Here is a 144,179-nt window from a genome sequence, read left to right on the forward strand (position 1 = left end):
TTCATTGTTATTTTAACAGCACATTAGTAAAATGTGACTAGGCTAATGCACAGCGTGTGCACACTATGCTTGTTACATACACACAGGGAAGCGCAGCAGCACACAAACATGCAAAAGATTGGTGCAAATCCGCCATCATACTATCAATGTGCCAAGGTACAAACGCCCCTGGCTTTTAAAGGGAATGGGAGATGACATTCTGATTGGTTTATTGCATGTTACACCAACAACACACCTATGAATTAATGAAGACACTAAGTACAACCCTTTTGAACCATTTTTTTCCACCATCAAACTAGCAAAAGTGGATTTGGACACGGCCTAAATGCACCTGCACCATGTGCTTCACACCGTTCGCTTAGATTGTTACAATAGGGCCCTCAGTGTCTGATCAATGGGAGATTACTATTATATGCTGATTGTATGGGAAGCAAGTGTAATTATGTAAACTGTATTTGTGTTCATAGCTGATGTTACACTAATAGCGTCAGTGTAGTATGGTTTGAATATACACATTGCAATACTAACACGTGCTGACAGCTGTTTCAAAATGATACAAGACAACACACATAGGGGAAAGAAATAACATTTATACTGTAATAATATATTTTCTGTGCTTTCAATGCAAAGTTTTAATAACACTAAGTGTATATTTCTATCATATTTCGAAAAACATTTGAACAGAATACATCATTTTAGCAAAGGAGATGTCATACATTGGAGCAGACCAGGTCATTGGACTCATTGACATTTAGATCACAGCTGGTTTTGGACTTCTTATTGGCAAGCTTTCCTTGCCTAGCATCGGACTTGAGATAGTGCTCCTTGTTGTGGATGACCTGAATGTACTGGTCAGTGCTGCTGTTCTGCTGGTCACTGCTGGAGGCCAGGGATGCCGAGTCGGACTCGGTCAGAGGGGTCTCCAGCTTCGGTCTCGTCTTGGGCTTCACATAAGCCTCCATGTGCCTGGTCCGGGCTGGGGACTGACAGTGTCTTCCTGGGGAATGGATGTGACGCCTGCTTCGCACAAGCAGAGAGTCTGCTCCTCTCAAACTGGTCTGGGACTGGGAGTGTGACTCTAAACCGCCCCAGTCCATTTCAACATCCTCCTCCTCTTCATCCCTTTCCTGCGCTCCACATCTTCCTCGAGCAGTGTGGCTGTCTTTAGCCATTGACGCGTGGCTCTCCCCGCGGTCCCCGATGTAGAAGTGCGCTGGCTGGTGGAGGTCAGAGAGGGAACGGGGCCGATGAGTCTTCCCCAGCGACATCCTTCTCCTACCTTTTCCCTTATCCTCCTCCTCTTCCTCTTCGCTCAGATGTGGCTGCGATGGCTGGGGCCGGTGAGGATGTGGTTGGCGGTGAGCAGTGCGCGGCGGGTAGCGCTTGAAGTTGCGTGGGTACAGCTCCAGGATCTCTGCGGGCTCCTCCATGAGGTAATGGCGCGGGACCCGTGTGGCCGAGCGCAGCAGCTTCTTCCGGGAGTCGTGCTCGTTGACGATCACATAGCGGGTGGTGGGGCCGCGCCGTCCTCCATAACTCTGCGCAGTGATGATCCCAGCAGCCTCGACCGGATGTATGGAGCGTATGGTCTTCCTGTACAGGGGGTCAGAGTGGATCTTGTCAGAATAGCGAGCTGGGGGATTGTACACCATGTGGTGGTAGGACATGGACCTGCAGGTCCCACTAGGGCGACCAAAGAAGGGCGGGGGCCTGTTATGAGAAAGACACATCAGAATGAGCTTGTATATGGCATATCATTATGTAATATTATTGGTATGTTATCATGATGTTATTAAAAAGCATGGTCTTATTTGAAATGCTTGCACTGCATTGCAACACATAATTTAGAAAAAAATATAGGAGACATGATGTGCACTGAGATGGGTAAAGACTGTTAAAAGTACTGAAATGAGGAAGCTTGAAAAAACACAAAAATAACAAACTTATGATATGTATATTGGTCAGCACAGCAGTGATGTAATGCATAATAAATGCTATTTGTACAAAATGGTCTTACACATGCAAAATAGTGCTGATATAGTCATTTAGCTCCAGTTTTCATGCCAAAAAACATTACACAACTTACAAGTAGTCAGTGCTTCCCACAGAATATTATTCTTCATAATGGAAAAGAAACTGAGACAGCATTTAGAAAACCGAGGTTAATACGAAAGTAAGTAAGTAATTAGGGCTGAACAATGGATCACTTTTAAATCAAAATGGCTATATTTTTTAAGAGTTTAATTTTTCAGATAACAGGAGTCATAATTTTAATTTAATTAACATTATTAACCATCTGCTGCAAGAAGGAAAGTTTTAGTTTTGGTGGCTACAGTTACAACTGTCACTATCAAATGAAGTCAGCTGAAGCTCATTTACATTAATCAAGTGTGTTAATTCAATTCAGAGTTGGCCCGACTGCAAACTTTGCTGTTGGCATATGTGGCCCACTATTTACACTTGGACAAACATGATTTCCTAAACTAAGAAACACTAGCATTTGTATGTTTGAAAAAATAAATTATGTCTTTAAGCTGTTCAAAAAGACCAACTGTGACATGGGTATTTTACAGACCAATATTGTTGAGTGTTACTGACCAATAGCTGGTGGATATTCAGCTGTTGGGCAGGGCCTTATTTCGACACCATTAACCACTCAATCCTCTTGTCTCGACTGGAAACCTACTGCAACATCAGTGGCACCGCACTCTCCTGGCTCCGTTCCTATCTCACCAACCGACAACAGTTCATACACATCAACAACTGCACCTCCTCCATTGCTCCTCTGTCACAAGGTGTCCCCCAAGGTTCGGTGCTTGGTCCTCTCCTTTTCATCCTTTACATCCTGCCACTTGGAAATATCATACGCAAACATGGTCTTCACTTCCACTGCTATGCCGATGATGTCCAGATCTACAGCTCTACCATATCCATCACCACAGCTAAATCCTCCACCCTGACCAACTGCCTCACCGATATTCAAACCTGGATGCAAACCAACTTCCTTCAACTCAACTACAATAAATCCGACAATTAAGTCGGATTTATTGTAAATTTCGGGCCGATGAGCATCAGCTCATTGGCCCAAAATCCCTCACAAAGAACACCCATAACTTCGGTCTCACTGTCAACAACCCCACACTGTCTCCATCCCCACACATCCGCAACCTGGGAGTCATCTTCGACAGCAACCTCACTTTTGAAAATCACATCAACCAAATACCCAGAAGTGCCTCCTTTCATCTCAAAAATTGCCCGTCTCCGCCCATCACTCACCTTCTCTGCTGCCAAAACTTTGATTCACGCCTTCATCAATTCCAGAATTGACTTCCGCAACAGCATCCTCTATGGGTCACCTGCAAAAGCCTTAAATAAACTCCAATACATCCAAAACTCTGTTGTCCGTCTCCTCACCCACACCCATTCCCGTGATCACATCACTCCTGTCCTTCTGAGCCTCCACTGGCTCCCTGTTTCCCAACGCATCCAGTTTAAGTCCTCCTCACCCACAAAGCCCTCCATAACCAGGCTCCTTCCTACCTCACAGACCTGCTCCACCGCCACGAACCCCCCCCGTAACCTCCGCTCCTCTGACGCAAACCTCCTCTACCCACCACTCAGGACCATGCACCGTACCTGGGGTGACAGAGCTTTCACCATTGCAGCCCCTCCCTCTGGAACTCCCTACCCATACATGCTTGTTTCATGTGTTGGTTTTATTGCTTATCTGTATTTAATGTGATATATGTGCTGGTTTTTACTGTAAAGTGTCTTTGAGTACCATGAAAAGCGCTATATAAATAAAACGTATTATTATTATTATTATTATTATTATTATTATTATTATTTAAAAGGTGTTTCCCAAAGCATTGCAACTGCAGATCTTAAAAATGATTAATGAAAAAGCATCTTAAGAAGCTCTGGAACCTGCAGGAGGAACCAAAGACTTCTGTTTTACTCTTAAATTTTTATTGAAATCGATAGGAACCATTACTGCTTTATTTTAGGTTTAGAATGAGCTTAGTGGTAACATCTGTCTCCAGCAGCAGCGTAATCAATCAAAGTTGCCTTCTTTAACTGACTTTGACCTCGAAACATGAATTATAAAGGCCAGCAAGCTGTAAACTGTTTACTGCACAATAAGTTTTGTTTTCATACCGAACAATTCCAGGTAAAAAACATTTCATTGTATTGTTTTCAACACCATTCCGCATCATCTTCAGCACCATACACAGCCGATATTAAGAAGCTCTTAACGTGACATCCTTTGAGGATGTGGTACAGCAATTTGGAATCCCTAGGTTTCAATATTTTAGATATTTGCAACTTTGCCATCTGTTGGATCGAGTACAGCAGCAGAATCTTTAGATAAGGTGTTCATGAAATATGTAAAAGGTCATGAGGCTTCTGGGTATGATTCTATGCTTATGCAGAACCTGGGGGATGGATCTTGGTCAGCCCTCAAAAAGACATTGAAAAGGGATCTGAGTATTACACTGGATAATGAGGAGTGGGACAGAATACGCAATGAGAGGGTGCGCCTCATTCAGTTCAAGATTATGCATCGCTTCTATTGGACTCCCTCCAGATTGTTCAGACTTGATCTGAAAGACACACCAAATTGTTGGAAATGAAAGACAGAGGATGGCCAATTACTTCATGTCCTATGGTCCTGTGATAAGGTCCAGGAATTTTGGACTGGGATACATGATAACCTATTTTTGGATTGCAGGGACCCAGGTTCCATTCAGCCCGAGATTAATTGTTCTGGGAGATGGGTCAATCCTAAGCGGGATGGATAAGCACATAAGAAGCTGGGTCCAGACTAGTTTAATGATGATTAATTTAAGGGGATGGAGGAATGAAGGGGTGCCGTCAATCCAGGAGTAGGCTTGTGAGTTGGCTAAGGTGGCGGCGGTTGAAAAGATGTCATATAAACTGTTTGCCAGATGTACTGTGGAGACGGGTTTACTATGTGCTTATTTTTTTAATCACATATACATAATATGTTTATTTGGTTTACAGTTGTCTATTTTGTTATTTGCATTGTCTTGAATTTTATAGTTATTTCATCTTGTCTTCATTTTTGTCTAAGGAAGTGGTGATGATGAGTGGGGGGGAGGGGATGTGTTCACGTTGTGAGCTGTATGTTTTGTGTTTTGTTGAAAACAAAATAAAAAGCTGTTAATTTAAAAAAAGAAGCTCTTAACGTAATGCACGTGCACTCGCTCTTAAGTGCTGCTTTAGGAAAGCGTAACTTTTAAGATCAGTCATTATCAGTCCTATCGATTACATCGGCAATATCTTCACTACTGAACAATAAAAAATAAAAAAAATCCTAACCAATAAAGTTGCATCCATCACATAAAGCCCAGTTCAGACCAAAGAGTCGCGACGAGGCCGAAACATGCAAGTACTTGCAACCCGTCGGTCTGCAGCGTTTTAAAACCTGCAGTTCACACCAATGAGACAAGATGACACGGTGTATCATCTCCATAGCAACGACTCGTTGTACTTCTGTCCTAACTTCCGACTTCCAGGCTTTTTGTAGCTAATTATATTGATTGTTGCGTCTAAATATGATTATGGATAACGTTAGTGCTAGTGAGATGCCTGCTACAGTTACATTTCTAGTGATGAATCGACAAACATACGTTTTATTTCTCCTATTCTCTGCTTTGTCCAAGGCGTTTCCTCTCTTCAGTCACTGTCTGGCTACGCTCCACCGTACGTGCTTGCGAGCGCACTTTGACCCTCCGTTAACCGTTTGTAACAGAAATAAAATGGATTATGGATAATTTTATTGTAGCTGACTTTACCAGCTGACTTCTCTATTGGCTGTTGAAACAGGTGACATCTCTTACGTTCTAAAACCAGCCTCTGGAGACTCGACCAGCTGAGTTTGAGTCGAGCTGGGATGGGCCGGTTCAGACCGCTGCAACTTTTCTCTGTGACGTTCTATCGTTCGCGAATCTTTGGTTCTGAATTGGGCTTTAGAGGTCGCCTGTTGTCTTAAGTCAACATGATTGGCTAAATCAATATAAAATGTGTGTCTGACCTGTTAGGAACGTGCTCTGGCTTGTGTTTGGGCAGTATGGTCACTGTTGGACTTCTGACAGATCCAGCCCCCCTTCCTCTGTTCAGGTCCGCCCTGGACGCTGATTGGGTGATGGTGCGGATGCTGTTTCCACGACGAACAGGGGAGTTGAAGTTTGTGACGCTGCCGTTGCGTCGGGGAGATGGAGTGTGAATGGAGGCCTCCTGGCTCGTGATGTCGCTCTCCTGCTTATCCGTCTTTTTGTCCGCCGCAGCCTCTGGAGCCTGCAGCCTCGCTAGGGTTGGAGTAAATGTTACAGGGTGAGGGTCACCACACGACAAGAAATAATAACCCTACACAGAAAAAAACTGAATAAACACCAGAGATACCTGCAGCCATCTGGAAGACTTTCTTCTTGTCCTCGGTCCGCTCCTAGACAGATTCAGTTTTAAACCGTTAATTATTTTCCACATTCTTTGCTTACAACATTACTTAAAATGATTATTCAGTTATCAAAATTGTTGCTGATTAATGTTCTGTCAATCGACTTATCAAATTATTGAGATCAATATTGTGGCCATATAGTGGAATTACAACTTCCTCTGGCCCAATAACACTTTTTTCCCCATAGACTTACATGGTGAAAGAGACGTCTGTAAATCAGTGAATAAATTTTTTCGAGCATCACAACCCCCACGAAATGATTCGTTTCAAAATCGGAATTTGATCTATTCAGTCCGATAACATTCTAAGTCTAGAAGAGCCGCACGTTGAATCATTTAATCGCCATTCAAGTTAGCGGAGCGCTAAACAGGAAGTAGCGGCTTGACTAGCGGAGGTCTCTAGTGCTCCTGCTCTATGGGCTGCACAGTGCGGAAGCATTGCCGATGATCCGAGTCATTTTAGACGCGTTAGTTGAACTTTTTTGGCCTCATGCGCCACTGAGCAACTTTTACAGGACAGACGGGGCTCTGCCTTGAACGCTGTATCCAGGTCTTATTATACATCCATAGCTTCCATACTGTATTCTTCCTGTCATATAAGGCCACCAAAGTGGATTAAAACCAAATGCTATGATTGAGAGCGATGTAGACATATTTTGATTCAGTCCTACAAGGTATATATGAAAGAATGAAACTCAGAAACTCACAGTCTGGAGCTGCATTCTCAGCTGGTTGTTGGTGAATTTGAGGGATCTGGCTATGGCCTGGAGATAGTATATCAGCATGCTGAAACACACAGGGGCAACAGTCAAGATGGCACGTTGGGTGTGGGTGTGTGTGTCTGTCTGTCTGTCTGTCTGTCTGTCTGTCTGTCTGTCTGTCTGTCTGTGTGTGTGTGTGTGTGTGTGTGTGTGTGTGTGTGTGTGTGTGTGTGTGTGTGTGTGTGTGGTGTGTGGTCTTACAACAGCAGCAGCAGTGCCGGCAGCACTACGACAGGGCTAGTGACGTAACTCATCACTTTACTGAACCACAGGGGGAAGTCATTGGCCACTGTTTCAGAGATGATGTCATATATCTTCTCTTGACCACTGAAACACACATTTAAGTACTTTAAGTTAACATTTAGAAACAGGTAACAGCTCCTACTTCAAATGTGCAATTAGGGCAGGATTCGGGACAACTGCTTGGATTTCAGGACTGTCCCGAATTTTTCGGGACGTCTGGTCACCCTACATAATTGTCATCTGCAGCAACCTTAACACCAATGTATGGACATAACCCAGACTGCCAAATGCAAACAGATTTATACACTAGAGGATAATCTGGTAATTTGCTCTTGCCGACAATCGCAGGGGCTTTCCCGATTCGAGACTGGTCCAAACCATAGACTGTAAAAATAATGGATGTACTATCAGTAACGTCACCCATTGGTTGGTTTGTGGACTGCCGTTTTGAAGCCAGTTTGCATTTTGGCCATTTTGGTATTTTGTAGCCAGAAGTGACAATATTTGGACAAAAGGGCAGAGCTGAAGAGGATGACCCGGCTAAGCCAGTGTATCTATGGTTTCAATGGTGCTGCGCTAAGCTAAACACTAAAGAAGTTAAGTTGCTGATTTTCAACCCTTCGGATGCAAGTCATCCAGCGAAGATTTACTGGCAGGTAAACGCAGACCTCTGGGTACCGGCACCATTCATCTGCATGTACAGTACAGAAAATCGACATACCGTACTTTCCCTTAAGTCACAAGCTAACGCTAGCACTAACTAGCCAGCTTTGGTTGACAAGGTGCTACTGAACCGTAAACAAGACATTTTTAGGCAACCAAAATGTCCCAATTAACTTTGAGAAAGTGAAAATTTAAGATGAAAACACGGACAACCGCCAAAAACAAGTTTAGGACTATTTTAATGTCCACAGTGTTTGCATGGTTAGCATTGCTAAGCCTCTGTCCTGATTGACAGGTCCTAAAGCATCCCCTGCTTTTTCGTCTATCTCAAAATGAATTGGACCATAATTTACAAAATGAACATCAGTCTGTATTGAAGAAGACTTGAAACTAGCGATTGAGGCCATAAACTCATTATGAAAAAGTGTTTACTGGGGTAACAAATCAATTGAGAAGTAAGGTTATTTTCAGTGGAGTCAAAATTAGAGAGAATGTAGCTTTAAGGAGCTTCAGCATTGGCTTCACTTTTCAGACCCAAAAGCTTCGTCCATCTTTTTTTTTTTTTTACAGTCTATGAGCCAGACAGCCTTTACAGGTTTTGGGACATCCTTCTATTGATATGGAATATAAGTCACAGCAGTTCCTCTAACAACACACACACATCTTCTAATACTATATAAACTGTGTTTACCTGAATGGTCCACAGTGCTGTGACGGTCTGTATCTCACTATGGCGAAGATGGTGGGCAGCATACACAGAAACAGCATGAAAAGCAGCATAGCCAAGTAGAAATTGTTTGATCTAAAAAAGGCAAGGCAAAAAGAACATGGATATTTCAAAATTAGCAATGTTCACATTACTGCTGTTTTCAGACCTTTGCTCTACTGTTGCTTTTAGAGCAATCTGTTCTTTCTGCAAAATGCAGCAGACATTCTATGTGGGAAAATGAGCCTAGGCTACTGTATTCTGTTCATTGGGTGGAAACCCAATAGGGCCACTACTTTCTTAAAAAGCATCCTGTTGAAAGAAAAAGGTTGTATATGCATGAGCAGAACATAAAGTATTAGCTTGCATTACTAGTGAAATCGAAATGTAGTTTTAAATGAATAGGACGATGTTTGTGATTTGATGTGCTAGTTGTGGGTACCAATAGTTAACCACACCTGTGTAACTGTATTGTTTGAGGTTGCCTGAGAAACACGATGAAGAAGGGCTTCTTGCCTGAAACGTCGTTGTGGCAATAAAATTGCCTCTGGAACAGACGCAAATCAACCATCTTTAAACCCAAAGCAGCTGTGCTCAATAGAACTGTGCAGCTTTCAATTCTGATTCAGAAGCAGTCACAGGAAATACCAGTGTCCAATTTCGGAATTGTTCGGAAAACTTTTTTGTGCACAGATAAACTGCATCAGACTCTCTGCCTTCCACTTCCGGGATTGCTCCCGTGCCGCCGGAAATTCCGCCAGATGTCACTATTTTCGGCTGGATGTCTGTTACCTTCCTCTTTCTTTGTGTTGGTGTTCTAAACTCCGGTTGATTTATGAGGACTATGGTTAACTGCTCCTCAGATCTCTGCAGTGTAAATCCAGACAGCTAGCTAAGACTATCTGTCCAATCTGAGTTTTCTGTTGCACAACTAAAACAACTTTTGAACGTACACATGTTCCACCAAAACAAGTTACTTCCCGAGACTATTTTGCAGAGGCAAATTGGTGCCATCCGGCACCCATGACAATTATGATTGGTTTAAAGAAATGCCAATTAACCAGAGCACGTTTTTCTCCCACATTCGGAATGCTGTCTGGACTAGCCAGACCTTCCTCCACAGCGCTGTGGAGGAAGGTCTGGCAATGCGAGACTAGACTCTACCTGAATCTAGTGGGTTTTTTGGGGGGACTTTGAGACTTCAATAGATACAGCAAAAAGTGTTTGAAAGAGGAAAAGTTGGAGGATCCAAACTAGGGATGGGCAATATATATCGACATCGATATATGAGGCTAGATATCGTCTTAAATTTTGGATATTGTTATATATACTTTTGCCTTTTCCTGGTTTTAAAGGCTGCATTACAGTAAAGTGATGACATTTTCTGAATTTGCCACTCTGTTCTAGCTGTTCTGTTATTTGCTTTTACCCACTTAGTCATTATATCCACATTATTGGTGATTATTTATCAAAAATTCCACTGTGAAACTATTTTGTGAAAGCACCAATAGTCAACCCTACAATATCGCCATGGATGTATCTGGTCAAAACTATCATATTTGATTTTCTCCATATGGCCCAGATCTAATCTGAAACGAAAAAAATGTAATGTCCGCAACACTGCTTTAAACTCCCATATTTAATATAAATGCAACGTTTCGACCCTGCTGGGTCTTCTTCAGGCAAATGGTGAACACATTTGATGAAGGGATATATGTAGGCCTCACATTCAGCTGACACACCATCTGGCTTCAATTTGTCTGATTAGGTCTGAATGGCCCAAAAGCCCCACCCATGACATTTTCATAGAGGGTTTCACCAAACATATACATCTCAAAAGAGGGGGGGCCTTTTAACAATACAATATATCCAAAGAAGTACATGATGTTACTATGCACAAAAATGGAGAAAAATAGGAAAAGAAAACAGGAAAAACATTCAGTAGAGGAAACAATTCCATATATATAAAGCTACCCCAAACAGTTAAAGAATTAATGAACATTACCCCACACATTCATAAAATCTGCTGCATTAGTACTTACAGAAACAAACAATATCTTACAACATTTTTTATAAGAATGGTTTTATATCAAATTCTTCATTAAGACCATGAGGAGACATTGTATTTAAATAATGAATCCAAAAGGTTTCCCATTGGAGGAGCCTTTTATCCTGGTCTCCCCCTCTAGGAAGTTTGTTGACTTGCTCCACCCCTATGTATCTGAGGGCGCTGACATTATGTCCTGCCTGTTTAAAATGAGCCGCTACAGGGCTGCGCTCATCCCCTGTTCTAATGGTGCTTCTGTGTTCACTGATTCTGGTCCGTATTGCTCTCGTTGTTTTACACACATATGCTAAACCACATGGGCAGCGAATTAGATGAATAACATATGTGGTGCTACATGTAATAGCACCGCGAATGGATGTTATTTTACCAGTGTGTGGATGATTAAAGCTTTTGCATTTGTGCATATGCGAACACTGGGCGCAACTACCACATTTATAGTTACCATCAGGCATACTGAGAAGGGAAGTTGTGGGTTGCGAACATATGTCATTTTTAACTAAGCGATCTCTTAAATTAGGAGCACGCTTAAAAATAAGCTTAGGTTTTTCTGGAAAAACTTTCATTAGTCTAGGGTCCGAATCAATAATGTGCCAATATTTATAGATAGATTTTCTAAATTCTGACACCAGTGGGGAATATTTTACGCAGCATAAAGGGGACTTATTTAGATCTTTAGGGCGCTTTTTTGATTGAAGACACTCCTCTTGTGTTGTCTGATCAAATCGTTTTTTGGCCGAATCAACCCAGTCTTGTTTATAGCCTCTATTGAGGAATCTTTTTGTCAAGTCTACAGCCTGTGTTGAATAAGATGTATTGTCGCTGCATATTCTACGCACACGGTGAAACTGACTGATCGGAAGACTTTTGACCAAAGGCCTGGGATGAAAACTATCCCCGTGTAATATAGTGTTGCGATCAGTAGGCTTGCGAAACAAATCAGTTTTTATGGTCGTACCATCTTTGTATACCTGAATATCCGGGAAACTGATGTGTTGTTTATCATATTCCAAAGTAAATTTCAAATGTTTATTACAAGAGTTAAGATACTCATGGAAGCCCATTAATTCATCTACTGTGCAGTCAATAAAAATATCATCAATAAACCGCTTGTAGAATAAGATCTTTGAGTAAAATGTATTACTCTGATGCAACACAAATTGATTTTCAAATAGACCCATATATAAGTAGGCATAATTAGGAGCCATTTTACTTCCCATGGCAGTGCCTTTTTTTTGTATATAGAAGTCATCTTGAAAATGAAAAAAGTTGTTGGTCAGAACTATATTAGCCAAGTCTAATATACAGCTCTAATCTGAACCATCAACCCTGCCCAAGGGGTCGGACCCTTTCACCATCCACACTTTGACCGAGAATAGAAATGGCTCCCCAAGGGCTTCCTTTAACAGCCAGTGAGAGTGATCACAACATCTCCTGACATGAGTACAGCAGCTGAAGCAAGGAAGGGGACTCCACAGTACACTGGCATTGTATCACTGACATAGGATCAGAAAACCTTTTATTTTATTTAGATCATATAAAAATCTGAGATGTTATGTCATGGCATGACATTACATCAATGGTGATAAAACCCATGGTCAAAAGTCTCATGTTATGACCCTGGGGTCATGTTTTGTGATTTGTTTTGCCCTGCTCTATCAGTTGTTCTCCTAGTGTACACAGATAATGAAGAACAGGTGTGAACACCGGATTGGTCCAGCAGAGCTGATTGCTGTCTCCTGATTGGTCGCCTGGAGGACAGCAGCCATTTTAAGCCTCATTGGACAGGAGTTCTGGCTTTCTCTTCACTCTGTCATTCCCAACATGTGCCTGTGTAAACCTGTGTCTTGTGTTTCAAGTTGTTGTGAGTAGTGTTAACAGCCTTCAGTCAAAATGGTTGTTTTGAGTTCTTGGATTTGTTATCCTTCAACCATTTTGTTTTATCTGTGAATATATCTTTCTTTGAACTATTTGCTAGTAGCAGTTTGGTAGGAGTGAGAAGTCCTTTTTTTGTTTGGTTCCCTTTTTCTCCTGTTTTTGTTATTAGAAGATTAGGTTAGAGCCTTGTCTTTTATTTACCTTTTGTTTTGGCTTAGGTAAGTTTAGTTTGCCTTTTAGAATTGTTTTGTTTGTTGTGTTGGCCTCATCTCCAAAATAAATAGACTGTTACTTTGCAATTCTTTGTCCTGGCCATGTTTGGGAGTGGGAAGAGTGGGGGGGGGGCACACATTATGATTGCGTCCGGTTTACCTCTAGACATCAGGTCGTAACATAAATTGGGGGCTCGTCTGTTGTTGTTTTGGCTGAGATTTACTTTTGTTTGTTTCTTGGGGCTCTTTGTCTGGTTGGCAGTTTTCTTTTGTGATAGGCGCAGGTATGGACTTTCAATTGGAGGATTTTGCTACTAGTCCATCAGTTGATAAATTGGATAGGTGTAAGAAGAAGGACCTAATTTTGGTGGGGAACTTTTCTGATGTGCATGTGCCCTCTAGTCTTAAGAAGCAGGAGTTGAAAGAGCTCCTTTGCTCAGAGCTAACTGAAAGGGGTTTCAGTCGGCTCTTTCAGCGGGAGTTCCAGATGAACAGGCTGGTATTGTTGCCCCACTACAAGTAATACCACCTCAAGGCCTTGCAGCTCAGGCAAACTTTCTCATGGAAGAGCTGAGGCTAACGCTGCAGATCAGAGAGACTGAGGTGAAAGATCAAGAGTTGGAGGTGCAAGCCGTGCATTTGAAAATAAGGGCTCTGGACATAGAGCGGGGAGCCGCTATATCTGCCAGTTCTCCTACTCATCACCCGCTCCAAGACCCGAAGACAGCTTTGACGTGAGTAGGCACATTGCACTGGTTCCACCATTCAGAGAAACTGAGGTAGATTCCTATTTCAATGCTTTTGAGCGTATTGCTGCTACACTGAATTGGCCGACGAGTGTGTGGCCTCTTTTGCTCCAATGTAGGGTAGTGGGCAAAGCTCAGGAAGTCTGTACCTCTCTGTCCATAGACAACTTGAATTATGACATTGTTAAAGCCACTGTCCTCTGTGCCTGAGTTAGTGCTAGAGGCATATAGGCAAAACTTCAGAAGTTGTGAAAAAACTGCCACCCAGACGTATGTAGAGTTTGCAAGGGAGAAAGGCGCTCTGTTTGATAAATGGTGTCGGGCCAGTAAGGTGGAAACTTTGGGTGATCTGCGTGAACTTGTGTTGTTGGAGGAATTCAAGAATCGGCTCCCAGATAAGATTATCTACCTAAATGAACAAAAAGTTACATTCCTTGCTGCTGCCGCTGTACTGGTGGATGACTTCACATTAACTCATAAATGTGTTTTTTTTCCCCCCTTTGTTCGTAGGGAGCCAATCTCAGTTGTCCGTGAGGGTAACTCTCCTAAGAGTTATCGTCGCCGCCGCCACCAAAGCCAGGGAGTGTTTTTACTGTCATGAGTAAGGACATCTTATCGCTGCCTGCCATCTTCTTGAAAAGAGCACCGTAAGAATGCCACAACAGCTTCTACAATAGGGCTCATTCATACTACACCCTACAAAAATTTAAATCTTAATGCTCAAAGGGACCAAATCGATGAGGCTTTTAGGCCGTTTATTTCGCATGGTTTTGTTTCTCTAGTGGGTGAGGAAAAGCAAGTCCCTATCACTATCCTGCGGGATACTGGAGCTAAACAAACCGATTCGAGATGGTATTTTGCCCCTCTCAGCTGAGACCTATTGTGGGGCAGATGTGTTGGCATGGGGTGTTAAAATGTGTGCAGTGCGGGCGCCGTTGCACTTCATTCAGTTGTCGTCCAGATTTGTGTCGGGCAAATTTAGTATCACCAAACGTCCTCAGTTATCGATAGCCGGTGTAGACTTAATCCTCGGGAATTTTTGGCTGGTGGTAAAGTTTTTCCATCTCCTGAGGTGATCGAATATCCGATTGTGGACAAATGTGTTCCCGACTCAATGTTCTTAACTTGCCTCAGGTTCCTGTGTGTGCTGTAACCCGTGCTCAAGCACGAAAGCTTGGTGACTTGGTGGATCTTAGCGACTCTTTCATGAGTGGCTCTGATCCGAGTCCATCTCCAGAGTGTAATGAAGAGTAATGATAAGGCACCTATCTGTGAAGAGCTTCAGCCTGACGATAGAACCTTAACTCTTGCTGTAGAGAGAGCAGCTGATCAGAGCACAGGAAGCTGATGCTACTTTACCTTCTTGTTTTTCTCTTGCAGGGGGACCTATCGTGTGAAAAGCCTGTGTTCTACCTTGTTGATGATGGTGTTCTTATGCGGCACTGGTCTCCAAGCTCTGGTATTACACATGAGTTGGTCTCCCAAATTGTAGTGCCACAGCCTTTCTGTTTGCAGGTCTTGAGTTTAGCCCATGATCATAGCATGTCCGGCCACTTGGGAATAAGGAAAACGTACGACCGTGTGCTTCGTTTTCTTTTGGCCTAGACTTAAATCTGATGTTGTGAAATTCTGTCGATCGTGCCACATCTGTCAAGTCTCAGGTAAACCAAATCAGATAATTCCTCCTGCTCCGTTAAGGCCCATTCCAGCTGTCGGTGAGCCATTTGAGCACGTTATTGTTGACTGTGTTGGTCCTTTACCTAAAACAAAGTCCGGTAACCAGTACATCCTCACTATTATGTGTTCTGCTACTCGTTACCCCGAAGCTGTTCCGTTGCGCTCATTAAAAGCCTGTGTGATTTGTGAACGCGCTTGTTAAGTTTTTCTCTACTTTTGGTCTTCCTAAATGCATCCAAAGTGATCAGGGAACAAACTTATGTCCAAAATCTTCGCCCAGGTCATGGCAGAGTTAAATGTGGCACATCATGTCATCCTCCTGCAGGAGGATGAGCGAGGCATTGATCAACCCATTTGTTATTTTTCCAAAAAGTTCAAGAAACACCAACTACATTACAGCACCATTGAGAAGGAGGCCTTAGCATTGCTGTTAGCATTACAACACTTTGAAGTGTACCTCGGGTCTAGTCTTGTGCCAACCCTTTTTTGGCCTGTTTTCTCTGACAATCTCACAATTCGCTTGTGTTCCTGCCTCGGATGCAAAATGGCAACCAGCGTCTAATGCGGTGGTCCTTTTAAGATTTTAATATTGAGATTTGTTACAAAAAGGGTTTGGAAAACGTTATGGGTGATGCTCTATCTAGATCTTGAGTCAAAGTTGACTAACCTAACCACGTCCTTGGACAGAAGTCCACGTTTTTCACTGTGCATGATGAACATTTTCTGAATTACGCTTCCATTTTCTTCAAAGGCAGTTCTCAGTCACTCACAAAACAATCCCCAGGAATAAAGAGCCACTGCTGTGTTTTCACCCAGACAAAATTACACATGTGTGTGTTGAACATTTTAGACAGTATTTAGCTTTGATTATACATTACCACCTGCAAGGGCCAACAACTCTCCTATAGTTGCTGCATTTCTTGGTTGAGGCCAGGAACGCTAGACTACTAAAATTATGCTAAAACAAAATGTATATTATCACCAACAGAAATGTTTAAACGTAGTGTTTTCAGCACAACATAATTATGAGTCACAAAAGCCTTCTTTACTATCAGAAACCTGTCAGTATCAGTCTCTCTCTCCTCCAGCATGACTGCATTAAATGGCTCAGATTTAATCTCAGCTGTGTGCGTGTGTGTTAGTCAGACCTGGAGGCTCGGAACACCTGCTGATGGGGGACATTGCAGGTGAGGACGGCCCAGCTCCTCAGATACATCAGACCAATCAGCTTCAACACGTTGAAGGCAGGGAGACAGGGAGAGAAAAACGCTCCCATCCTGGAGGAAAGAGAGAGAAAAGTCATTCACACACACACACACACACACACACAAGCAGGCATGCAAGCACGCACACACACAGCCACTGGGGTCACGCCCCATTGAAAAGCCATTCCATCCAGTGGCTCGTGGTTTCACTTCATTATGGCGACATTTCTGAAATGACTTGAGGAAATACAGTGGAGCAGCCACAGAGGCGTAATGGAGAGATTACAGAGGGCCACATTCCTTTAAACAGGGTCATGGAGACTGGTCAGCACCGGCCACACTATTAACTCTGAGTTAGATCTTCTATTACACACAGTGGGAAGGCCAAGGTGACACAGAGAAACTAGAAAGATATTCTCCATATTTAATTTTCTGTCAACTATTTTAGACACATTTTTGGACTTACCAGATCATCCCTTGGTTATAAATCAGATGCAAAACATTCTCTGCTATTTTGAATTCTCCATATTCAGGCTGTGAAAAGACAGAAAAAGCATTAATGTGGTGTAGATCTGTTACTAACGATTATTTCCGTTGTCCATTAATCTGTTGATTATTTTCTGGATGAATGGATTAGTTGTTTGGTCTCTAAAATCAGAAAATGGTGAAAAATGTGGATCAGTGTTTCCCAAAACCCAAGATGACGTCCTCAAATGTCTTGTTTTGTCCACAACTCAAATATATTTAGTTTACTGTCACAGAGGAGTGAAGAAACTAGAAAGTATTCATATTTAACAAGCTGACATCAGAAAATTTGACTTTTTCCCCCATAAAAAATGACTCAAACTGATTATTCGATTATCCCAATATTTTTTTTATTTAATAGTTGACAACTAATCAATTAATCTTTGCGGCTCTACTTTAGAGCAATGATTTTATGAGTGGGTCCCAGTTGTTGTACATGATTTAGGCATAAGAAAATGCATTCAGCACATTTGTTGGCTCTCAAGGAGACACACAAAGTGTTTTAGTGAGTAACACTGTAGGTAAACAGAAACTTTGTTTACAAGAAAGGTACACAGGGTACCTTTTAGAGGAATAGTTCGATATTTTGGGGAAAAAAATGCTTATTCACTTTCTGGTGGAGAGGGTGAGAAGATCAATACATCTCTCTTATCTGTCCATTATTAGCTCAGAAACAGCTGGCATGGCAAAGTAGTTTTGGAAAGTCACCTTTTTCCTTTCGAGCAGCCCATACATGGAATATCACACCCACAGAACTAAGGAACATCCTCTATCAAATCCTTTTTCAAATCCATAAAACATTGGTTATTGACTAATCAAATATGCTGCCATAATCCGGAATAATGTTTGTCTTTGTCGCTATAGCAGTGTCTCTGTGTGTGCTTATGTGCTTGGTGCTTCTGTGTTGTTGGTGTCTTAATGTGTGTCTATGCACTTTTACCTGTGTCTACTGTATTTGCTACTATGTTTTTCTCATGCCATCAACCTGACAGCTATCATGATCTGGAATAGTGGTTGTGTCATTTTACTTGCCTATGCTTATGTGTTCTTGTTTTATGCTTATGTGTTGCATTGTTGTGGCTTATCTAATGTTTCAAGCCATCAACCTGCTAGGAACTGCAGATGAAAATTTGCCTGCATGGCTAAATCTGGCACACTTACATGTTGGACTCTGTGCTCATGTTGATTAATGTGCGTTGTCTATTTTAAATAGAGAAATAAAAAAATAAAACCTACCTACCACCACCTTTAAAACTCAGTATTTAACATTTTATATCTTTTTTTGCTTAATCCATACCATTCGCTGTTTTACTGGAGTTATGCGCTAGGCTATTTCTTTGCTGCGAAACAGTAACTTCCACAGTCATTTTACAACACAAAAAAATCTACTTGTGTACAACTTACAAACTTGCTCTCTAAATCCCAGCAGCAGCAGTCACTCAGGTAGCGAACCACCAACCCTCTGATGAAGTCAATGAGCAAGATGCTGGCCACCGTGAAGATCATGTCAATGATGGACAGCTTCAGCATCTCCTGGAGACACACCATACACATACAGCATGTAAATATACAAACATATGCACTTCATTATATGAGTCACCACTCAAACCTGGCCAAAACCGGCTCTGACTGGGTGTTTCAGCACGTACGGGACTTGCAACAGGATGAATTTATTGCATTTTACATTAGAATGACACACAGATTGATAATGCTTAATGGAGTGTACGTCAAAAGAAGGCAGAGACAGCCTTCGATCAATCAATCTATCTTTTACATGAAATCATAAAATACAATTTCAGTGAAATGTAATCCTGTCAGTTGCTTAAATTGTGTATTTTGATTATATATATATATATATAAATGTATGTATAAATGACGGGGGGAGGGGGAGGCAGTCTTTTTTTTTAAAGATAATTTTTTGGGGCAGTTTGGCCTTAAATGGATAGGATGGTTGCAGACAGAAAAGGAGGGAGAGAGTGGGGGAAGACATGCAGCAAAGGGCCACAGGTCAGTGGGGCCAGTTTTAAACGTGTATCATGCTTCTTGCGGTCAGCGCAGTCGGGGAAGTGTGGAAGGCAATATCAAGCAACTGCAGTCTGGTCTTTTTTAACATTAAAACATGTAATCTTGTTCTTGTAGAAACCCAAAATACACACCTGAAATTGAGCATGATATGGGACCTTTAAATTTTTTCACTGGACCTACTTCCTATTTAAGAAAGACAAAGAAACATGCCATGTGAATAAACATAGTGTATAGCAATCAGAAGGGGGAACCTGTCCAACGTAGGTCTCCCAGCAGGGGTCCTGCTGAGAGCGGGTGTTCTTCTCAAACAGAGCTGTCTGGTTGAAGACGCTCCCTGAGCTGCTCATGCTGCTATTCCTAACGTCCAGCACCGTGGCAATGGTCGCTATGGTGCTGTTGTGATGCTCAGAGACAGAGATGTCAGAAACCAGTGTTGAGAGGCTGTCTACCTCTGGCTGAGAGATGGTGGCCAGAAAGGAGCTGGAGTCAGACCAGTTACCTGGACTCACTGGGACCTGGGGGACAGATACAGTAGAATCCATCCCCAGCTACACATTTTTTTTATGGGCAACTTATTTACATTTTATTATGTAATCGCTACTTTGTGGTGTGAAAGGAATAGTTCAACATAATGGGAAATGGCTTCATTTCCAAGAGTGAGATGAGAAGATATACATATCAATCTCATGTCTGTGTTTTAAATGCAGAACTTGAGACAGCTAGCAGGCTGACTCACTCCAATCTCATTTGACCCATACACAAACAGAAAAGTATAAACAACTGTTTGTGGTTTTAGGGGAGTAAAGTGCTGGAATTATTTCATGGTGAGCAGCAGCCGGGCACAGACACTGCACAGAAGTACTGGGCGGAAGGATACTCTGCTACTTGTAAAGAAATAGTTCCAGCATCAAAGTTTACTATGGACTCTGAATAAATCAGATAGAAACCACACCCCCATCTTAAAAAAGAAAATAGCTCCAACATGTAACTTCCCCTAATATCTAAAGATGTCGTTTTTCAAATATGTGTTCATGTTAAACGTAGTCTTGCTTTGCCAGACCTTCCTCCACAGCGCTGCGGAGGAAGGTCTGGCTAGTCCACACAGCATTCTGGGATGGGAGTAAAACGTGCTCTGGTTTAGTGGCATTTCTTTAAACCAATCACAATCATCTTGGGCGTTGATAAGCGCCAGACAGAGCAACGGTGTCTCTGCAAAATAGCCTCAGGAAGGAACTTGTTTTGGTGGAAGGTGTACGTTCAAAAGTTGTTTTAGTCGTGCAACAGAAAACTCAGATTGGACAGATAGTCTAGCTAACTGTCTGGATTTACCCTGCAGAGATCTGAGGAGCAGTTAACCATAGTCCAAATAAATCCACCGGAGTTTAGAACGCCAACACAAAGGAAGAGGAAGGTGACTGACATCCGGCCGAAAAGAGGGACATCTGCTGGAATTTCCGGCGGCACTGGAGCAATCCCAGAAGTGGAACGTTGTGTATATAACATAACATTGTGTAAACAAGACAAGTTTTGCTAAGCTCTGTACTAAACACACATACATGAGATTGATTGCAATGTTCTTCTCATTTAACTCTCAGTAAAAAAGGTAAATGGGCATATTTCTCTTAATAATGAATAATAAAATGTAATAAAATATAATTTTTATATATATATATATATATATATATATATACATACATAAAACCAGACAGTGTAACATGGTTTTCCTGCTAATAAAGATTGTTATAACTATCAGTGATGACGTAGTAGCTGGGGTTTGGGTGAAACATCTTTAGATTATTACACGGCCTTGTTGAATACTCCATTCTTTTGTGTCGGGGTCCTATATTACCCTGTTTAATGTGTAATTTGCAATAATGACAGGCTAACTCTACATTATCCCTTTTTCTATTTGAAAAGACATTTTGTCATGGGATGTTTTTAAGATGTACTTTTTTGAGAGCAAAAATTTTTCTGGCACTGACACAAAATCCAAAGGTGGAAATCTCAAAACCTTGGTATATGAAACTAAAACGCTCACTCCAGGTAAGTAAGAAAATGTTTTTTTGGTTTTTATCTAGGTGAACTAACTCTTAAGACTGGGATTGTTACAACTTGTGATCACTCATGTTGCTGCTCTGCTGTACCTGACTTGGTTTTTATGAGGCAGCCTCATCTCCAGATCTCAGGAATGAAGCTGATGTTATCACAACTTAAAGGAAAGATGGCCACAACTATGAAAAAACTAAGATCCAGGCTGTAAACAAAAAACAGATGCATTTCTTTAGTAGTTTTATACTCACAGCAGAGCTCATACTGTTGACCTTATCGAGGAGGGCAATAATGAGGCTGTAGAGATTCCCCAGGTATAAAACAAGCACTCTGTAGACACATAAACACAGCCCAATGTCAGTGTGCAGTAAGAGCTGGGATACATTACATACTATAGTGTGTACTTTAAATAGTAGGGCTGATTCTTTAATTCTTTCACGATACATGGGTGCTGATTGGATTTGCATTGCAATTTTCATTTATTGCTATTCTAGTGTTGTGATTTTTTTCCCCTTCTTTACCAAAAACAAAAGTTGAATAATACACTTCTAGAGACAATATTGACAAGTGTAATTCCCCCACTGGGGATCAATAAAAAGTATTAAATTAAAAAAAAAAAAAAAACAGTATATGTACAGTATATTCCATGAGACATTTCTAAAAACTAATTGTTTTCTAAGAAGAATACACATTCAGTCAGTCTGACATTTATTTCATTTCTTAAAGAAGAACATAACATGGATCTTCTGCATTTTCTGCTTTCGCTCTGTTTTGCTGGAAATGGATATGATGTAGTCGCGGTCGGTGGTACCGTAGAAACAGAACATATTTAGGTGACTCTTCAGTAAAAAAAAAATTGATTCTGGGGAAAATAATCGATTTTTAATATTGCCGCCAAAAGAAATCCTGATACATATGTGACATTTTTTTTCCCACCCCTGGTAGTTAGTGCTGCACACTTCACACTCCACAGCACTGTGGAGGAGGGTCTGGCTAGACAGCACAGCATTCTGGGATGGGAGAAAAACGTGCTCTGTCTAGATTGACCCTGCAGAGATCTGAGGAGCAGTTAACCATAATCCTCATAAATCCACCGGAGTTTAGAATGCCGACACAAAGGAAGCGGAAGGTGACGGACATCCGGCTGAAAAGAAGGACATCCGGCGGAAGTGGTTCCGGAAGTGGAATGTTGCGGATAAAGACTAGTGCTGCATTAGGCAGAAGTTGTTTAGTGATGGAGTACCTGGCCAGCTGGAAGCGCAACGAGGTCCGTGGGTGGTACATCTCCAGCTGAGCCACCAGCTCAAAGGCAGACGGAGCGATCATGGTGATGAGAGAAACCACCACACTCACCTGCACAGAGGGAGGACATTAAAAGCCACTGACACAGAGCTTGGGATCTCTTTTTTCCGAAAAACTAATTTGAACTAAAAAATTGATTATACAGTATGCAGATAGACACTGTCCTCTGCCTCTCCACTTTCATTGATTCCCTGGAACTGTATCGTATGTTGAATAATCTAATCAAACTAATGATGATGACGATGACGATGATGAGGATGAGGATGTCTGCTCTGCTACCTCGTTCTTCTCCCACAGCGTCAGCTCGGGCTTCTCCTGCTCCAGTTTCTGAGAGCGGTCCACCACAAAGTAGATGATGTAGATGCTGCCGGCCAGGGACAGCAGTACCAGGATGTTGGCTAAGATACGCAGACTGATCAAAACCGCCCTAAACAAACACAAAGACACATAAATACATTGATCAGTGAAAGAGCACACACTTTATCTTCAAAAATCTGGAATTTCACAGTAATTGCTCAACATCTTTACGTACATTACATGCAGGGCTTTAAAGAGACACCCGCCAAATGCGGGTAAAAATTAGTAGTAACTAGTAACTTTTAAAAGTTACTAGCCAATGAATGATGGTGATGAATGAAGCAAAGTGTCTTTGCCTTGGAAACGTAATCTTTATCTGACAACACTGCTTGTGGTACTAATCCTACATTTCCCATGAACACTAAGTCGTGACGTGTCAAACAACCGTTAGCTACGTGCCTAGCGATTGCAAGCTAAGCTGAAACGGAGAAGACGAACAGAACCACACAAACCAGCTGGCTTTGAACACGATTAAAAGTGGGAAAAGCTCAGAGGAAGAAGAAGAAGAACATGCAGAGAAAACAAGAAACAAATAACTGACACCTACAGACTGGTATCCTTCTTCTTTTCCTGCTCCTCAACAATGGCTTCCTGTGCAGAAATACATTTGGTATTATGTTGCGACGACCAATGCTGTTATTAGCATTCATTAGCACTGCTGTTATTAGCATTCATTAGCACTTCTGTTATTAGTTTCATAGTAAAACACAGTCAGTGATAATGTTTAGTTTATAGAGTTCTGTGCATGAAAAGTGTTAGCGATACATAAATACAAGAGGGGAAAAGGGATGCCCTTGCTTGGACGGTGAATAAAGCTATATGGTAATGTAACTGGATATGGACAGTACAGTGAATGTGCAGTGTGTGTGTCTCTGACCCTGATGTTGTTGACAATGGCGGCTCCTTTGCTCTCTGCAGCCTCCGGGTTTCCTATCAGGTAATCCCAGGCACAGAAAACTCTCCAGCAGAACGTGAAGTTCTCATCCGAGGCACTAGCCAGGCTCAGACGAGAGTTCTTTGCCATTCTGCAGGAGCATTAACATTCAGAGCATATTATAAAACCATACAATATATTATCAAAGCAATATTTTTAAGGGAGTGATGCTAGTCAGCTGGTCAGTCCAACACTTTGGTTCAGAGTGAGATTCTCGACAAACTCTGGCCAGATTTCCATGGAATCTGTGGATATTTCTGTTCAGTAGAGTATGAATGATTTTGTCACATCTTAACCTGCCCTCTGGCAGACACAAACGTGATCATACCTCAGTGACTTTAGAAAATGAAGAATGTATCATTCCTAGATATGTTGTGCAGTCCTGTTCACTGCATTTGCATTGTGTGGTGCAATGAACATTGCTGCCTCTAGAAGACACTAGAATGGCTTTAAACTGCTGAGTCAGGTCACACCAGCAGAGAAGCATGTCACAAGCCGGGGGCGGTATCTACATACATATATATATATATATATATGGTATATATATATATATATATATATATAGTATATATATATATATATATATATATATATAGTAGCTGGCATGCTAACCACTACCACACCTGCTAGTTAGGAACATGCTAGCGCTAGACAGTCACAATAGCTCTACAAGCAGCTCGATCTCCCTAAACAATAACTAGTTTGTTTAAGACACATATTTGTACCATTAACTCCTGCCTCTTTCATGGACCAGTTTATACACTGGCAGAGCAGATTTATATAAAAGTGCACGGTGCAACACAACTGATAAGCCAAAACAGCCTCCTCTGTTTCTGACCCTCCAACTCTCCGTCACCTCAAAAGTCAGCACTGTCAAAATGGCTTGCTGTTGGTCAACAACACTAATTTTCCAAAGTCAATGTCAATGCCAATGTCAAAGTTCCCAAAATGTGAACTCTGAGCAAAAGATTTGTGTTGATTTACTTCACCTCTGGGAGCAGATCTGCTGATTGCAGCAACCTAGGGCTGGGCGATATGGAGAAACTCAAATATCAGGATACAGTTGACGAAATACCTCAATGTCGATGTTGCAATGATATTGTAGGGTTGACATTTGGTGCTTTCGCAAAATATTAACATAATTTGATTTGTGAGAATAATCATCAATAATGTGGATATGAGTGTGTAAAGGCAAATGAGTGTGTGAGTGTGTAAAGGCAAATAATAGAACAGCTAGAACAGTCTGGTAAATTCAGAAAATTACATCACTTTATAGTAATACAACACTTATGCCATATTACAATATCTAGCCTCATATCACGATGTCGATATCATATTGATATATTGCCCAGCCCTACGGCCATCCTTTGAAATTAATTGATTTCACTCTTTAAGTTTGCGGTTTTAAATGCTGTGAGCAGGTCATTTTAATGAGCAACACATTTTCTGTGACTTGACACACTACAGGATCAAATCGCTATCTATAACAGTCATTATAAAGTCATCCTCAGGCATTACATCACATTATTACATCATCAAATCATCATCACGTCAGTATGAGTTGTAAAGAGTGAAATTATTACTTTCTTAACAGAATGATGAAACTGTAGGCAAACACAGCCATCCCAACCAGGAAGTAGGCGAGGGGCAACCGGTACCCTGCGCTGCCAATCTTCCTCAGCCTGCCATAGTAGCCATAGAATAAGACAGAGTACTGCAGGTAGCCCTGTGGAGATCAAACACACACACATTTACAACACACACACATACACACACACACACACACGTCCAAAACACACACAAGGAGGTCCAACACATGACAACGAAATCAACTACATCTAGAGTAACACATCTAACAGCACTTTTAAGTAACAAGGTGCATGTCTGATAGGGGCTTTTGATTAGATCATGTAATAATATGTACGGTATCTAAAAATGAATTACAACCAAATATATAGTATATCTATTAGGGCTGTTAAAATGAATGCCACAATTCTTTTTTACATGGTATTAACACGTGCGTTCTGTGATTTGAGCCTCGGGCCGCTCCGTAGTTTGGGAAATCAGGAAGCGATGCAGCAGTAACGTTGTGGACAGCTAGCAGAAACAAAGCTCCATGCAGTAGTTGCCTTTACTACCCTTCTTGCACGCCGCCTGATACTTCTGAAGTGGAAGGATGCTGCCCCGCCCTCAGTCTCCCACTGGATAAGGGATGTGTTGTCTAATCTGAAGCTTGAAAAAAATCAGATGTACGCTAGGGGGCTCTGAAAAGAAATGTATTAAAGTGTGGAGATCTTTTTTGACTTTCTTTGATAAACCCTCCACACTAGTACAGGAATAAATGTTCAAATTATCATGTCTGACCCTTAATACACACCTGGGTGTGACCCTTGACATTCGGGGACCAGACGTGCTGCCTCTGTTTCACCGCTTATTGTGCCTTAATGACTTTCCATATCTCAACTTCACTGTGCAATACTAAGTGCCTTACGTTCTGTCTTTGCATTGTGTACACTGTGATATTTTTGCATACTACGTTGCACATTCCTCTATTAACCAGACGTCTCAATTCATCGAGTGACAGAGTGACAGAGAAAGAACTATGAAGAGGAGAGAAAAAAAGCTCCTTGAGCAGAAATGGATAAAGAAAAGGGTCTTTTGAATGGCAGGCTCATTTTCAAAGCCCTTCCAGATGGTTCTCTCCACAAGACTAAAGTTATCTGCATGTACTGTCGATATGAACTGAGTTACCACCATACTGAGTATGTCCAGTTTCAAATACCAATTTCTTGGTCAAGCATATGGCTGATGCAGAGAACCCTGCTTGCAAAAAAGGCCGGTCAATCTGGATAATATATCATGGGCGCATACGTGTCCATTTGTTGTTGCTTGATGGGCTTGACTTGACCAAATTGAGCATACAGTACCTTTAAGGTTATTCTGGAGAAAATTCTAGACAGCATTTGTCATTGATTTGGATCATTGCAATAATAACAAACATAGCATATTTGTCCGCTCCCACATTGATAAGAGCATTACAAACTTGAAAAATATCCCTTTTAAAGTACATTTAGAACAGATGAAAAAATATGCGAATAATTTGCGATTAATCATGAGTTAACCATGGACAATCATCAAATAATCACGATTAAATATTTTAATCGATTGACAGTCCTTAACAGCCTCTCGACAAAAGCATTACAGGACAAAAATCCACTGGAATCCAGAGTAAGATTTTTTGAGGTTGGTAGTAGAGGACTGCATTGTGCTCCGCCCCTTTCTCATATGGCAACCTGAGGGATCCAATCACAGGGACTTTAACGTGAAATCAGTTAGAGAGTGCATTAAATGACAGGGAAACGAAAGGAAATGAAACAACCTGGGCAAAACAACAGCCAACAATATGTTCTAAAATAAGAAAAATAAATAAATACAATGTCACGTTACCCTTATATTGCACTAGAATAACTAATTATTGCACTTGAATGTAATTATGCACTAGAACGTAATTTTGCTACTTATTACCGACAGATATGCATATTTATTAATACTACACAGGAAAATAACTAGTTTCCCTGTGGGAGAGGAGAAGACACAAAATCAATGGTCAATCTATTGACAATCAATCTAATGTTTGCCGTGTGGGCGGGACCCAACATACAAGCTGCGGGAACGGGCGGGAGCAGAACACACACACACACTGCGGGAGCGGGCGGTAATGGTCAGAAATCCACCAGGAGCGGGGTGCCCGGATAGCTCATTTGGTAGAGCGAGTGCCCATATATAGAGGTTTACTCCTCGACGCAGCGGGCCAAAGTTAGACTCTGACTTGTGGCCCTTTGCTGCATGTCATTCCCCCTCTCTCTCCCCTTTCATTTATTCAGCTGTCCTGTAGAAGGCCTAAAAATGCCCAAAAAATAATAATAATAAAAAAAAAAAAAAAAAGAATCCACTGGGAGCGGGATTAAAAACACAGGGCTCTAGTTGGTAGCTCTTTCAAAAAAGGTGACCTATTGTAGTATCTGAAGAGCCTATAAGGTTAAAGTTTGTATAAAGCTCAAATGTGCTGAGACATAATGGGCACTGTGTTAGTGAAGTAAGTTTAATGATTTTCCTCACAGTGGAGTGATGTGTTGAAGAGGATTTATGTGATTCTGTGATTGGGGGCTGAGTGGGATCAATGATTTTATGTGTAGTGTTGGAGCCCCCCAAAGAGGCTCTGACCTCAAAGGGACTCAGACCTTTACTTGCCAACTCACATCTATTTACTTTATCTAACATGTTATCTAAACGTACCCCTTATAAGCCATGTTCTTGCTGCAGCAAGACAGAGTACATATTGGCTTTGTACTCTCCGGGTTCTGCAGGATCCGTCATGATGCTGAAATCCTTGATGTAATAAACCTTTTTATAATCAAGAACAGTGTCAACGAAGTTCCTTTTCCACACATCGGCAACGCAGTGCTGCAACTAAATATACAACACTATCACAGCTGCTCAATACACAGGGAAACCTTGATTCATTATTGCCCTTTAAAGGAACACGCCACCGTTTTTTGAAATAGGGTTATTTACTGTCTCCCCTAGATGGAGATAGGTAGGCAAACACATTTTTGTCTCAGTGCACGCATTGTCTTAGTGCCGCCGCTAGTTTAGCTTAGCGTAGTGAATGGAATCCTTTGTTGCCAGTTAGCATGTCGTGAGTAAAAGTGAGCCAACAAAAAACATAAACAAAAACGAATTACTTCTTGTGGCCTGTGTATTCACGAGTACAAATAGCAATGCAGATTAACACTAGAAGATTTCCTAGGCAGATATAGACTTGGGACTATATGGGGGCGAAGCACAGCTGAAGCACTGCTGGGTGCAGAGATATCACGCAGCACCTGAAACCCCCCAACTTCTGTCAACATACCGGAGTGAATATTAGCTGGCTATTTTTCCTACAGTAGACAGTGAATGGCGATGAACATGGCCGATTTTATGAGAGACGAAGAGGATGACTTCTCAGACAGTCAAGGTCCAGAACCATACCTCTACAAACCAGAGTTTTCAGAAGAGGAGCTGCCTGCTTTGGAAATAGAACGACAGGAGGAGGAGGTTGCGATCGCTCAACAGCCTGAGGACGTGAGGACGAGAGCAGACATAAACTGGTGGTGCGAGTGTGGGGGAATATACCAAGCTATTTGTACTCGTTGAATACGCAGGCCACAAGAAGTAATTAGGTTTTTTTTGGGGGGTTTTTTGGCTCACTTTTACTCACGACATGCTAACTGGCAACAAAGGATTCCATTTACTACGCTAAGCTAAACTAGCGGTGACGCAGCCAGACTAAGACAATGCATGCACTGAGACAAAAATGTGTTTTCCCACCTATCTACATCTAGGGGAGACGGTGAATAACCCTATTTCAAAAAACGGTGGCGTGTTCCTTTAATGAAATGTATATGTAAATATTTAATAATGATAATAGGCCTTTACAAGCCCAGTATACTTAGTGGAAGGTGGGGCTGGCCTTGGAGTCGAGACAGCAGAGGTCGGCGAGGCAGTAAAGTAATGTTTGAATAATGATCCATTGTATCTGTTAGTAATGTGTTATTGACAGAACAGTAAAAGGAAAGAGAGGCTCACCCCAAGAGACCAGATAGTGTCCAGGTCCTGGGCTGAAGCCAGATGCTCCTTGGGGATAGTTTTACTCCTCGTCGTTCCAAACGGAGCTCCAGCCAGCAGCTATAGCACAAACAAACCCAGACCAGGTCAATGCATTATAATAATATTACATCAAAGACCTTTTATATACTGTATATACAAGTAAGAAACACAGAGAGAGTACACACAGTCTTGTACCTTTGTCTTTTGTTGCCGTTTTTAAAATGTTTTTTTTGCGCCAAATCAAATGTTTTATGGTGACTATATCCACGACGTTCCACTTCCGGGATTGTTCAGGTGCCACCAGAAATTCCGCTGGATGTCCCTCATTTTTGTCTGGATGTCCGTCACCTTCTGCTTTCTTTGTGTTGGCATTCTGGATTCATGAGGACTATGGTTAACTGCTCCTCAGATCTCTGCAGGGTAAATCCAGACAGCTAGCTAGACTATCTGTCCAATCTGAGTTTTCTGTTGCACGACTAAAACAACTTTTCAACATACACATGTTCAACCAAAACAAGTTCCTTCCTGAGGCTATTTTGTAGCGGCACCGTCATTGTGCCTGGCGCTTAGCACCACCCATGACGATTGTGATTGGTTTAAAGAAATAACAATGGAACACAAAGAAAGAGGAAGGTGACGGACATCCGGCCGAAAAGAAAGACATCCGGCGGAATTTCCTGCGGCACCTCAACAATCCCGGAAGTGGAACGTCGTGGATATAGACTAACTTTTTCCCCATCCGCAATCCGCGAAGACCCGCCCTACTCTGCCTCTGATTGGCTAGTACTCTTGTCTTCTTCACAGATTGTGGCACTTGGAAAATAACACTGCCTGAGCGGGCTGGGTAGATGATGTCAGGCGTAACGCTAATATGGCACACTGATTAAACAGAACATTTTAAAATGGCACTTCATGTTAGAAAAAGTTGCTGACCCCTATTGTAACACTAAAAATTAGGCAAACTTAGAATATAAAAAGTGAGTAATAACTGAGGCGACCCTCCATCCCATCCTTGGTCACATAATTTACAGCACAAAACAAGCACAGACATCGAATCTGACAGAACATCTAGGTTTGCTGTTGAATGATATTACTCACTAAGCAGAGGTTAGATAAAGGAGGGACGTGTGAGAGGAGACAGTGGTAGGTAAATCCCAACAAGGAGAAATAAACCGGGGAATAAGCTCAGGCATTGGGAATGTTAGGATGAGTAATGTCTGGGGAAATTGCTCGTGTCTGCATGTCAGTGATAAACATAAATCCAGCAGCATTTTGTTTCCCTCTGTCTTTTGTTCGTGTCTACAGTTTGTACTTTAACTGGTTGAGCTGAAACTGCTGCAGAATCATAGTCTACCAACTCTACCATTAAGGATTCTCTGATCTGTACTGAACAAAACATTTACAGAGATGGAGAAGTCAACAAAGAATCAATACAACATTAATAATAGTGCAAGACATAGGCCATAAAACTCTACATTTAAGATAAATCTGTTGTGATCGAACTGGAGTGTTTGTTTTTTAAGTTAGCATTTGAGTAGTCTCGCATTGCCAGACCTCTCTCCACAGCGCTGTGGAATAAGGTCTGGTTAGTCCACAGATACATTCTGGGATAGGAGAGAAAAAAACGCTCTGGGTTGTTTGCATTTCTTTAAACCAATCACAATCATGGCAATTCTGATTGTTTTAAAGAAATGCCAATAAATCAGAGCATGTTTTCCTCCCATCCCCGAATGCTGTGTGGACTAGCCAGACCCTCCTTCAGCGCGCTTTGGAGGAGGGTCTGGCAAAGTGAGACTACTGTTGGTGAGACCTTTTGTTTTTGGGCCAGAACCAAACTCCAGCAGAGATCACACTTTATTCAAATTAAGGACCGTCCAAACCGGCTCCAGTGTCTTCACACACAAGGACCGCTTTTCAATAGTTTGAGCAGACAGTATCGGGTCTATGTAAATCTACTCTGATAGTTTTGTGAGTGAATGCCTTCTCAGTTTTTATATTCTGTTGCTTTCTGTAACTTTGTATAAAAGAGAATCCTACAGCTGCTTGTGAATTTCTTTCTCCACTTTGCAGTGAATAAAACTCATCTGAACCAGCCACTGAATTGGACCTGAGAGAACCTTTTCTTCCACAGTATCTATTAGCAGAGCTGTTGCCTTAGCCCGGTTCAATTTCCAGATGTTTCCATATTAAAGTTTAAATGAGGATAACCCATTTTAAATTACTTGTGCTTTGCGTCTTATTCTGATTTGCGTTATTAATTGTGAATAGAGTTGTACCAACTCAACAATGTCAAATGATTGTTGGGTGGAGGGTGTTCAAGTCAAGGAGAGGATCCAAAGAAAAGCTAACAATTCTTGGGAGGGCCTGACTTTTTTAAAAGGGAAATGTTCGCACCAAATCATAAATCACTGTTAAGCCTACAGTATGACTCACATATGATATGCAGTATTATGATTACTTGTATAGTATCATAGACGTTTATAAAGATGGATGACACGTCTCCACCTCCTCCCACTGTACAAAAGTGAAGCCAAAATCTCCCAGATACAGGGCGCCGCCATCTTGTAATTTTGGAGCCAGAGTCTGTTGAGTAGTGATCAGGCAGTGGAGCCGTGATATCAAAGTCCCGCCCATAAACCCATCAAACCAATTGTGAGTCACTCACAGCTGTCAATCATGATGTGTCACCCTGTTTTTATAGTATCAAATAACTAATAAAAACCAAACTTTAAAAGAAAAAATTAACACTTGAACAAATCATGCAAAGCATGATCAGAACTACCTAAAATGACAGAAACCATCTTTGGGAGAAATGTACCTATACTGCAGCCAGCCACTAGGGGCGATCCAGATGTTTTGGCTTCACTTATACAGTCTGTGCATCAACCCCGGTAGTATACAGTGCCAGAGACTTACTGACCTCTGGTAGGACGATGAAGGCTCCAGTCATGATGGTGAGGACGATGTTGATCCCGAACAACCAGCGCAGGAAGATAAAGTAGGAGGCCACGCCTGACCCAAAGTGACCTCGACAAGAAAGAGGAAACATCTGGCTGAGACTGACTCACATGTTGCATAGACTATACACACAAGAAGTGATGTAGTGGTACACAACCAATAATACCAAATATCAATTATATTTTCAAAAAAGCCCTGAAAAAGTCGGTCGTCATATGACTTAGACCATATAGGATGACATTACTGATGGATAACTCTCTGACTGGGTCAAGGTAAATCAAGTTAAATTTGGTCAACTGCCACTACATCCCTGGATATGACAGTACTTTACAGATATTAAATAGGAGTGTGATGAGACACTCAGCTCAAGAGACAAGACGAGACACAAGATTGGGTTCACGAGAACGGGACGAGACAAGATTTTAACACTATTTGAAAGAAAACTGACTTTTATTTTTTTACAGTCACATTTTGAAAGAAATATGACTGGAAAAATAGTCTTTTATTCAACCAAAAGTCACAAAATGAAAAATGAGCACTGTGAAAGGTTTTGCCACAAACTCAAATGGGTTCTCTCCTGTATAACTAACCTCTTCAGACCCAATAACTGCGGCGTCCCTCTCTCCTCCCAAACCCATCCCTACAACCTATTAATACAAAAATTATTCATTTCTTACACTGCACTGTAACTTTTATTGTTTTATTTTCTGGACCGTTTTTAACCGCTCTTTAATGTTTTATGTAAAGCACTTGAAATTCCCTTGTTGCTAAAAGGTACTATAAAAATAAAGTTCCCTTGGCTTGCCTGTACAACCTCAACCTGTCAGTCAGTCACCAGGGCAATAGAGAACACCTGTCTGCCTCGGAAGTAAACATTATCTGCACCGCCATCTTGCTATTATATTTTATTGCAGCAAACCGTGTCTGCGTGAAGTGATTCACTGTGACTTTAAGAAACTGCAGAGGCAAAGTAACTTTTGCTCCGTCTGTGTGTGTGTGTGTGTGTGTGTGTGTGTGTGTGTGTGTGTGTGTGTGTGTGTGTGTGTGTGTGTGTGTGTGTGTGTGTGTGTCGGAGCTGAGCCCTGCTCTCTGTGAAAGATGCAGAGAGGACAGAGAAGCTTGCGCTTTGTCCTCGGTAGTACCAACGTAATTCAGCACTTTTGTATAATGTAAAAGTTCGGTTACAATTTTTTAGCTGATACATTTTCAACATTTAGCTCACTTTCCTCACATTTAGCACATTTTCCTCACATTTGAGACAGAAATTATATATATATATATATATATATATATATATATCTAAATGTTAAATGTTAAATCTAAATGTTATATCTAAATCTAAATGTTGAATCTAAATCTAAATGTTAAATATATATCTAAATGTTAAATCTAAATGTTATATCTAAATCTAAATCTAAATGTTAAATCTATATCTAAATGTTATATCTAAATCTAAATGTTAAATCTAAATCTAAATGTTAAAACTAAATCTAAATGTTATATCTAAATCTAAATGTTAAATCTAAATCTAAATGTTAAATATATATCTAAATGTTGTATCTAAATCTAAATGTTATATCTAAATCTAAATGTTATATCTAAATCTAAATGTTATATCTAAATCTAAATGTTAAATTTATATCTAAATGTTAAATGTAAATATTATATCTAAATCTAAATCTTAAATATATATCTAAATACTATATCTAAATCAAAATCTTAAATATATATCTAAATGTTAAATGTAAAGGTTATATCTAAATGTGTCGCCAAGTGTAAAGCTAAATATTTAGAAAATATTCAAATCCCCAAGGAAACCACGCCCACTGCAGTGGCTTCAAATCGCGCTGCACCCAGTGATGCCCCAGCAAGGGGTATCTCTGCTGTAGCCAGTGGGTACTTGGAAAGATTGTGGAGCAGCTTAACTAATCAAAATAATAATTGAATTATGATTGATTTAAAACAATATATCAGCTAAAACAGCTCAACACATATGTTAAAACATATAGCGAAGTAATCAATGGTAGAAAAAAATAGCTAAAAGTGGCCTACTGACTTAGCTAACAGTTGAAATGATTAGCTAAAAGTAATGGATGACTTTTGAAACATTAACCACACTTCAAGTAAAAGGTCTAGTTAGTAGAATTTCGGACCAAACCAACCTAAATGTTTACAGTTCAGTTGCATGAAAATGTAAGAATATTTACTTCAATATGATAAATAGTGTGAACACATTGGGAATTGATAGGGCCGGGTATGTGAGTTTATATGACAGGGCTGTGGGGGAACCTCAGACCAGAAAAGCACTGATCTACAGTATTTTTATATTATTGACCGACCAGTATATTACAGACATGCCTTAATAGTTGTGTTAATCACAATACCGTTGTTTGAATTACATATCTCCGTGTGTGACTAACGTCATCCTTCCAAAGCAATCTAACATTAGCCCAGCATGGATAAAGTCCAGCTATGCATCCAACATATTCATCCAAACACAAGTAAAATGTTACAATCCAGCCACTTGTAAGAAGTGTGTAATACTGGTTACATAGCTAGCTATCGTGTTTTATTAACCTTAATTCTGTTTGCCAAGGCTATATTTTATTGGCTTGCAAAATAGCGATCCGTTGCTAACGCTAACGTTAGCTAGCTAATTTATGTCAAAAAGCAGTAGCTAACTAATGTTACTGCCAAGATATGGTTTCATTGTAAGACAGTGTAAACACATGACAACACTTGACGAGTCTTACAACACCTCTCTGGTCTCTAGTGAAATCATATCTTGGCAGTAGTTAGCTAACGTTTCTGTTTTTTGAGATAAATTAGCGTTAGCAACGGATAGCTCCTTCGCAAGCTAATATAGCAACATAGTTCAGGTTAATAAAATACGGTAATGTAACCAAAGTATTGAAAACTACTTACATGTGGCTATAGTGTGACAGGCCTACTGCTGTTCAGTCTCGCATTGCGAGACCTAGCTAACTTAGCTAGTTACAGTGCTGCGAGGCCTGTTCAGATGACATGTCGGCTGCAGTGTGTGAGATAGATTGCTTGTGAAGGATGAGTCAAACTAACGTTAAACACACAAGGAGATATGAGTCAAACAAAACAACGGCATTATAGTACACACAAATATTAAGACATTTCTGTGATATAAGTCAATAATACAAAATACTGACCGAAATGTGTTTTAATCCAGTAACATTAGTCGAACAGCTCCACTGTAGTCAGTATTTAGATATAACATTTAGATTTAACATTTAACATTTAGATATAAATTTAACATTTAGATTTAGATATAACATTTAGATATAAATTTAATATTTAGATTTAGATATAACATTTAGATTTAACATTTAGATATATATTTAACATTTAGATTTAGATATAAAATTTATATATATATATATATATATATATAATTTCTGTCTCAAATGTGAGGAAAATGCGCTAAATGTTGAAAACTTATCAGCTAAAAAATTGTAACCGAACTTTTACATTCGGCACCCCATATTTGTAGGCCTACTGATATCGCAAGACAACTTTTAACCTCAAGGACAAATATCGTAACGTTGTAATCTTACGAACTCTTGTGGGATGAGATCTCGTCACACCTCTAATATTAAACAAAAGAAATGATAGCATTTTGGACATTATCCTGTGATAGAATTACTTGAAGCAGACAACTCACTTTCAATTTTCTTGATCCTCACTTCCCAGGGAATGAACAGAACCACAATGTTGTAAAGCACGCGTGAAAGTTTCTTCAGCAGCTGCAGGAGGAGAAAGTGGACTGAGAAACTTCTGTAACCTCTCACTGACACACAGCTCACACAATGGGAGTGTTGACACGGAATATATTTGACCATCAAGCAATGCTTCCAGATAAACGTCACCTCTTTTTTATAACAATAGAAATCTGTAATGTCATATCCCTCCAGTGTTGCTGGAATCATTGTCATTACAGTGTATGGTTCCATTCATACTGCAAGGTGCACAAATGAAAAGCAGACTGCTGTTTATATCTGATTAGTTTGGATGGCAGAAAACTGTTTATAATAAGAATTATTTTAGATTTAATTTACAGAGTGCTTTTCATTAAATGCAGTTTCCACTTTATGGACAAACTAGATGATTAAAAACCTAGACAGAATTAAAACAGAATACAAAGTTTATCTTTATGTTATATTACATTGCTGAAAATGTGCCCCATGTAGTTTGCATTACGCAGAATGTCATGTTGTAGCACATGTCCATGTAGACCACATAAGAACTGAAAGAATGTGACTCTGTGAAGCTCTATACGTCTTATGATGCAATCAAAAATAAAATCAGAACTGAGAAGATGATGATTATTAATCAAGATCATGTCAGCTGCACCAATAATTCTGATTTTCAATTAACTGGGAGTCAAAATGCAGAATTAATAACTCGTCATCAGACTGCCCACTAAAAGTCAATTTATTCTAATGGGGCCTGAGCAGCCCGAACATTTTAATTAAACTCAGCTATAACAACAGGCCATAAATTCACTCATGCTGCTGTGCTACAGCTCTTTCTCTCTGCCTGTCGGTCTACCTCTCTGTATACGAGTGTGTGATGATGATAGATGGAGTACATATAGGTATATACAGCATGTTCTGCTCACAGGAGAACAGCTTTTTTTTAAATCAGAACTCAGCAGCCTGCACAAAAGAAATCCAACATGTTTTATCATTCTGGCTCTGATGGTCAAGTTACTGCAGTGCAGTGAAATAACACAAAGAAGCTCCTCTCAGCATTCAGTCAGACAGAATAAGTGGAGTTGTGGCTGTAAAGTGTCCAGCACATATTTCACTGAAGCTGCAGAGACAAACTGGAGGAAAGAGGATGTCGAGTCAGCCACAGCACAGCCATCTTTGTTGTTAATATGACATATTTGCAGCACCATAGTTACGACCATTTGTATTTTGTGCGTGTTGTGGACCAAAATCGGTTCTCTTCTGATCCACCTTTGCAACGTTGCAAATAAATTCATTTGTCCTTGTATTGCATGCAACCAGTCCTCCAAACTGTACGAGGATATTGTTGTTTGTTCCTACAAACTTAAGGCCCGCGGGCCAAATCTGGCCCCTCGCAGACTTTGATCAGACCCGCATATCAATTTAGGTTCCCAATAAATTTTGGCCCACCTAGTTTTTGTTGCTTTTTCTGAAGTTTTTGTCACCTTTGTCGGTGCTTTTTTCAACGTTTGTGTAAAAAAAAAAATTTGCCGCATTTTTTGGGGACTTTTTGCCACTTTTTCCGCTTGGTTACATTTAGGCACCAAAACTACTACGTACTACATGATATTCTATAAAGTAAAAAAAATCGGAGGTTACTTCACTTCCTGTGTAAAAGTTAGGTGTTAGTTTAAACCTTCCAAAATCCCAACTGCCCTCCTTATGAGGAACTTGTCGCTCTTATACTTTGTCACATTACTTTCTGCGTTGCTCCTGTCAAAATTACTAGAGGGCACTGCCACTATAAACAAACATTTGTCGGAATTGCTGCTTGAACACCTTATGAGACCCATGGGAGCGTTTTTCGGGGGAGACTGTCTCATTTCATGATCTGTCTCTGTGGCTGCTTGACACAAAGATCGGTTCATATTATGTTATGTCTTGCCCTTGATGGGTCACATCTACCTTGCTCAATGGATCTACAAAAATAAACCTGAGAGTACAAGAAATGTTCTAAACCAGAAGGAAAGAACTATTTTGAAGACATCCTCTGATTTGCTAGTATTCTTAATTTAACATTAATGGTTAAAATCACTTTGGTTCTTTAGTTTCTACATACATGAAGCACCTTTAAAGGTTAACATGGGCAACATTTTACATAAGTAAAAATTCTAATAGATAACTACAAACTGTTTTTCAGTGTTACTACATGTTGAAGTGTAAATGACAGTGAATGGTTGGTGTGTACCTACATCAGCTCCTGCGGTCTGGTAACCTCTGGTTCTGGTGAGTCGGCCCTCATACCTCAGAACAATCTCTCTGGCCTGCCTGCGACACAAAGACACATAGATGGAGGCTCACTCAGTACACTTAGGCTACATCCACACTACTACGTTTTTATTTGTAAGCGGATTTTTGGGACAAAAATGATCTCCGTTCACACAGTGGACACAGAGTTTTATCTTCAGTAGCAGAACTAATCTCGATTAGACGGTTCATTTACGGGATAGTTCCGGTGCCACAAGTTCCGCTGGATGTCCCTCCCTTTCCGCCATCTTTGAGTTGTCTTTAAACTCCGGTCCCATTGAGCAAAATTAATTGGAACCTCTGAGCAACGTTACAGGCTAAAAATTACAAGTTTTAAGGAAAATGTTAATGTAGGCCTGCTTGGTTCTTTCAGGGAATTATTGTAAAGATTTTAGTGCTGTCAAACGATTAAAATATTTAATCACGATTAATCGCATTAATGTCATAGTTAACTCGCAATTAATGGCACATTTTTCTCTATTCTAAATGTCCCTTGATTTCTTTTTGTCCCATTATTTTTACTCATTTTAATGCTCTTATCAACATGATACAACAATACTTTACAACGGTGCCTGAACCTGAACCTGAAGCCTGAAAGATTTATTTATATATATATATATATATATATATATATATATATATATATATATATATATATATATATATATATATATAAATCTTTTAGGCTTTTAGGGCTGTCAATCGATAAAAAAATGTAATCTAATTAATTACATACTCTGTGATTAATTAATTGAAATTAATCGCATACATAATTAACGGTGCCTGAACTGATACTTTTTAAGAAAGTAAAAAAAGAAGAAAAAAAAAGAAGGGTACTAAACAACAGTCGGTGACATTAAAGAACAGCTTGTTTATTGCTAAGGCCATATGGTTTAATAATAATGTATAACAATAACAATAACTTATTTCACTAGTAAATCGCTATTGAACGACAAAAACAATCACCAGATGGGAAAACATTTACAATAACTTCAAATGCACCACGACGCTGTAGTTTACCAGTTTCATTGAACGCACCATCTGTGTTGTTTCTCTGAGGGCAGCTGCAGATTGTTACATCCCGGTGTTGAATCCTCTAGTAAAACACAGTCAAACTTTACACCGTTTAGCGTTAGCTGTCAGCATTTTAACGGTGTTTAATCCAGCTACTAGCTAGCGGTAGGCTAACGTTAGCTGCTGTCGAGTATAGTGTTAACTAGCATCACGTGCAGCGGTGTTGCTGCATGTGTTGCCTGTCGTCTGTTTCAGAGCATCAGAGAGAAGCGCAGACATATCAGTGGCACCAGATTTCGGTAGCCAGGGTTGGCAGGAAGAAGATTTTTACAAGTAAATGTTCCAATAATGATCCAGGCAGCACATTCTCGTCTCCCTCCTTCATTTTACAGTCGAATGGTGGCTAGAACGGCTCCGGGTCAAATGTAAATATGGAATGGATTAATCCGCGTTATTTTTTCTCAGATTAATTAATCGAAATGAACGCGTTATTTTGACAGCCCTAATATATATATATATATATATATATATATATATATATATATTTAAAAAAACGAGCACCTTGTTCAATTGCATTTGTCTGTTCAAAAATATAAAACAATAAAAAGTTGATCTAAAAACAAAAAGGAGCACAAAACGGTGAAAACAACCACTGGATGGGAAAAGGTTATTTTACAATAACTTTGAATGCACCATGAGGCTGGCGAGGTGAGGCTGAGTCTGTGTTTTTCAGACAACGGCAGTGAAATACAGTCACACTTTACACCGTTTAGCTGTCAGCATTTTAACCGTGTTTACTCCAGCTGCTAGCTAACAGTAGGTTAACGTTAGCTGCTGCTAAGTGTAGTGTTGACTAGCGTCCCGTGAGGCGATGTTTCAGTTCCCTCTAACGTCCGTTTTCGGAGCATCAGAGAGAAGCGCAGGCATTTAAGTGGCACCTAAATAAGGCAACGAAATCCGCGTTGCTATTCGGTCCGGGAGATAACGGTCGTTAAGGCACAGGGGCCGTATTAGCAAAAAGAATGTTAATCTTGCGATAAAAAAATTGACAGCATTAAAATGGGTTTGTGTTAACGCCGTTAATAACGCGTTTAACTGACAGCACTAAAAGATTTACAAAGAATATGTTTACAGCATTTACTCTCCAACTGGGGCGTTTTGGGACCGATTGGTGGGATTGCTGTAGACGAAGTACACACGGCGATACACTGGTAAGAGCTAATGAGGTTTAACTATGTATCTAGCTAATCTAAATAGCTCATGTTACTGTCTTGTGGGAACAGTTAACTTCATTTTATATTGTATGTGGCGTTTTCTTTTGCGGGGTGCAAATATTCCACCAAAACAAGTTCCTTCCTGAGACTATTTTGAAGAGCAACACTTTCCTTTCCTTCCTCCACAGTGCTGTGGAGACTGAGACTAGCCTAAAACTGACATTTGGATATTTAACTTGGTAACAAAATGCTTGCTGCAAACATAACGTTGATCAAAACGTTAGCTTAGTGTCAGGATCCCATTGTCTTACCAAATCCCTTTTGCTGATTCCTAACATCTGTATCTGTGTCACTTTTGTCTTCATAAAAGCTCAGTTTTTTGGTTTGTCATCTTATAAAAAATGTTGTTAGTGCATCCCACCACACAGCAACTTTTAGGCATTTTCTCGTTTGCTAGCAGACGGAATTGACGTGAGTAAGGAACTTGACGCAATAAAAGTCAATGGAGAGCAGAAAGTTGTTTTCCCATCCGGTGGGGGCGGAAGTTAAATGCACTCTGTTTATGTATGGTACAGGTGTAACTGATGTAAATGTTACATTGTCCCCCTCTTGTAGATAGACGGTAGCTGTTGTAGTTGAGGATGTAGAGGACTGGATACATTTACTCCAGTAGTAATATTCCCTATGAGGCTATTTTCTAATATTTGTTCTGTGGTTTAAAGCAAATTGGTTACTGATTTGTGTTTTATAAAGTGAGTACTTAATACCTTACGCTGAATATATGGCTTTAACATTTTTTAATCACAGTGCAAACCGTACTAAAACCCAGGTCATTCTTAAACCATTCACAACAGACTGGTGCCATTAAAATAAACTGTCTAAAGTGATTCTGTAGCTTTACAGTCCATAAGATCGTGAAACCTGCTCATCCTGTCACAGCCCTGCATGGGGACAATTCATCAGAGGGCTATGAGCCATGTCTTAATCAATGAGGAAACTCAACATGCACTTTACACACTCTCCAATGGAAAGCAACTGTAGTTTCACAATTGTGGAATACATATGGTTTCATTTTGTGATTTCATATTTTTATTATATTCTATTTTGTTAGGGTGAGGGATGATGGTAGAGTCAAAATTCAGAGTAACTCAAAGTAAAATTAGTCAGAAAATCTAGGTTAAAAAAAATAATTCTAATTTTATGATGTGAAAAAAGAGTGTTATTGCAGCGGGAGTAATCGCAGACATTCAGCCTGAGATTAAAGAGGGTGTAAAAACGCAGACTTGCATCCCATCCCTGATGATGGTAATAAAACCTCTGCAGTAATAACAAACTGCCCATATAAAACCTGTTATCCATGGCACATACTCAGCACATCTTAGAAGCTCTCTATCTACTCTAGTTTTCACTGGCTCAGCCTGTTCTCCATCTACAGCTCTAATGACAATGTCAAATGTTAGAACACAGCCTTCACAGTTTTGGTCTGAACACAACAAGGATCAGCTTCTTTAGAAAGGTGGACATTCACAAGGTTCATGTAGCATTTGGACACTAATTCCACTTATATTGAACAGTAGCAAATGGCCATGTACTGCAAAGTATATTTTAAAAAAACTATAAAAATTCAGTTCACTTCAAATCCTGCTGTACATTTACAAAACCCATCTCATACAAATGTCTCATAATAATTACCATGTATGTATGTTTTTACGTCTTCTGCCTCTGCTCTGTGACTGTAAGTAGGAGTAAGCAGCTAAATAGAAAGAACAATTGAATATGTACACAACCAATTCTCCAATGGGCCTCCGAGTTGTAAACAGAGTTTGTATGCAGCTGCAGAACTCTATAACCAACCCTGTCTCCTCAAAATGGCATTCCTGTACTATTAATCTGCAACATTTTACATGTTTTTAGATAAAAAATATTTAATGAATGTATCTGCAAAACATTAACTGACAGCATGTTGAATTTGCTTTCCTACAAGGTAATGCTTCATATTAAGGTCCTTGCAATAAGTTTTACTTGAGAGGTAATAAGGGCCCTTATAAGAAGGTTATTAACATTATGTGGTAATATAAAAACACAGTGCATTCAAGTCTGGGAGCAGAGTTCGTGTCCAGGCAAAAACAAGACTTTTACCCAGGAAACGGGTGTTCGTGTCCTGGGAGTACTACTTAAGGGGACCTATGTTTTCATCCAAACCAAAATCTTTTTTCTAATCTTAACTAGTCGTTTTGGTGTAATGTCACTGTTGTCTTCACAGGACAGTCACCTTTTGTTGTCTAAACTCAACTGCAACGGACGCTGAAACGACTGTAACCTAACGGTGACCGGTACACAGCTCACAGTCACCTTTTCTTGGCTAAATGTAACCGTAAAGGCTGCTAAACTTACTGGTCGCCACGTGCCTAGCCGGCAGTCGCCATAAGTTCATACGATATCATACGAACCCGTTCATTAGAATGCTTTGCTTATTTACAGTTAATTATGTTTCTTGAAGCAACCTAATCGAACAATGCCTTGTTATGGTTAATAAGTCCTTTATTATGCACTTTTTAACAGTAAACTGTGCTTTTTGCAGCCAGCACAGATTTTAAGTTACAGTTAAGTTTAGCTCTATTTGTGTTGATGTGACGTTTTACTGTATATAACAGTTTCAGAATATCTTTTACAATATATATTTTACCTAATTATTTAAAGATACCGTAATTGTACTCATAATTTTACAATTAGTTGGAAGGCCTGTTCAAAGCTATGTTTTATAGATCATTCTCTTTGTGGCCACACATGTAGTGCTCAATCCAGAAGAGGGAGCTGCAAAAAGCATAGTAATAAATGCATACTAATGTGTTTCTTATAAGTGCTTATAATTGTCTTATAAGCTAACAATAAACATGTTTATGATGGTATTATTAACACTTAGGCTAGATAGACATATGATCATATCATTTTCTTAATACACATCTTACAAGGCCTTATAAGGCCCTTATTAAAGGTGCAATATGTAATACTGACAGCTAGTGTTTAAAATAGTTACTGCAGTACAAATTCAAAATACTGGAGAGAGTCATCTCCCCCGCCCCCTCCTCCACAGACTCGAAGTTCACAGAGGTTGTCAGGCTGAGACCGCAGCATCCATAGTCTCACTTTTACAGACCCTCCTCAAAAGCGCGCTGAAGGAGCATCCACAACAATGATGCTAGACACTTGCCTCACATAGCCAGACATTACTTCACAGCATAGGGGAGTAGCTAACATTAGATGCTGGCTATATTGACATTCATAGAAGCCTGTGCTCACGCGGAGCTCTGTACCCAACTGACAGACACACTTTTTCGGCTTAGAATTACGGTAGGAACCGCTAAAAATAACACTACCTTGCTGTCCTCTCCACCCGACTGAACACACGTTATTGGCATAGAATTACGGCAACAGTCGCTAAACACACTGCAAACTCACGGTCCTCTCTTCCCAATTTACAGCCCCCCTCTCTTGGCTTAAAATAACTCACGCTGACGGCTCCGGCCGCTGAACAGGCTACACGTTGGCCGTGGCTCGCTTGTATGATCCTCCGGTAATGTTAGCAGGGTTAGCATGGCGGCGTTAGCCAGTACCAGTTGGGATCACTTTACTGGCTTTGTCTGTGTTTTTGCGAGTAACCAACACGGGTACTCTAGCTATATAATTCAATGTGAGTACACAAATGTTGAAATGACATAAAATGCCCGTCCCTTGTAGCCGAGATTAATTAGCCTGAAGCTAATACTTAGCTACCTGTTCAGGAGGAAATTAGCCAACTCAGCGTCCTTTTGGGCTCTAAGCTGTCTCCATCTTATCTATATCTCCAATATTTACCCGGGGTTTGTTGCGTCTCTGGTCACACAACGTTAGAAACATGCCTTTTTTTTTTAGGTTGGGTAGAATCTATCTCCATTGATCCTGTTCGTTTGTTTGCTGCTTTCTTGACTGTACTAACGTTACAGCTGTAGCGCGCTGGGTTTACGTTTTTGCAGGTATATCTGGCAACCCGGCCTGGCTGTAAAACTGGGCAGTTGATAACAGCACACAAGCCAAAACACAAACAGAAATTCCGACACGAAACGGAAATTTCAAAAGGAGAAAATACTGGTTGTCAGAAAAGATAGTATTTCAACTTAGTATGTTTCCTCAATATCTGATGACGCATTGGGGTCATTTTTGGATTTATTACAGTAAATATATTACATATTGGACCTTTTACTATTAACTAACCCTTATCACAAGGACGTTATTATAAAGAGTTAGGCAACTCAAAGCACTTATTTCAGGGTTTCTGACCAGTTTAAATTTATTTAAGACATAGAGCACAATACTTTTTGGAAATCTAGACTTTTCTAGACTTTTTAAGACCCCGTGGAAACCCTGTATTAAATGTTGGGCAAATATATTTATTTAAAAAGTCAAAGGTGACGTTAAGTGACAATACTTTTTTTTTTTTCTTTTTTAGGAGTAAAGCACAGATTTCAGGAGACAGGGTTGCTGTAAGAGTAAGTGATGTTCATCCAGCACTAGAGGTAAAATAATAAGAAAGAGATTAGGTAGATAAGTAGCAGTTAGTTTCAATGACTCAAATACATGTGTTCAAAGAGCTTAGTCTTTGTTGATCTACAGGTGTATTTCAGTTACACAGCAGGATACAGTCATCATGTATACCTCTTGCAGTTTTGGTGGCTAAGCTGCAGAGGCACACTTGCGTTAAATTCAGTGACATTTATTTCCAGAGCCCTTTCATTAGGAAAAGTAGACTTTTAGATACAAAGAGAGAGCGAGAGAGAGTGTGTGTGTGTGTGTGTGTGTGTGTGTGTGTGTGTGTGTGTGTGTGTGTGTGTGTGTGTTTAAGAGCAGAAGAGAAGGGAAAGAGTAAACTATCACTCCTCAGATACAGGGGGAACAATCACACTTTGGGGTACTTTAGGACTTTGAGCTTGCGTCTCATTGGCCAGGGTCTGGTCCGAATGTTGGCGATGATCTCCTTCTGGTACTGAATGTTCTGGAACATCTCTTCTGGGTCGTTGCTGTCCACCCGCTCATCCTGTTTATCTTCATCATCTGAGGAGCTGCAGGAGGAGACACAGCGGCACAGTAAAAAAAGAGCTTGGTCTGTCCACATCGTAAAGAAGAGGAAAAACAATTAAGTACGTCATCTTAGGGTCTGTATGAAAATGTTTTGGCCGTGGATGGCTGACCCTTATGTTTCAATTTCATTTCACCAAAATGAAACAAAATAAAACCCGATCAAGCTACCATTATTACTTAGTTTTGTCCAAGGCTTTTTATTTTTATTTCGTTTTGACATTTTGTTTTCAAATTTAGTTTAGTTTTAATTAGTTTTAAAAGCGGGTTTGCTAGTTTAGTTTAGTTTTCATCTTTTGAAAATGCTTAGTTTTAGTTTAGTTTTTATTAGTTTTAGTCTTGGTTTGTAATATGGGTTATTTGTCAGGGGCAAGATTTAAAAAGGTCAGAAAAAGTATTGCGTAATAATAACTCAACAAAAACATCATACAATTTTATAAATACGTATTCACAATGTATTCAGCAATAACATCAGTACATATGATGAGCACAAATATGTAAACAGTCTACACAAGATGCCGCAGTAAGTGCAAAATGTGTAAGTGACGTGTGCCAGGAAAAAACCTAAATAGCCAATAGACTTAAGAAGACATACGTACATGAACAGGTATTTTGAACTTTGGTTTGAGTAAAGTGGCGAACTTTTTGAAGCCAATCGACTCACACAGTTGTGTAGACATCCCAGTATCAATACACATATTAACCCACGCTTCCTCCCGCTTTTGGTGTTCCTGCGTATTTACTAACCAGCAGCTATCGGGTCCCCGGTGAAAGCACGCCTGTAGCGTTCTCTGTCCTAAGGTAGTCAGCGTCATGCTGCCTGGCCCTGTACCCATACATCCATGCCCTGTACCGGTGTTAGCTTTTGTTTCAGGGAAAGGGGGCTTTGCATTCTCCTCTACCTTGTTAAGGTAAGCTAGGTTATCCCTTCTTGTGCGTGCTTCTCAAATGTACTTTCAAATTTGTGAGTTTTCCCTTTAATAAATTGTCCACATAGTTTTCCACCTTCCACTGCAAGGCAGTTGCATTTATCTGACAGTCATAATCAAATATAACTCTGCCGCTTTCTCCCGACTTTCGGTACCGCCATGATGCCAGGCGAAGGCCATGGACTATATATTTTACATGACAGTTTTAGTAAGTTATCGTTTTTTTGTAATGCCTCGTTTTTATTTTTATTTCAGTTAACGACAATGTTTTTTACCACCTAGTTTTTGTTATTTCATTCGTTTTCATTAACAATTATAACCTTGGTTGTGTCCTACTGAGATGATGTTAAAGCCTGTGATGTTTGAGGTCAGATGTCTGCCTGTCAGAGCTGAACAGCTCTTGTAGTCAGGTGTGCTTTGCAATCTGTGATGCGGCAGGGCAGCAAACTGTAGCAGCTTGCAATCTTTCTCTCACAGAAATAGACTGCGGTCCAGCTCACCGCCACTCGCATCTCCGTGGTCAAACCAGCCGGCGCTAAAGTTGGAGACAGACACCGGCACAGCAGAGCGAAGTCTCGGTGAGCAGAGCAGATGTACTGTAGAAACAATGTCTGAAATGAATTACTGATTTGACCATGGAGATGCAAGAAATATGCACTAATCCAGAATACAGGACCTTCTTCCTCTATTTACTTTCTTGCTCCCGCCCCAGACGAAACTGAACCAAGGAGAAAACGCTCCCAGTTTACAAACTCATCAACAGCAAACAAACTATAGGTGTGATAGCTGCCCCAAGCAGTGCAATACTAAACAGTAAACCAGTATACCTCTGTCTGTAAATGGTTCAAATCCAGTGTGCACTGACTGTGAGCTATGGTCAGCTACCAGTAAACTTGTTTTAATGCACGGCTGCTTTGGTTTGTAATGAAGTTGTAACGGGCCGGCTACATTGCGCACATAACGTATGCGGAGTGGATGTTCCAAAAATACGCTTCCACTATAATCAATGAAACTGGCTACACCAGGCATAGAGCAGCGCGTGGTGGTGCGTATGCGCTGTGGTGTTCCGCTCTACAAGCGTAAAAATAGGACAGTCTTCCATTTATATATTTTACGCGAGGTATGTGCAGCCTTTTTACACAGAAATGGATCATAAAGTGTCTTTATTTCTTTTAAATTAAAACTACCAATATACAGGAAACGACTTAAAGAGTTTGGTTTTATGAGTTTATGTTTTTATTTATTGTTTCCTGTCATCTGCATCATTTTATAACGGTGACAGTAGATTGAAGTTTCACAGCGCTGTGCCAGCTACAAAAACTAAAGAAACAACAATCCCAAAGCAAAAGCCTGTCGTCTCGCCTGTGACTCACACAATCCTACGCCGTGTGTGCGCTGCAGGTGTAGCCAGTTAAAAGATACAATCTCTGGAAAGCCAAACAGTTCAAATACACGTGATTTCTCAGTAAATAACACGTTAACAACACGTTAACAACACGTAAACAACACGTAAACATGTTGATTTTTCACACATAGACAACACGTAGACAACATCACGTGAAATTAACGCGTAAACTACATGTTGTTTACGCGTTAATTTCACGTGCTTTTGAGCCATTTGGCTACTTCTCAAGTTTGAATGGGTGAGTGTCCTAAGTTCCCATTGGCTGCTGAGCAGTAGGGTTAAACCATTTCTGTAAGCCTGGGGGGGGGGTCGCCTACCACTATTTAACATGTAAAGGATCCTCTCATTTCTTCCATTTTCTTTTCTTTGTCATTTCTTCTTTTTTGTGTAGCTTAAAAAGAATTGTTATTCATTTAAATTCAATAAATTTACTAGTCAATTATAAACTATTTTCATCAAGATAACATTACCAGCTTTTGCTCCACTGCTGCTTTTTTGGGGACATTCTAGCTTTAACACCATCCATCAAACTTTACAAACCAACAATAACAATAACCTGTCACACATATATTATACATAATAGTTATATGTTATTGTTGTAAAAGTTAATTACCGTCTACGATCATTCCGACGGATTTTTCTGTTGCATTGCAAGGGAGGCACAATTGAGTGTAGCATTTTTTCTTCTTTCTTGCACATATTGTACAATGGTTCCTGGTTATTTAGCTGTTGTGTCTTTTTTTCTGTACAAGCTTTCTTTATATATTTGCAATTGGCTATTGTGTACATACTATGAGAAATAAATATTTTGTCGAAAGTATAGTGTAGATAGAGAGTTAGATAGACTTTATTAAAGGGTAACTACTGTTTTTTTTACCTGGACCCTATTTTCCTATGTTTTTGTGTGTAAGTGGCTGATGGAAACAACAATCTTTGAAATTGGTCCAGTATCAAGTGTGAATGCTGTAACCGGCAGCCACAGCTATGTAACCCTATGGGGCAAATGTTCATTGTCCGTTGTCAGACACTTAAAAAACTAATCTGAGCCTGTCAATGTCAAAACAAGCACTTTTGTGAACGTTAATAAAAGCTGCACAAATGCCCCTATTAACTTACATTGTAGCTTAATACAAAATAAAAGTTTAATTTGAAGCAACATTTGAAGCTGTGGTGGAGAGGAAAACTGAACAAACTGTTATCTATCATGGATAATCCTTACCACCCTGCACCTGGTCTAACAGCAGAGCACCTTCTCTAAGAGGCTCCAACAGACAAAAGAGATATTCTCACACTTCCAATTCTCAACATTGGATAGGCAGACAGAAATAACCAATCAATCACATTCCAATAGAAGCCGTACTTGCCCCTTATATGATTGCTAGTCACTTGGAAAATGCAAAATATATTATATGTAAGTGTTTGAGGAATTTAAGAAGGAACGTGTTTCTATTAGTGTTAAAAACATAACTGTAAAAACAAAAACATATAAATTACTATATTCCAGCTCAAAAGCACAACCCATCAATGTTCCTTTACATTGTAGGAAAAAATCTCCAATTAAGAAGTAGTTCAGTTTAAATACCAACGCAGCAAAAATAAATGTACTGGGTAGGAGTGCTTCCTTAGTGCGGCCTTTTAGATAATACTCTAGAGCCTCAAGATACCTACATTATACTTCATCACATTAAGCCACACACAATTAAAAAAAACAGCTTGACTGAAGTGCAACAGGTGCAAGTCTGTTGCAGGCAGCTTAATTGCTTGTTATCCCTGGTGTTCCTTTTTGTGTATACAACCCTTGTCCTCTGGGTCGAAAATTCCCTGCCTTCACTAAACCCCTAAAATAAAGCAGCTTACTGTAATTGAGTTGTGAATGCCAAATCTATTTAGGATGAAGAAACAACCTGGCATTGATCACAAAGTGTGTGGATATCTGAATTTTCCCTCTTCACAGTGCAAAAAGACAAAATTTATTCAGTGAAGACGCCAGTTGTTTTTATACAAGCTCTGTCATAATGCTTTTCTTTACTAAAGTGGAGATTTATTATAAATATTATTTTTTAAGGTGCTGCATATGTGGTTAAGAATATTTTTGTATCAAGAGATAGTACTTGTGGAACTCTGCATCCTAAAGACTAGATTCAGCCTTGCATCAGGACCTGTGTGTGTGTGCTAAGATTAGCAGTCCTATGTAGACACGCAGGTCAATCTCATCCATCTTTTTGCAGCCGTCAGGTAGAAAGTTGATGCAATGTCCTGGGCATGGAAAACATATCATCAAGCATATCATCCTAAATCCAAAAGAAAAGAAAAAACAATGTATGCTACGTAATATTTTTGCTTTGGTCACACATTGGGTCTGAGGGTTTATACAATAAAGATAATCATAAAAATACTGTTTCATGTATTTGTATTATGTAGGCTAATGTAGGCCTATATGATTCAGATTGCTCGTATGACGAAATGGAATGACGCTTATCCATGACAGATCAGGAAAACCAAAAAAACAAGTCCACTCACCCACCCTGAAAGAGTTCTTATAAAGTATACTAGCATTGTAACATGTTCTGTCGCGGGTCTCTAATGGGAGTTGTAGTTTGAAAAATACCATGGTATACTTTTTCGTAAGTAAAGGTTGGCAGTGTAGAATGCTGGATACACACTGGGGTTTTTCAGGATGGCAAACTGGTGTCATCAGATTTTGAAAATCTAATCGTTAAATAGGTGAAAATAGCTTATAAGGTACTGTCACATATGTGCAATATATGGTTAATATTCATTTTCACCCATTTAACAATTAGGTATTTAAAATCTAATTACACAAATGTATTTACCATTATATTAAACTCCATAAATTACTATTAATTCAGTATTTACAACTTCCCATTCTATGAAAAACACTATTATATTTTTTAAACTACAGTTCCCTACATCCACGCCATGGGCCTTGATACAAATCATCACCACAGTTTTTCCGGTTTGCAAATACCTAGGGTTATAAAAATATATATCTACTGACTATACACAATATCTAGTACAGCCAAAATATAAATTATACTGTATCTAAATGATCTACATTAACAAAAAGTAAAGATGTTGGTTTATTTCTGTTAAATTATCAAGTATTGTAGAAATGGGGTCTTGGGTTGGTAGTTCTTCCAGTTTGCAAAGTAGGGTTATCTAAGGATTTTGATTATCAGCCATAATGTCTGGCTGAGGCAGGCTGACCACAAGCTTGTATTAAGAAAAACATGTTTTATTTGGGCTCTTATGGAGAAAAACTACACCACCCACAATCCTAAGTGTATGGAAACGTTTACCGTACCCGCAAAAATGCGAACGCTAGATCGAGTTTGGTTTCTACCATTCAAGTCTATGATAGTTTCTCTACACACAGTCTTATACCTTTTGCCTTTTTTGCCATTTTCAAAATGTTTTTTTGCGCCGAATCAAATGTTTTATTTTCACGAATCATCTCATAGCTGGTTGGCTTGGTTCCAGGCTTAAAACTCTTTATATAAGCAATTTTTGAAACGTCAATGAAACAATTAAATGTGGAAAAATACTTCCGGAACCAGAGCCGTTAAAAAAGTGGGCGGTCACTGTTGAGCTCTATAAAGGCAATATTTAACTTTTTCTAATGTCGGGATCATTCAAGGTAAAGTCATCAAAGTTCAAGTTAAAAGACGAATACAACACAGCAGCCAATCATAACACTGTTTCCCCTCCCCCATGCATTTGCAGCCCCCTTGAGAGCTGCCCGTGGCTGCGTGCTTCAGCCCGATCTGGTGGTGGCGAACCGTGCAGTACTGCAGCTATGTCAAGTCGCTCAAATCGACAATACATTGGTGTATTGAGTAGTGATTGACCGATATATCGGGCTGATATTTGCGTTTTTACGTGTATCGACATCCACAGGCAGCTCTGTGTTGCTGGAGATGCTGCAGTTCACGTGCAGACCATGCACTGCCCCTCCCCCACTAGCAGAGTGCTGGAAGCCTGCTCTTCAAGAAAATGGTAAGTTTTAAACTTTCAAAGCATCTTTTAACTGTTTGACTTAGCTGAAATATTGCCATACACTTTAAAAGTGGAAACACATTGCTCTATATGTGCTTGCAACTATAGCTAAGCAAGTTTGTGGGTCCAAATGGTAAATGCGAATGCCGAATGCCTCGTCTATCAAACTGCTTGCCATTGTATTTAGGGAGCTGCAAATAGTTGCAAATAGCTAAGTTGTAGGCTATCCGTAGCTGTTACAAACACTGGTCATAGGATTAAGTAATGCTGACGTTGTTCCGTGGTTCCATGGTATTTGTGGGAGTTTTATTCAGCGACCACCTGGCTGAGGTTTGGACGTGTGTGGTGTGTGTGTCTCTCAGTCTCTCCCTACTTGGAGCTGGGCGGAGTTGTCATCGCAGTGATATCAGAGCGCAGCCCCCCCCCTTTTAGCCTTGCACAGTTAACCATATGCAGTGCACCCATCCATATGATGCACACATAATATGGGTGATATGAATGTAAGATGATTGCAGAAGTGACCCTGATCACTGTTTTTGTTTATTCTTTTTAAAGAAGGAGCAGAGCAGATTCAGAAAAGTACAAATGCAGTGTGGCAGCATTTTACGCAGCCTACTCCAGGTAAGGCTCGCTGCAACATCTGCAATATATTGGTGAGCATGGGGACTGAAAAGGCAAGGCAGACTTCAAATATGTAGAGCCACTTGAAACATCACCACCTAGAGGCCTATAATGAAGCACAAAAAGAAAAGGATGATCGAGCAGCAGCTTCTACTTCTGCAGCAAGTTCAACACAGCCTAATCTTGTGCAGATGTTCGATGCCCAAAGGAAATGGGGTAATTCTGACAACAGGTCCAAAAAAGTTGATCTTGCCATAGTTGAGATGATTGCCACAGACAATGATCCATTTACAGTTGTCTCTGGTGTTGGTTTTAAAAGGTTGGTGGCTTTGCTGGAGCCCAGATACTCCCTCAAAACAGAAAAGTACTATCGCACTGACCTCTTTGAAGATGTTCACACAAAAGTAGAAAACAAAATCAAGGAGCTGGTCACGTTAGAAAATGCAGTCCCCTATTTGGCGTTTACAACGGATTGTTGGTCTGGTGACACAGAATCCCTAATGAGCCTGACATGTCATTTAATTGACAGTGACTGGGAAAGGAAACAAATTATCCTCAATGGCAAAGCCATGCATGGCTCTCACACAGGCGAATATATCAGCGAGGTGTTCCTCAGTCTGCTGAGGCATTGGGACATCGACACAGAGAGAGTCATGCTTGTGCTTTGCAATAGCGGCGCCAATATGATTAAAGGGATGAGGCTCATCGAAGTACCCGATCTCAGCTGCAGTGCTCACACACTTCAGCTGGTGGTAAATGACGGGATCAACAGCCAGCGAGCAGTGATGGACATTGTTGCAAAATTAAAGTCTTCTGCTACCCATTTTAACCATTCAATACTGGCCAAACAGCGTTTGAAGGACATTCAAAAAGAACTTGACCTCCCCCAGCACAGAATAATCCAGTTGGTGCCAATACACTGGAACTCCACTCTTCACATGGAGAGCATCCTGGAGCAAAAACGGGCACTTACTATATATGCAGGGGAACATGGAAAGATATCAATCTTAACAGTAGATCAGTGGACTCTGGTGGGCAATTTGATTGACACACTGAGCCCGCTTGAACAGGTAACACTGGAAATAGGCAGATCAGACTCATCAATATCGTGCATAATTCCCAGCATCACCGTCCTAAAAATGCTACTTGAAGTTAAGGGTGCAAAAGCAAGGGGCATCAAAACACTCCGTGACACTATGCTGGACAGTTTAAAGGCAAGGTTTGAAAAAGCAGACAAGACCAAATGCTTGGTCCTCGCAACACTGCTAGATCCTCGTTACAGGGGTCATGCCTTGGCACCAGGCACACTGAGCAATGCAAAATACTGGATAAAGGATGACCATGCCACTCTGTCTGAGGCTAAGAAACGGAAAAGGGCTTCCTCAGACGATCAAGGCCCGGATCCAAAACGGATAAGGGTGGAGGAAGAAAAAGAGGAAGACGCTTGTCTGTCTGACATGCTTGAACAGATGTATGCCAACCTTCTGGAGCAAACGGATCACCCTCTGAGGAGACTGATGATGAGGAGGAGCAGCTTTTCACTCAGCAGCTGGATCAATACCTACGGGAGCCGTTGATCGACAGACAGAAGGGCAAACCACTTGCATGGTGGAAACAAAATGCATCCCGCTTGCACCTTTTGGCACCACTCGCTAGAAAATGTCTCAGTCCACCCCCCTCCTTCCCAGTGAGAGGGTATTCAGCGAGGTTAGCCAGATATATGAGAAAAAGAGAAATGGGCTGACAAATGCAGAGCGTCTCTGTTTCCTCCATTATAACCTGGAGCTCCTAAACTGGGAGTATTAAGAACTTTCAGTGAGAAGTGGGGCAATGCGCATATTATGCACAATTATTTTTAAGTTGTTTTTTGTTCAGTATTGCTGATTACATTTTCCTTATCTTAGGAAAGCCATTTGCTCTACAAGAGATTAAGTTAAGTAAGTGCACTAAACTTAGGCCTAAGCACTAAATACTAGGTTGTAAATAGTTGGTTACGTTTAAAATTAAGTATAGTACAGTGTGCACTTTATTATGCTGCTTGCTTGTTGCTACTGTGTGCAATAGTGTAATTATTTTATTTATGCTTAAATATTTATTTTCAGAATTTGAATTATGCTTAAATATTTATTTTCAGTATTTTCAGCACTGAACTCTTTTTTCACTTGTTCTACCTCACGTTTTTAATATTTGTTAAATATTGTTTATCCACTTGTTCTTACTTATTCTACCTCACCTGTTTTTACTATTTGTTAAATATTGTTTATCTACTTGTTCTTACTTGTTCTACCTCACCTGTTTTTACTATTTGTTAAATATTGTTTTTTTAAGTTTTTATTATGTAAATTGAGGGAGCAAAAGCAGTATCGACTCCAAATATTGGCTCAAGAAAATCGGCAGCCTTATCGGTCATCGGCTAAGGCTGATGAAAAGAAATCGGTATCAGTATCGGCACTAAAAAATCCATATCAGTCGATCCCTAGTATTGAGCAACAGATTTAACAGCATAATTAATCGTATTCAAGAGAGACAGGGGCAGCCGAGTTCCTCTTCCGAGAGTCTTGTAGAAAGGTTAAGTAATGTTAATTCTAATTAACGTTAGCTGGAAAATATATGTAACATTAAGGACCCCACTGCACAGTGTGGTTTACAACAAGGTTAAAGTTTGTGTTATGTTAATTGAGTCTCCTAAAACCAACCATAATAAACCACTGACAGAGTAACTTAAGTCATGTTATAGATTTAATAAAATATTCCGCGGCGTCTTAGTTAATTTGTATTACATTGCCGAGACAGGTTGAGGTCTTATAACATTAATATTACTGAAACTGCTATTATTATTGCTCTGATCTGTATCAGTGTGAAGTTTTGTTTTTGTAAAATCACATTCAGTGAATGCAAAAGACACAAACTGACCTAGGCGGTTCAACTTGTCCTATTTAATGAGGTATGAACGTCTTTCTGATGCAGAACTTGATGAAGTGGTTCGGCAGATGGTTTGAGAAAATGAAGAGATGGGAGCTAATTCTGTTTGGGCCAGATTAGCTGCTATGGGTGTTCGTGTGCAGAGAAGGCGTGTAAGAGAGAGTTTGATTCGAGTGAATCCAGCTGGAGCTGCATACAGAGCATTGTCTCACCGATTGCACAGGAGAACCTACAGTGTTGCAGGTCCCAACTCTCTGTGGCACATAGACGTAAATCACAAGCTCATCAGGTATATGCGGGTGATGAATGAATTCTAGTGAGAATAAAAAAACTCAACTAACTGAATAATTTACAGTGCTCTACAGTGCAAGCTTTTCACTCACTTATGCGTGTCAATATTATGCATGCATATGTAAAAAAAGAAGTGGCCATACTGGTGTGAGGTACTTGTGGATCTGATTAACTTTGAGATCAGAATAAACAAGCACATATCCTGCACAGATGTATATTGTTAGGATAAGTTAATACTATTTTTTTTGTATAGTGTTTTCCCAGTCTATTGAACTGTAAACAGGTGTTATAAATTCAGGTGACTAATTTCCTCTGTTATGTAACTTGCAATTATGAGAAGATGATTGCTGTGTGTCTGTTTTGTATTATATTACTGATTCATCGACATTACAGTAAATAGCAAATCATACTTTAAATGCACCCCTACATTTTTGGCAGGTGCAAGCATAGAACCCTGAATGTATTATGTAATCCTAACGCAGAATACAAATAACCTCTTTTTGTTTCATTTTTAGGTGGAGAATAGTGATCCATGGTGGAATATGTTGCTTCAGCAGACTGGTTGTGTTTTTGCAAGCTTCAGACAATAACAGAAGTAGCACAGTGTTTGATCAGTTTGTTCAAGCCACTGCTAGTTATGGGATTCCAACTGTCTTGTCTAGTAGCGCTAAATGGACAAAGTTGAGGATTCAGAGATACAAAATGACGCATGCACTAAGGTAAAATATTAAAAATAGAATTCCAAAACGAGGTTGGAAGAACAAAAAAACCTACCTTTTGACTTCTCCAACAGAAATAACATGTCACCACCTTTCATCTTCTCTGGGCTATAATGTATCCTATGCAGCATCTTAAGTGACTTAAATCATAGATTAATTTGTGCTTATGACCTTTAGGAAAGAAAAACTGTATGTCCACTGCACTTCTTTGATTGCATTGTCTGTATTTTGTGATGTATTTGTAATACATACAGTACATGGGTAGATTTTAATTTGTAGAAGAGGACAGCTGTTTTAGTGACTTGAGTAGAGTTAATCTGATGTCATATTTAAAAGTATAAATAAAAGGGAGGAGGCAAGGACAATTATATTTCTAAAGCGTAAATGATAAGAGTGTTCCATCCATCCTTCAAATAAATGAGATACTCTGGGCCAGATGTACGTACATTTGCGAATGTAGCATTATCAGCACCATGGCCAACCCGCAGAAAGCGCACGCTGTGATACTTCAGCTTACATCGTATTTACCAAACCTGCAGTTCATCAGGTAATCAGCGCCTTTTTACACTATACCGTAAATTGCGCTGTAGCAAAGCGTTAAGTACTTGTGCTATGATATGGCTGAGTGCAGACTGCGACATTCCCACTGCTGATGCTATGACTGTTTGAAATGATCCTGATGCCAATATTTGTAATATAGCAATTACATACAATAACAACTGCTGGAATGGAATGTGTACGCTGAGTCGGAGATTCAATGTCATCTTTGATTTCTTCCAGTAACTGTAATATCGCATGGCTGCTTAATCTGCAACGCTTAATGATTTTGTGTTCACTCAACTGAAAAAGTGTGATCCTTGTGGCAAAAACCTTTCCAGTTTGTCTCCTTGGCCTATGTCTTCGTCTTGCTCGGATTACTGCTGCCGTTTCACCAGGAGGCATATGCGAGGAAACCCGCTTCCAGGTTTACACCTGCTTTTAAGAGGCGGAGAATTTTCACCGCAAAATAGAGGCACGCTTTCACAGGCAGTTTTTGTACATACCGCGGAATACATAATTAGGTGCATTTTACCCTTCCCCTCCCATCTCTTTTTGGGAAACTCCCACTTTCCCCTTGAACCTCCCGTGAATGCATATGCATGACACGGAAAAGCGCAATTTGCCATTTTCAGTTCCTGCGACAGGCAGTCTGCGCTTTTACCTCAGTGCAGCCTGTTTGTACATATCTCGCCATGCTTTTACGCGCACGTTGCGAAACAAATACGCCTGCAGTGGGCGCAAAAGTGTTAGTACATCTGGCCCTCATTCATTCCATTAGGGTAAAGCAAAATTCACAGCTGGTTGTGAGCATTTCCAAACAATGTTCAATGATCACTCGATTAACATTGATAACATATGAGCTTAATATGAGTTATTAAGGCTGGGTTTAAAAAAAAAAAAAAAAACGATTTTCCGATTTAAATTGATCTACATTTGAATAATCCAATACTGATTAATTAAATCCCAAAATCGATCTTTCAAGAGGCTTCGTTTTAAAGCCAGAGTAAAGAAATTGGTATCATATGAAGCTAGATGACCTAAAGAATCCATGTCATGCTAAATAATGCTCCAAAGTTAGGTGAAATATTGGCTAGGGAAAAACTGCCATGTTGACAGATGTGTAGCTTTAGGTATACCGTCTCTGTATCACACAACCTCTGTACTGAAGAAAGCACTTTTTCCTGTATCTATGTAACTGATTTGAGGTAATTCCGTAACGAAAACTTTAATATTTTTAATAATGCAGCAGGTTAGAGGGTTCCTTGTACAATTTACAGCATTAGTTATCTTAGAATCTCTGAAATAGCCCTCATAAAATCAATATTGAATCAAATTAAATCAGAATCGAATCAGTGGCAATACCCAGCCGTACAAGTAATTGTCGGAATTAAAAAATGATTGATTGGCATTACAGTGAAAAGGTGGAGTGATAAACGGATTACGCTCCGTTTTAAACTGTATTCAGGCAGATACAGTGAATTTCTTTATATGTACATCTTTGTAGCAAAATTCAAAACTGAATTTTTTCACTGTTTATTCGCAGAGTCAAACTCTTTGATAACCACTTCGGATTAATGAGCTGAGACTAAATTCACAAAGATGACCAACAGGTCAGAATGTACCTGGATAGCAGTCAATGTATGCACACAGGAAACTCTGTGTAGTCTTGGCTGATGATTAGACTGCAGGATGTCATTTAAAACTCAGCCATGACATCCATAAATAATGAGGCAGACAGAGACAGAGAGAAAGAAAAAAGCAGAAAGGCTTCCAAAAAACTCCTGATAAAAGGAAGCTAGATCAAATGGAAAAAAAGAGTGAGCAGACTCACCCCTGCTCCTGGTAGGCTGAATAAATCCTTCTGGAGTTCTTCCTGATACTTTTGTGTCTCTTGGCTGCAGACAGAGACCTGCTGCTGCCAACCAAAGACTCAGACACTGTACTCATGCCGTCTCTCTCTGCTCAGTGTGTGCAGTTCAATGTGTGAGCCCACACTGCATGCTTCTCAGTCTGGGAGCTACTGTACCTGCTGCTCTGGAGCCCCACTGGAGCATCACACTCAACCACACTCACTCATCAGTCCAATCACAGCCATACTGACTGCTTAAAGGGACAGCACCAAACAGGACAGACAACTTGTAGGTTATTTCTTTTATGCATAAAGTATATTCAGGGTGTGATTTGCCGGGGGGGGGATTTCCCCCTTTCTGGTCTACATATCCCAGCCTCTGCTGAATTATTTTTATCCCCAGTGGGGACAAAATGTATCTCCCCCCTCCAAGTGATCATACTTCACCAATAACCTAGACCATATATTAATTATATACCTAAAATAGAAGTATTTTAAACTAAGAAGCACTGCATTGTGAACAGTCTATAGTATTTAGCTGCTACAGCGCTCCAGGACGCCGGCTACCAGCGGCAGTTGTATAGTTGCCAATAGGTGACTGTGAGCCGTCTACAGGCACCGCCAGATGACGGTGCTTTCAGGAGCCATGGTAGAGGAGTTAAGCCAGAAAAAGTGAGTGTCATGCGGTGCTGACAGTTAAGTTTAGGCACATAACAACTATTTACTGTACGTTTAGGAAAAAGATCGTGGTTTGGATAAAACACTCCCGAGGAACAAACAAGTGTTTCCTGGGTGAAAGTATTTTGTTTTGAATGCGCTGTGTTTTATGTTGACACCACGTTGTGCCATATCATTTTGACATTATTTTCTATTGGCTATTGAAGTGCATAAGAGTTTTGGCATGGCTGGCCGAGTGGCACTATATCCATGGTATTGGATGGGATTTAGTTCTTGCAGGTTTTGTTGTACATGATCAAACCCCCCCCCCTCCACCTCTGCTTTCTTCACAAATCGCACCCTGCATATATTTACCTACAACATTTGTTCAACTGACAGTGTATAATTGTTTTTTATGATAGACAATTTAGACTTTTTTAGCTTTTTTAGCTTTTTTTAACAGCATACAAAACACACAATTTACAACATGAACACATCCCCTCCTCCCGAACACCCCCATTCAATATCACCACTTACTCAAAGAAAAATTAAGACAACCTAACAAAACAACCATAATTATTCAATACAATACAATAAAATAATAACAAAATGTAACAGCTGTGAACCAAATAAACATATGTATATATAATTTAAAAAAAAACAAGCACTTAGGAGCCCTTCAAAAAGTACAGCTACTTTAAGGTGACCAGATTTCTGAGACAAAATCCGGGTACATTTTCAGCTCAGAAGCGTCAATACCTGCAATACAGGTAATGTTTTTATCTTTGTAAACTTAAAATGGGGACACTGCCCCAGGGGTGTCACTAGACTGCACTGGGGGCACAAGCCCCCATAGGGGGGTCCATGGGCATGCTCCCCTGTAATATTTTTTTGTCTATTTTAATGAATGAATTATAATAATGAATCTAAAAATATTCCCCAAATTATGCATATGCCTATTTATGAAAAGTAAGTGATATAGTACAACCAGCAGAACGCTAATTATGTGTGAGGTAAGTTTAGAGACACAACTCTATTTAATTATTAAAATATTAAATGTTTTTGGCAGGAAATATTCCCCAAAAATATGATTATTTTTTAAAGTAAGGTAAGTGCTGTAGTACAACCAGCAGGGGGGGCTTCTATGTGTGGAGTAATTTTAGAGACATGACTCTCTTTTTTTGGCAAAAATGATTCCCCAAAATAAGGCATATGCCTATTTTTGAAAAGTAAGTGATGTAATATAACCAGCAGGAGACAAGTTATAATTGAGGTAAGTTATTTAATCATTAAATTAATAAATATTGTTGTTGTATCTCTTTTAGGTGCTGTAGTTTGTAGATGGTCCCTAAGCTCTCGTCTCACTGCTATCTCACCGCCGGCTGCTTGTAGAGACAAATGTTATTTCTCCAGGTTGGAGGATGGCTCGTTTTGATGAAAATGAGTTTGTAGCATGTTGTTAAACTTACAACGATAGGAAAGATGCGTCGTTTGTGATTTAATAAAATTTCGCTGTAGAGTAATTGATCGCGGAAGTTCAAATCTGTGAATATCTTTCTAACTTTACTAAAGTTGAGCTCTGAGCAGAGCTTGCTCTGGCTGTCTTGAGCCTGCGTGTGTAGGGTGCATGACTATACGTTTGGTCAATGTTTTCTTTCATTCCAATTTCGGGTCTGTCAGTCACAGTGAAAACCGCGGACATTTCCGGGGACAGCTCCAGCCGAAGACAGGTCACTGAAACTGGGGACGTCTTGTCACCCTAAGCTACTTTCCCTATTTTCTAGTATATACATCTAATCTGGCAAACTGTTTATATGGCTTTTTTTCAAACTCTGCCACCCTAGCCATCTCACATGCCCACTCCTGGATTGAAGGCACCCCTTCATTCTTCCATCTCCTTAAAAGAATCTGTCTGGCTATCATTAAACTAGTCTGGACCCAGCTTCTTGTGTGCTTATCCATCATTTAGGATTGACCCATCTCCCAGAACAAATCATCTCGGGCTGAATGGAACCTGGGTCCCTGCAATCTGACATAAGTTATCATGTATCCCAGTACAAAATTCCTGGACCTTATCACAGGACCATAGGACATGAAGTAATTGGCCGTCCTCTGTCTTACATTACATATATACATACAACAATTTGATGTGTCTTTAGGACCAATTCTAAACAACCTGGAGGGAGTCCAATAGAAGTGATGCATAATCTTGAACTGATGAAGCGTATATTGTTGTGTATGAATGAATGAATGAATGAATGGCTTTATTCACATAAAAAAAACAGTTTTCTTTTACACTCCTGCAGGCTCTGCTGTGGCAGCAAGACCTGTAGATGTCTTCCAGAGGGGAGAGCCACAGGGAGATAAACTGTTACGATATGATAACACAAAAAACAAGATTTGGTATAAGCAGTGTAAAAAAATAATAATACACTTGTTGTGAATAATGATACATTCCACATTCCATTCTTTGAGAAGTCTGAAGAAAGTCGTTCTCATCCGTTTTATTTGTATCCGAAATTGCAACACTGTTTTCCTATCTGTGTGAACAAACCTTGGGACAATCCTTCCGCCCATTCTGACTCTCTGATCTTACCACACGTAATCTAAATAAATGTAGCGATTGTTAGAGAATATGCATATCCTTGTGTGTCTCATTAAACCTTTAGACCCATTAGTAGCACTGAGAGGTACCAATATTTCTTACCCCACAATGCAAAAGTGTTCCAGAATCATCCAGAATGATTTTCATCAGGGTCATCAATGTGCTATTGGTGATGCTAGAGGAAGCATTTAATATAAAAATGGTTCATCCTCTGGACATTATGAACATGCTTATAAATTGAATTCCAATCAGCATGTTGCAGTGTCAGACATGTGGTGCTTGAGTACCACTCAAGTGTCCAAAATCAATACGATTAATCCTCTGGCAAACAGGATATGCATTGTTTTTGTTTTTTTTACTCAATATTTGTTGAGACATATTTCTATGTAGCGAAGTGTATAGACCTTTAGGAAGAGCAACTTTAACATTTGTTCTCCTACATACTATTACTACTACTACTACTACTATTTTCCTTCTACATTTTGTACTTTTCTTAATATAGGTATGGGTTCATTTATATGTTTTTATTCAATCATTATGGGTCTTTTTTGCTACAGTAATAGTGTGATGTGCCTTATGTCCACTTGGCTCCTGACTCTATTCAGCTCTCATTGAAACTGAGGGGCAGAGGTATCATAGAGCCGAATGAAGGCCTGACAGATGTCTCTGGTTTTATTGGTGGCTGTTTGACTTTACTCAGAGGACTACTTCTGACCAATGTGTCCTCGTCTTTTGGGACCAGTCACAACATAACTTCAGATGGAAAACCTGGATGTTCAACACAGTCAGGAATGATCCCGCTAAAGATGTATGCAGAAAGCTTGTTGGAGCTCAAAGCCTGTAGAATTGAAAGCAAGAAATTATGTGGGGCCCTGCCTTTTATTGCCAGTGTTGTCTCTATATCACTGAGGATATACAATGCCCTTATCCTTTGCAGGGTTGCAGTTCGAGCCAAACAGAACACACTGGGTGAGAGGTGGTTACACTCAGGTCATCACACGACTAAAGGCCAATCCCGATGCAGCGCTTTCTGAAGTGTTTTTAATGCCTATCACTTATCCATCTCTCTCTTCTCTTTTTAAATGGGGTGTTAAACGGAGGATGAAGAAAAAGAGATTTATTGGTGAACACAAGGTAGTGCAACCCTGGTCATATTACTGTAAAAGAGCGTTAATGCGGCTGGAACATAGAGCATATTGCCATCGGGCTTCGCCCATACTATCTGCCAAGGGAATTTACAAATGTTATAGCCATAAATGTTTACAATCCGCACGTCACCCACTCTGTAATGGCACGTCTACAAACAAAACACCCTGGTGCCTTCATCATTATCACAGGTGACTTCAACCATGTCTCTCTCTCCACCACACTTCCCACTTTTTATCAGTTTGTTAAATGCACTACAAGGTACCATAAGACTTTAGATCTTCTGTACGCAAATGTTAAAGATGCCTACAGTTCTACTGCCCTGCCCCTGCTAGGCAGGTCAGACCACAACTTCGTCATGCTCACACCATCATACAAGCCTGTACAACAGAAACCAGCTACAGTAAGGACTGTGAGGCAATGGTCTCATGAGGCTATTGTAACCAAGGTTAAAAATCTATATTAAAAGAGCTAAGTTTATATTAAAAAGTAAATTCATGAAGTACGTTATTAATGTTAAAGATTAAAAACTGATATTTGTCTAAAAAGCCATTCAACTGCGATAAAGAGAAAATAAATAGGAAGTTTATTTTGAAGGAGATGGGTTGGAGACGTGCTGTCAGCCAATCAGGAAGAAGCTCGGACTGTTGACCTGCACGGAGCAGAGTTCACTTCCCCTTGAGCTGCTGGATGAACAGAGAGCAAACCCCGCGTCAAGAACGATACCTACCTCATGAAGATATTGCAATAAAAGTTGTTAAAACTGATGAAAAACTCTTTGAAATAATCCAGTGTGGAGCCCTGGACCTATGAGAGTGCACATGGAGCGCTAGCTGAGATGCTAACTAGCACAATGGCAGACACCATTCACTAATGCTAAAACCATTAGCTTGATATTTTAAAGCTGCAAACTTAATCCAGTGCTGTGTAATATGTTTGTTTGCATAATTGTTACACACTTTGGAATGTGTTGATTTAGCACTTTTATCTGTGCATTTTGAGCACATTAAGCCATATTTGAATTATCTTTGAGTGTTACATTTTATTTGAGATGTCTAAACATGCCTAGTAGATGCTTACTAGTATCTACGTTATTTTGATATTATTATATTGAAGAGGTTTTTCAATAATTATCTCTAAGAATATTTTGAGAGTGTTTGTTACCGATATTGTGATGTCATATTACAATGATTGTTCAGTTTAATGATATGATGATTTTACATGAATTATATTCTATAGTTCATGATTGAAAGCTAAAAAAAAAGCTAAATGAATGTTCTGACCTTACTCACTGTAGGTCAGGTTTTTTTTGTTGGACCCTTTGAACCTTTGATCTACCTGGATGTTGGAGCCTGAATCGAGACATTGATGGCGAGCCACAGCCCAGAAGAGAACTAGCGATACGGTGCCTGCAGAATTCGACATTACATACACACACCCACCACCAACTGCGCGGTAGGACAAACTCTCTCCACTTCCACAGTGGACCGAACTGAACTGAAACTGAATTTAAGTGACTGAAAACTGGTCGGAAATTCTGAACTTTAAATCACAGCTGTGAGTTTTGTTTATATTTTTTATTTTTCTACTTACCCGGGTAAGATTTGTGTCATTTGAAGAGTGTGTAATTTTTATGTTTTTTGGCTTATCCTTCCCATCCATGCATTAAAAAGGGAAGCGTTTTTGTTTCTCAAAGAAAGTACAACTGTGTTTGAGTCATTCCTGGAGTATTGTTTGGTTAATCCTGGGCTCTATAGTAGAACATAGAACTTCTGATCCCACTGGCCATAAATAATTATGATAGAGTAATCCATTTCTGTCATCCATTCCATCTGTTACACTATGGAATCACTACGTGATGCTCTAGAAACCACGGACTGGCATGCCCTGTATGAGCCACATTCGGATATTGACGGATTAGTAGACTGTGTCTCTGAGTACATTGGGTTCTGTGTGGAAAACTCCATACCCACTAAAGAGGTCTGCTGTTACCCTAATAACAAACCATGGCTCACCAGTGACCTGAAGGCTCTACTCAAGGAAAAGAAGAGGGCCCTTAGGTCAGGGGACCAAGTAGAACTCATGGATGTATTAAGAGTTAACTCCATTACAAAGATTGGCAGAGCACACTGCTACGGGGAGGGTGAACAACTCAGTCTTAAGGATAGTAAGGACGTATTCAGGAGGAAACTGGAGGAGAGACTGGAAATGAACAAGGCCAAGGACATATGAAATGAGATGAGAGAGATTACCGGCTTCCAGAGGAAAGGTGGCGGCGTAGTTGAGGGAACAGTACAACTAGCAAATGAGCTTAACCAGTTTTTCAACAGGTTTGACGCAAGCTCCCTCACTCCCAGTAGCCCCCCTATTCAGTGATCCAGCAGCAGAGCACTCGGCGGCAGCAGAGCACAGCGGTAGCAGAGCACAACAGGCCAAGAAGCAGCCTGCTGCCACCGGGCCCAGCTGCAGCCAGCTGCCACAAGGCCCGGGATCCAGCATCAGCCTGCTACAATGGCTACTGCTACCACTACCACTCTATCCACCCTGGCCTGTGAGAGCTGCGTCGGTTTTACCGACGACAGTATACTGCAAATTAAGGCAAATAAACAAATAACCAACCTTAAAGAAGACATCCAACGGCTGTCCGAGGAACTTCAGAAGAAGGACTCTTCACTGTCCAGTTACGTTGATCTGGCATGTGGACAGTCTCAGAAGCTGGCTTCGCTCGACTCAGTCCTGCAGGACACTGTGGCGTGGGACCCTGTCGCTTGTCAGCGGCCCTCCTCCTGCTCTACTCCACACCATGGGTCAACTTGGGTGGACTTGGTGGTCCACAGTCACAAGAGGGGCTCTGACGGGACCGTCTCTCCACCTCTCCTGACACTCTCCAATTGCTATGCTGCTTTAGCTTTAGCTGGTGAAAATCCGGTCCACCTGGTTGGTGTCTCTGCGCCTCCTTTACGACCGGATCCACAACACCTGTGAAACCCGTAGGCCACCCTCCGCTGGTAGCAGTGGAAAGTCAGCTCGGCGGCCTTCCTCTGTGACCTCGACCTCCTCCACTCGGCGCAGGATTGTTAAAGAGGCCGTGCTTCGTCACTCTGGGGGGCTTCCTCGACCGGACCTTGCAGGTAATCCTCCACCTGGTACCGATGTAGCTGGCTCACAAAACTCTCCTGTCCTGTTCCTGCCAAGAGCCGTCCGGCTCTCACTTTCCTCGCCCCCTTTTCGCCCCCACAATTCTGATAGTGGGCGATAGCATTACCAGGAACCTACGCTTTTTCAATGCCATAACACGTTGTTTTCTGGGAGCAACAGTCCCAGTCCTCCTGGACAAACTGCCCGGTCTACTGCAGTCTCTCTCCTCCTCCATAACTCGGGTGATAATCCATGTGGGCAACAACGACATGGCACGTCGGGAATCTGACCTGACAAAGAAGGACTTTAACGACCTTTTTAGCCTTTTAGAGCGCTGCGGGAAATCTGTGTTTATCAGTGGTCCCCTGCCAACGGTCTCCCGCGGTGCAGAGCCCTTCAGCCGACTACTCAGCCTAAACACCTGGCTCCAGTCCACCTGCTGTGCCCATAACTTCAGATTAATTGACAATTTTAACCTGTTTTGGAACCACTCCTCCTTTAACAGGAACGATGGTGTCCACCCAAACAAGCTGGGTAGTTCAATGCTAGCGGCTAACATACAGCACGCAGTACAGTCCGCCCCATGTGATTGACTGTTTACACCACACACCCCCTCCACAGAGTCTTCTTCTTTCACTACCACCCCTTATTCACCTCTCACGGTGGTGTATAAAAATTGCTTTCAAAGTCGGACAGTACCCACTGGGGTTTTTTCTTCATTTGAACTGCAGGTGACCAACGTTGGTAGTTCTAATCCGTTTATTGTATTTTAATCTACCGACCTCCTGGTTCAAACAGTTATTCTTTGTCTGAATTCAGTGATATTTTTATCATCTATTATTAGGTTGGATAAGGTGGTTATGGTCGGAGATTTTAATATTCACGTCGATGACATGTCTTGCAATGTCTTGTTGCTGCTGATTTTCTTAATGTCAATTTGTCAATGTCAATGTCAATTTCTTAAGGGCGGAACGACAGTGGAAATCCTCCAAGCTTAGGGTGACCAGATTTCCCGGAACTAAAACCGGGACACTGTGCGCGTGACCGTAGTGCTCGTGCACGCACACAATTTTTAACGTGAACACGTGCCAGCGCAGGTCAGACATAGACACAGACAGTAACTTCATTATTTTGATTGTAGGCTCCTCATCTAATAATAACAGTGCTTTTTCCTGTAAAATTAACAAAATTGCAGCAACAGCCTTTTTCAGTTTAGTGTGAGATTTATGCTGAGATTTTTTCTAAAAACGATTTTTTGAAGTGTTATTTATTCCAATAACACCAAAAGAATTAAAATGATTGTGATGGTGAATTTTTATGCACCTATTTCTACTTTTTTTCTGAATCAATGTATGCTGCAAATATCTTTATGTAAAGAGAAACATAGATTACAATCCAAATATAAAAAACATAATTGAATATATTGCAGTAAGGCTCTCAGGCATTCTGTATTGCTTTCAACTATTTATTCTCCTGTAGATCGACTTTACTAATTATATCTGAGTCAGCACACATGTAGACTAGGCATCATTTACTCTTCCCTGCTGTTTTACATCTTTTGTTGGGGAATTAACGTCCTTTAATGTGCATATGACAATTATTCACCTCAATGATACATTAATTCATTTTAATTTATTTATAAAGACCCTGGACTGTAATATTTCAGATGATTGAGCAAGATTTCTGCTCATGTTCAAAACTTTGTACACATTCAAAATACAGTATCTGTGTTCTCTGTGATTTGGAGGAGTCGTGATATTTTGAGAAAAATAAAGTTATAATAGGGTATTACAAGAATAAAGTCACTGTATTTCAGAAAATAATCTACCTGCACCATAGCCTGCTGTGCTTTACGTGATTGCTCTGCTGATACGGTAGATCTCAGACCGTCTGACAGACACAGAACACTGAATGAGACACATAGTTTAGCCATGGAAGTGGAAAACTGAAACTACTGCAGAAATACACAGAGCACAAAAGTAACACTTCTGCCGCAGCATGTCGACAGCAGAGTGCGTCCATAAACCTGAAGCTGTCCTGCATTTTACAGCGAGAGTGGACACTAAGTGACGCACAGGTCGGCTTCAGAGCTCCGTGTGTCAAACTAAATCATTAGTATTGCCCTCCTAAACTTGGTGTTGATGGCATCAATGTATTAGACTGATTTGGCTATGATTCCTCCGAAAACTTCACCTTTCACAGCTTTCCTCACTTAGAGACGGTTGCTAGGTGATAACAACAAATACAGCATGGTCGGACCCCGCACGTAGCTGCCCGTTCTATTCGCCTCGGAAAATAAACTGGACAAAGTTACATTCGGGGCTACACTCAAAACATTTGGGGCTGAAGCCCCAGCAAAATCGGTTCACACCGCTCCTGGTGTAAACCAGGACATTTTAGTGTCCCGACAGGCTTTTGTCGGGACTCGGGACACACAATTCAAAATCGGGACCGTCCCGGTCAAACCTCTGGTCACCCTATCCAAGCTTCATGTTCACCAGCTGTATTACAAAGACATTTTGACTGAATACAACAACATGGTTAAGGAGGCGAGGACATCATATGCCGCCCAATGATTGGAAGTGAAACTCCGGTTCCCTTTACAGATGTTTATTAACACCGTAGAACTAAAAGTTCAAGTAGACAAAATAAAAGACATCATATATTGCAATCATTACATAAATAGCATGACTTAGCACTGTAGCTAATGCTGATAAAGAATACAGTGTAATACTGACCACTTTAGCCTGCTTCTCAACCAACGGCAGAGTCATTCCCCAGAGGCAATCTTCACAATCAAAAGTATGATTCGTCAACTCACACACAGTTGTAGCAAACACCACGAAGCATAATAAAAAAATAAAAATAAAGAAACAAACCAGCAGGTAACATCACCGCTACAGGTGCCTTGGTCTCTGGTGTAGCTTACGGAGCTAACAGGCGCTACTTCCGGTTTTTACTCATATCAAAATAAAGGTACGTATTTCAAAATAAATTCAAAAAACGGCTGCATTTACACTCCCACCATCACACAATGTGTGATTCACAATAAAAATTAACATTGTTAACAGAACCCTGTAAAACATTGATGTAAATACTCAAATATGATCAAAACAATGTCATTGAAGAGCTAACCTACTTATTCAGCCTCAAGCAATAGTACTGTTTTGTGTATGGACCTTTCTAAGTAAACTGGCTTATTTGAGCGTGTGCCTTTACTGTTCAGTGTTGTGTCACTAAGTAACAGTTTGAGTTTCCTAACTCTTCCGTCAGCTCCTTGGAAGACTTCAACTACCTTCGCCAGCTTCCACTGATTTCTTGGTGTGCCATCATCTTGCAACAGGACAATGTCATTCACTTTAGCATTTCTCCTGTCCTTGTTCCATTTGCTCCTCTGCTGCAGATTCAGCAAATACTCTTTTCTCCACCTGGTCCAAAATTCATTGGACAAGAACTGTACTCTCTTCCATCTTTTCTGAAGATAGAGATCTTCCCTTACAAACTCTCCAGGTGGTGGTGCGATTATTGACGATTTCATTGTCAATATGTGATTTGGAGTTAGGGGTTCAGGTCCTAATTGATCATTGAGATGTTCTGTGGTCAATGGTCGACTATTCACTATAGCCATCACTTCGTACAGGAATGTTCTTAATGAAGAGCTGTCTAATCTTCCAGCAGACTGGTCTAGGATGGATGTGAGGACACTTCTCACGGTCCAAATCTGCCTCTCCCAGACACCGCCCATGTGACTGGATGCAGATGGGTTCATGACAAAGTTGCATCCTAGCTCTTTCACACGTTCTTGCTCTATTCCTTTCATTAATTCTTGGAATTCATTGCGTGCCCCCACGAAGTTTGTGCCTTGATCACTTTGTAGTTGACTTACATTGCCCCTTATGGCAATAAAACAGCGCAACACATTTAGGAAGGCATCAGTGGAAAGGTCATCCAATACCTCAATGTGGATGGCACATGAACACATGCAGGTGAATAGAAGCCCATATCTCTTCAGTTCTTTCCTTCCATCTTTAACATAAAATGGTCCGAAGCAGTCCATACCACTATAAGTAAATGGGGGGGTAGCTTCCATCCTCTCTGGTGGAAGGTCGGCCATTTTTTGTTCTTGATTACACTTTCTGAGCTTTCTGTATTTAATGCACTTGAAGATGAGTGATGACACTTCATTACTACACCCCAGGATCCAAATCCCACTGGAGCGTAGTTCACTGATGGTCATTCCACGACCCTGATGCTTCACCTTCTCATGGTAGTGCTTTATCAACAATCGAGATGCATGATGTCCTTTGGGGAGGATAGCTGGGTGTTTGACATGGGGGTGGAGTGTTGCTTGTGTCAATCTACCTCCCACCCTCAGGATATCTTGGCTATCCATGAAAGGGTTCAACTTGTGCAGTTCAGTTGACTTGCTCTTTATAAGAGCCTTGATTTCATCACTGAACGCTTCTTCTTGAACTGCATGGATTATGAATTGTTCAGCATCCATTCTTTCTTCAAGTGTCGTAGCTTCATTAGATCTTGTTTTAAGACCTTTCACCTCCTTTGCAAGACGCTTAAGTCTTGCTATGGCCCTTACGGCTCTCTTCCAATCTGAAAACTTCTGAAGTCGGTCTGATAGGGATCTTTCCTCCTTTGCTTTCGTTGTGTAAACTTGTGCTCTTTTGATTTCTGGGTCGTCCTCATTGAGTTCTCCCACCTTAATCTCTTCTTCCTTAGGGAGGTCCCTTTGCCACAAGAAACTAGGTCCTGCGAACCAGTTAGACTCTACAAGCTCCTTTGCGATGAGTCCGCGAGAGGCATGGTCAGCCGGGTTATTTTCTGAGGCAACATATTGCCACTGACTTGGTTCTGTGTTTGATTTGATCTGCTAGATCCGGTTGGCTATGAATACATGAAATCGCCTTTCATCATTATTAATGTAACCAAGGACGACCTTGGAATCGGTCCAAAAGTATTCCTGTAGATCTTCGATCTCCATCTCTCTCTTTAGCAGATCACTTGTCCTTGTGGCCACGACCGCAGCTGAGAGTTCCAGCCTTGGGATTGTTGTTACCTTCGTCGGTGCAACCCTTGCCTTCCCCATAACAAGAGTGCAGTGGACTTCTCCAGACTTTGAAATAACCCTAAAGTAAGGACACATTCCATAGCCAGCAACACTAGCATCGGAAAAATGGTAAAGTTCACACTGCTGAACTTCTTTGGCCGTCAATGGTATGTAGTGCCGTGGTATCTCTACCGAAGACAGATTATGGAGGTCTTGGAGCCATGCTTCCCAACGCGGCTTGAGGTCGTCAGGAAGTGGCTCATCCCATCCTACCTTGTCTTGGCACATCTTTGTAGAATTTGTTTACCTTTCAAAATGACAGGTGCCACAAATCCAAGAGGATCAAAAATTGAGGCCACTGTTGACAGTACTCCTCTTCTGGTAAAGGGATGCTCTTTTACCCTCACTCTGAACTGGAACTTATCTGAGCTAATGCACCATTGGACCCCGAGAGCCTGTTCCATCTTGTGTTCACCCAAGGCCATGTCCAAGTTCTTGCTTTGGGATTGTGGCAAGAACCTTCTTGTTGCTGGTAATGAATTTGTGTAAGCGGAGCTTACCGGTGTTGCAGAGGTCTCTTGCCTCTCTAACAAGCTCAATAGCTTCTTCTTCACTGTCCAAACTTGTTAATCCATCGTCAACATAAAAGTTGCGCTGTATAAACCTCACTGTAGCTTCACTAAACTTGCCTTCTCCTTCTGCAGCCAGGTGTTTGAGCCCAAAGTTCGCGCATCCAGGTGACGATGCAGCACCGAACAAGTGAACCTTCATGCGGAACACTGACGGTGGAGCTTCCATATTGCCTCTTTCCCACCACAGAAAAATCGGAGGTCGTCTTGGTCCCTTGGTGCAACATGAAATTGATGGAACATCCGTTCCACATCACACATGATGGCTACTTGTCCTTTGCGGAAACGACACAAGACCCCTACAAGGGTATTTGTAAGGTCTGGCCCGGTGAGTAGATGCTCATTCAGTGATGTATTCTGAAACTTAGCTGAGCAATCAAATACCACGCAAATCTTTCCTGGTTTTTGGGGGTGGTAAACCCCATGGTGAGGGATATACCACATGGTCTGGTTGGTTACCTCTGGCTGTGGAACCTTTTCAGCGTCACCTCTTGCTATTATGTCCTCCATAAAAGCCACATAATCCTTGTGATATTGATTGTCTTTCTTAAGGCGTTTTTCCAAACATCTGAGTCTATGTTCTGCACACACTTTGTTGTTTGGCAGACTTGGCCTGTCTTCCTTGAAAGGCAATGGCATTTCGTAATGCCCATTTGGCTTTCGCTTGATGCCTTCTTTCAGCTTCGCCAAGAACTTAATATCTTCTTGTGATATTAGAACTTCTTCACTGAACTTCTCAGTAAAATCTGACTCAAAGACCTTGAGTATATCTACTGGAGTGATCATTTCCTTGACTTGAGTTCTATAACCAAAATGGATCTCAGACTTGAGCTTAGTAGAGGGCTTGGTAGCTGACTGAACTTTCTTTATGATGATATGGTGGCTCACACCGATTTCATCCTCATGATCATAATCTACTTCAGTGCTGCTGCAGCCGATAATGCTCCAACCCAACACAGACCTTTGTGCATATGGCTGGTTTTCATTGCCCGTGATGACATCTCTGGGAAGTAAGGCTTGTGGACAGTTATAGCCGATTAACAATCCTACTTCACAGTCAAGCTCAGGAGACATTTCATCTGCCAAATGTTCTAAGTGAGCACAGGACTTTGCGGTTGTGCTTGTGGGTATATGGGATCTGTTTGCTGGTATGTAATCTCTGGTATAGGTTGTTGGGAGTTTGATTTTAGTGTCAGAGCTGATGCCTCTTACCTGTAGTCCTTGCACCCTTTGGCTATTCACCACTTTTGTTTTTGATGTTATCGTGGACACTTAAAGTTTTACTGGTTCTTTCTTGGCACCCAATGTTACAGCTGCATCCTTCAAGATGAAGGTTGTGTCGCTCTGACTATCAAGTAAAGCATACACTAAAACTTCCTTGTTTGGTTCCATTGTCGTGGATACATAGACTGGAACAATTAATGAAGTATGAGTGCTGCTCTTCTCTTGAACAACTCGGTTAGAGGTAGCTTGCTGTATTTCAATTGATTCCGACTGTTGGTTCTTGTCTCCTTTGTTTTCATTTGACCTTTCTTGTTTTATTCTTACTCCTTGTTCTTGGTCTTTCTTCCCACGATCTTGATGTAGGCAAGTGGGGTGGCGTTTTACACATAAGTCACACACACTCCTGGATGTACAAGCTCTGGAGTTATGGCCGATCCTAAGGCAGCCAAAATATAATTTCTCCAGTTGTACAAACTTAACTCTTTCTTCAACTGATTTTTCCATAATCTTGTGACACCTATGGAGAGTATGGCCTTTCTTCTTACAAAACATGCATGTGATGCTTGCTCACTTGTATTAGTGGTGAAAGTCTTAGTACTAATGTTTTGATTTCATTGATACTTAGACTGTTCTCGTTCTGTTGGTTTTTATCTTTCTTGGTCAGTTGGCTTCACTGCATATAATGATGTGATGGGGTTGCATGCAATTCGAGCTTCCATGTTGAGAAATCTCACGAAGTATCTGAAGTCAGGGAACATTTTGTGTCCATCTTGATAAATCGTGGCTTCTCTATTCCAGTGTGAGCTCAACCAATCCGGGAGCTTGACAGTAATCTTTTGGTTTTCCACACAGTCGTTGAGAGTTTGTAGACCTTGAACATATGGCATAGCTGATTCTACACTGCTCAGGAAATCAACAAACTCACGAAGATTTTCGCTATCCTTGGGGCCAATTTTATGCCATGTATGTATCTTGTCACGGTATGACTTGAATGTCAACTATGAATGGATTACCAAATCTGTCTTCAAGTATGTCCCAGGCAGCACGGTAAGCTGTTTCTGTTCCTACAAGGAAATGGCCTTCAATAGCTTTCTTGGCTGAGCCACCAACATACTTGCGTAGAAAGAAGAGCTTTTCTTGAGTTAGCAGGTTCTTGCGATCAATCAGAGTAAAGAAGGAAAGCTTCCAATCATTGTACTTGAGAGGATCTCCTTTGAAAACTTCAGGTTCTGGGATTGGAACTCGATTAGCTGTGATTGCTTCAGCAAGAGTTCTCACAAGGTCATTGGAAGCTCCATGAGAGGTTAAAAAGGCTTGAGTGGCCGAAGCTTGAGTGGTTGGGGCTTGTTGCATGAGTGGAAGTGCAGTTGGGGTGATGACTTGACTTACAGGGACTTGAGAAAATGTGGCTGGCTGTGGAACAGAACATGAGGTGTACATGGAGGGATGTGGGAGAGGGTTTTTAGTGGCTGTGACCTCATTTGGGTGATGGACTTGACTAGGCTTGGCTTGTTGCACAGGAAGAGCTTGGGAGACTGGTGCTTGATAGGAGGGAAACAATGGATCCATTAAAGGGTTAAGTGCAAGTGGTGGATCAACAGATTCTGAATAAACCTGCAGTCTTGCTTGAGCCGCAACATGCCCTTTAAGTTCTTCTAGCCGTTCTACTTCTCTTCTTTTCCCTTCCAGCTTCATTTTTCTATCACCACTTTCTGCTATGAACTGAGCTCTTTTTTAGCACTCTCTGCTTCAATTTCCCTTTCTTTAGCTTCTCTTTCAGCTTTCAAGATTTGATCTTCCACCTCAAGTCTTTGAATTTCTTTCTTCTGCTGATGTTGTGCATTTGTTATCTTTATCACCTCTTGTATAGCCACAACTTCAGCTGCCACTTGTTTTGCATTCAGGGACAGGATGGAAGAATGTCTGCATACTTTGGAAGAAGCCTTTGACTTAGCAGTTTGAGCTGAGGAAACACTAGACACTGTGCTGTCAAACACTGATTTAGCGTCAGGCCAAGATATATTTTCTGAATCATCACCACTGCGGAAATGTTGAACATTTGTATTTGCAATCCTAGTGAATGCCTGGCATGTGTCATTCATTCTCCGAATGTCAGGTTCAGGACTTGAAATGGCTCTTATTTTGAGGTAAGTATTGTCATTGTCAACTTGGATGGTATTGATTGCATTTACAATCTCATCAATCAGATCATCAGCATCATTATTCTTAATGGACCGTTTTAAGCCATTGATACTTCATCTTCTGTACATCCTTACAAAACTCACATTTAGATCCTTCAATTTGTCATCTAACAGAGCTTTTCCTTTTTCAGTGAGCTTTTGTGTACGTCCAGTTCTCCTAATTCCAAGAGGCAGTTGTGTGTCATCCGCACCAACCTGAGATTGTGTGTCCTGCACTGTGTCTTCAACTTGCTCATCAGCGTCAGCTTGCTGTGATAGGGTAGTCTGCTAGTCTGCTCACTATCTTCTTGAAGGACTCCAAGAGTGACCTCTTCAGTTGGAAGAAAAGTGTTTTCTTTTGTGTGTGACATATTAAATGTACAAAGTTTTAAATGTGTTGAAATTTGAATAAAATGTATTCTGTTCTCTACTGTGTGCAAATATGAAATAACATGAAATGTTGAAAATGAAATGAAATATAAATATAAATCTCTTTGATTACCTTAGCTTAACCTTTGCATAATGCACATCAAACACTACAGTATCATAATAACACACTTCAATAAATGAGTAATAAAAAGGCAATTAAAGTGTAAAAAACTCTTGGTACAGTCTAAATATGAAAACTCACTTGTATGAACAATGATTCAACTGAGAGAATGGTTAATTTACTTATCTACTTAGTTTCTTTGATTCTTACTAGATAATCAATTGCAGAAAAAATGTCCACTGCTACTTTAAGGAAAAAAACCCAAATGAAATGTCTGTGTGCTATAATGGCAGCTAACAAGTACTTGCGCTAGTACTCAACGTGCTTGCTTGTGTAGCCTTGTCCGCTTGCAACCCACGGCAGAGTCATTCCCCAGAGGCAATCTTCACAATCAAAAGTATGATTCTTCAACTCACACACAGTTGTAGCAAACACCACGAAGCATGGAGTAATAAAAAAATAAAAATAAAGAAACAAACTAGCAGGCAACATCACCGCTACAGGTGCCTTACTCTCTGGTGTAGCTTACGGAGCTAACAGGCGCTACTTCCGGTTTTTACTCATGTCAAAATAAAGGTACGTATTTCAAAATAAATTCAAAAAACGGCTGCATTTACACGCCCACCATCACGCAATGTGTGATTCACAATAAAAATTAACATTGTTAACAGAACCCTGTAAAACATTGATGTAAATACTCAAATATGATCAAAACAATGTCATTGAAGAGCTAACCTACTTATTCAGCCTCAAGCAATAGTACTGTTTTGTGTATGGACCTTTCTAAGTAAACTGGCTTATTTGAGCGTGTGCCTTTACTGTTTAGTGTTGTGTCACTAAGTAACAGTTTGAGTTTCCTAACTCTTCCGTCAGCTCCTTGGAAGACTTCAACTACCTTAGCCAGCTTCCACTGATTTCTTGGTGTGCCATCATCTTGCAACAGGACAATGTCATCATACTTTGCTAACCTCATTTCTTTTTGAAACCATCAACAATATTGTCAATCCTGCTCCTCCTGAAGTGCCGGTGTTTTCAAATAAGGACTGCAATGACTTTCTCTATTTCTTTGTAAATAAAATTGTGATGTCAGAAATGGCATTATCCCCTCTTCTACTCCATATTCAGTTCACTCGATCCGGCCTCCAATCTTGAACTGTTTTGCTCCGATTTCGCTACGAGAATCTTCCTCGAGCCCAGTAGATATTATACCAACTTCCTTTTTTTAAAATTGTCTTGGGTCTGTGAGTACTTGGGTTCTCTCTATACTCAACAGCTCTCTGCAATCTGGTTGTGTCCTATCATATTTTAAACATGCAGTTGTTCAGCCACTACTAAAGAAAACCAACCTGGATACATCAATTCCCGCAAATTATAGGCCCATTTCCAAGATGCCTTTTATTTCAAAAATTGTACAAAAAGTTGTTGCTAAACAGCTCACTGCTGTCTTGAATACACACAACATTTTAGACAAATTTCCAAAAATCCGTCAGAAACACTCAACCGAAACCGCTCTTCTTAGAGTGTCCAATGATTTATTAATGTCCTCTGACATGGGTGAATGCTCGGTTTTGGTGCTGCTAAGTGCAGTTTTTGATACAGTGGATCATAACATCTTGCTTGATAGACTTAAGCACTGGGTTGGTATCTCAGGGAGCACCCTGGATTGGTTCACCTCTTATCGTTTAGATAGAAGTTTTTCTGTGTCACTTGGTCCCTATTGTTCAGAAACTGTTGCCCTTTCCAGTGGGGTGCCTCAGGGTTCTGTGTTAGGTCTGATTGGCATTGTATATGCTTTCCCTAGGACATATAATTAGCCAATTTGGAGATATCTGCTATCACTTCTATGCAGATGACATCCAGCTATATGTCTCTTTTAACCAGGAAGAGACTGACAAAGTGTTGGAACTGCTCAAATGTTTGATTTCCATCAAGGATTGGCTGGCAAACAACTTCCTACAGCTCAATGAAGATAAGACCGAAGTCCTTATTGTTGCTCCGGACACTACAGCTTCCAAGGTTACTCAGCTCTTGGGGTCCCTTTCTTCAGCGGTACAGTCCAAACTGAGAAATCTTGGTGTTATATTTGATAATAACATGTATTTTGATCAACATATCAAATCACTGACCCGCACATGTTTCTTTCAATTAAGAAACATTGCCAAACAGAGCTGTTGTTTCGCATTCTGAGCTTGATGATCATTCATGGATTCATATCATCCCGGTCTCTGTTGAAGCTTTTAAAAAGCAGCTGAAGACACATTTGTTTAAATTTGCTTTTGACTCTTGTTTGTAAACTTTGGGTTTTAGGTTTTAATCATTGAAATGATTTGCATTGGTCATTCAATAATTATTTTCTTTTTTTCCCTTGTTTATTTTCTGTTGGGTTGTACTGTATTTTTACAAATGTTTATCATGTGAAGCACTTTGTGACTTTGTCTGTAAAAAGGTGCTATATCAAATAAACTTATTATTATATATTATATTCCTCATATGAACTATGACCTCAGGACACTATCACACCCCACACAAACCCCCACAATCTTGAACAGTAGACACCATCATGCTTTGCCTCTGCCAGCCCCAGCCGCTACCCCCCTGCCAACACCCACCATAGACCCAACCCAAGGCCGCTTTAATGCACGGGCTTACCTGGGCTGAAGCCCAGGGGCCTCCCAAGTTCAGGGGCCTCACATGGTTCATGATGAGCTGAAGAGGTCATATTGTTTTGTAACTTGTCAGGTTTTCTGTCAATCACTCTAATTGCATGTTACATGGCTGCTGATTGATCCAAATTAGGAGTGACTCACGTGGCCCTATAGCCTATTGACCGTGGGCTTACCTATCACAATGTCTATAGTTAGATTTGGGGTGTGTCCCTCTATGACTGAGTGACATTAAGTGGAAAATGTCGGGGAGGACGTTTGAGAGTGGTGTCCAGAAAAAAAAAAAAACGTATTAAGAAGGAGTTGCGCGAAAAAGATCTACTAAAGAGCATCCCAAAGCTCACCGGATTTTTTAAACCAGCTGCTACTGAAGATGGACCTAGCACCGGAGGAAGATCGCTATCCCACACACCGGAGGGAGCGGAGGAGGCGCAGGCCGCGCAGGTGGATGTAGCTGGAGAGGAGCAGGGGACCGCCTGCAGCAATGGAGGGGAGGAGGAGGGGGGAGCAAACGAGCCCCAGAGAGAGGACCAGGCCACAAACCAGTTAGGGGGAGACGAGTAAGATGACCCATATAACAGTGACCCGGGCCGCTGGGGAAACAGTATTGACACAAAAGTGCGGGCTTATTGGGCGGAAATGGGACCGGAGTCCTGTCAAAATAAAGATGCTGACGAGTCGGCATCGGAACGCCAATATAAACAGCAGAGAAGATGTAAATGCAGCCGTTTTTTAAATTTATTTTGAAATACGTACTTTTATTTTGACATGAGTAAAAACCGGAAGTAGCGCCTGTTAGCTCCGTAAGCTACACACAGAGACCAAGACGCACCTGTAGCGGTGATGTTACCTGCTGGTTTGTTTCTTTATTTTTATTTTTTATTATTACTCCATGCTGGTGTTTGCTACAACTGTGTGTAAGTTGAAGAATCATATTTTTTGACTGTGAAGATTGCCTGTGGGGAATGACTCTGCCGTTGGTTGAGAAGCAGGCTAAAGTGGTCAGTATTACTCTGTATTCTTTATCAGCATTAGCTACAGTGCTAAGCCATGCTATTTATGTAATGATTGCAATATTTGATGTTGTCTTTTATTTTGTCTACCTGAACTTTTAGTTCTACGGTGTTAATAAACATCTGTAAAGGGAACCAGAGTCTCGCATCCAATCAATGGGCGGCATAGAAGATTTTTCTCAAAAATGCATTTCAAACGCAAACTCAGTAACGGAGAGTGTGTGCCCAGAGAATGGCTCTGTTATTCACCATCAGCAGGTAGTGTGTTTTGTTTTGCATGCAAAATATTTGGCGAGAACAAGGAAAAGTAAGCATTTGTAAGTGGGGGTTATTTTGACTGGAAACATGCTAATGATCGTATAGCAGAACATGAAAGCTGTGACATTCACAGAAAAGCCATGATCGCTTACATCAATCAAGCAGCTGACAGTGGGACAGTGGACTCCCACTGTCAGCTGAATAGTTCAATGAGGAGTGTGAATACTGGACACAAGTTCTACAGAGAGTTGTTACTGTTGTGAAGTTTTTGGCTGAACGGGGACTTGCTTTCAGGGGTGACAGCCACAGGTTTGGAGACACCGACAACAGCAATTATTTGGGGTGCATGGAGCTGATCGGCCAGTTTGATCCTTTTTTAAAGGCTCATATTGAAAAATGTGGAAACGCTGGCAGAGGAACCCCATCCTACCTCTCCCTGAAGTGTTTGAGGAATTCATACAGCTGATGGGACAGAAAGTGCTCGAGGAAGTAATCAGCAGAGTGAAACTTGCAAAGTATTTCGCTATCAGTGTGGACTTCATGCCAGATATCACACATGTGGACCAGCTGACTTTCATCCTGCGGTACGTATCACCAGAGGGCTGTATAGAGGGGTTAGAATGCCATCCTTCAACGTTTCCAGGGTGTGAGTACTGCACTACAAGCGGTGGAATTGGATCTGTGCAATGCTGTGGATCTGGTTCGGTCATTGCGTGAATATGTAGCAGGCCTCCGGGATCAGTTTGATAGCGTTGAGACAGCTGCAAGGAACATGTCCCCCATTGTGTCTCATGAGTACAAAGCAGACACCCAGCAAAAGAAAAAAAGAAAGAGACAGGCTGATGAGTCATCTGAGCCTGAGTGCGAGCTATCAGGCCGCAACCGCTTCTGTACATCTGTGTATATCTATATCATTGACTGTTTAGTGTCAGAACTGGACAGAAGGTACCAGTCATACAAAGATGTGTGTGAAAACTTCGGGTTTTTAAATGGGTTGCACTTGATTTCCCCCCAAGACCTCCGGTCAGCAGCGTTGAGCCTGCAGAGGAAATACAACAGTTACTTGGAAGAGGACTTTGTGGAGGAGGTGGTACAGTTCAGAGAATTTGTACAGGATGAAAATGTGAGCAGCACGTCTGCAGTGGAGTTACTGAAATTTTTAAGAAGAAGAAAACTCCATACAGTATTTCCAAACACAGACATAGCTCTACGGCTATTCCTGACTATGCCAGTGACCAACGCGAGCGGAGAACCGTCCATCTCCAAACTGGGCTTGGTGAAAAACAGACTGCGATCAAGCATGCATCAAGACCGAGTCAGTCATCTCACACTGATGTCTACTGAGCATGACATCCTTCGTGATTTGGATTTTAAGGACATAATTAGGGCCTTTTCTTCAAAGAAGACCAGATGAAAACACTTCTAAAAAGGTAAGAAAGTGCTGTATTTATAGCTTGTGCAGGTTTTAAATTGTTGTGGTTGTGCATTGTTTTAAGAGAAATTCACATTTATACGGCAAACCTTCTATAAATGTTGCTCAGTTTCATCTTTTGGTACCTGGCATTAGGCCATGTTGCTATCCATGGTGCTGAATGGAGTGTGTTTGTGTGTCTGTGTCTGTGCAGGTGCATGTGATTGGTTCACAGGGCCCGCTGAGGCAAGAGAAGAGGCTCCTACTTTGATCTGTTGCTGTTCTTTGCTTATGCTGTTATCAGTTATTATCAATGTTTGTGCAGACAGGTGATGGTTGGTGATGTTTTTCATAATATCGTTTGAAATCATACTTTCACACATTTTTGGTTTTATTATCACCATAAGTTGCTGTGTGTGGTTGTTAAAGTGTCTTGTGTTTATGCTCAAGTGGGCTCAGTGATATGTTAATAACAATATTATGGTGTTTTCTGGCTCAAAGAGGGAAAACTCACTGTTGTATGTCTCGAAAGAAACTAATGCATTTTGTGATGTAGATTACCTAGATATTACACTTTTTTAAAATGAGACTCTAAATCGAGGGGATGGGGGGCCTACAAAACCTCTCAGCCCCGGGTCCTAACATTAGGTTAAGGCGGCCCTGACCCTACCACATCCCCCACCTGCCAGGCTGGAATACATATCACAGCTATGTGGAGTATTCCAGCACCTTTTCACCTGGAGCCTGCACCTTCAAAGAGTCCTAGTGCTATGGAAAACATCCTGCCTGGTGCCATTGCCTAAGAAAAGATCCCACGACACCAAACGACTACAGGCCCATAGCACTGACCTCCCACACAATGAAGTAATGGAGAGACTAGTTCTGGCACACCTCAGACCACTAGTGTCCTCATCACAAGACCCCCTACAGTTTGCATACCAGCCTCATCTGGTTGTGGAGGACGCAATAATATACCTGCTGCAGAAGGCATACTCCTCCCTTGACAGACCCAACACCACAGTTTGCATCATGTTCTTTGACTTCTCCAGCACCTTCAATACGATCCAGCCGAGACTGCTGAGGGAAAAACTGGAGAAAATGCAGGTGGATGCTCCACTGGTCTCATGGATAAACAACTATCTGACGGGCAGACCACAGTTTGTGAGACTGCAGTGCAGTGCGTCTGAGCATCTAATAAGTAACATTCCCCCCAGGTAACTGTGCTTTCCCTCTTCCTTTTCACCACCTGTACTGCAGACTTCAAGCACTACACTGAAACATGCCAGTCTGCAGAAATTCTCGGATGACACAGTCATCAATCATTCATCAATCAATCAATGTGGAGAGTGGACAGGAGGAGGAGTATAGGGATGTGATCGACTGCTTTGTGAGGTGGAGTGGGGAGAATCACCTACAGATAAATGTGGCAAAGACAAAAGAGATAGTGGTGGATATTAGCAGGAAAAAGTCCCCACCCTCTCCAGTTCACATTGGGGGGTCAGATGTGGAAATTGTCACAACATACAAGTACCTAGGTGTACAACTGGACAATAAACTGGAGTGGTCAACGAACACTGAGGCTGTATGCAAGAAGGGCATGAGCTGACTTTACTTCTTGAAGAGGCTCAGGTCCTTCAATGTATGTAACAGGATGCTCCAGATGTTTTATCAGTCTGTTGTTCAAAGCACCATCTTCTAAGGGATGCAAACAGACTGCACAAACTCATTAAAAAGGCTGAGTCTGTGGTTGGCGCTAAGCTTGCTTCTGTGGAGGAGGTGGTCAGAGACAGAATGCAGGTAAAACTGCGGGCAATTATGGACCATGACCCTCACCCCCTCCACAAAACACTAGACAAACTCAAGAGCACTTTCAGCAACAGACTAATTCAACCCCGCTGCTCAAAGGAACGCTACAGGAAATCATTCCTGCCTGTTGCCATTAAAATCTATAACTCATCTGCCCCTATTAGATGACTACTATTAGTCTCCATTACCTCAACAGTACAGATTAATTACCAAAGCCCGTCTACGGAAAGCCTTTTCACTATTCAGCCCCATTGTACAGAATTTGATTGCAGTTCCACCAGAGTCCCACTGGGGGTGATCGCAGGCGAGTGCAAAATGAATGGGACTCTATGGAGCTAGACGGCTAAATTTGTCTCTTTCGCCTGATTGTCATTGAGAAATCTCAGATTTGATTGTAGTTTTTGCAAGTTCAACATGGATTATAGGTTGAAAATTGAATGAACGAGTACTTATGTCCTTTTGATTTCTTACAGGTTGAGTCGTTGCCCATAACACGCTAGCATTCTGCTAATGAATGCTGATTGGTCAGTGAAGGACTGATTACGATCAGAGATCCCGCTTGATGGCATCCGAAGCAGAACCAGAATGTCAGAGTGAATATTTCGGCGTGGTCTTTAAAACATTAGAAAACCTCTTTTTAGCATGTGTATTGACAGGGAGAGCCTAACCTGTCAGCTGTGTTGTCGATGCCTCGAGAGAAAAAAGGAAGTGACTCAGAGCTTGCCGTAAAGCAGTATCTCTGGCCATATATGTGTATGACGTCATTGACATTTTAAAAGGCTTTTCAGAATAAAAAAGCACCTTTAAAAAAATCTAACACCCGCAGTGTGTATTTCCTTAGCCTCCCCTTTCGAATGCAACATTATAATTACTAGACAAAAAATGATATCCTGAGAAAAGGGGATTTTGAGGGGTATAGCTCCATAGAGTCCCATTCATTCTGCACTCGCCGATGAGCGCCCCAAGTGGAACTCTGGTGGAACTGCAACCAGTTCAGAAGCCGGAAGTATCGAGAGAGTGAAATTTCTTCCTTTATTAGAAATTCTTTGTTAATTACTTGTATTTGTATCCCGCCTTTTTAGGTTTGATTCCATCTCCTCTCACTAGTGATTGGCTCGCCTGATGCAAAAATTGCATGCTGGTGGTTGCCATGACAACGTGCTGGCTGTAGAGCTGTGTTGGAATAGATGTGTATATTGTGTACAAACACATTAATATATTTGCCTTATGTCCTCTCTGCACCTATTTATTATACAGTCACACTGTAGTTGTATTTGTATCCCTCATTTTTAAGTGCATTTGTATTTTATTGTGACTGTACTGTATTGTATTTTATTATATGTCATTTTTTAATGTATTGTAGCCTACTGTATTAATGGTAATGTACCTGTCTTCGAAGACACCTTAATTTCCCCATGGGGATAAATAAAGTTATCTATCTATCTATCTATCTATCTAACTGAAAAATAACTTGCTGCTAGTTCTTTTACAATACAATGTATCTCTACAGAGACTGATTTGTCTGTGTTCTCTCTAGCCAAACATTAAGTTCAGGCTCAGTTAAGGCTAACCCCTATTTTCCACCGGGCGCATCTGCGCTGCATTCCGGAAGTGCCGTGGCCCCCGCGAGAAATCGCAGCCATTCAACTCAATGCTTGATATTCCACTAGCCACGCTACGCCAAGTCCCAGAAGCGTGTGTGAAGCAGCTCTCCGCTCCGCTAAAGATACGCGCCACGTCTTTTTTCATGCCAGGAAGTGAAACAGTGAGAGCATCCAGTCAATTTTACCAAGACACACCCCAATATCATATATGTTTCCTGTTACAACACCACAAACAACAAAAGATTTATCTTGGAGGTGGAAAAACATAATAGACATCACAGATCCTTTCTTTAAAGACGCCAGAAAAGAGAAGGCATGGAATTTAACTGTAGGAGTGCCTGGAGTGGAAGGTAGATACTAGCTTAAAGTAGGGTGAGCAAATTTCCCGGAACTAAAACACTAAGACACTGCGCGTTACCGTAGTGCTCGTGCCAGCCCAGGTCAGACATAGACATAGACATAGACACAGACAGATTAGACACAATTTTGCCAACAGCACACATAGGCCTACTGCTCACAACATAATGGGGTATCTCAGTTAATATTCATGAATTTTCTTGGTATGTAGCCTACAGATCTAAGAAATAATATTAAAAGACATTGAGTGAGTTTCGTGTGGGACCAACTTTATTTTTCAGAATTAAAGCATTCTTTTGGAAAATGCACCCACTGAACTTGTGAAAAACTTTGTGAAAAGGTATTTTTCATTGCACGGCACTAAACAAATTATTTGGAACGGCTGCCACAGGCTTAACCTAAAGTTATGGTAACACTTTATGGTAAGGGTACATGAATTATGAATTCATACATGAATTAATTCATGATTTGTCCATTACTTCATTCCTTTATATCTTATGAATCATCAGGAATTGACATAAGTTCATAGCCTCTCATTCATGACCTCATGCATGAACAACACATCAACTAAAGCATTAGGTAAGGTGGGTACATCATTATGCACAAGTTTTGCTCAAATCAGAATTTGCGCAGTGATAACCAAATTTTTTTGCAGAAAAATAAATAATCATGATCATGTTTAACACATCAATTCCTGATTCATTGGATATTAAGGAATGCAGTAACACATAAATCATTAATTACATAATGCATAATAATAGATAGGCCTACATCAATTAATTCATGCATGAATTCATGATAATTCATGTACCCTTACTGTAAAGTGTTACCAGTGTTATTCTAACCAACAATACACACACACACAAATGTAATCTCATTTGATAGAGCAGATAGCTTCCCTATTGGAAACATTCATTCCGTATACATTATTTGTTAGAGGAGGGAATTTGCACAAGAATGAATTTGTTGGCTGAAAGCCTTCTGTGAAATTGCGCACAGGTGTAAGCAAAATTGGCCCGTGTAATGAGTAGCATTTTTAATTTTGGGAATGGTCATACGGTTCCTCTCGTCAGTCCATGTGTTGTTCATGAGCATTTCGCTCAACGGGAGCATTTGTGCCCGGTAGACACATGGCGAACTGACAAAGGAGACCTACATTTTTGAACGGAATCTCCCTGCTTTTGAAATGCGCGAACATTTCCACCCAGCGCTCGTCCACTGACTTTCCAGTGGACCTGGAGGCACTGGTTAATACGAGACAGATAAGAAGAGGCATTGCGACAATGTTTACAAATATACATTGTAACACTGGCTGCACAGATTATGCAGACGCAGACCGCTATGATTGACTGACACACACACACATTGTTAAAATCATACGCTGGACGCTTTATGGGTTTAGTTAATGATCGGGCTATAATAAGACCACGTCGGCTATGTAATCGCTGACAACCGGGACAATTTCATAGTGGTTGGTGTAAACCGGGACATTTTAGCGTCCTGACAGGCTTTTGTTGGGATTCAGGACACGCAACTCAGAATCGGGACTGTCCCGGTCAAATTGGGACTGTCTGGTCACCCTAGCTTAAACTGCTCATATTATGCTAATTTTCAGGTTCATAATTGTATTTAGAGGTTGTACCATAGGGTGACCAGACGTCCCCAGTTTCCGGGGACAGTCCCCGGTTTCGGTGACCTGTCCCCAGCTGGAGCTGTCCCCGGAAATGTCCACGTTTTTCACTGTGACTGACAGACCCGAGAAATTAAATAGTCGTGCACCCTACATGCACAGGCTCAAGACACCCAGTACAAGTGCTGCTCAGAGCTCAGAGATGTTCTAGAATGCCCATTTTACAATGCTAAAATTACTGTTTATTTACATGAAGTCTGGTGGGTTTAGCGAACGCAATTTCACGGACTTTTTTATGTCTTAAAAAAGGATCTTACTCTTTAACAGAAAGGTCGACCTCTTTAGAAATCCTTTCCATAATGTTTTCAGACACTTAGAATATTAATCTGAGCCTGTCAGTGGCAAAACGATCACTTTTATGAACGTAAATACAAGCTGGACAATTTACGTCCTATTAACTTACATTGTAGCTTGTAGCTTGTTTCGCCGTTGCTGACTGCAGCGATCTCGTTTAATACTGGACCCAATGTCAAAGGAAAATATTTCCTCAATAGTTTTAATTTTATCCGATACTCAATGAGCTGTTGCAGAAACAAGCCCAGCGTGAAGCAATAAAGCAAAAGCTGTCAGATAAATGTAGTGCAGTAAACATTACAACATTTCCCTCTGAGGTGTAGTGGAGTACAAGTATGAAGTAGCAGCAGGGGCGATTCTAGGATCAGACCTTTAGGGGGGCTCAGCCCCTAATGAGAATGTGACACGGATATAGTGCATGCAAAAGTGTTAATTTGCGCCATGAAATTATCCATTTCTTCACAACCGCACTCCTGCTCTCCCTCTGACAGATAGAGACTCAGCCAAAGGGCTAAAATTATAATGTATTCTCATGTAAACTATTTCTGTCAGCACAGACTTTTTTGTAAATTGCTTAGCCAATGTATCCCACCATAATGGTTATTATCTTGCCAGATTCCAGACAATCCCACTTACTTATATATATATCCCACTTACAAATATGAAGATATATTTCTACTGGTATGCTTCCTAGTGACATTAATGCAAAAATATGAAGAAAAAACTATTCCACCTGTGTGTGCATGGTTATAATTCTGAAGTGCAAAATAGTTACAGGCTACAGCACAAATATTTCCATCCATAGATAAGAATAATCAAGTCTAACCTCTGAATTTCTTTTCAAAGTGCACCAGATTGATGCATTTAAACGACATCTCTGCTGATTGAGTATCATCTCTGACCTGAGCCGAGACACACCCACCAAACGAGAGAAAACATATCTCAAACATATACTTAATATTTACAGTCTATGATCTCAAAGCAGTTGCACACTGTTTCACAACGGTGCACACCGTTCTGAGATTGAACGTGCCCCGCCGGCTCTCTCTCTCTCTCTCTCTCTCTCTCTCTCTCTTTCTCTCTCTCTCTCTCTCCCCGTGGGGTCAAAAATTAAGCTGTTCCACTTAGCTGCTCCGTCTAGAAGCCTGGAGAACTTCCGTTGTGTAATCTGGATGCAGCGTTTTTTTGTTGCATTTGTTTTCGGGGAATGTGTTTTCAAATTAATTAAGTTGTTTTTCTTTTTTTGGGGTTTGTGTACTTTTCTTTTTGCATCGTTTTTTATTTGCAGCGCGTGTATGTATTTGGTTGTGTTGTGTGCATTTGCAGAGCGTTTTCTTACAGCCCAGTCTCATGGCAGTTCGTGAAATGGTCACGTTATTTAATCTATTGATACGTGTTCACGGGGGACGTTTTTCTCGTTTTTTTCATGGTGGCCAGCACAAAATGTGAAGTCATGTCTTTCAATGGGAAGCATATTTCGTGGTCACAGCAGGAAAATGGTAGGGAGTAGTATAAAAAGCTGAAAATCCGCGTAGGGAGGTTGGTCGGGGTGGTGGATGGGTCAAACAACACAGGACTTTGTTTGACGTTTTGTTTCCCGTAGTCTTCCTAATCACAACCGTCCCGTTATTGTTGCGCGTCCCCAGCGACCGTCTCCTGGCTGCCGTCTCCCGGCGTGTGAGGCGTCCTTTCCCTGTAGTGTTTTTCCTAAACCCAACCTCCGCCATCCCGTTATTGTGGCGCGTCCCCAGCGGCCGATCCCCGCGGCCGTCTCCCGCCGTGTGAGGCGTCCTTTTCAGCCGTCTCCCGGCGTGTGAGGCGTCCTTTCCCTGTAGTCGCGGCCGCCTCCCAGCATATGAGGCATCCTTTTCGGCTGTCTCCCGGCGTGTGAGGCTTCCTTTCCCCGTAGGGTATTTCGTGCTGGCCACCACGGAAAAAACAAGAACAAACGTCCCCGTGAACACGTCTCAATAGATTAAAAATAATGTGACATTAACACAAACTGCCGTGAGACCAGGTTGTTTCTTAAGTTGCAGGGCATTTGCCCCTGCCCCTGTCGGCCACCGTAGTTTAATATGCATAAATACAAAAGTGCAGTATAAAAAGTGAATTTGTAATCACGGCCAACTAATAGTAATTTTAGTAATAGCATTTTGGGCATGCAGTGCTTTCTGCCCAAACGTTGTTAGGTAACTGGCACTTCAAAAGAGTATGAATCTCTCCCAACTATCAACAGAAATGTGTTCTTTGATGAAATGTCAAAGGTACATGCAGTGGTGGAATGTAACGAAGTACAAATACTTCGTTACTGTACTTACGTAAATTTTTCACGTATCTGTACTTTATTTAAGTACAATCAATAGTGCATACTTTTGACTTCGTTACATTTTGCAGCAATTATCTATACTTTCTACTTTTCTACTCCACTGCATTTCTACAACGTTCCGTTACATTTTCGTTACATTTCAGATCAGTTTTTCCCCCTGACAAAATGTCTTCCTGACCGTCACACGTTTTCAGTCCGCAGGGAAACCTTCAGCAGCGGCTGTCCAGCTCCTGGTGCTGCTCGTGATATTACGAATCCCACTATGGCCATGCCAAGAATAGAATAGCATTTATTGGCCAGGCGCGTACCGTTCCCAGTACTACCGCTGCTCCTGTTACTGCTGCTACTCCTGATACTCTGCTTGGTCATATGCGAAGCATCCGTTCACATAAGGGTAATATACAACCCGTATATTTATCTTAAAAACACTCCCGGTCCTCCTCAGCTGTGAATGCAAAGTCGAGCTTCATGCGGATCACCCTGATAGATAACCAGAATTGTAAGTCAGAATGTAAACTGGGCCACAGATGGTAAGCACAATTACATTAACCTAAAACTAACTTAATTAAAATGCCACAGCCCATACCGTTTTTTTTTATTTTTAGAATACAGACATTAAGAGAATAAATCGTTATGCAAGTACTTTTACAATCAGGTACCTTTTACTTTTACTTAAGTAGGATTTTCATTGTTGTACTTTTACTTTTACTAAAGTAAATATATCTCTGGTTATTTGTACTTTTACTTAAGTACTGAGATTGAGTAGTTCCTCCACCACTGGGTACATGCAGTGTGACTCCTTGCTTGCAGTCAGCCGTGGTGGAACTGTTGCTTGCATCCCCCCTCAGCGCATCACAACCCTTTGACCAAATTTGGATTTTTCCAAGATTACATAAAATGGAAATCTCAAATTCAGGCTCCAAAATGTCTGTTTATTATCTGTGATGTGATTTTTGTACTTGTACAGTTGTCTTCCAACAGACACTAAACATGTGTCAGTGACTCAGAGGTGAAAAGAGTACAAAAATATTCTACTTAAGTAAAAGTACTGTTACTTTGTTGTACTTTTACTTAAGTACAAGTAAAATTACTTGTATAAAAATCTACTCAAATAAAAGTAAAAAGCTCATTTAAAATGTAGTCTGAGTAAAAGTTACTTAGTTACTTTTTTAACCTCCAAAAACAACATTTATATTGATTTAATATCTTATTTATACTTATTATAGGCCTGTTTGTTTGACAGATACTTGTTATATTAAATCGCAGTCTTTTGCGATTTGATAAGGGAACAAAGCCATATCGTGCTTTCGATTTTAGTTTGTTTGACAGATACTTTGCCAAAGCAATAGCGCAAAACAACATTAGAGACCTTTTATGTTAAAATTAGAAGTTTTGAGAATGTTTATTTTCGCTTCATTATTATTATTAGACTATGTTGTATGGTGGTATGTCTGCTCTAATGTTTTATGTAAGGAGTTTTAATTGTTGCTGAAATGTACTATAGAAATAAAGTTGACTTGCCCTACAACTTCAGCCTCAGTCAGCCATCAGTCAGTCACTAGGGCATAGAGAACACTGCTGTGCCTGTCTGTCTCAGAGAAAGTGTAACTGCACCGCAACTGCTTTCGCCGCGCCATTAATATTATACTGCAGCGAACGCTGTCTGCGTGGAGTTTCGAAAAGTGTACACTTGCAACCACTTTACCATCATTGCCGTCATCATGAGTGACCTAAACAAACTGCCAAGGCAATGTAGTTTCGCTCCATCTGCACCTCTGTGTGTGTGTGTGTGTGTGTGTGTGTGTGTGTGTGTGTGTGTGTGTGCGTGTGTGTTAATAGATTCGGTTGAAATTCGGTGTAGCCTATGAATTTCCATGAACACAATTTTAAGATGCATGAGACATAAAAGCTTCTGGGATTGGTTGATAACTCAAACTTGCCGAGAACCTAGACACCAGTTTGATTACATAGACTCATGCATTAGGCATGGTTACGTGCTTGTTCAGTAGCCTGGTGTGCGGTCTCCAATCTACAACTCTTCAACAACTCTTTCGGTCCAATCGTGCTGCTCGAGGTAGCCCATTTCCTGATTGATTCTACCACCACTCCAGTGGAGGCGCTAATGACGTATGGCACTTGATTCTCCTGGTTCAGTGACACGACTCTGGTTAATTAACCGGCTCTTCGGTCAGTTCGTCAACACTAAAATTTGGCACCGTTTGATTTAACGTGAATAGGTCCTCAGTAGTACCGACGTTATTCGGTCAGTATCCAGAAAAGTACAGAGTTCAGTACCCAACCCTAATGTTTACTCTGTCCTCTAGCTGTAACTGCAGCCTTTTTAGTCACTTTTTCAACTTCAGTCTTTCTTTTCTTTGCCCTTTTAGCAGGGTGGGCGGTTGCAAGTAACCGTGGCAGTGGCAACTTTTTACTTTTTCCAGCAGACTTGCAGTAACTCTGGTGGCGACAATGCACATTGAGCTCAGGCTCGTACACGGGAGGGGTAAAGTACGCGCAGCGGCGTGTGATGGTTGGGACATTTCTGTTACCTGTTTGTTCATTTCTGTTGCCTGTATTATTTCTGTATGTTTCTTGGTGTTGTATATTTTATTCTGTATATTTCTGCCCTTGTTTTATAGGTTTCCTGCTTTGTATATGTTTTGTATATTCCTGTTATTTCTGTTCCTTATTCCCCTGTTCATTGTGTTTCTGTTTATTCTGTTTTAGCTGTGTTCTTGTTTGTATTGTGCATTCCTGTTCTGTTTCCTGTTTTATTTTGATAGTCTGTTTTCTGTGTTGTCATGTCTAGTTTTCCTTTCTGTGTTTTCCCGCCTTGGTTGATTGTCCTGCCCCGCCCTGATGTGTTTCACCTGCTGTATCACCTGTCCCTCATTTGTTCATTACCTCATGTGTTTAACCTCTGTGTTCCCTTTGTCTCTTGTTGGATCGTTTTGTGTCTGTTTGTGTCCGTTGCCCTCTCTGCATGAGTTTGTGTTCCTTGTTCTTCTAGTTTGTATTTTATCAGTTAGTTTCAGCCTTGTTTGTTTTTGCATTTTACTCTGGGTTTTTTCCAGTCGCTGTACTGCCACTTTTTGTTAAATTAAACTTCAAGCTCAAACCTTCTCTTTCCTGCCTGTCTCTCCCTGCATTTGGGTCCACTATCCCCGCTCATCATAACATGGAGCAAGGAGGCATTTTATTGGTTCTGAGACAAATATTTGTTGCTCTTATTTTCAGAGCCCATAAGTTATGTTTCGCTGTCTGGGTGAAAAGACCATTTCAAACAAATAAAACACGTCTGGCTATTTTACTTGAATGGAAGGAGTCAGCCCACACACTCCAAATAGCCTAATGACTTGATGTCATGCCTCAGTCTTAGAGATTCAGTACTTCTGTTGTTCCTGAGTAGTGGACCTCTGACATTTCACCTTCTGCTGGAGGACTAGATGTGTTTCCACCTCTGTTGCTCATTTGACTTCCTATAAACTCACTCAATTAGGGTTATTTTGTATGTAGCTCATATTATGGGAACTGTTAGGGTGCAGAACTAGCTTTTTGTAACATTGTTTTATTTTTTTGGTCAGTGGGATAATGATGGGGGGTTGGGTGAGAGGATATTACATTTGGACTGCACTGCATAAATCCCACAACTGTAAGATTACTTGTTAAAAAGTCAATACTTTTTTTTTTGACGGATGTTACCTAACGGATTCCATTACAGAATTAAAAGTGCAACTGAAGGATAAACTGTCACTGCATTATGACTTTAACCTGCAGTATAAAGATCAAGTCTTCAATAAACGGATTAGCTTAAAAGCTCGTGACCCTCCGTTTAGCATCTTTGTTTAAATTTTTCAGTGGATATTCAGTACAGATTTAGACAGGGAGATCTTGCCTTTTGGAAAGATCACCTATTACTTTATCACAAGATATTAAGCATGACATATTTAGCTGAGGCAATGTACAGTTCAAGGCCTATTCTGATGATGATGATGATGACATCAGCGATGGTGCAAAAGCACTGACTAGCATGCAACCCTGCCTTTCTGAGCCTGGTTCTCAGCTGGGATGGTAGAGCAAGAAGAACAGCCTTAAATTTAAGATGGCCAACCATCGCACAAAGACTTGAAATGCTGGATGTGAAGCTGTAGCAATCAATTGGGGTAATCGAAGTAAAGCCGATCCTGAGGCAGACTTATCAAGCAAGCTTTATGATTCAGTTTTGCTTTGCTTGATTGCATGCATGTTATAGTCCTGGACTACACGTGTAAGATGATCCTGTCAGCACAGACGACTACATCTGTCTTTGTAGAATTTTGAGGACCAACCAGAAGAGACTAACATATTTGACCTTGCTGAGAATAGAGGTTGTCCAGCCAATCACACTCATGAGTCCTGTCAGCTGTAAATTATATTACCTTTGGTTATTATTGTACAAGCGCCACACTCTGCACTCTTTTATTTATGACACAGAGACATTATGTGTTCCTATTGTTGGATCTTTGCTTTCTGTAGATATTTGTGTATCCATCTGTGTAGAGATCAGCCATTATAGTTCAAATGGATTATTAAGCACCTTTACTGTAAATCATACAGTTGTATGTCAGCACAGCCTGTCCTCAATCCCCCTGAGAGGAGGACAATCATTTCAAAGTGCATTTTCCTTGTGAAAAGTGATATGAGAGCTTTGCTCCTAGTGCTGTTTGGCTGTTAGTCCACTCTGATTTTCTGAAACAGAATTGCATTATCATTTGACTGGTGGAAATGAAATTGTTTTTACTAGGGTCGGAGCAGGGGGAAGGTGGCTGGTTGTTAGCTTCTGGGGTTTAAGCCCTGAATGTTTTCTTAAAAGCCCTGAATCTTTTTCGGCAGACAATTACTTTGCTTCTTTTGGAGGCTGTAGCGGGTTCTGTTTTAGAGCTAGAGCAATATATTGCTATCAGGAATTCATGCTATGCTAGCTTATTGGGAAAAGGGCCATTTTCAAAGGGCTCCAGATATCTAATGAAAATGGGTTCTAGAGGTACCCACGAGTCTCCCTTTTACAGACATGCCCACTTCATGATAATTCCATGCCGTTTTTCTCATGCAGTATGAATGTGTTATTTTATTCAAAAATGATGTGTTTGAATATTTCTGCATACTGGGGTCTATAAAGAGTCTCTTGAAATTGCCTACATTCTGACTGGAAAGCTGAGACTCTTGTTGATTCAATGAGCCCAATTGAAGAAAAAAAATCTCCCTAGGGAAGCATGCCATCGAACACCCCTTGATTTGGGCTAACACCAAAAACACAGTGGTCGGAAAAGCACCATGAAGCTGAGCCATTTTCATTTCATTTGTCAAGCTAGGTAGGTAATCAAATCCAGGAAAGCCACAGCGCAGCAGGATACTTTAAAAAATAAACAAATTTCAAAATAAAACCCCTAGGTTTATGGTGATTTGGGCTGTCTTGACTTCTCAGCTGTCTCTAGTGTGAGACAGGCAATCAGGCACACAGAGAGAGACAGTCAGTCAGTGACACACACACACACACACACACACACACACACACACACACACAGTTTGGAGTAGCCTGGCTGGAGGTGGTGGGAGTTGTTGTTGGATGACTACCAAACACACTGGGAGCAAGAGAGAGCCTACTGTAAAGTGAAGAGGAGCAAAATCGTATGAACAGCCAGAGCCTGATCGGGCACAAATTTATGCTTTGCAGCCCATTGGGGGCTGTGTGTTCTTCATTTTGTATTTTGATGACTGAGCACAATCTCTGACAAATAATTTATATACAAGGCTGCATTCAAGGGAGAGACCTGAAGCTAAATGAAAGCCATGTGTGAAATGATTGGTGGCACATTATGGCTGAGCTGTAAAAAGACATCTGTGAAAACCCATCAGCTAATAAAAACAAATATCAATAAAATGTACCAGCAAACATTCTTATGTTTGCATATTATTTTCAAGGGCATCTTAATAAGTGAGGAATTAAAGCATTAGCGCTGCCTCCTGTTTGTGTTTGTGGTAACACTGCACTAAAGATGTAACATGATCATTTGCAATGCAGCTTTATGGCACACTCTAGTGGCTCACTGGTGGTTTAACTCTCAGTTAAGAAACCTGGACAGATCAGCTGAAGTTTCAATGGATTAAAGTGTTATTCAGCTTTAGTTAGATAAACTGTACCTCTGCCCTCTATGAGACATTAATTAGAAAAAAATTGCTCAAGAAGAATACTTCTGGGTGTAAAAATGAATGGCTGTGTAATGGCTACGAAATAATTTAAAGGATTGTTTTACCCCTCACAGCATACCAGAAGAAGCAGTGTTTCCCATTCCTTAACTAGAATGTGGTGCCCTGCATAGCTTTATGTTCTGAGCCAGTGCAAAAAGTGGGAACAAAGTACTGACTCTGTACTCACTAAGGCACTCAGTACTCTTCAGTGCCTCTGTCAAGGTAGGCATTGCAGCGTACAACGTACAACCCCTTCATCCTGACTCAGGATGGTGATACAGGGACTCATCCTGTATCACCATCTCAATGCAAATATTGTGTTCAATGGCACCATTAGATGGAAGCAGTGAGCTTAGTATGGCTCATATGCTGTGTTCTGCTTTGATGACTGCCTTTACTGTATTCCTATGCCATCTTAGACACGCATCCTTTCAACATGCAAATACTTTGTATGCTTGTTAAATACATTTGCAGTGTGAAGTGAGAGTAAGAAAGGTTTGGGGAACAAATGCTTTTGCTCTATTGTTGAGAGTTAGTCAACAAAACTGAAATATGTTTGAAAAACAGCTTACCGATAAAGGGAGACTGATGTATTTGGATGTGTTAATCAACCACTCATGGATTTCTGTAATTGAATATTTGTTATGAACAGCCACAGATGTCAGTGGAAAAATGCTCATTATGCAGACAGACATGTTCAAACAGACTGCATTTACTGCAGCCACCTCACTGGAAAGACATGAAAGAGAGTTGAGAGAGTCGGAGGCGAGTGCCAGTGAACTTGCTGTGAACTCTCTCTTCTTTCTACAGCTTTCTGAAGGAACGACAGAAGACTGAGAATTGGAGGAGGTGTTTTAAAACTTAACACTTTAATTCAGCTTCTTCACAGAAAACTAGGCTGTTTTTATTAGTTTTATAAGTAGAACAGAAATCACAACTCTATAGTGAGACAACATTAAGTCAATATATGATACAATAACATTTCCAACAACATATAAAAGGTCCTAACCCATACAAAGAAAATAAAGAGATTAAATGAATAAAATAATAATGAAGTGCATAGTTATGCAAATATCAATTTAAAGAAAGAAGGGCAGACAAGGTAAAAAAAATAAAGCTCACAGTAAACAGTTTTAATGTATAATCATGGTTCTGCTCCAAAGCTATGGACAGGTGATTGTTTTTTATAGCCACAGGGCGCAACGCAACCAGAGGGGAAAACAATCGGCGCCACAATATGCAACTAAGGGCTAATATGCCAACAAAGTACCTGTAGCTAGCTAAAAAACATCAGATTTAAGCATGTCAAAGGAGTATTGAAGCAACATACAGTGGGTATAGAAAAGAATCATCCCCCTTTAAAATAATAAAATAATTTTGTTGCTTTGCAGCCTGAAATGAAAACAGACAAAAACTGTTTGTTCAGCTGTATTTACAACTTATAACATCCAAGTGAAAGATATAATATAATTAAAAAATAAATTACAAATTAAAAAACAGAATCACTGAGTTGGAAAAAGAATCACCCCTCTCCTAAAAATGACTTGTAAACCCAACCAGGTGTAGTTAATCACCTTCTCAATAGCACACAAAGCCAATTGACTTTCAACTGTGATCAGCTGTGGTCATTTTGATTAGCTCAGCATGAAACAAGCTTTTCCTGAAGCATTTCAGTCCTTGGTAGTGCAACTGAAGAAAACAATCAACTATGGGTGGCAAGGCATTGTCAAAAGATCTCTGGGATAAAGTTGTGGACAGGCACAAGTCAGGAGATAGATACAAAACAATTTCAAAGGCTTTATCAGTGCCTAGAAGCACAGTGAAGTCTATTATTAAGAAGTGGAAGGTATTTGGTACAACACAGACCCCCCCTGGGTCAGGACGTCGCTCCTGGATGAAAGAGCCAGGAGGAAACTGGTCAGAGAGGCTACCAAGAGGCCTACAGCAACTCTGAAGCAGTTGCAGGAATTCATGACAGAGTGGTCATTGTGTGCATGTGACAACTATCACAAATTCTCCACAAATGTGGCTTGTATGGGAGGGTTGCAAGAAAAAAGCCACTCCTCAAGAAAGGCCACATGCAGTCACGACTGAGCTTTGCCAAAACGCACCTTGAAGATTCTAAGGCCACGTGGAAAAAGGTGTTATTTGAATTATTTGGCCTCAACGCCAAACGATATCTCTGGCGAAAATCCAATACAGCTCACCATCCAAATAACACCATTCCTCCAGTAAAGCATGGAGGTGGTAATATCATGTTATGGGGTTGTTTCTCTGCAGCAGGGACTGGAGCACTTGTCAGGATAGAAGGACAAATGGATGGGGCAAAATACTGTCAAATTCTTGAGGAAAATTTGCTGTTCTCTGCCAGAAAGTTGTCAATGGGAAGAAGATTTACCTTCCAGCATGACAATGACCCAAAGCACACAGCAAAACTGACCACACAGTGGTTGAAGGAGACAAAAGGTGAATGTCCTTGCATGGCCTAGTCAGAGCCCAGACTTAAACCCCCATTGAAAATCTGTGGAATGACTTGAAGACAGTCCACAAACGGTCACCATCAAATTTAACTGAACTTGAGCAGTTCTGCAAAGAAGAGTGGTCAAATATTGCAACGTCTAGATGTGCAAAGTTAGTAGAGACATATCCCAACAGACTAAAGGCTGTAATCAAAACAAAAGGTGGTTCAACAAAATACTGAAACAAGGGGGTGATCCTTTTTCCAACTCAGTGATTGTTTTTTTTAAATTTTTTTTCTGACATGTTGGTGTTATTTCTTTCACTTGGATGTTATAAGTTATACAGAGTAAATACAGCTGAATGAAACAAAAACTGTGTCTGTCTTCATTTCAGGCTGCAAAGCAACAAAATGTGATTATTTTAAAGGGGGGTGATTCTTTTCTGTATCCCACTGTATGTCTACCTGACAATGTATCTCCTAGTAAGCTTATGTTAGAAAAAATAAGGCACTTGCAAACATAATACTGCATAGCTTTCTAATGTATCCACATTCCACTATAACAAGTTGCATACTGTCAATATGCTTTAGCTTAACTTACAGAAATACAGTTAGCCCAAAACTAGTCTCGCATTGCCAGACTTTTTCTCCACCACGCTGCAAAGGAAGGACTGGCTAGTCCACACAGCATTCCGGGATGGGAGTAAAATGTGCAAAAACGCAAATCCGGCCGAAAAAACATTTCCGGCACTGGAGCAATCCCGAAAGTGGAATGTCATGGATATAGACTAGCCTAAGATATTTAACTTGGTTACAAAATGCTTGCTTTTACACGTAAAGTTGGGGAGCTGCCAGTCAGGTGAATGCCATAGACTGTCCTCAGGGGCGGTTCTACATTGAATATTGAATTACCCTCAGAGCGCCCCCCCCCCCCCACCCAAAAAAAAACAAAAAAAAACACAAAATTGCAGAATTACTATATTAAAGTGTATATTTTTTTAAAGTTCTGATAACTTTTACTGCCATATTTTGTGCAGAATTGTGTTCATTGTCTTTTGAAAATGTTGGAAGTGGAGATTGTGCAACTTAAAAAGTGTGTTTCCTGTAATTGCAATAGTTAAATAACTGGATTCTCTTAAGTGTGTTTTTCAAATGTTCTAATGAAAGATTTGTTCAATTGAGAAATATAATTTTCTCTTTCACTTATGTTATAATAATATATTTATAAATGTGCCAAAAATATATACAATTAGTTATATAAAAAATGTAACAAAGCAGAGAGCAACAAATAATATAAAATATTAAGAACAATATGCAAATAAAATATAGAATAAATATTCTAAATAGCACAAATCCATCACACAAATGTGAAAATGCACTAAAGAGAATCTAATTATTACACTATTGCACTAAGAACAAAAAACCCAAACTAAAACCAAAACCTTACCTTTCTGGCCTTCCTTGATGCGAAATCATCAATGATGTTATCGTATGAAATCTGCTCCCCTATTGAGTGATTGATACTGACGGAAAGGCCAGTGAGCCATTCCTGGGACATGGTTGACCTCAGGTATGACTTGATCAACTTTAGCTTTGAAAAGCTCCTCTCTGCTTGAGCCACAGTGACTGGCAGAGTAAGTGCAATCCTGAGAGCAGTCCAAAAGTTGGGGTAGAGCTCCGATAGATCCTTATCATCCCCCGTTCCCCCCCTTGTCTGGACCATTCAATTTGGGAAACCAAGCAACATAGGCGCCGATTTGTTTTCATCCGTGGGTGCTCACGGGCGCATGCCCTTTAAAAAAAATAAGTAATCCAAAAATGTTTGCATTTCAGACAACCGACACGAACACCCACGCCTATCAACTCGATAATAAAGCCGTAAAGTAGGCAATCCTTCAACTCAGGGTTCTGAGTTTAATTGACACATGACCAGCTTTGTGTGTGAGTATCAGCGCCTATGCCCAGCAACCCATTTGACCCAGAGGTGAACTGTTCCCCGCTCCCCCTTCCCCTTTCCCCTTCTCACACAGCTTCTCTGTGCAGTGTGCACGGTACCTTCTCAGCAAGCAGAGGCACCAATTTGCCAATTCCCCACACGGTGAAATGATAGATAATACAGTAGAGAATCGTGCCACCCCCATGTGTCATGAAAAATGCCACCCGGGGCAGCTGCCCGGTTTGCCCATGCCAAAAACCGCCACTGGCTGTCCTGGTTCCCGCTGATCTTCTCAGGGGAGAAGCTTGTAGGAATGGACGGTGACACAGATGACCTTGTCTTTCATGCATGCTCTATCACATGATGGGATTGGCATGAGAGAACTGCAGTGGGCCGGCACAGATATTGGGACAGTGTTGGACTGGATTACTGAGGGGAGAGCTTGACCGCCTCGGTGGCACCTGAGAAGCGGCTCCAGAAATTATGGACTGAATATCCCCGCCTTTCAGTTGTAAATGGACTGCTCTGCCGAACTGTGACTTCATCCCTCACAGGGTTCTCAGTGTCAAGTGGTTGTGCCTCCCCCACTCATCCCTGAGGTGCTGCGACACCTTTGTGGGGGTCCTGCTGCAGCACATTTCTCTGCGGAACGAGTGTGGGAGTGGGCGAAGCAAACCTGTTACTGGCCTTCCATGCTGAAAGACATTCAACAGTGGTGTGAACAGTGCGTTCCATGCCAGACCCGCAGGGCCCCTAAACACCGAGCACCAATGGGGGGTCTCCAGGTGACTCGACCATTCCAAAGAGTGGCGACTGACATTCTTGAACTACCAGTTACTTCCAAGGGCAACAGGTAGGCTATGTCTTAGTAGTGGAAGACTACTTTACGAAGTTTGTGAACCTGTATGCACTCCCAAATCAGACAGCACAATCTGTGGCCCAGTGTTTGTTTGAGGATTATGTGCTGGTGCATGGCATTCCTGAGGTCATCCACAGTGACCAAGGTCGGCAGTTTGAGGCCGAGATTGTGCAGAGAATGTGTCAACTTTTAGGGATTAAAAAGACACAAACCACGCCCTACAACCCCAAATCGGATGGCATGGTTGAACGTTTCAACCGGACTCTCATAGATCAGCTGGCCGAGTTATTGCTCGCCTGTGGAGGTGAATTGGATGATTACCTGAAACAGGTGGCTTTCGCCTATAACACATCTGTCCACAACTGCACCAACTTCACCCCCTACTACTTAAAGGCATACTATGCAGTTTCCGTTTTTGCTACCCCTTGAGTCGCTGTGGAGTACTTGTATTTAACGTTACCGTTGTAAATACCACTCACGCAGAGCAAACTTGCTCGTGCGGCAAGCTAGCCAATAAAACATAAAGAGACACACGTAAGAGAGACGAGTGTTTGCTCACAAGTCTGCTAACAGCTGTGCTAATCGATAGCTAGCTAGACATATGTGGAAATTAGTGGAGTGGTCTTATTATCAACAATGGATGAGTGAACAACTTCGTAAAAACTGACATACAACACAGAATGCAAGCAAGTTTACAAATAAGAGATTTACTTACTAGTCCATCAAGAACGCCAGGTCAACATCGCTGTTGCATCCTTGACTGCTTTTTAGCTCTCGCTGAGTGAAAGCCTGACCAAGTGGGACTCTTGTCCAGTTCCTCACGCGGTCAGTTTCTCATTTTTTTTCCTTGACTCTTCCGACCACGTTTTCTTCGTCGACTCTGCCATGATTCACGTCTGAAATGCATGCTAATGTCTTTCATAGAGGCTGCTTCTTGTTGTTGAAGTATGTAACGTCGTGCCGTAAAGCAAGTCGTGATTCTCGCGAGATTTGGTGGGGCGCCACCTCCCAAACTTGCATTGCTGGTTTTGTCAGCAGCGTCCCCCCTGATTTGCTATCGGGATGATTTGCCCTACTACGAGTTCATTTACCATCAAAATTACTTCAAAGCTGTTATATTAAGGTACAAATCTTGCATAGTGTGCTAATGGATGGGAGGCTCGTGTTCTGGTGGATGTTTTGGTGCCCTCTTGGACAGGAAACTCAGATTTTCATTCTTCTAATGCTGACTTTGTGACTTCTCTGGTGGGGAGGCTGGAGACAGCCTTTGGCAATGCCAGGTAACGTGGTGCCGACGCCCACAAGAATCAAAAGCTATATTATGACAGAGCTGCCTGTCACTAGCCGTATGCAGTGGATGATCTGGTGTGGCTACATGACCCCACTGAGGACCGCAGAAAGCTTGCTCCCCACTGGAGGGGCCCCTACAGGGTCCTAGCTGTCATGGGCTCTCAGGGGGAACCTAGGCTCACTTACTGGATTGGCAGTATTTTAAGCCCCAGTGGATGATAAGGTCATGGATGATGGTTTGGTTGATGGCAGTTGCCTGCACTGTACACTTGAACTTGAAATGTTTGCCACTGTAATGTAACAATGATCGGGCTCCGTTGCTGGCCTGACCGATACTCCTGCAGCCTGGAGAGAAGAAATGCAGTACATCTATTAGTGCAAGAATTGAATAACAGGCAAACAATTCACTTTGAGTTAAATTAACATGAGGTTTACTCATTTTAAAATATAAACGGTAAATAGTACCTGTATATGTATCACAATTGGATATAGTAATTTAGTATATATTATTAGAATTTGCACCCCTTTAATAACAGTCCTTAGGGATTTAATGATACGAGATAGTGATGTACAATTAGTCTGAGAAGTTATATCACATACTGTAAGCATTAAACATTAAATTCAACATTCTTTTGGTCCTGCTAATGAAATTATGTTGACATTTTTAAACATTATCATTGTCATTAGTTTGGGAAACAGTGTATTCTAGAATTCAATATATGCCTTTTAAAACCATAATAACAATAAAAAAAAAAGTATTCTGTTGAGCCAACTATTGAGCTACAGTTGTATCAGTTGCACTTATAGGTATACATTCAAAAGTTAGTGGTCAACCAAATAACCATTTATCTCCAAAGGCACCACCAACTCCTTTTACTGGTGCTCTGTTTGCAGACACGAGGATTCATGTGCCCACCAAGGTGTGACTGATGTCAGCAGGCATTTTAAAAGCAAAGGGCATCAGGCCGAAGAACAGGCACTTAAGTCAGCAAGTGGGATTTCAAAGTGTAATGCTCCAGCTTCTGTTGGTGGCATAACAGAAGAGGCCAAGGTATATGGTACAAAAGACTAGTGGTAATGTTAGCTGGATTTTTTTGGTTAGGTTTTTAGTAGTAGGTTATAGTAATTATTATAACTAGGAAATGCATTTCCTGCAGGAAATGCATTGGAATGCTGAATAACTGAATTGCTAAAGCTAAACTGGATGAATATCTTAAATCAGTAAGAAGTTGAAGTAGTGAGAATAGTTGAAAAAGTATGAATGGTTTCAATTAACATGAATTTCATTAAAAAAGTTGAATAACACCACTAATATATAAAATAATTTATTTTCTAACTGAAATTATGATTAAGTCTGGAAGACTTGAAAAATACGGAAATATGAAATTGTTTTCATAGGGGATTGCACTGCAGAAAGACTTGGAAGTTGAAATGTAAAATTGTCAGTTGGAAGATGAACTGTATAAACCTTACTAAGCTAAGAGCTGAAATACATTTCTAGAAAAGCTGGAAGCTAAACTGTAATACTGTCAAAAGTGGAAGTTCAAATAAATTGACTAAAAAGGCTAAAAGTATAAATACTTTATTATTATCAGACCCTAAAGAGCTGAGAGGTGAATATATTGCCTGAAAAGAAGTGGGATATATACATGGATGAAATCACAAATGACGAGAGAGAGAGAGAGAGAGAGAGAGAGAGAGAGAGAGAGAGAGAGACGGGGAGAAACAGACAGAAGTGGAACGCAAAAGATATAGACTAATGTTCATATTACTGCCAGTAGTATTCAATTCAACTGTCTGTGAAAGTGTTGTCATGGTAACGTATGACCAGTGAAAACACCCTTTGATCTCTGTGACGAGATCTCTTTCATCTTTAATCAACGACCGTGTCACCTGCTGAAACTGTCACCTGTGCCACACTCAGAGCAGGCTCTCAAATAAAGGCTCAGACTGCTAAAACGATAAGGGGTATCAGTCAAATGATGTAATTGTGACCACCACAAGGCCTTTGTGAACGTATGCATGTAAAATTTATGTTGGTAAACTTAAAAATGTGGGCATATCAGCGATTTAAAAAAGGGGTTTGCGCTGCGTTTCGCTCAGAAATGTGGAGAATGTTGAACAGGGCAGCGAATGGAGGAAGATGTGGAACTCTTGGCAACAAATTGGCTGACACTGGACAAAAATACCTAGGTTTTGATGTATAAATTGTGTATGACAAGTAAAAATTGTGAGTGTGAGAGCAATTTATAGAGAAGGGACAAAGAATTTTTTTAAAGGCTCTGGCAATGACATCATCCATTCTAGCTCACGTAATACACACTCTGTTTAATAAATAAAATTTCCTGAAACAAACACTAAACAGCTTTTTCACAAGAACTGTAAAATACATCAAAACACTGAGCACACCCCGAATACCTCAATATTTTGTGAACAGTTTCAAGTTTGAATCACGTCTGTAGGTGAAAGAATGTAGGAGAAGATACATTTTGAAGCAGAAGAGGATTTGAAGGATTTGAAGTACGCTCTCATTGACTTCAATGTTAAAAAAAAGTGTTAAAAAGCTTAACATTTAAAAACGTATAAATAGTAGAAAAAAAGTTGAAGTCCCATCATTAGCTGAAAGAGCTGAACATTTTAAAAGTTGAATGATTTTATGTATGCAGAAGTTACAGAGAGCCAAAAAACCTACGGAATAATAAAAATTGCTGAACAGAATAACAATAGCTGGAATGCTGCTGAATCAGCATTCCCACTAATAATAAAAACACTTTATATTTCATTCGCTAGAAGGGTTATGATTTAGTGCTTTAATTGTCGGAATGCTCTCTGTGACTTCTGCATACGTTCAGCTATTAAAACCATTCAACTTTTAAAATGTTCAGCTCTTTCAGCTAATGATAGGACTTCTTCAACTTCTTTTCTACTATTTATACTTTTTAAAATATTAAGCTTTTTAACACTTTTTTTTTTTAACATTGAAGTCAATGAGAGCATGCATGAAATCCTTCAAATCTTCTTCCGCTCCCAAATTTTTCAGCCGGTTCCAACAGTTCCAAATCTTCCTCCATTCGCTGCCATGTTAAACATCCTCCACATTTCCCAGCGAAACTCATAGCGAACCACTTTTTTAAATCGCTGATATGCCCACATTTTTAAGTTTATCCACATACATTTTATATTGATGCGTTCACAAAGGCGTTGTGGTGGTCACGATTACATCATTTGACTGATACCCCTTATTGTTTTAGCAGTCTGAGCCTTTATTTCAGAGCTTGCTATCAGTGTCTTTGAATAGCTGCAGTGTGGCACAACAGGTGACAGTTTCAGCAGATGACACGGTTGTTAACCTGATTAAAGATGAAAGAGATCTCATCACAGAGATCAAAGGATGTTTATCAACATGGTCACAGGTCATTAGTAGCCATGACAACCCTTTTCACAGTCAACTTGAATACTACAGGCAGTAATTTGAACATTAGTCTATATCTTTTGTGTTCCACTTCTGTCTGTCTCTGTCTGTTTGTCTGTCTCTCAGTCTGTCCGTTTCTGTTTCTTCCTGTCTGTCTGTCTCTGTTTGTTTGTTTCTCTGTCTGTCTGTGTTTGTCTGCCTGTATCTGTCTGTCTGTCTGTTTCTGTTTCTCCCTGTCTCTCTCTTTACCTCTTTCTCTGTCTCTGTCTCCCTCCCTCATGTCTGACTATCCCTCCCTCCCCTCCTTCTCTCTCTCTCTCTCTCTCTCTCTCTCTCTCTCCCTCCCTCTAGTGTCATTTGTGATTTCATCCATGTATATAGCCCACTTCTTTTCAGGCAATATATTCACCTCTCAGTTCTTTAGAGTCATGCTTTTTTGTTCTATGCAATGGATATGTCTGATAACAATACAAAGTATTTATCCTTTAAGCCTTTTTAGTCAATTTATTTGAACTTCCACTTTTGACAGTAGTACAATTTAGCTTCCAGCTTTTCTAGAAATGTATTTCAGCTCTTAGCTTAATAAGGTAATGCAGTTCATCTTCCAACTGACAATTTTACATTTCAACTTCCAAGTTTTTCAGAAGTGCAGTGCAATCCATTTGAGATTTTTCAAACAATTTATTTCATGTTAACGCATTTTCATCTCTGTTTCTCATAGCATTTGTAAGTCTTCCAGACTTAATCATAATGTCAGTTAGAAAAGAAATTCTTTTATATATTGTGTTATTCAACTTTTTAATGAAATTCATGTTAATTGAAACCATTCATACTTTTTCAACTATTTTCACTACTTCAACTTCTTCTTACTGATTTAAGCTATTCATCAAGTTTAGCTTTAACAATTCAGCTATTCAGCATTCCCACGCATTTTCTGCAGGAAATGCATTTTCTAGTTAGTGGGAATGTTGATTCAGCAGCATTCCCACTATTGTTATTCTGTTCTTTATTTATTATTATTCTGTACGTTTTTTGGCTTTCCGTAACTTCTGCATATATTCAGCTATTAAAACCATTCAACTTTTATAATGTTCAGCTCTTTCAGCTAATGATGGGACTTCTTCAACTTTTTTTCTATTCATACCTTTTTAAATCTTAATTTTTTTAACACTTTTTTTAAACATTGAAGTAAATGAGAGCATGCTTCAAATCCTTCAAATCTTCTTCCGCTCCCAAAATGTTCAGGTCCTTCAAACCTTCAGCTACAGACGCCAAACAAACTTTAACATGTTCACAAAAACTTCAGGTATTAGGCTATGGCTTTTCAGTTTGATAGCTTTTACAGTTTTTGTGAAAAAACTGTTTAAGTTTAGTGATCATTTCAGGATTTTTCTGTGTTTCTAATGTGTATGTTGGGGCCAGCTAGAGTGGATGATGTCATAGCCAGAGCACAGAGCCTTAAAAAATTATCTTTGTCCCTTCTCTATAAATTGCTCTCATGCCCACAATATCTACTTGTCATACACAATTTATACATAAAACGTAGGTATTTTTGTCTAGTTTTGGTCAATGTGCTCAGTTATGCGATATGACCTATACTTATGGCTCGGTGAGCTTCCAAATGACAAGAGTTCCAAATCTTCCTCCATTCGCTGCCGTGTTTAACATTCTCCACATTTCTGAACGAAATGCAAAGCGAACCACTTTTTTAAAATCGCTGATATGCCCACATTTTTAAGTTTATCAACATAAATCTTACATGAATACGTTCACAAAGGCCTTGTGGTGGTCACGATTACATCATTTCACTGATACCCTTATCGTTTTAGCAGTCTGAGAGCTTGCTCTGTGTCTTTAAATAGCTCCAGTGGGGCACAGCTGACAGTTTCAGCAGGTGACATGGTCGTTAACTGATTAAAGATCAAAGAGATCTCATCACAGACTTCAAAGGGTGTTTTCACTGGTCATACGTTACCATGACAACACTTTCACAGACAGTTGAATTGAATACTAGAGACAGTAATATGAACATTAGTCTACATCTTTTGCATTCCACTTCTGTCTGTCTGTCTCTGTCTGTCTCTGTCTCTCTGTTTGTCTGTCTCTGTCTGTCTGTCTGTATGTCTGTTTCTGTTTCTTCCTGTCTGTCTCTGTTTGTTTCTGTCTCTGTCTGTCTGTGTTTGTCTGCCTGTCTCTGTCTGTCTGTCTGTTTCTGTTTCTCCCTGTCTCTGTTTCTCTACCTCCTTGTCTGTCTCTGTCTCCATCAATCTTGTCTGTCTATCCCTCCCTCCTTCTGTCTCTCTCTCCCTCCCTCCTTCTCATAATAATACAAAGTATTTATACTTTTAGCCTTTTTAGTCAATTTATTTGAACTTCCACTTTTGACAGTATTACAGTTTAGCTTCCAGCTTATCTAGAAATGTATTTCAGCTCTTAGCTTAATAAGGTAATGCAGTTCATCTTCCAACTGACAATTTTACATTTCAACTTCCAAGTTTTTCAGCAGTGCAATCCATTTGAGATTTTTCAAACAATTTATTTCATATTTCCACATTTTCATCTGTTTCTCATAGCATTTGTAAATCTTCCAGACTTAATAATAATTTCAGTTAGAAAATTAATTCTTTTATATATTAGTGGTGCTATTCAACTTTTTAATGAAATTCAAGTTAATTGAAACCATTAATACTTTTTCAACTATTCTCACTACTTCAAGTTCTTCTTACTGATTTAAGCTATTCATCCAGTTTAGCTTTAGCAATTCAGCTATTCAGCATTCCCACGCATTTTCTGCAGGAAATGCAATTTCTAGTGTTATTAGTATGAATGCTGATTCAGCAGCATTCCAACTATTCATAGATGCCACCTACGTCACTACCAAATAGAACGCCGCCATATTTACGACCGTTTATGACCGATCTCGCCTAGTATGGCCGCCCACACTGCCCATTTGAATGAGAGAAAGAGACAGAGATATCTGGAGAAAATTTTGATTTTAGGCTCTGATCCTTATTTGTTACCCCCAGTTTTCTTTTGTCCATTATTATCTGCCCCAGACTTGCCCCAATTGGCCTTCCATGATGTATATATTTATCTTGTACATAACCCCTCCCCATACAGTGGGGATAGCTTGAAGGTGTGGTAAATTCAGTTGCAGCACTGCGTTGCCGATGTGTGGGAAAGGAACTTCGTTGACACTGTCCTTGATTATAAAAGGTGTATTACATCAAAGATTTCAGCATCAATTTTACAAGCTTCTGCAGGAGCTCGGAGAGACGACCAACCCAACCTTCAAATTTTGTCGCTCTGCCTTTTCTTTGTGTGAATTCAGTATATATCCTTTACATTGTAATAACATACGGCGTGATATGTGTAAGTATATGATTGGAGTAGGGAACTGACCAATCGATACCTTTTCTTTGGCACAACCCCAAAAAAAAGCTGGGGGCCATCAATCAGTAACCCCATTTGCCCCCACAGAGCCACTTCCTCTGGAATGTGCCCTCTAACCATATACCTCAGCCAAATGGAACCATGTTTGTTATAACAAAGACTTTAAGTCAATCAGATACTACAAAGGCTTTCAAGAGTACCGATGCTTATCAATATGCCGTGGCTGGATGGGTGAAAGACGTGAAAGTGCGGCACCTGGCCACCAAGGATTTATATTTAATCATGGGAAATGTAAGTATTATAAAAATCTTACTAGGTATCGAGTTGTTAGCTAGCTAAGTGGCTAACAGCTAGTAACTTGCCAGCTGTCAGCCACGGCTCACAGCTGGTAGCTTGCTAGCTGTTAGCCACAGCTCACGGCTAGCTGTCATTAATCTGGATAATGTTCTTTAATGTCAGATGTGTACTCATTGAAAGAACATGAAGGGAAGGGAAACAAGGCGATTGTGACTTTATGTTAACAGTTTGTGGTGGGTTACTCTGATCATTGTTGATGACAGTACTGCTAGTGAGCACTTCAGCTTTCTGCTAGAGCTTTAGCTGCTCAGTTTTAGTGCTAGCTGCTACCTGGATTGTCCTACAGAAGGTTTACAGAAGCTCTACGACTCCAACTATTATTATGCTATCCATTACAGCAACAGTATGAGAATTAGCCTTTGAAAAGATATTCACTATTTAATAGTTTGTTCTTCACTTAACAGGTCCATCATTCACAGGCTCTTAACACTAAGCCAACATAGCCATGGGTAGTGGTGCAGGAGGCAGGGACTGTCGTCATGGCACACTGCACTTGTATGGCAGGGCTGGGAGAAGTGTGCTCCCACGCCGCAGCACTAATGTTCTCACTCCTAGCTGCTGTTGAGCACAGAGAGGGACAGGCATGCACAGACAAAGCATGTGCATGGGAAGAGCCAAGGCAAAAACTCGTGAAATATGATGAACTATCAAACATCTTTCAAAATAAGGAGAAAGATAAAAAAACAAGACAAGCACCATCACATGAAACATCCACTGATGAGCTCTATGAGCTTTTGAACAGCTCCACCACAGTGAAAACCTGGAGGCCATCCCTAAGAAAAGTGCCATTTTGTCAGTTGTTGAAGGCCATTCTATCAGATACATGCCCAAGACTGTACAGTTGGACATGCCACCACCTCTTCCTACGCTGTACTCAAGCACCAGGCTTGAATTTGATTTGCCCACACTGCTGGAGGAGGCTGCTAGGATTTTTGAGGAGCTGCATCTCACTCCTGAGCAGGTAAGATATGAAAAAGACTTCTTTAACAGTGGCTCTCAAACTTTTTCTTGTCATTTCCCACCTTGAAGGCTGGTAATTGTCAAGCTCCACTGGTACCACATCATGCTTTTTGTAATAATTACCATTACAACCCTTTTGATGATTTGGTTATTTTTGGAGTGTTTATTAGTTGAGGAGAAGACAAGAGAGCAGAGAAAGTCCAGGGTATGGTTTGATCAGAGAGCAGGGAGAGTTACCGCATCAGCATTTCATGAGGCAGCCAGGACAGAATTCTTCATCGCTGATAAAGAGTTTGCTATCCCCAGTCTTCTCGCTTTTTAACCGCAGCAACCAGGTATACAGTTTAGAAAGTAAGACATATTAACATGCCTTTTTCTTGCAATTCCATCATGAATACACTCCAGGAATTATATTTTATGTAACAGTGCTATAGTATATTTGGGACAATGAAGGCTAGTTGGTTTTACATAAAGTTTGAAATATCATTGCTGACAGACTTGCATGTTTTCATCAGATGGGGTCTGCAAAATGAAGACACTGCCAGGGAGTCGTACCTGAAGACCATGCGAGATCTCCATGTGAACTTCATCATTACAGCATCAGGGCTCATTATCAACCCGGACCTACCATGGCTAGGAGCATCGCCAGATGGTGTGGTGACCTGTGATTGCCATGGAACTGGTGTGCTTGAAATAAAATGTCCTTTTAATGCTAATGGCCATGCTCTCAAGGAATGTGTCAGCGACCCACATTTCTGCCTTACTGTGACTGCGGAAGGTATGACCCTCAAGCAAGATCATAGTTACATGTACCAACTGCAGGCCCAAATGCGTGTAGCTGAGGTAATGTACAGAGATTTTGTTGTGTGGACACCACAAGAAGTTTTTATGCAACAAGTCCAATTTGATCAATACTTTTTTGATGAGGCCTACACTAGGGTGGAAGAGTTCATTAGAACAGGGGTACTGCCTGAGCTGCTGGGTAAAGGTTTACTGTGCCACACCTCTCAAGTGCCAACCTTGAGAAGGCACCTGAGGGATGTTACTGTGGAAATCCTGTTGATAACAGACATCCTCTCTTGCACATCTGAGCAATGCAAACGAAAGCGCTTCCACAAGTCATGTCTGAAGCTGAGCAGGGTGCCAAAGAGTTGGAAGTGTGTAGAATGCAAAAAGCAAATAAACAAGAAATGAAGTTAGCAAGGCAGCTTTATTTGTATAGCACATTTCAGCAACATTAAAGAGCGGTTAAAACCGATAATAAAAATAAAAACATAAAATACAAGAAGTTACAGTGCAGTATAATAAACATTAAAGAGCAGTTCAAAACAATTACAAATCTTACAACTTTTTGTTTTTCTGGATCAAAATTTAAAAACTTTTGTTGCTTTCCCCTCTGATGTTTGTCATTTTTTTCTGCGCCTTTTGACGTTTTTGTGGATTTAATTTAAAGAAAGTAGTGGGCTGATCATTTATTTAACTTGTGCAGAGCATTGTGTGGAACAATCCACGTTAGTTTCCTGAACAATTGGTTGAAAGAAACCCACTTTTCCGATTTTTTTTTTTAAATGCGTCAAATTTGACCCAAGGACAACAGGAGGGTTAAAGAAAGGCAGCCAGCCTTGATTTAAAAGAACAGAGTTGCAGCTTTTATAAATGAATTAATTGATTTTACATTCTTTTTTTTCTTCTTTTGTCATTGTATTTATTGTATTTTGTGCATGTGTTTGTAGTCATGTAACAAATACATTTGATCCATACATCCACAAATGGACAATAAACAAATAATGATTAATTGCATGTATAGTAGTTGTTCATTGTAAGAGTCCACACAAATACTAAAGACATACTATATACATTACAATTTACAAGGAAAGCAATTGTATCACCTCTCTACTCTGTAGGGACGACAGATGGGCAAATGTTACAAAGAGCATAGCAAACTGTTACCATTTTGTCAATGGAGGGCTGTCCTTGCGCGCCGGCTTGGCAGAGGGACAGAGGGATGGTGGTCTGAAGAATAGTGTACTTATTCCTCACCAGGCCAATGACTCACTCTACGTGGATCCTGACGGCTGCGAGTCCCCTAGTTGCCTCTAGCTCCAGTGGATGCATCTGTTGCTTGCCTTTGGTAAAAGCTGGTATTTTCAATTGAACACAATACAAAAATACAAAATAAACGTGAAAACAAAAGGAAAACAGTGGAGTTATTGAGTCTTGTTTAAGCGCGTCGACCACGGCGCATTCCGAAGGTCAAAAAAGGGAGCAAAAACCTATGGCTCCCGCTTCCGCCTCTGTGAATGAATCTCAGCGCTCCGTCTGGATGAACGTCGGCAACGCCGATGGTGCGTTCAAAGATGCAAGAAGGTGGGAAATTTGATACTCAACCGGAAAAGCATCTCCAGACGAACTCAAAGGCTATGGAAATCGCTGCAAATCAATGACAGTTCAACAATAAAGTGAAATTCAAAAGGAGTTTTTTGTGTTATCTTGAGTCAAAAGGAAAATGGAGGGTGGTTTGGAGAGTGAAACTGATTCTGTGTTTGTGGAAAAGCTCAAGCAACTGAAAGCAAGGAGTGCAAAACTGGGTGCATTAACCAGAACGAAGAATGAAATCAAGCAATTAATGGAAAATGTTTGCAACGTGGAACTGGTGAAAAGTAAAATGGAAACAGAGTTTTTTAAACTATGTACAGAAGTGGAAGAGTGGAATGACACAGTTCAAGCTTTTATATCCGTTAAAGATAAAGAGGAGCTGGAAAAGGATAAAGTTGAATGGTATAACAAAGCGGCTGCATTGCAGGAATTCATGGATGAAGTGTCAAGTTGGGTTGATAAGTCTCCTGTGTCCGACCTGTGTAACTCAAAGATTACAACCAACGACAATATTTCAAATCTAAGTATTCACTCACAAGGTTCAAAAAGGTTCTCACAAGTCTCTCAGTCTTCTATTGCCTCTGCAAAACTCAAGTTGGAAAGTAAAAGGGCTGAATTGTGTGCACGAGCTTCTAGGCTGACACAGAAACAAGCTCTGGAAAAGGAGGAAGCTATCCTTCTAGCCAAGAAGCAACAGCTTGAAATGTAAACGGAAATGGCAGCAAACACTGCAAAACTGATCGTCATCAAGGAATATGAGGATTCACATGCTGTTTTACGCCATTCAGGAGATGGGATGAACGAATATTTGGAAAATGAACTAATTGGCACATATAGTTAAATGAGAGATGTGTATACCCAAGGCAAGGCACTGCTTGTGAGCACAACCGTAGAACCCTAATACAGTGATCCAAACGTGGACATTGAAAAACAAAGATCAAAGTGAATAAGCCCGACGAACCAGATGCTACTGCTAAAAAGGTTGTTTCAAAAGAGAGTAGCTGGTCTCTGCCAGCTAATTCTTCTGCTGGCAGTATAACCAATATTGCCACTAATGAAATCCAGTTCATACCACAAAATACAGGGACTCAACCTCACCATAGTTCTTCATCTGGCACTGGAGAGGATAACATAAGCAACTTAATAAACATCATGGAAAAACAGAATGTGATCACAGAAATACTTGTGAAACAACAGAAAATCTCTTCTTTACCACCGCTCAGCATTCCTATTTTTAATGGAAATCCTTTGGACTATCAGTTCTTTCTAAGAGAATTTGAGCATGGCATTGAGGAAAAAACTGAGAACAGTAAGGACAGGCTTTACTTTCTGGAGCAACACACTGCTGGACAACCAAGAGAACTTGTGCGCAGTTGTTAATTTATGCCATTTGACAGGGAATATGCAGAAGCAAAAAGATTGTTAAAGCATCATTTTGGCGACAAATACCGAATTGCCACAGCCTACATCGACAAAGCCCTCAACTGGCCATCCATTAAAGCTGAGGATGGAGAAGCTTTAAAGGCATTTACAATGTTTTTAAATGGCTGCCTCAACGCAATGAATAGCGTTCACTATATGGAAGAGATGGATCACCCAGCCAACATGAGAGCCATCCTCTCTAAACTCCCATATAAAATGAAAGAGAAATGGAGGGTTAAGGCTTGTGACCTTCAGGAAGGAGAGAACAGAAGAGCCAAGTTTAAAGATCTTGTGCTGTTTTTAGATAAACAGGCAAGAATCATTTCTCACTCTGTGTTTGGAAACTTAAATGAACCACAACTTACAACAACTAAAACAAGTTACACAGGTGTGCCTGCAATTTCTAGTATGAGGAACAAACAGAGTAGAAGTGGGTTTGTCACAAGTGTATCACCAGCACCTCAAACAGCTTTAATAAAGCATGTTGATAAAGCACCTTCAAATCAATGCATGTATTGTCAAGGAGAACACAAACTTGCTTCTTGTTTTCAGATTCTCAAGAAAGCCCACAAGGAGAAGCTGGAATTTCTGAAGACCAAAGGGTTGTGTTTCGGTTGTCTAGAAAAAGGACACATGAGTTAAGGATGTACGTAAAGGCTTATCTGCAAAGAGTTTAACCTTAAACACCCTACTCTTCTGCACATTAAAGAGTCCCAAAAAGAAAAGGAAAGAGCTGTTGCCAATTCCTCCAGTGCTTTAGTGGATATGGATAGAAATAATGGATGGAAGGAAACTGGGGCCGGTGAGCCTGAAGGCACTCTGGCTGTTGTTCCTGTCAAGTTAAAATCAAAAAAGGGTACTAACACTATAATAACATATGCCTTCTTAGACCCAGGTAGTACCGCCACCTTCTGCACAGAGTCAATTCTCCAGCAGCTCAAAGTGACTGGACGGAATGCGGAAATACTTCTGCGAACAATGAATAAGGAGTCACCTAAAACATCTGTTGTACATGACTTAGAGATTTGTGGCATAGAGAGTGATGAATATGTGGACCTTCCACCTGTATTCACACAAAACAATATTCCAGTGCAAAAAGAGAATATTCCCTCCCAGGATGACGTGAAACGATGGGCATATCTGAGAGAAGTTAGGATCCCTCAGATTGATGCAGATGTTGGCTTGCTAATTGGGTGCAATGTGCCAAAGGCTCTAGAGCCATGGAAGGTCATAAACAGCCAAGGGAATGGCCCGTACGCTGTTAAAACCATCTTGGGTTGGACAATAAATGGACCGTTAAGAAGAATGGACACAGCACATTCTGGAAAACCTGTTGTTATGGCGAACAGACTTTCTGTCACCAAAATGGAGGACTTGTTGCAACAACAAATCAAGCTTGACTTCCCAGAACATATGCACAAGGAATGTTTGGAAATGTCTAAAGAGGATCACAAGTTCATGGAAAGTGTCTCCAAATCTATCAAACAGGTGGACAGACACTACAGTATTGGGCTCCCGTTAAAAGAGGGACTTGATTTCCCCAACAATCGATGTGTTGCTGAACAAAGAGCTTTAAACCTAAAGCGAAAGTTTCTACGGAACAACACGTTCTATGAAGAGTACAAAAGGTTCATGGCGGATATTATGGACAAGGGTTTTGCACTCAGGATAACCCCTGAGCAAAAACACAAAGAAGGCAAAAGGATTTGATATATTCCACATCATGGAGTGTATCATCCAAAAAAGATGAAGCTGAGGGTAGTGTTTGACTGTGGAGCAAATTACCAAGGAACATCTCTGAATGCTCAACTTCTCCAAGGCCCAGACTTAACAAATAATCTCATTGGTGTGCTTACAAGATTCCGGCAGAAGCCTACTGCATTCATGGGGGACATATTGGCCATGTTCCATCAGGTCAAGGTGCCAGAAGAGGATTCGGATCTTCTCAGATTCTTGTGGTGGCCTGACGGAGATCTCAGCAGTGAGCTAGAGGAGTACAGGATGGTTGTGCACATTTTCGGCACAACATCCTCACCTAGTTGTGCAAACTTTGCCCTGCAACAGTGTGCTAGAGATAATGTGGATGGATTTAGCACCGAAGCAATCTCTTCTGTGCTAAGGAATTTCTATGTGGATGATTGCCTAAAGTCAGTCGAGAACGAAGAGGAAGCACTTGAAATCGCTCATAAACTCATTATTCTGTATAGTAAGGCTGGTTTTAAGTTAAACAAATGGGTCAGCAACAACAGAACGCTAATCCTTTCAATACCTGAAGAAAGTAGATCAAAGGAAATCAAGGCTCTGGATTTTGATCGGGACATTCTGCCTGTCGAAAGAGCTCTGGGTGTACAGTGGTGTACTGAGGAGGACTGCTTCCAATTTAAGCTTAATCTACCAGACAAACCACTTACCCGGAGAGGTATTTTGTCTACTGTTAGCTCCATTTACGACCCACTGGGTATGCTGGCTCCTGTCATCCTCCCTGCAAAGCAAATCTTACAAACACTTACTGGTATGAGACTCGGATGGGATGAAAGGATTCCCGAAGAACACCATAAAAAATGGTCCAGCTGGTTATGCGACTTGTATCTGTTAAGAGACTACAAGGTTAAGAGATGCATCAAACCGCATAACTTTGGGCATCTAGTATCAGCACAACTTCACCACTTTGGAGATGCAAGCAAAAGTGGTTATGGTACAGTTTCCTATCTGCGAATGGTGAACAAAGCCAACACAGTGTGTTGTTCTTTCATCATAGGTAAGGCCAGAGTGGCTCCACTCAAACCTGTGACCATTCCAAGAATGGAACCTACAGCTGCCACCGTAGCTGTACAGATGGACCGGATGATGCAGGAAGAAATGGAGCTCTCACTTAAACCTTCTGTGTTTTGGACTGACAGCACATCTGTCCTAAAATATATAAACAATGAAACATCAAGATTCACGACCTTTGTCGCCAACAGAGTCGCAGTTATTCGATCTGCTTCAGAGGCTTCTCAGTGGAGGTACGTGAATGGTTACATGAATCCAGCTGATTGTGTATCAAGAGGCATCACCGCGAGTCGCTTCATGAGAGATGAAGTCTGGTTGTCAGGGCCAGAGTTTCTCTGTCTCCCTGAGCCTCAATGGCCTAAAACTCCAGAGTTGTGCCTCACAGTCAGCGACCCTGATGTGAAGGTACTTGCAGTAAGTGTTACCACCAGGGAAGATTGCACAGACACAGTCAACAAGTTGCTCGTGTACTACTCCCAGTGGCATCGCCTCAAAAGAGCTGTCGCATGGATTCTACGTTTCAAAGCCTTGCTGAAAGCTCGTAAAAACTCAGGTCTGAATAAAAAGGAGACAAAATGTGACAAAGGATCTCTCACTGTTGAAAACCTGCAGGAAGCAGAAAATGCAATCATTCAGTTTTGTCAGTGTGTGTCGTTTTTGGAGGAGATGACTGCACTGAAGAAAGGACTTTCAGTAAAAAAGAGCAGCCATCTTTACAAACTCTCCCCTATTCTTCAGAACAACTTGATAAGAGTGGGCGGTAGGTTGTTGAAATCTGCTATGCCATCTGAAGCTAAACATCCAGTTATCCTACCCACGAACCATCATGTGACTCTACTCCTTATCAGGTATGTTCACGAGAACATAGGGCACAGTAGAAGGAATTACACTCTCTCCCGTTTGAGGCAGAAATATTGGATTCCGGCAGGAAATGCCACCATCAGAAAGGTCATCTCGAAATGTGTGATCTGCAAAAGACTGAAGGACTGAAAGGTGAACAATTCATGGCGGACTTGCCGGAAGAAAGGGTCACCCCTGATGATCCACCATTCACAAATGTGGGAGTGGACTTCTTTGGCCCATTTCAGATGAAACGGAAAAGAACCACAGTTAAGCGATACAGTGTGATTTTTACCTGTATCTTGATTTTTACCAATATCAGAGCAGTTCACCTAGAACTTGCACACAGTCTCAACACTGACTCATGCATTAATGCTATTAGGAGATTCATTGCAAGAAGAGGCACTGTCAAGATCATGAGATCCGACAACAGAACCAATCTGGTTAGAGCCAAACGTGAACTAAAAGAGGCAATACAAGGTTTAAACCACACTCAGATTCAAAACAATCTTCTGAACAAGGAAATACATTGGATATTCAACCCACCAACAGGATCACACCATGGAGGAATCTGGGAAAGACAGATAAGAACTATCCGTCGCATTCTGAGTGCCCTAGTGCAGCAACAAATACTGGATGAAGAAGGACTCACCATGCTTTTCTGTGAAGTGGAGGCCATCATAAATGACAGGCCTATCACCAAAGTTTTGAATGACGCTGGAGATTTGGAGCCACTTACACCTAACCATCTGCTACTACTTAAGTCCAAACCTTATCTACCACCTGGCGTGTTAAATCCAAGTGACTGTTATGGAAAAAGAAGATGGTGCCAAGTGCAATACTTGGCCGACTTGTTTTGGAAGCGATGGACAAAAGAGTACTTACCTGAACTCCAAGAATGACAAAAGTGGGCCAAGAAAAGGAGAAATTTTGTCACAGGAGACATTGTCATCATCGACGGAATGTTAGAGCCAAAAGTATGATTTCGATATTAACTTTTATTTTGATAAATTGTGCATAAATGCAGCGCCATTTGCAGTAAACTGGATGGAACTCGATGCAAAGTGATAATTTGTGTTAATTGATCCTGATGCGTGGCATGTCGTCACAGCCTTTTGACAATCAGCTGATTGAGGTAGTGATTGCTTCAGCTGGTGTATAAAAGCCAGGAGCTGTCATTCAGTTAGTTGCCTTTGGTTTGTAGCCATACGGTGTTTTGACTGCTGTTTCAAGTACTGCACAGAACAGAACGTGATTGAGTTGAAGTTGTTTTTTGTCTCTGCTGTCACTGCTTGTACACCATCTGGTAAGGACAGTTCATTTCTTCTGTGGCAAAGACAAATTCACGTATCACATTGAAGTTTGAATGATAAGGAAAATAAACGTGAAAACAAAAGGAAAACAGTGGAGTTATTGAGTCTTATTTAAGCGCGTTGACCACGGCACATTCCGAAGGTCAAAAAAGAGAGTAAAAATGTTGTCAGAAGGTTGCTCCCACACTATTCATCCAGTTTAGCTTTAGCAATTCAGCTATCCAGCATTCCCACGCATTTTCTGCAGGAAATGCATTTTCTAGTTAGTGGTAATGCTGTTCAACAGCATTCCAACTATTGTTATTCTGTTCTTTATTTTTCTTATTCCATCTTCCGTACATTTTTAGGCTCTCTGTAACTTCTGCATACGTTCATCTATTAAAACCATTCAACTTTTAAAATGTTCAGCCCTTTCAGCTAATGATGGGACTTCAACTTTTTTCTATTTATACTTGTACTATAAATATTAAGCTTAACACTTTTAAAAACATTGAAGTCAATGAGAGCATGTTTCAAATCCTGAAATATTCAGGTATTAGGCTATGGCTTTTCAGTTTAATATCTTTTACAGTTTTTGTGATAAAGTTTAGTGATCATTTCAGGATGTCATTAGGTTTCTAATGAGTGTGTGTTGGGGCCAGCTAGAGTGGATGTTGTCATCGCCAGAGCACAGAGCCTTAAAAAATCTTTGTCCCTTCTCTTAAATTGCTCTCACGCCCAAAATATCTACTTGTCATACACAATTTATACATGACAACGTAGGTATTTTTGTCTAGTTTCAGGCAATGTGCTCAGTTCTGCGATGTGACTTATACTTTTGGCTCGGTGAGCTTCCAAATGACAAGAGTTCCACATCTTCCTCCATTCGTTGCCCTGTGTAACATTCTCCACATTTCTGAGCGAAACGTAGAGCGAACCACTTTTTTAAAATCGCTGATATGCCCACATCTTTGTTTATCAACATAAATTTTAAATGAATACGTTCACAAAGGCCTTGTGGTGGTCACGATTACATCATTTCACTGATACCCCTTATCGTTTTAGCAGTCTGAGCCTTTATTTGAGAGCTTGCTCTGTCTTTGAATAGCTGCAGTTTGGCACAACAGGTGACAGTTTCAGCAGGTGACACGGTCGTTAACCTGATTAAAGATGAAAGTGATCTCATCACAGACTTCAAAGGATGTTTATCAACATGGTCACAGGTCATTAGTAGCCATGACAATCCTTTCACAGGCAGTCAACTTGAATACTACAGGCAGTAATATGAACATTAGTCTATCTTTTGCGTTCCACTTCTGTTTCTGTTTGTTTCTCCCTGTCTGTGTCTGTCTCTCTCTGTTTGTTTGTCTGTTTTTCTGTCTGTTTCTCCCTGTCTGTCTCTCTACCTCATTCTGTTTCTCGCTCTCTCTTCCCCCCCTCCCTCCCTCCTTCCTTCTGTCTCTCTCCCTCTCCCTCCCTCCTCTTTCTTTCTTTCTCCCTCCGTCCGTCCGTCTAGTGTCATTTGTGATTTCATCCATGTATATAGCCTGCTTCTTTTCAGGCAATATATTCACCTCTCAGTTCTTTAGGGTCATGCTTTTTTTGTTCTATGCAATGGATATTATATAGGTATTTTTGTCTAGTTTCAGCCAATGTGCTCAGTTACGCGATATGACTCATATGCCTTTGGCTCGGTGAGCTTCCAAATTACAAGGGTTCCACATCTTCCTCCATTCGCTGCCCTGTTTAACATTCTCCACATTTCTGAGCAAAACACAGAGCGAACCACTTTTTTAAATCGCTGATATGCCCACATTGTTAGGTTTGTCAACATAAATTTTACATGAATACGTTCACAACGGTTGTGTGTCTCTGACGGTTAAGTCGTTGTTTTGATAGCATCCCACTGTGATACATCAGTCAATGTGTCCCTGACCAAGATGTTATTTCACTTTTTCAACTATTCTCACTACTTCAACTTATTCTTACGGATTTAAGCTATTCAACCAGTTTAGCTTTAGCAATTCAGCTATTCATGTTATATTTTGGCTCTCCGTAACTTATGCATATGTTCAGCTATTAAAACCATTCAACTTTCAAAATGTCCAGCTCTTGCAGCTAATGATACGACTTCTTCAACTTTTTTCTACTATTTATACTTTTTTAAATATTAAGAAATTTTCAGGTAATTCATTTCAACTTTCATCTTTGACAGTATTACAGTTCATCTTCCAGCTTTTCTAACAATGTATTTTAGCTCTTCACTTATTTAGGTAATGCAGTTTAGCTTCCATCTGACAATTTTTCTGCAGTGCAATGCATTTGGGCTTTTTTTCATACAATTTGTTTCATATTTATGCATATGTGAGTCATTATCAGTTAGAAAATATACTCAGACCTCACAATGTTCTACATATTGTCATTTTTCAACTTTTAAAGCCAACAATTCAGTTTAGCATCAACTTTTAACTTTAATGAAATTCATACTTATTAAAACGATTTCCACTTTTTCAACTACTCTCACTACTATAACTTCTTACGGATTTAAGCTATTCATCCAGTTTAGCTTTAGCTATTCAGCATTCCCACACATTTTATGCAGGAAATGCATTTTCTAGTTAACCCTTTCTGTTGCGGAAAAGGAAAGCTGAGGTTAAGGTGGCCATTGCAAATGTGATATTTGCAGCAGTAGACCATTTCAGCCTGTTAAATGAGTGACTCCACCACTACACAGAATTTCCAGTGTGCAGGCACCAAAACAACTTGCATTATCAATGAAGCAGTGGCATCATATTTGAGAAATATATTGGTGGTGAGGATTAGGGAAAATCCTTTCACATTGGTCACAGATAGGTCAAATGATAGAGGTATTACTTTGACAGCTATTGTAAACAGAAAATTTGTTTCCAACATTTTCTGCCTCATTTCTATAATGCACACACTTAATTTCATCCTGATGTGTGGCTTTAATTAAAACATGCACCATGTCATTGCAGGACAAGAGAAGATGAACCCACTCACTGTGCTGATGTATGACAGTTACACTAGCAAAGTTGGCCATAGGTTTTTAGATAAGTGCACCACCAGTGGTCGTAGCTGTGGCACAGCTAGAGTGATCTTTCAAAAAATGAATGAGCGCTTGCTTGATTGGTTGAAGAGTAGGTAGGATTTCAGTCAATCAAGTTTTTTTTATTTATTTATTTTTTTTATAAATACAGCCTCACACTTTCTTCCTGCCACTCAACACATGCAGGGATGGAGTCTCTTCACCCCCTCACTGTGTTTCTCTCTGTTATGCTCTGATCATCGAGCAGAAGGAGAATGGCAGCCAACTGTAATGTGGATTTAGGCCCTGAAAGATTGTCCAAGGCCCTGCTGTTCCAGGATGACAAGCTTAAAGTCAAAGCCCATCAGCCAAAAGATATCTGTTCGAGCAGAATGTTCATCCTTTCAAACTGACAATCCTCCTAAATTAGGGTGATGAGTGAGGTACTGGCTCAATTATTAATGCCACCTAATCTCATTAAACACCTGAAAGCTAACACTGAATATTATTGATTCCTGGCAGATAAATATGCTCCTGCATGTTTCTCTTTATACAGTCTATGTAGTTTGAGCAGGGTGAGATGGCAGTTAAGGGGTAGCATTTGTTTTTAGCTCTATCTACAGAAACACAAGCTTCCCTGTCCTGCTGTCCCTGCCCTGCTTTACGTTTGTCATCTTTCTTAAGTGGCCAACATATGGTAGCTATATTTAATTAATCTCTCAGATTTATAATACTTAAACTGCCACCTGAATACAGTATGCGTTAATTAAACCCTTATTTTAGTTTTGAGAAACCCCAAATGTGTACATACTTAAAGGCAAGGCAGCTTTATTAGTAAAGCACATCTATCTAATAAAGTGAGACGCCTCTCTTTGTGTGTGTTTGTGTGTCTGTCTTTGGGGGGGAAGGTAACTTACACGTCACAAGGCAGACACCACACGCAGAATGCTTTACAGCGGGGGGTACCAGCTTTGACTCGGTACACTTTTTCTTGCTTCCAACGTTGAATGATTGCTGGATATACCAAATTAACTTTTCTTCACTTTCCTGGAGCACAAGCGTATACTAACAGGAACATGGCAACAGTTAAATTTGCCTCTAACTTTCACCACTTATAACTTATGTTAAAACCGCCGTTTAAAAAAAATCAAATCGTACACCTATTACCAGGGTACCTGTAACGTTACGCCTATAAAGTATATCTCCCTCTCAAAACGAAAACCTGGCCAATATATTTATTACAGCCAATAGATTACTACAATCACAATAAAGTACTCGACAGGGAAACAAACTGAAAACGTTAATGTTGTCATTCCCCTAGGTTGACTGCAGCAATAAAAAAAAAATGTTGACGACGCTCTGTACAGCATCGAGGGGGAGGTTCAACAGCTTTGACTGTTTTGCGTTACATGATTACTGGATATAATGTTAAAAAGCTAATTTTTTTTTTTTTTTTAGCAACAGCGGATTTCTTACATGGACATTGCACGAGAGACAAGACGAGACAACGCCGCTGTCATTAAACTGTGGTAATGCAATATCATTGACAAAAAAGACGACACTACAATGTTTTCGCTCTCTAGTTTGTGATTAAATTCTGAATCTTCCCCGTTCTCTTCGTCAGGTAGATATAGTAGCACAATGTCGTCCTCTGATGTAGAAGTACACTGTAAGTCAGTAGTAGGCTATACAGTGGAGTTGCATATGAAGTGGTTTGGGTTCCTTCTGTAAGTAACGTTGGGGTACAATTTGGTTTTGGAGAATTCTACAACCAGCAATACCACAGGCCAAGCAATCAGCCCGTTCCAAACGGGCATATTTTCAACGGGCACTGTACTAGTTTCTGTAACAAGGCAATTCAAAGTGCTTTACATAAAACATTAAATGTGCAATTTGTAATACTGATAGCTAGCATTTACTTAAGTCTATATTTAAAATACTGGAGAGTTTTCTCCCAGACTCAAAGCTCACGGAGGTTGCCAGGTTGAGATTGCTAAACCCAACATCCCACAATGTAAACATTAGCTAGATGCTAGTCTTGCATTGCCGCTGAGCTCTATACCTGGCTGACAGTCACACTTTTTTAGCTAAATGTAGCAACAGCGGCGGCTGCATAAATGTTATTGCCGCGATGAGCTGCATTATCTTTAAGACAGAAGCAAGATCTCGCAGTGTATGTGGGTATGTATACGACACCATATTGGGGACGAGGACTACTCTGTGACTTTACTATAGTACTATAAAAATTATCTTTGACAATTAACTCCAGCTCTGAAACAAAAATAAGACGCTAACTTCGTCCAGCCAATGCAAGGAGCAAACGGCAAGGAGGGAGCCCACACAGCAGGAGACTCCTAGGCGGATCCACCTTGAAGTCGCCAAACCCGCGTGACTGTCACATTCGTTTTGGCACAGCCCAGAGGATCACTAAATTCTACTGTCTAAGAGCGGACCCATGTTGGATCCGCGGACGCGGACGTGCCTTTACTGTAACAGTTGAACTACAGGTGCTGGTCATATAATTAGAATATCATGAAAAAGTTGATTTTATTTCAGTAATTCCATTCAAAAAGTGAAACTTGTATAATGTATACATTCATTCCACACAGACTGCTATATTTCAATTATTTCTTTTACTTTTGAGGATTAGAGCTGACAATGAAAACCCCAAATTCAGTATCTCAGAAAATTAGAATGTTGTGAAAAGGTTCAATATTGAAGACACCTGGTGCCACACTCTAATCAGCTAATAAACTCAAAACACCTGCAAAGGCCTTTAAATGGTCCCTCAGTCTAGTTCTGTAGGCTACCCAATCATGGGGAAGACTGCTGACTTGACAGCTGTCCAAAAGACGACCATTGACACCTGGCACAAGGAGGGCAAGACACAAAAGGTCATTGCTAAAGAGGCTGGCTGTGTACAGAGCTCTGTGTCCAAGCACATTAATAGAGAGGTGAAGGGAAGGAAAAGATGTGGTAGAAAAAAGTGTACAAGCAATAGGGATAACCGCACCCTGGAGAGGATTGTGAAACAAAACCCATTCAAAAATGTGAGGGAGATTCACAAAGAGTGGACTGCAGCTGGAGTCAGTGCTTCAAGAACCACCACGCACATGACGTAAGCAAGACATGGGTTTCAGCTGTCACATTCCTTGTGTCAAGCCACTCCTAAACAAGAAGCGTCTCGCCTTGGCTAAAGACAAAAAGGACTAGACTGCTGCTGAGTGGTCCAAAGTTATGTTCTTTGATGAAAGTAAATTTTGCATTTCCTTTGGAAATCAAGGTCCCAGAGTCTGGAGGAAGAGAGGAGAGGTACAGAATCCACGTTGCTTGAAGTCCAGTGTAAAGTTTCCACAGTCAGTGATGGTTTGGGGTGCCATGTCATCTGCTGGTGTTGGTCCACTGTGTTTTCTGAGGTCCAAGGTCAACGCAGCCGTCTACCAGGAAGTTTTAGAGCACTTCATGCTTCCTGCTGCTGACCAACTTCATGGAGATGCAGATTTCATTTTCCAACAGGACTTGGCACCTGCACACAGTGCCAAAGCTACCAGTACCTGGTTTAAGGACCATGGTATCCCTGTTCTTAATTGGCCAGCAAACTCGCCTGACCTTAACCCTATAGAAAATCTATGGGGTATTATGAAGAGGAAGATGCGATGCGCCAGACCCAACAATGCAGAAGAGTTGAAGGCCACTATCAGAGCAACCTGGGCTCTCATAACACCTGAGCAGTGCCACAGACTGATCGACTCCTTGCCACGCCGCATTGCTGCAGTAATTCAGGCAAAAGGAGCCCCAACTAAGTATTGAGTGATGTACATGCTCATACTTTTCATGTTCATACTTTTCAGTTGGCCAATATTTCTAAAAATCCTATTTTTGTATTGGTCTTAAGTAATATTCTAATTTTCTGATATACTGAATTTGGGGTTTTCATTAGTTGTCAGTTATCATCACAATTAAAAGAAATAAACACTTGAAATATATCACTGTGTGGAATGAATGTATACATTATACAAGTTTCACTTTTTGAATGGAATTACTGAAATAAATCAACTTTTTCATGATATTCTAATTATATGACCAGCACCTGTACAGTACACCAAGAACCGAGTCACATCAGTGGAGATTTTCTTTGCTGGGACACGGTTGCGCTGAACCCTCTTAAGTATTGATTTATTGATATATTGCGACATTTACAGTAAACATTGGCCTTTGTGTTTTTTTTAATGATTGTAATGACGTTTGATATTAGGACTAGCAGTAGAACTTTACATTTGTCATTTCGTGCAACAGGCTATTGTTAGCTGAGAGGTGATGATCATTTAAGTCTGTAGCTTATTTGATTTAAAATGGGATAACAATTTCAGCAGAATATATTATGGTAGTGTGATTAAAAAAACACATTGTTATTTGGTCTGGTCTGTTTTAATGTGTCGCTGTTATCCATATATAGCCTATGCTAGCGGCATGTAGCTGCTAGCTAGCATGCTGCTAGGTGCGATTGTATCATTTTGCTTTTCAAGTTATTGCTAATGCCTATTGTTGTATATTTAGTTGCAGCACTGCGTTGCCGATGTGTGGAAGAGGAACTTCGTTGACACTGTTTCTTGATTATAAAAAGGTTTATTACATCAAATAATTCAGCATTATTTTACAAGCTTCTGCAGGAGCTCGGAGAGGCAACCAACCCAATCTTCAAATATTGTCGCTCTGCCTTTTCTTTGTGTGACTCCAGTATATATCCTTTACATTGTAAGCCGTGATATGTGTAAGTATATGATTGGAGTAGGCAACTAACCAATCAATGCCTTTTATCTGGCATAACCCCAAAAACAGGACTCTTCTGTCTTGGGGGGGCCCTCTGTTCATGTTAACAGTTTCCAGATGTTTTCAATACAAGTTGGGTAAAGTTCATGTATCTCCTTATACCAAATCTTAAGTCAAAGTGTAAATCGTCAGATACCACACCTATATATATGTTTGAGTTCACGTTTGCGATGCAAACCTATAGATCAAGCTGATAAATTGGCACTGGTATTTCAGTCACTGAAGTGGGATCAATATTACAGTCAGTGAAGCACTTGTCTGCTATGTTAGCTAGCAGGTACAACTTTAGCATGTTCACTTGTGAGTAATGGTTTAGCGCTAGCTTCTAGCTAGCTGTGCATTGTTAAGTTTGCATTTTGGCAAGTTTGGTCTCATGTGTAGTGTATATCTGCCATCCTCTTTAAAATCAAAATTTAGCTTCGGCATTTTAATCTCTGTTGAAATCGGTGCAGACAACTAATGGGTATTGGCGCCTGTTTGAACGTCAACAAATACAAGCTTATCTGCTAATGTTAGCTACCAACCATTACCTCCAGCAAACAGACGGTACCGTAGGGTGATTTAACATCACTGCTCATTTTACACACAGTTTAACAACACAATAAAACACTGAGTGAACATTACTAGCTAAGTTTTTCATGTTGGTTTTGCACCCCCACTAACCTGGAAAACTGTTTTAAAACAGTAACGTTAATACAGCATGTCCTGCAGCGGGGAGTCAAAGGCAGAGGGACTGCAATATTCGCTAATATTAGCTTCTTGTCTCATCTGGGGTCTGATAAACAGTAAATTCATCAAATTCAGTGTCCACAATGCTAAACTTAGCACAAAAAGTAAGGAAATGTGTGTTTGGTAGATTATTTCTCTGTGGTAACAATGCTTTTTGGCAATAAATCTTATACCGTTGGAAAGCCTGTTTAGTTCAAATGGTGCCCCATTTGTAAGGAACATGCATTTGTGGGATGAGCAGCAGCGCTGAGTATTTGGGTTGCGCCCATGAAAAATTTGCCAAATCTTCTTTTGCCAATGCCAAACAGCTTATTCTGCCATTGACTCATTTGGTGTTTGGTAGATTGGATGATTATGCCTACGGCAGTTGGATCATAGGGTCAAAGTGTGGAGAAGACGTGGAGAATGCTGTGCTGATTGCTGCACCGATAGAGTAACACCTTTTGGTGGAGGCAGTGTGATGGTGTGGGGCAGCATCTCCCTCACTGGAAAAACGAGGCTTGTCATCATTGGAGGCAATCTCAATGCAGAGAGATATAGAGATGAGATTCTGCAACCAGTGTCAATCTCATATCTCCACAGTCTGGGACCGAACTCTATCCTTCAAGATGACAACGCTGGCCCCCACAGGGAGGGGTTTATCAGAGACTACTTCCAGAGTGTGGGAGTGGAGAGGATGGAATGGCCTGCCAGCAGTCCTGACCTCAACCCCATTGAACACTTGTGGGATCAGCTTGGGCGTGCTGTTCGTGCCAGAGTGACCAACACAACCAAGTTGGCTGACTTGCGACAAATGCTGGTTGAAGAATGGGATGCCATCCCACAGCAGTGTGTGACCAGGCTGGTGACCAGCATGAGGAGCAGGTGCCAGGCTGTTGTGGCTGTGTATGGTTCTTCCACATGCTACTGAGGCTCCTGTTTGTGAAATGAATACATTGTTAAATTGCCAATATGTCTTGTTTCTTCAAACTTCAATCATCCAATCCACCAAACGAGTCAATGGCAGAATAACCTGTTTGGCATTGGCAGAGAAGATTTGGCAAATTTTTTTTCATGGGCGCAACCCACATACTCAGCGCTGCTGCTCATCCCACAAATGCATGTTCCTCACAAATGGGGCAGCATTTGAAAGGGAACTAAACAGGCTTTCCAACGGTATAAGATTTATTGCCAAGAAGCATTGTTACCACAGAGAAATAATCTACCAAACACAAATTTCCGTACTTTTTTGCTAAGTTTATTTTCCAATAAACTGTAGCTGTCATATTTCACAGGACCTACGTGAGTGCGGGTTTCATGTCGCAGCTTTTGCCGCTGTTACTGTGGCGGGCATAGAGGAAACACTGAGTCAATAACACACCTAATGACTTTTATATTAATTAAATTTGTGTTATCACATGCAGTTGGAGGTGTTAGCACTGACATGTAGTGAAGTCCAGTTAAATACATATCTATGGCAGCAGGTATCAGTATACAGCTGTGTTCTTTTGAATGTCCTACGTCAACAACAGCCAATGGGTTTTATATAAGCCTTCCTTCAATTTGTGTTACCAAGTGCAGAGAACAAAACAGTAACCAAACAAATAATCACACAATTGTGCACATCATTAAAAGTGTAGGCTATTGTAGGACATCTGACAGGTTTGAATTAAAGGTCAAAATAATACTAGTTTCTCATGACATAATATTGTTCCAGATGAAATCCAATGTTTCAAATCACATCAAACAAATATTAGGTCTTCCTATGAAATGAATACTAACTTTGTTTTTGGATACATTTTATTGTTAAATGAACACCAACTTAATATAATTATTTTCAAACAAACAAAGGAAATGTCAATGCAAAGCATATAGGCCACAAAAAAACGTCCCACCTGGATTGAGATTTTTTTGAAACACATTCATTTTCAATATAAATCTAGGCCTATTTATGGGGCCGAATCAAGAAGTGCATCCCAAATTTTCAATGTTGCTCTATTTCTCTGTTCGTGTCTAGTTTGTAGCAATGAAACAGACAACTCCACCATTCAACATTGTATTTATTTAAATACAACATTAGAAACAATGTAACAATTTTACACAACTGATTGCAACATGTCTTTCTGAAATGTCTATTTTAGAACAAAAATGAATAGAAAGACTGTGCCTGTCTCCTTATCAACCTTAAGACGAAGGACACGTATAGACGTTCAAAAAAGGCTTCATCAAATTAGGACAGACGTGACTACCATGGACATGACAGGAATAGGGGCAGATGACAGCATTCTTTCTGAGAACACAGCCCCACCCTCTTCAGCTTCAACTGTACACTTGTGCATGCTTTAGTCCATGTTATTCCTTTTTTGATGATGAATAAATAAATACCCCTTACCCCATCTAATTGAATTTCAAGCAAGCAAGGACATTGCTGTTGTGCCAATTGACTGGTATGATGACGGGATGGTGTACTGGCCCAGCTTTAAGAGCACTGAACGTGTGAAAAGGGCAGCTGCTAACGGGGAGAAGCATGAGCCAAACTGGCCAAGATATGACGTAAAGGTCATCAGAACTTGTGGTATGCCAATTCATAAAATTCTTGTTTAAAAATAATTGCATGGCTGCTTCTCCTTCTGCTTGGAATAACCTATTATTTCTATGTTCTGAAAATGCACAAGAAATTGTCTTTGCCTTGCATTGTTTAAAATGTTCCATTTAGCATCTACTGATGCTATTCTTGGCCAGGTCTCTCTTGTAAGAGATATGGTGTGTTCTCAGTGAGACCTACCTGGTTAAATAAAGATAATAACAATTATCATCATCATCAATAATAATAATAATAATAATAATATTCTGTGCAGCTCTACAGCTAATTTGAAACCCATGTTCATTTTAACATCAATTTTAGACAACTACAAAGATGCTATTAGGCTTATGAATCAATATCAGACCGGCTGCAACACCTCTGAACTACAATCTGAGGCAGAGCAGGAGGGTGAGCTGCCAGAGAAAAGAGTCAGGAAGCCAGTGTAAGTGTGTTCTGTCTTGTTTTTGTTATGTTTCTACAGTAATAGGAAGGTTATTTCCCGTAGCATTAAAAAATAGACCAGAGATGCTTGTACTATATGTATATTTGGTAATTTTCGAATTGCAATAACCATAATGATATGGTTACTTAACAGCCATCGTTTCGGGGACTCTGATGAGAGTGAAGAAGAGCCAAAGAAATGGTGACCTTCCAACTCGCCTGGTGTATCAGTTGAAGCCTCAAGCCCAAGCCAATTGCACTGGCAGAGTAATATAAGGAATAATCTCTTAACATTGAAATAACTAAATCATAATATTAATATTAGAGATATGGTTAACATTCTTAGTGCTAAAGATATTCCCCTCTCCTTGTATCCATTCCTCCAGCTCCACCATCTTGCCGAGTGCCAGGCAGCAGAGTCACTACTCCTCAACCTGGAGAAAACTCTTTTCTGCATACTCTAATGAAATTGTAACTTTCAAAATATTACAATCTCAGCCAAATATTTTGTCAAAAACATCTGCATTCATGCAATATTGCCTGAAAAGTCACAGCATCCAGCATGCAATATTAAATTCATCATTTATCATTATCAAATTGCATTGAAACACATTGATTTTCAACGTCAATCCATTCATGGGGTTGAAATAGGTGAAACATACAAATTCGAAACATACAAATGTTGAAACATACAAATTCATGTTCAGAATGACCAGAGATTTTTTGTTTGCCATTGTTTGGCCCTGTAGCTTGCAGCCTACCATGGTTAACAGATCACAACCATTTAATACCAATTTCTCTCCCTTAGCACCTGACCATGGGGCAGGACTGCAACACTCTTCACCACCTCAACTCCCTGCACCCGCATTTAACATGCGGAGAGTTACTCAAGGTAGGGACTGATTTCTGAAATATTAGTGAATAGAAAGCCCCATGTGTATTATCAGTCATGGTTAACAGATGACTACCATTTAATAAAAAAATGTCCCCCTCTCGCACACCGCCCACCTCACTATGGGCCAGGAAAGGCAGTCCGTCCTCAACTCCCTCCACCCCCCGCACCAGCCCTCAACATGTGGCGAACAGAGGTGCCCTGTTCAAGCCTGGCCTACAGACCAACATGGCGAGGGGGAAGAATGGCCAATACCATTCCCGTCTTCGTCCGCTTATCCGGTGTCGGGTCGCGGGGGGAGCAGCTCCAGCAGGGGACCCCAAACTTCCCTTTCCCGAGCCACATTAACCAGCTCCGACTGGGGGATCCCGAGGCGTTCCCAGGCCAGGTTGGAGATATAATCCCTGGGTCTTCCCCGAGGCCTCCTCCCAGCTGGATGTGCCTGGAACACCTCCCTAGGGAGGTGCCCAGGGGGCATCCTTACCTGATGCCCGAACCACCTCAACTGGCTCCTTTCGACGCAAAGGAGCAGCGGCTCTACTCCGAGCTCCTCGCGGATGACTGAGCTTCTCACCATTATCTCTAAGGGAGATGCCAGCCACTCCTCCTGAGGAAACCCATTTCGGCCGCTTGTACCCTGGATCTCGTTCTTTCGGTCATGACCCAGCCTTCATGACCATAAGTGAGGGTAGGAACGAAATTGATCGGTAGATCGAGAGCTTTGCCTTCTGGCTCAGCTCTCTTTTCGTCATGATGCGAACGGTGCGATAAATTGAATGTAATACCGCACCCGCTGCGCCGATTCTCCGACCAATCTCCCTCTCCATTGTCCCCTCACTTGCGAACAAGACCCCAAGGTATTTGAACTCCTTCACTTGGGGTAAGGACTCATTCCCTACCTGGAGTAGGCACTCCATCAGTTTCCTGCTGAGAACCATGGCCTCAGATTTAGAGGTGCTGATCCTCAACCTAGCCGCTTCACACTTGGCTGCGAACTGATCCAGTGAGTGCTGAAGGTCACAGGCCAATGATGCCATCAGGACCACATCATCTGCAAAAAGCAGCGATGAGATCCCCAGCCCACCGAACTGCAACCCCTCCCCACCCCGACTACGCCTCGATATCCTGTCCATAAATACTACAAACAGGATTGGTGACAAAGCGCAGCCCTGGTGGAGGCCAACTCTCACCTGAAACAAGTCCGACTTACTGCCGAGAACCCGGACACAGCTCTCGCTTTGGTCGTACAGAGATTGGATGGCCCTGAGAAGGGACCCCCCTCACCCCATACTCCCGCAGCACCTCCCACAGTATCTCCCGGGGGACCCGGTCATACGCCTTCTCCAGATCCACAAAACACATGTAGACCGGTTGGGCATACTCCCAGGCTCCCTCCAGGATCCTTGCGAGAGTAAAGATCTGGTCCATTGTTCCACGACCAGGACGGAATCCGCATTGTTCCTCTTCAACCTGAGGTTCGACTATCGACCAAACCCTCCTTTCCAGCACCTTGGAGTAGACTTTACCAGGGGAGGCTGAGAAGTGTGATACCCCTGTAATTGGCACACACCCTCTGGTCCCCCCCCCCTTTTTGAAAAAGGGGAACCACCACCCCGGTCTGCCACTCCTTTGGCAATGTCCCAGACTTCCACGCAATGTTGAAGAGGTATGTCAACCAAGACAGCCCCTCCACACCCAGAGCCTTGAGCATTTCTGAACGGATCTCATCAATCCCAGGGGCTTTGCCACTGTGGAGTCGTTTGACTACATCAGTGACTTCCACCTGGGAAATTGACAACAATCCCCCATCATCCTCCAGCTCTGCCTCTAACATAGAGGGCGTATTAGTCGGATTCAGGAGTTCCTCAAAGTGCTCCTTCCACCGCCCTATTACCTCCTCAGTTGAGGTCAACAGTGTCCCATCCTTACTCTATACAGCTTGGATGGTTCCCCGCTTCAACCTCCTGAGGTGGCGAACGGTTTTCCAGAAGCACCTTGGTGCCGACCGAAAGTCCTTCTCCATGTCTTCTCCAAACTTCTCCCACACCCGCTGCTTTGCCTCTTTCACGGCAGAGGCTGCAGCCCTTCGGGCCCTTCGGTACCCTGCAACTGCCTCCAGAGATAACATATACCCGGAAAGACTCCTTCAGTCGGACGGCTTCCCTGACCACCAGTGTCCACCACAGTGTTCGTGGGTTACCACCCCTTGAGGCACCTAAGACCCTAAGACCACAGCTCCTCGCCGCAGCTTCAGCAATGGAAACTTTGAACATTGTCCACTCGGGTTCAATTACCCCCAGCCTCCACAGGGATGCACAAAAAGCTCCACCTGAGGTGTGAGTTGAGAGTCTGTCGGACAGGGGCCTCCTCCAGACGTTCCCAATTTACCCACACTACCCGTTTGGGCTTACCAGGTCTGTCCAGAGTCTTCCCCCACCCCCTGATCCAACTCACCACCAGATGGTGATCGGTTGACAGCTCCGCCCCTCTCTTCACCTGAGTGTCCAAAACATACGGCCTCAGATCAGATGAAACGATTATAAAATCGATCATTGACCTTTGGCCTAGGGTGCTCTGGTACCAAGTACACTTATGAGCATCCCTATGTTCGAACATGGTGTTCGTTATAGACAATCCATGACTAGCACAGAAGTCCAACAACAAACAACCACTCTGGTTTAGCTCAGGGAGGCCGCCTTCGTAGCGGATCCGTCACTGCTTGCAAGTGGACGCTGATATGGGTCCGCTTCGCGGGTCCGTTCCAGAAGCCGCAATACCTCCGCGGCGGAGTACTTTTGCTGTGTGGGAGAGGTGCAAGACATATGTATCTCAGTAGGATTTACCTCAACACTAATGCCAACAGCAAAATAAATTAATTCACCTTTATCGCAACAACACAGGATTTCCAGCGCATATACTTAAAGCCAACAGCTAAACACTAGATAAGCCACTCAACCACAAATAAGTGAAATGTTATGCATCATTTAATATTAACATCCCCAAAACCAGGTGACAGTGGCTATGGTAAGTAAACGCTCTGTCACCTTTTGACTCTCCTTGGATATAAAGCGTAGCACAATAGAAATGTTCTCATGCCCTGTAGCATCACGAGTCCCGTCAACTTTTATCGTGAACCAGTTTGTGTCCACATCATGATGGCATATTTAACCACACTGTTCATTGCTTCAATCAGTTTGTTCTGTATGTCGTGACTGGTATAAGTTGCACAGCGAGGAATGTTTATGACAACTTTAGCCAGCTGCTTATCTTTTTGGAGTGTATTTTCAAAAAAAGGAAAGGAAAAGTCCACTCCCTCCCTCTGACATAAAGTCAAATGCATGCAGCTTACCTCTCAAGGCCAACTGATTTGTTGTAATAAATGTTAATATATATTCGACAGGCAGACACATAATAGCGATTCCTCCACAAGTGCTCCGTGTTGACTAACGCCGAGATCTCACGTTTGGTGGTGCTGCGTCTCTCTCGCTCCCTCCAGATGCCCTCACATATCAGATGATCTTTGGATATTGCATGTTTATTAAACCTTTTGTTAGCGTAAATTGCATGCTTCCAGTTCCAAGCAATATCCCTTAATGGTAAACGTTAAATTAACATTGGCAATTTCCTACACGGGAAACAAAAAGCTTCATCTGAGTACTCCCACCACTCTCTCCCCTGATACCAATTACTCACAAACAAATGTTTTTTTTTTCATTTAAAATGCTGCTTGGAAACTTGTCCTGTTTCACCTGGTTGAGCTTTTCACATCCAAGATCATCAGGTGTGGTTGTTGGTGGTGGAGGGTATGGTCCAAAGGCTGAACTTGAGCTGCCCTGTGTGCTACCTGACGTGGAAGCTGCTGCGGCGCACTAGGTGCTAGCTAGCTAGCTTGCTATACTACGAATCAAGATCAACATGCCCTGGATTTCTTTCAGTTACCTGGCTTCACTTACACCTAACAACCGCTGTCCCACATAACCTGTGTCACAACGGTGATTATGAACTAGTTCAATCAACCCAGGGTTTCCCAATCCAGCGGCGCGCGCGTTCGCATAAAAGAGGCGATGTTTACAAAGCACGACCAATCGCAAACATCTACCGGAGCCACATATTTTATATAAGAAGAGCAAACACAGACACGGTTTTACAGGCAAAACACAATACAGTCGCTGCTTCCTAAAACAGGAGGAAAGCTGGCAAAAACATAGCCGACGCTGTAAATGCGTAAATCACAACGCTTATCAATATCACTTCCCCATCAGTCAGGCACAAGATCTGACCATAATTACACTTGTGCTTTCCATAAACTGCCGTTGCTTTAGCCTATTATTTCAGTTGCAACCCTGGCAGTGGTAAGTGATCGTGAGAGCAAATAAAATATATAAAAACATAATTCAAACCGATGTGCGCATTGGCAACACACGGCTCAACAAGCCGACAAATAGCCTATAGGTAATTCCCTCTGCTGAAAATCTATATCATATTCATAAAAATACCCATCAGGGAATGTTAATGGGGTTGTCGGTCTCTAAATGTTTTAACTTTTCTGAGTGCACCTCTCTCTCTCCGTGCACCGAGCTCCACCGGATCTTCTTATCAATCGAGTATTGATTGGTCATTAGGCGGTGCTTTTACACTGGTTGATCTCTAATCTCCAACATAACCTGCTCCCGAGGTAAGGTGTTCAGCATAAGTTACCACGGCGATTGAACCCGGTAACAACTGATCCACCGTTGTGATACAGAAAACCCTGTGTTGAACCTGAAGTTACCTCGTTAACGCCAAATCTTCCTTCGTAGTATAGGCCTCTGGGATCCTGTTGTGTTCAAACAAGTAGCAGACTGTGGTTTGCCTGAGGCTGTAGATAGGGGTTTGAGCCATTTTTTTTAGGTTAAGTTTTGTTTAAGCTAGTAGCTAGCTTCATTGAAAGCAATAAACTTTATTTTAAATGTGACACACGCGACTCACATCAACCGCCAGCAATTACATGGTGACGTGTTGTTTGCATAGCCAGTCAGGCAGCGTGGACGTCAAATTTGATTTAGCAAAGGGTGGCATTCTCAATGCTGGCCTGACCATGATTTTAATAAATGTAATTTTAAACTTGGGAATTTGTTTACATGTTTGAATTATTTATCAATTTGTGTTTAACATATTTAATGTAATGAATTTTGAGGGAGGCACAAAATTTCATTTGGGTAGGCATTGCCCCCCTAAGCCCTCCCATGACGCTGGCACCACGTAGCAACAACCGCTAAAATCACCGCAAATTGCGATCCTTTGTACCCGACTGACCCACCCATTCTTGGCTACGCATTTTTATACCGTGTATTCTCCGTGTAAATTCATGCACCGAACCGTGACACCCGTACCGTTTCGGTTAAATACGACTACATGTACCGTTCCACCCCTAACCTGCATACTAGAGAACTTCATGAGACGGCATGGAGAAGTGGAAAGAGCAGACAAGGCTACTGTGAGCACACCAGTCGCACCAGTTGGCATGCAGCGTATTTGCAGGTTCGCCTCCAACAAGAGAAAAGGCCACACTTATCTGCGAGAAACTCCCCAAGTACTTCTCTACCACAGTTGATGAAGTTATGGCAAAACAATGTTGTTTGGAGAAGGCTTTTCCTTATTATTTTTTTATTATTATTTTCTTGGCAGTTCTTTTGCCAGCAACCTCCACGAAGGAAAATATTTATTTTCATTGCAGTCATAGTCTTTTAGTTAATTTTATTGCAGAAAAGTAATTGCAAGCTACTAATTTTTTGTTCAGTTCTAATTATGGAATGAATATAATGAATAAATAAAATAAATGAATAAAACTAAATTACTTTTGTAGAGCAGGGTGAGCGGCGCCCTCTATGGCACGGCAAGCATGGTGCCTTGTTTTTAAACCCCACTGGTCTGGCAATCTTTTCATCAGGAAGAAACTGGTTAAGCGGCTCATAGGCCATCAAAGGAAGCATTAAATGTGACAATGAATGTTGCATTAAAATCTAGATGAGATAATATGACAATTTTGACACAAACCAGCCACCAAGAATGCTTGCAACAGGCTTTTGGAGGAGTGTGCATGCATATAAAATGTGTGACATGCTTTGCTGACTGCACCACACAGAGACACCTATGTGTAGGTGCTGCAAGTCATTATCTTGACAAGTTATCACTGTCAGTCAGTGACTTGTGAATGTTATCCCAAAGATGTTATAAAACTTTACTAAAAAACAAGAAAATGTGTTAACAAACCAAGTGACAGAGAAAATTGAATTTATTCTCCTGCAGTGCAGCACTAAATCTTGAACTTACCACTCAGGAGCACGGAGGTATAATAAGACCTGGATACAGCATTCAAGGCAGATTCCTATGAAAGCTGATCAGTGGCGCATAAAGCCAAAGAACTTCATCTTCCTCATATGAAAATACCCGGATGATCGGCGCTGCCTCTGCACTGTGCGGCCCATAGAGCAGGAGCATTAGAGACCTCCATTGGCTGAGCTGGCTGCTTCCTGTTTAGCACTTCACTGACTTGAATGGCGATTAAATTATTTAATTGTGCAGCTCTTGCAGACTTTACAAATATTATTGGAGGGAATTGATCAAATTCTGATAGTGAAACAGCCATTTCACGGGGGTTCTGATGTTGAAAATAATGTATCCAGTGACTTACAGATGTTTATTTTGCCTTATAAGTCTGGGGGAAACATCTTTTTGGGCCACATGACATCATGTGACGACATAGAAGTTGTAATTCCACTGTTGTTGCTATAGCAAAATAGCTTCAGAGCCCTACGTACTTCCTGGGGGCATGCTCAGGAGCCCCTGTATCCTTCCTACCACTGTGATTGCCCATGGTGCTCTTTGATCTTTATGTTTACAATTCCTTTGGAAGTATTTCCTTTGAGTAGTTAGTTTGACCTAAAGCTTTTCAAAATATCTAATTGCTGTCTAAAAGCTTTTCATCATAATGATATGATCAAATATCCGAATAATGACATAATACTCCCTCTGAGTTGTTAGTGTGTTAGTGGTGGATTAAAGCCCTATTCTGGTGTTCGATGTTGGACCACTAGATGTTGCTGTAACACCAGCACCCACAATGTTATGAAACCTTTGTTCTCTTTGTCTGACTGCAGCACTGCTGCAATGTAGACAGACAGGGGTGGGGACCTTCTCCTCAATGTTTCCTGTGTGTGTGTGTGTGTGTGTGTGTGTGTGTGTGTGTGTGTGTGTGTGTGTGTGTGTGTGTGTGTTTTGTCTTACTGCAGCAGTCCATTGCTGTAGACTTGTCTAGGGCGGGGTCTCTCTTTCTGTCCTGTTTCTAGTTTTTTTTTTCTATTTAATTTCTCTTCATTTATTGTCATGATTACTTATCAGAAACTGCATTCCAAAAGCAGGATACCAAAGAAAACAGTTTATATGAACCATGAATGAAACATGAACACACACATAGTTCAGTTGCACATAATTAGTAGCTATGAAACAAATTTTAAAATAGGTAATATGTAGATGTGCAAAACATTCAGAAGATAGAAGAGAGTCCAACTCTGAGCAGTATTATTATTCATGTCATGTCTGGCTCTCCTGATTGCTCTCTGGCAGCTAGATTAAGCAGACATCTGATGCTGATGCTCATCATGAATGAAACACGTACACTCACACAAACACACACACACACACACACACACACACACAGCAAGAATGAAACACCCCCCCCCCAGCAGAGGAACAATGCCAGACAGGTGTGGTTTAAACATCTAAGACAGGAATCTTTATTGGAAATATTGCCAAAGATGTATATATAACTATTCTCCCAGCTTACAGTCAAACTATATTGACAGTGCAGTCAGCTGTCTAAACTGTGACCTCAGTTTAACTCTCCTGCACTGTCTGGCTGCACGATGCTGCAATGTGCCGTGCAGCACTGCGGACATACTGTACACAACCATTCAAATTCTAATGTGCTACTGTAAGAGCAGTTTAGGTAAACACTGCAGCACCCCTGGGCCTGCTCTGTCAGGGTGGGTAAGAGTGCAAATCTATTAGCTGGGAGCAGATAAGACAGCTCTGCTAATTGCCGCTTATTATCTTCTTACGTTTGCTGCAGTAACGGTCACTTAACTGGTGAGTGTACTGGACCCACTGACCCACTTAGAATGGGAAAGATCAACAGCACCCATGGGAGCCCTAGCCTGCTTGAGATGCTAAGGTAGAATGTCAGATAGTTGCTGTTCAGTAAAGAGTCTGGGTGCTGAAGACACATTTACAGTCGTAAACTGTCAGCTAGCTGCACCAGCCGTGACCTAACTGCATTTTCACAGCTGTCAGTCACTGCATAATATTCAGTCACTGTATGCTATTTTGTTTTATGGGTTTCTCACTTGTTGTCTTGTTGTCCACTAGCTAAAAAAAAGCACAAATAAACTCCCAACGCAGAAGGGGAAAAGAAATGTACACAGCAAAGCAAGAAATAATTTGTTAGAACTACCATGCTAGTAAAATGCCGACAGGGGGGAACACAGGGTCAGTTCTCACAGGCCTTTGGTCCAGGGGGCCCGCTAACCTTTAAATAATCTGCTGATCATTTATGTGTACATAAACGATCATAAACTTAAGTTGTTTAGCTGTTAGCGGGTTCGGTATACATTTCCATGAAAACAGCGAGTTCAACCAATCAGAGACATCGCTGTCACGCTTAAAGCCCAATTTATGGTCCTGTAATAAATCTATGCCGTGTGTACGTAAGTAGGCATGTGTAGATACGGACCCTACACCATAGCCTGACGTGCACTAAAAAAATGTAACTACACTTCACGGCGATGCAGAACGCAACAACTGTGATTGGGCGCTTGGCCGTGGCTTGGTAGCGTTGTATTTCCTCCTACTTCTCAATTCCGGGTTCTCCTTCTCCGTGAACAACATGAAATCATGGAGAGGGTTAACTTGTCCTGCTAGGGGAGAGAAACTTTGTTTCTCTGTCTCTACCATCGGAGTTGGTTCTCGCTCCAAAGCTAATTCCCGTCACTGGCTCCACACTCCTTACGCATACACAAATGCTGGCTCTGCTATTCTTTTAAAGAGAATTTAACGCTAGAATGAGGCAGACACCAGCGTTCAAGTATTAACCTCCAGCCTATTGCGTAAGGAAATCTATTAAGAAAATAGTTTGTCAGTTTTTGCCTCTTCACATTCTCTGTCCTTCTAATGCAGTATTGCTTTTGATAAACTGCTACCACCAACAAAAGTAAATCTGTTTAGGGGACAGCTGGTCTTGCATCAGGAGGTACAAAACAGGACAACATTCAAAGCAGCCCCAATTAAAGTGTTAGATTTTGAACAAAGAATTGTCCAGTATAATGCTGATAGGCCCGAACCGTCTGCTTTGTTTGCCAGTCATGTTTTTTGTAGATGACACAAATTAGCTCAATTGGAAACCAGAAGCCTGTTAAAGATGTAAAGCCACAATAACAGTTGGATGTCTAAATTACTCAGCATTGATTAACCATCAGCATCGCAGACGTTCTGTCTGTCACTTTTACTGAATGAACATCAGGCAGCACAAAGTACCTCATCTAAATGTATTTCGTTATTCAAAAAGTATTGACATTTAATTAATGGAAAACTGGTGATTTTACAGTTGAGCTACTCTTTTAACACATTAAAGGACAATTCCGGCGCAAAACGAACCTAGGGGTTAATAACGGATGTGTACCCACTCTGTCGTTCTCTGGGACATGTTTTCATGCTAATTGATTGTGTTTGTAGCTTGAATGAAGCTATCGCGGACCGCTGGTTAGCTTACAACACTAGTCTTCGTGGAACAGGAAAGTAAAAACAAATCGCTATTTATACCACTAAAAAGGCTCAAAATATCACCAAACTTCAACGGTAGCATAGCGGTAGCATTCCTACATGTTAACCCGAAGCATTGAGAACTTTGTAAGTGTACCGACAGTTTATTGAACGAAGAGCTGCAGGAGCTCCGTGAAAGGGCTACAAGAGAGAGAGCTATGCCGCAACAGAGCCTCGTACTTTGGGAAACCAGTCATGACTTACAGCTGGCGATGCCAACTAAAATCAAAGCAATTTGCACAATATATCTGAAATGATCGCACCGATGTAAAACAACTTGTCTAGTTTACTTACTCAGTGGATAACTGTCCATCTTGTCCCTCCGGTCTGGGTCGCCGTCTCCAATTTATTTTCAGGACATGGAAAAAGGTTTCCCTGTTCATCAGAGAGGTACAAAACACTGCGTCTCTTGGGTGTTGCGACGCAACAGGTCCCACTCTGTGCAACACAGACACTCCTGTTTGGTGGTCATAGCTTCACAATGTCCGCAGGTACACCACCAGTTTCCCGAGGTACGAGGCTCTGTTGCGGCATAGCTCTCTCTAGACCGTGCAACCACTCGGCACGAAATTTGGCAGGTAGCATCTCCAGATGGGCCCGACAAAAAGTTAATAAAAAGAATTTTGATAGGATAACAATTGCGCATATTACGCAAAAACAAATTTGTGTAGCTAACTACGAAAACACCAACTTTGCCATATCTCGGCCAAAATAAATGCCATCAACGCCAAACTTTAGATTCTTGTTTAACATGACCCTCTGAAGGTCACCCACACGTTTTACAAAAATTGGCCACTAGGGGGCGCTACAAGTACATAAAGTTTATATCTCATGAACCGCTCATCCGATTTTTACAAAATTTGTTGGGTACCATCTAGGGCCACTCCTGAGGCCAACCCTAGAGTGGGGTACTGAGGGGTCAAAGTGGGCGTGGCCTATGGGACCCACATCTAAATTTACTACTTACACTAACGTGAACAACTTTAAATTTACAGGGTAGATAGACAATGGGTCATGGACCACACCTACCAAAAAGTACACATGTGGACCACTAGGTGGCGCTATAATGGTTTTTTGGCCTTTAACTCCCACATTACATATCGCACATTAGAAATCCTTACATCCACGTGTTCCTTGAATCAAGCTGAATCACATGATATAGGCCACGCCCATTTCTGCTTAAAATCTTTTTCGCAACATTGCGCAATGTGCAAAACGTTTTCGAACTCGTCCTAGGCCGTGCGACGGATCAGCACGAAACCTGGTAGGTAGCATCCCCAGATGGACGTGACCAAAAGTTACACAAGGAATTTTGCTACGTTAAAGTATGCGCATTTGACGACCAAACAAATTTTCCTAGCTAGCTACCACACACGTATCATATCATATCTCGGCCAAATTAAATGTTATCAGCAAAGAACTTGAGATCGTTCAGCCAATAACTCAATGCATTTAAATGGGAAATTTGCAATTGCAATATCTCTGCCACAGTAAATGCAATCAACACGAAACTTGTGGTGCTCGTTCAGCATGCCGCTCTGAGGTTCTGTACCAAATTTGCCATTAGGGGGCACTGTAATCGACGTAGACGAGTTTTGGCCCTTTTACTCAATCTATGTTAATGGCATATTTGCAATGGAAATGTACCACAGACCTTGCAGCTCACACTTCTCAATATTTACTGATATTTCCTGAGTTTCCCTTCTATCGTTCTATCGGTTTTGGTTTTTGCTTTTGTGTGCTTCCCTGGTTTTTTACAATAAACAAACTTCTTAACCCATTTGACAAAGTTTCTACAACCTTCAGTGGACAAATGCAACTCTTTTCTCTCACTTTTTCAATCCAAAATCAACACCATTCATAGGCGCCGATACCGTGCAATTAAACATTGCAGTTGGTGCTAAGTGGCGCATCTGTCATAGTGTGATTGGTTATGTTGGTGTCATTGATTCTTAATTTCCCACGAAGCACCCACGGAGGAAAACATAAATCGGCACCTATGACGCCATTTGCAACAACTTGACCACCTCCCCTGCTCCTTCAACCACCACACCTGCCTCCACCCTCTCGGTCATTCTCTCATTTCTCTCTACATTTGCAACAGTGACGTACCGCAGACGTCGCAGCTCACACCTCTCAATATTTACTGACGTTTGCCTCCCCGCCGCCAGGCTTCGGGTTCCGCTTTCGCGCGCCCCCCGGGGCAACTGAAAGTTTTAAATTTTGAAAGTTCTCTGTTCTTCCTTGTGTTGTCTTGTTTTGCTTCCTGTCTTGTGTTTTCCCGCCTGTTCTGATTGTTCTGCCCCGCCCTGATGTGTTTCACCTGTTGCGTCACCTGTCCCTCGTTAGTCCTCATTACCTGGTGTATTTAGTCCCTGTTCTGTCTTTGTCTTTTGTTGGATCATTGTATTCTGTGGCTGTGTGTTCTGTTAGTGTGTTCGTGTCTGGAGTCTACCTTTAGTCTCTGAGCTCCAGTGTTTGAGATCCTGTTCTGTTGTTCTGGAATTAGTTTTTGCCTGTTGCTTTCTGGACTCTTTTGATATGTACTTCATTTTTGTTTAATAAATCACCTCTAACTGCACTTGGGTCCAAG

At 41.0% G+C, this 144,179-nt stretch overlaps 3 protein-coding genes across 5 annotated transcripts; 1 reads left to right on the plus strand and 2 right to left on the minus strand.

The window, feature by feature from the left end:
• Window positions 1–290: 290 nt before the first annotated feature.
• tmc3 (transmembrane channel like 3) lies at window positions 291–69,560 on the minus strand. Of its 3 annotated transcripts, none has more exons than XM_078260189.1 (22): window positions 69,367–69,560; window positions 45,627–45,773; window positions 38,395–38,470; window positions 36,133–36,214; window positions 32,401–32,492; window positions 29,460–29,558; window positions 25,412–25,554; window positions 23,772–23,919; window positions 23,442–23,485; window positions 22,817–22,964; window positions 22,479–22,588; window positions 21,487–21,565; window positions 19,438–19,701; window positions 18,566–18,694; window positions 17,103–17,170; window positions 16,580–16,708; window positions 8,839–8,949; window positions 7,443–7,568; window positions 7,188–7,266; window positions 6,427–6,469; window positions 6,059–6,332; window positions 291–1,710 (listed from the first exon to the last, which is right to left on the minus strand). In XM_078260189.1, exons 2-22 carry the CDS (start codon window positions 45,713–45,715, stop codon window positions 711–713), a joined length of 3,333 nt encoding a protein of 1,110 aa, XP_078116315.1. In that variant the 5' UTR covers window positions 45,716–45,773; window positions 69,367–69,560; the 3' UTR covers window positions 291–710. The 3 variants fall into 3 exon arrangements, with proteins under 3 accessions (XP_078116315.1, XP_078116402.1, XP_078116229.1); XM_078260276.1 differs by having other exon boundaries at window positions 292–1,593; window positions 32,401–32,507; XM_078260103.1 differs by having other exon boundaries at window positions 292–1,710; window positions 32,401–32,507.
• On the minus strand, window positions 10,046–12,687 carry LOC144521453 (uncharacterized). Its single transcript, XM_078256004.1, has 2 exons — window positions 12,598–12,687; window positions 10,046–11,715 (listed from the first exon to the last, which is right to left on the minus strand). The coding sequence occupies exons 1-2, from the start codon at window positions 12,685–12,687 to the stop codon at window positions 10,924–10,926; spliced, it is 882 nt and encodes a 293-aa protein (XP_078112130.1). The 3' UTR covers window positions 10,046–10,923.
• Window positions 52,953–54,338, plus strand: LOC144521610 (zinc finger BED domain-containing protein 4-like). The gene has a single exon (XM_078256174.1). The coding sequence runs from the start codon at window positions 52,953–52,955 to the stop codon at window positions 54,336–54,338; it is 1,386 nt and encodes a 461-aa protein (XP_078112300.1).
• Window positions 69,561–144,179: the final 74,619 nt, after the last annotated feature.

The sequence above is a fragment of the Sander vitreus genome, chromosome 1 (genome assembly GCF_031162955.1).
Source record: "Sander vitreus isolate 19-12246 chromosome 1, sanVit1, whole genome shotgun sequence".
Classification (NCBI taxonomy): Eukaryota; Metazoa; Chordata; class Actinopteri; order Perciformes; family Percidae; genus Sander; species Sander vitreus.

Coding starts and splice junctions, on each gene's coding strand:
- tmc3 (XM_078260103.1), bottom strand. CDS start 45,715: ATGTTCCAGAACATTCAGTACCAGAAGGAGATCATCGCCAACATTCGG. Junction 36,215..38,394: donor ACCAGACCGCAGGAGCTGAT/GTAGGTACACAC, acceptor CTCCTCCTGCAG/CTGCTGAAGAAACTTTCACG. Junction 6,470..7,187: donor TGAGAATGCAGCTCCAGACT/GTGAGTTTCTGA, acceptor GAATCTGTCTAG/GAGCGGACCGAGGACAAGAA.
- LOC144521453 (XM_078256004.1), bottom strand. CDS start 12,687: ATGGCTGCTGTCCTCCAGGCGACCAATCAGGAGACAGCAATCAGCTCT. Junction 11,716..12,597: donor ACCTGTTCTTCATTATCTGT/GTACACTAGGAG, acceptor TATTCAACACAG/GCTGTAGACTTGACAAAAAG.
- LOC144521610 (XM_078256174.1), top strand. CDS start 52,953: ATGTTCGATGCCCAAAGGAAATGGGGTAATTCTGACAACAGGTCCAAA.